We start from the raw sequence: 117,022 nt of genomic DNA on the forward strand, positions 1-117,022 counted from the left end.
AGAAGAACAGCAACGCTGCATGCAAACAAATTAACTGTCATGTATTTATGTTAATTAATTATTGAAAGGCTACGCGCAACGCACAGCACAATCAGCCTGTCTCATTCCCACAATGCTCCTGGTCGTGTAGTAGCCCGGAGAGTCCTGCTACTCTGTGGTGAAAAGGTCATCCTGCCTCACTCTCTGTGGAGGCCTGTGGTCATCGCACCCAAATGGAAATATCCATGTGTGATGTGACAATTAATCTGAAAGCTGTTAACAAGGTAAGAACATCAGATGAGCGTGCATATGTTCAGAGAGGACCTTTCTTCTTCTTCCCTGTGTGTTGGGGCTGTTGCGCTGCTTACTTTCCTTTTCAAAGCCAATTATTTTGTTCATCAGGATGTAACAATGTTTTTTATTTTTTTTTCAGCTCCTTGTCACCGGCTGAACACAATTAATTCAATGCAGAGGCCAACATTTTCCTCAAGACTCCTCTTTCTCTAAACTTAATTGGAAGGATAAATGCTTTGTAAGATGGCACTGCGGCGCGCTTTCAGTAAATTGGTAAACTTGAGTTTCATGTCCAGGTATGCATCTACATGTCTGTCTAGGCAGCTATTTGATTGTCTGTGTGTGTCCAAACCTTTGACCTGTCAATTCATACTTTTGCTTACCTCTCTTGACAAGACATCAAAATGAGTATTACTTGGAGGGGAAGGAAAACAAAGTGTGCGTGAATACCGAACGCCTGTAATTGGGTTTTATTTCACAGCCAGACAACACAGAGGAGAGAGCGCTTTGTTTTGCATGAGAATTACAACAACTGTCGAACTGTTACTCTGATGAGAACGACTTTGACTACTCAACTCCAGTACATATACAGCGAGTGAGCAAACACACAAAGAACCAATGCAGTCCACGGAGGAATAGGTTAAAAAAATATCTGGGCCTCTCAATAGAAATATATATAAGGGTTTAGGATGACTGTGCTTTTCCTTGCATCTTGCATAAACTATCATTCAATTCCTGAAATGTAAACATAACCAAATGAAGACAACAAAAGGAAAATTCTGGTGTTTTTCATAATTGGTCTTATTCTAAAAATTGACATTATTTTGGGTGTGATACCCTTGCATTAGAAAGATAGATTTGCGAAAGTTTTCCAACTAAACTTTGCACTAAAACTATAAAATAGTTTTAAATAATAATAATAATAATAATAAACCACAAAGGTGTCAGTTTGGTCAGATTGTTGTGGCTAATGTAGCTTCGAGTTGTTAGCTTCAGAAGCGGGCGAGCAGAATTTTTTTCCAGACTGAAACTTTAAATCTGCCGTCCAGTGATGGTGATATTAGTCATTACAAATATGTCTGGTATTAAAGTCAGAATTAAGTGGGTCTACTTAAGAAAAAGTCACATAGACATAGTGGCTACGTTAAGCGTATTAACCTTCTGAATGTCAGGTTCAGTGTAAATCAAAAATTACCTTGCACAGTATAATGTAAATCTTGAACTGAGAATATATCCCCTGAGACTTTAACTAATCGGTGTGATATAACATTACCACTGCCAAGTTACACTTAATAGGATTTAGTCTGTTTACCTGACTTGAGGAAAAGATTATGGATCATGAGTTAGGAGCTTATGTTTCGCATCTCTAAAAGCTGATACATCTCTCTCAGTCGGTGACTTTGATGACTCTGTCTCCTGATGTAGAAATAAAAGTCAAAAAGACACTTTATCTCATTTAAACTCCCGCACTGACTCTAACATCTGCTTCATTGCAATGTAGATCCCATTTCAATGTGTAAGTCAAGCTATAAATGTGTAGAAACATTCCGTAGTGGTTCCGCACAAAATAAATAAATAAACCACAGTATCTGATAATAAGAACATCCTCTTGTTGTAATGAGCGGCCTTTTTTTTTCACGAGACTATAAGCACTGGATCTCATAAGCCACAGCTGAAGGTTAAACAGAGGAACAAAGATAGTGGAACATGCAGTCCCATAAAGGACAGCACAGCTCTCAAGTTTCACTTTGACTAAAGTTTCACTCTCTCTAAAAGAGTTGACAAAATCCTTTGTGGTGGCCGCATACTGACGACAGCATATATTATATTGCTTCGCGGGAGAACAAGCCTATTGTGTCTTAGCTCTGAAAGGGAGGAAAGAGTTGTCTAATCATTAGTGGCCTGTTCCTGTTTTGTGCTGCATTTTATTTCGATCTAATGTTATCAGCTCATGATGGAAGTCATCAGTCTTCTTGCAGTTTTGTCTTGATTGTTTCATAAAATTAATGCTGCTTACTGACGATCTTATAATATCACACAAATTAGCTTTAAAGTTAGAATTCTAACAATCCGGACTGGTTTGGTTACAGCTGTGATTCGCCAGTGTGGTTTAAAACGATAGCAAAGACTCCTTGAGCTGCGGCTCTTCCAGAAATACAACAGAGGAGCAACTTTCGATTATGTTTATAGTGCAGCCAAACAAATTCACATAGCTTTAATAAAGACGTCAGTCAATAATGCTATGAACAACAGCGATTTGATTTCACGCTGGGCACACTTTCAAGTAGTTTTCCACACAACAGCAGGGTGCAGTTGAGTTTGTTGCTTTTCTTTCTTCTTCTTGTTCCATCACACCCTGCAATATTTGAAAGTGATCCACAACCACACAAAGCTTAAAATGTCCATTTGTCATTTTGTAGATGCATTTCTGATGACTGATTGCTGTCAGCGCTGTCCTCGGTTACAAATGCAGTGCATTTTTTTTTGTGACTTCTTCACAGTGAAAGCCGCCAGCTGAACACTTTTAATGTGAAACACTCACAATCTGTCGGGTTTGTCTTTGTATTAATTTCATAGAGCTATGACAAAGAGGCTGGACAGTAACTAGCAAAGCTGATGCAAATGAGATAAACTGAAAACATTAGAATGCTGGACTGCAATGCATCCATCTTTTCCTGTGAATCCCCTCTATGTGTATGTGAAGGTAATTTAGATCCCATGTGGGCCAGTACGAAAAAAAAATATATAAACAGGAAACACTACAGCAAATACATCAAAGTGCTATTACAGAAAAAAACGAGACCATACTTAGCATCAGAAAAGTGTTCTGATTTCATGAACTGCTTAAGCACCGAAGACAGTCAAATAACTGCCCATTTTTCTCCCAATTGATTAAAAAAAATCTGTCATTAAATTGATAGACGGTACTAGAGTCAGATGTTTTTGAGTATATATACTAACTGCAAGACAAAGATGAGAATTCTCTGCAGTTCATAAGGCTGCCTTAAGTCCCAGTAGGCTACCAAGGGTCAGTTATCTCAGACAGAGTGCAGCCATTGACAGAGACAAAGGGAAGAATGAAAATGAAGACGCCACATAAAACACACGGGAGATCCATTCAATTGACTTTGATACCTAAAATGCATTGCCTGACATTTTTCTGACTGACCCAGCCCTCACAAGCACATTTCCGACCATTAAAATATGCATAACGGGGGGGAAAAAAAGCCTCCCTTTCAATGATTTTACTAAACGTGTGTTCCAGTGTTGATATTAGCAAACACAGGCAATGCAAAAAGGCTTTCAAGTATATTTTCATTTCTGAATTATTTGATATAATCCTTCCACCTCAAGCTCTAGATTTGTAAATGTAACCCATTTATTGTAATGAGCATTAAATCCCCTCACAGTTATGTGTGCACACTCCATTTATTTTTGATTAAAATATCCTGCACGATTTCTGCAGACTCCTTGACAAAATGGTAATTAAAGAATGCAAATCCTCTCATTGCTTTAATAAAGGAAATTAATTTAGTCCATAGTTTCTTTGGATTGCCACTGGATCCCGTGCACGACAACCATACATTGAAGCAGGCCTAAGCCATGTGGGAGGATGAGCATCCTAAGACTAAACCGAATACAAAGTTCATCCAATTTTAAATATCACTCACAAAGCAGAAAAGAGAATTTACAATATCGTCCTTGGTATGATTATATCCTTTCCCAGATGCTGCTTTGTATTTTACTTCTGAGAGTCGTGGACATCGGTCCTTCTTATAACACTTTATTATTACAATAAGCTGCTGTATAACTGAATCACACTGAAAATCATTATTTAGTATTTTTTCTACTTTGCTGCATGTTGCACTTGATCTCTGCCACTAAATAATGTACTCACAAATATTGATTAATGCACCTCGAGAAGTGATACTCTGGATGTGTGGAGAAGCCTGAAAGCCCCAATGTGTGGAACTCTGCCTCTGATTGGCTGTTTATGGCCAAAGGCAATGAGTGGCCCTTGCAAGGTGCTATACTAATGGAGATTTCATTTTGGAGCTAAGAATTATGATTCTGCCCAGCCACATATCTTATTTAATTTGCAAAAGACTACCAATGTTGTATAAACTGATACAGAAATGGAAAAATGTGTGTTTTCCGTGTTTGGTCATTCAGTGGCTGCTTATCTTACATGTAGAGTCCATATCAGAGGGTTGGTATGATTGATATTTCTTATTTCAGATATTCATAAAGGGCATTTCATTAACCTTGCAAGGCTCCTTCTGATGCACCAGCAAAGCTCTTAAACAGCACAGACCTGAAACCCGAGTGTGTATTGCAGTAAACACGACAGTGCCTCCCATGTTTATGGTCACATATGTATAAATCATGTCGAGAGGGACACAGATTCTGTTTTTACCTTTATATCTTCCACAGCATCCATTAATATGCAGCATTACACGGGGAGAAAGGTTTATTTTAAGCCAAACGACTGTCAATAACAACGTCAAGTACGTGTCATAGTTTATTATAGACTGTGGTATTGGATTATAACAAATTATGCTGGCTGTGGTTTAATTTAATCATTTTCGTTGTCACCTCTGCTCTGCCCATGTGCCGGCGCCTATATCTATCTATTGACTACTCAAGTCTAAAGTTAGACCTCTGCAGCTTTTTGAATCACCTTATTGACAGCAAGTTAGGTCGTGAACAACCCCAGGCACTGATAATTACTGTCTGGTATGTCCGGCACAGCAACACGTTGACCGTCAAGTTTGGTTTATAGCCACAAAGACCAATGTGCTATGACACTGTTGACATATCGCACCAAATGAAATAGGGGGGGGGGAGAAAAAATCGCTGCAGTACAGTATGTTTCTTAACAAGCTCTGTTGGCTAAATGAAAGGAGAGGTGAACACACTCAGTGATGAGATGCTAGATTTTGCTTCAAGCAAAAGTTTGATCACTGTTCATAAACACCCAGCATATTCTTTAGAGACTGTAAAGCATTTTACATTGTGCTTCCCAAAGGCTTGGATGTGATCTGAAAAGTAAATTAAATTAGACAGTGCTTAAGGTGGAAACAGTGCACCAACCACAGCTATGATGAATGAATGGTGACAGTTGTCTCCAGAGCTGCGTGTTATATGAACTTGTACTGAATTTTGTCTGACAACTGCAGTCAGACGCTAATGCATCAATAACACATTATTACTTTCCTGTCTGGCGCAATCAGCAATAACTTACGTTTCTCAGGTGTATTTAGTTAACAAATGAGAGAGAGAGAGAGAATGAATTAATGGGGCGGGGGGCGGCACATCTGCTATACCGTGAAAGCCACACATTTCCAGTATACCATGGACAGAGCCTGACTGTTTTTGGTTTTAAAACAAGCATGATACTGGTGGATATTAACATTAAGACATTAAGAGCATGATACCGTTGTTGGTTTGTTCTTAATCAGGTCTGAGCACCATGGAAGGGCTCGGGTGGTGTCAGCAGTATGTCACGTATGAAATCATTCACTATTTGCTGCAAATCCAATTCCAAGAACGTTGGTGTGTCATTTGAATGATACTATTGCCTGTTACCAGTGAACCTGTTTACCTGTGGAATATTCCATACAGGTGTTTTGATGAGAATTCTACATCTTTCCCCGATCTCTTGTTGTCCCTGCCCCAACTTGTTGCTGGCATCAAATTTAAAAAAAAAAAAAGCGTGTATTCGCAAAAATCCACAACCCATTTTGCCATGTGACATATTTTAATGCCATCTATGTCAAATCCTCAATGCAGTCATTAGTGAATCTATTTCTGTTAACTTCCATCAATTTTTCAGCACCACTCTGAAATCATTCACCAATGAATTCCACTTTTTAGTTTACCATTTTGTTGTGGTGAAAATGATTACACATGCTATAAAGAACTCAGACTATTCCATGCTGTAATGTGAAGAGCACTATCTCTTTTCAGTGCATGCCTTCCACTAATCCGAAGGTCAGAGGTTCAGTCCCCAGCTCTGGCTGTCCTTGGGCAAGATCCAGATGGTTGTTCAATCTGTATGTGAGTGTATCTGCGAATGGCTGAGTGTAGGAATATATGGTACATTTTGGATTAAAAGTGTTGTATTGCCTCCAGTGAGCACGTTAGCGCCCACAGCGGCTATGCAGTGGGTGAATGGGTGAATGTGGCATTATGCTGTGAAAGGCTCTGAGTAATCTGTAGGCTAAAAAAGTGCACTCCATTTAGCATTTGTAGCAATTAGCAACGTATATTTAAATGACAGCCATATTAAAGAAATTAGCCCAGTTGAATCTGAACTGTCTGACACGTTATGTAGTCCTCTGCATAGAATCAGCTGCGTAGTGAGTCAGTGAATCATTTGCTGTTGTTTAATCTAAATTGTACTGCCACATGCTCCAACTGGAAGTTGGAGAAAATATCCCCTCCCTCGCTTTCATGTACGTTGGCAAAGCTATGGTTCGTCCTCAGTGTTCTGCACTTCCACTGTTTCTGTTTTTCTTTGTTCGTTTGTTTTTGTCCAACATATCAGTTTCAGCACCTCGGAGGGGACGACACAATATGAAAAGAAGAGCTGTGCTTCTATTCCACGCTAAAAAATAATTATTTACAGTATGTACTGGAAACTCAAGCAGCAAAGAGTAGAGTCATGGCTAATTATACTTCACAAACAGACAAAAAAAAATGTTTTTCTAAAGACTAAATAGGATTTCAGTCGTCTCCTACAATGCATTCTGACTTATACTTGATATAAGTCAGAATTAAAGTATTGCAGTCTCAAAACCTGCTTAGAATCAGTGAGTAGTGATCAAACTGGACACAGCTATTGACGCTGTTGTTTGAGCCACACTTTCAGCACCACGGACAGAGCTGGGCTGAGTATGACGCCGTTGCGTGTTTGTCAGAGTCGGCCCGCTTTCAGCACCACGGCCAGCGCTGCGTGCCATCGGTAGTGTGATGCGGTCACATCCTCGTGTTTCATGTGCCACGCGTGCATACGGTGAACCATCTCCCCCTCCCTCCCCGCTGTAATAACCCTCACGCCTTTCGCTTCGTTCTCTCACAAGAGAGAAACAGCAGCGTGCGGAACATCACAAAAAAAAAGCGTGCGTTTCCACTGAACAAAATGAAAGCGTGTGTGCATGCCGCCTCGGATGACGCCGCTGACGCTGAGTGAGCTCTGCATCTTTAAAACCGAAAAAAAAAAAAATAAATAAATAAATAAATAACCGAGGCAAAACACACAACCAGCTCAGTCATAATTGTGGGATGATAAGGACTACCTCTTTTCACTTTTTGGAGAGAGCCAAGCCGTTAGGAGAGCATTCAGCATCAGCTGTTCAACACTGGTCTCTCATTGCTGGAAGTCGGGGCTGAATCGGTCACATGACAGAACTGGAGGCAGAGATCTAGAGAAAAAGGCACAGCATTTCGGCTTGCACCGCCATACTGTATTTTGAGCCATATCACATTTTTATTGCAACATTTTACTCCCGCTCGGTGAGTACATTTCCAATGGCTTTTTGTAAGCATTTTTTGTCTTTTTAATTGCCCTCCTTTTTTTATTTTTCCTCCTTTTGCTGGTGTTTGAATTTGAGCATTGACATGGTGGTTTTGAGCGTTTTTCACATCCAGGCTTCAAGTTTTTAGCATGCAGTTATTCTGATCGAGAGTGCCAAGAGGGTAAACGGGTACGATATCGGTCTGGAGAAAGCCGTTACTTGCTTGCAGTTTTGTTTCGAGGGTCGAAACCAAGCAGCTTTTGTCAGTACTGAGATTTTTCAAACGTTTACTGGTGGTTTTGAAACATTTTTAATTTTTTTTTGTTTCTGTCGACTTTTGCTGTTGCTATGCTTTGGTTTGCATTTTGCAGTGTTGTTTGGTGCCTTCGAGTTTTGTGATTTTGATGTCTCGGTGAATCTCACCGATAAAGAACCCTTTGCTTTTACTTTGTTTCCTCTTTTCTTTATCAAAAAGGAGTCATTTTTAAAAGCCCCATGACGTTTTAACGTGATACTTTTCTTGCAGCTGAGCTCACAGGTTTGTTGTTTTTTGTGTTTCCCTCTTTTTTCGATTTCATTATACTTTTGCTGGTGGCAGTGTCAAGTATTTTTGGATGTTATTTTTTTTGACTAGATGATGCTGGGTGGACGAGGGGAGTTTTGATTCTTGGGGGAGTTCAATGCGTTTTTGTTTTCTGTATCAACGAGGATGAACAGACCAGACATTTTCCCTTTTGCAGGTACATAACATGAGTGGATGAGTGACACGTTTCTGTATTTACAATAAAGAATAAGGTGACAGAAATATGCACCTGTGGCTGACGTGTTATTTCGTAAAGCTGGCCAGATTGCTCATTAGAGAAGGCATTCTTTACCAATGTTATCTGAAGGTTACATGATCTGATGTCCGTAATGCTTCATTGAAAAAAAAAAAAAATAATAGTAATAAAATAAATTTAAAAAAAAACTGTCGCTATCACCAATTCAAGAACAAGGATTGGAAATCACACGCAGGTCGTTTGATCGCAGTGATTTCTCTGTTTTGAGTTCAACAATCTTCACGCCGTCGCAGCTGAGGAATGTAAGTAGCTGCGTTCAGGTCCCTCGGAAGGATGCACTGTAACCACTGTAACGATCTCCCACAGATAAACTATCCAAACTCCATCTATATATCGTCTTGGAAGAGAGCGAGAAATCATTTCCTCTGCTGCAGCAGGCGTTTCTTTAAACTGCAGTAGGCTGTGCCACTAACTTGGCGGGGGGGGGGGGGGGGCAGAGATGGGATAACCACAGTTTGCGCTACAGTATGTCATGACCAAAGTATAGCGCTACACTTAAGTGCCCTCCTTATTGGTGGACAAGCTCAAATCGGCTTTTGTAGGCCTAGATTCATAAACACTGCTGGATTTGTCACATCTGATTTTGCAGGAAACGAGTGGAGCCACTGACGGGACTAAAAGAGGACTTAGAGTGAATTAATCCTTCAAGAGGCAGGTTTAACTTCAGATTACTGGTGTGCTGTAGGAAATGCAAACATGAGTAAATACATGTCATAGCCAGTAGAAGAAGGCATTGGAATTGTTTATCTGTGTTTTGTAGGCTGCATTACTGCTGTGTGTATCTTCTGTGAGCTGCTGTAACAGACTGTGAACCTTCCTCTAAGTTTAAAGCCTGCATTTTTAAGCGATGAGTCCATAGTCGAAAAAGTGTCGGTACTCAGCAGAGGCCCATAAATCTTATTTGACTTTTTCTGGAGTATTTCCATATTAATCTAAATCATTTCTCTTTAAGTCATGTTTTGTTTTGTTTTTTTGTAAGAAAGGTTGTGCATCAGATCTCTTTAATTTGTTCCATTTTGATCCATATGTATTCAGTTTAGCAGAACAGAGGATTTGCCAGGGTAATATTTTAAGCCTATAAAATATATCGGAGTGGACCATTAAGTCTGAGTCCAGACTGTTAAGTCCCAGTGTCATTAAACAAGCTGACATGGTAGATCAGGATCACTACAGTTTAATGTGGTGAAATGCAGTATTGATAATTATTGAACGCGGAGCCATACCTGCAAACTTAGGCTTACATTTTTAATAAGGGAATCCGATGAGGGAGATTAGGATAATACATTTTATCATGTATTGGAAAGGTGTTAGAATGTATTGATTTCTCAGATGAAGATAAAGAGCCATGTGGAAATTTTAATGACATCTTGTATGGTCTTTGCTTGCATGCAGTAGTTTGGTTATATTACAGGTCTCTTAGAGACAGAGCTGTCATTAACCAGGTTCAAATGTAGTAACTGCCCTTGACATGATCTGCCCATGATTTTCCAAAAAAGAAAAAAAAGGCCTTTATAAAGCTGTGCAAAAAGCATTTAAGTCTTAGTCGCTTCTTAAAAGAAGGACTTTGATATTGAAGGCTTTCAATTGAGCTTCAAACCATGACATCTCATTGTGATGGTATTGTTTTCAACAACTTCTTCAAAGCAAAACACTTTCCTTCTGTTTATCTCTGCAGAATGGAGCCTAGACATGTGCTAAACTCAATCAAAGACCGAGCCTTTTAAAAACTGTTGTAGCCGCATAAAAAAGTCGTCTGACCGTAACGTTTCAATGCAAACACCTTCAGTGACGTACCTTTGAATTCAGATTGATTCAGATTGATCCAGACATTTTGAATCTCGAGTCTCAGCATCACGACACACAGACATTTCTTCACGCTCCTGGCTGATAGGTGTTTCTGCCACGCTGCCACAGTACAAGCTCCTGGACATCTCTCCTGCTAAGCATTATGATAGCTTCTATTACGTCCTGCGGTGTTGTGTCTCCCCTCCAGGCAGGTTTCCTGTTATCTAGGCCAAGCCAGACCTGCACAGGAGGCTTGCAGAGAAATTTGATAGCTCATGAATGAATATACCTCTGGTACATGAATAAAACATCATGCAAGAGCGACTTGTATACATTAAGCATGTACTTAACTATGGGATGTATGTGCGTCTGCGTGCATGCTTGTTGGTCTGAATGTGAGTACAAATGAAATGACAGTTTTGGCATGACAGAGATGGACAAACATAATTAATAAGCTGTGTATTGCATCTTGTATACATGTGTAGTTATTATGGGATGTTGGATTTAGTAGCACACCTAAGCCACACAGGTAAATATCACAAGCACGGGTGCATCATCTGCTGTGTTTGTAATAAGCTTCGTCACAACCCACCTTGTTTAGTCTCACTTTGAGCACACACGTGCTGCATACTTTGAAATCAAAGTGTGAAATATTAAGGGTGAAGAATGTGTAGGAAATAATCCAACTTTCAGATGACTGTTTCAGTGTTTCAGTTGAGACTTTTGCTTAATTTCAGGACTGTGAGGAGCCTGAAAGAAGTTCTTATAGACTGAGCAGCAGTGGAGCTTTATTTTGGGATTATTGGCCTTCATGTTGCTTAAATACGTTAAATAGTTTCATCGTAAATGCTCTTTTATGACCTGAATGCGTGGTACCTGCGGCGTCATTATGAAGTTTACGCTGTTCCACTCACTGATCTTCTTAATCCATTGTTCTTATGCAACTCATATCTAAGGGAGGAGGTTTCAGAAGTGGGCCAGGGAGGCACAGTGAATGAAGAAAGAAAGAAAGAAAGCTCTTATATGCTTTGATCTAAATTTGTATCAGTATGGAAAATAAATTCTGATGAAAATAGTTCTTTTCATAAAGATATATAAAAAATAAATGAACTAATAAATACGTTTTACATTACCTCATTATCATTGCACTGTATCTGCTTTAAATCACATTTAGCTTCCTTGAATGAAACACGATGCTGAGGCCTGTTGATGTGCGATGTTCTGTTTGCATCTTTACAACGAAGAGAGCTGTTCTTGACAAAAGACGATCAATTATGAATAAAAACATAAATTAAACACTAGACTTTCTTCTTTTTTTAACCTGAAAAACATTCAGAAGAAGCTGAAGCACTCTGTTCATCCCCGGTAATCTCCACCACATGAGGCTGCCTCTCTGTAGCCCGAGAGACAAAATCGAAATCTAAATACATGACCTGGAGTATCTGGCATGTACATCACATTTTACGCTCTCAGTGAGACATTCTCTTCCTGCCCCCCCCCCCCCCCCCCCCCCCCCCCCAAACAGATAAACAGCTTACCTTTGGCATGACTCATTCTACTGAAATGAGTGTTAAGTACTTTACTGTCCTTTTCAGAGCTGTTAATTTGATAAGTGAGGGGATCTCACACTTCATATTCTGGGCAATTAAACCCATATCTGAAGAATAGGGTCAGGCTGAATGACTTCCCAGTGTCTATTATGGGAACCGTTTGAGTTATAGCGCGTCACATAAATGAGTCGTCCGCACTGACACACTGAGACCTCATTGTACTTTCAGAATTTCAGATTAAAGAAATGTTTCCTTTCTATTTCATTAACATTTTGTCTTGACTGCATCATTCTTCATAAAGTGATAAGCTGCTAATGAAGACATTCAGAGAAGTCAGAAAGTATTTTCAGCAACACAGTTAATGAATATTCTTTTATGTGACCTTTGATCAGAATGTATAAAAAGATAAGAAAAGATAAAATAAGATTAACTTATTTTAATGAATATTCTTTTATGTGACCTTTGATCAGAATGTAGAAAACAAGACGCACTGAGAAAGCGATGTGTGTGATGTGTGTATATGTTTGCGTGAAAGCATAGAGTATATGCGGTTTTTAAATGACCAGTTTAGCAGCAATCACTTCCACTTTTCCTTATCCAGAGCTCACAAATTCACAAAGGAATTGCTTTTTCTATTTTTAGAAGGAAATAAAGTCGATGCAGTCTGATAAGGAGTGTAACCCTGGGGGAAAAAAGAGCTGATGCTGTTTTACTACTTTGTCCAATACAATGTGCAGATATCAATCCAGCCAGCTTGAGAGCATCCAGACCACATCTGTTTTAGGCTGATCGTATTCAGCGCAATTTTCTAATTGTGCCGTTCATCAAATTTCATTCAGGAACTCTGAAACGTACAGAATTAGTTTTCAAATTACTTATAAATTCAGCATGGCCGCCCATGACGCATATGTGTATTGTTTATCTTCTCAGACAGAAGTACATCAAAATTCACATCATGACATTTCCAGCAGTTCCTTTCTCCAAACCAAACCCCTGTTATTAAACTGCAATTTTAGAAAATGGTGAGTCTCATTGTTTGTACACAAACTTCTTTCTTCACACTTAACTATTAATACATGTTTTTCACATCCGTCTGTGGAACATCATCATTAAAGTGTAACCCTCAGGCAGGAAGATGACCGCACTAAAGATGATTCACTGGTTTTTGTCTTTTCTGAAAATAATGGAAAGTTTCTGCTCGGTAGAATTATGGAAATGAACGTCTGAAATGTTTTGCCAGAAAGCAACAATGCTACTCAATAAAACATTACGACTAAAACACACATTCGCAAAGTCACTTTTATATACATTCAAATCATTAGAGAAATGAACAGAGGCAGATCAAGCTTTTGCTGTTTTTGACCTTCAAAATTTGACTGAATAGATTGTTTTTCCCTTCTCCGACTTATGCATGTTTTTTATTCAAATCCCAATGATTAAAAAAACCAAATATATCACCATCATCGTTGACTGACACTTGGTAGCACTGGATTAGTTTATGAAAAGGCTTTTAAGGCCTCCAGAAAAATAGCAACAAATTGCAGCGTCTTCTTCAGTACACCCAATAATTTGTATCTTAAGTAATGTCACATGAAAAGGCAAGTTGATGAACTGTTGATAATGGAATGGAACTTTTTCTTTGTCTCCACCCAGGTTTAAAAATTGTCTTTAAATTACTGAAACATAAAAAAAGTGCAAAGCATTAAACAGGGCAGAGCAAATAATGTGTTAGTAACAAACAAAGTGAATCATGAAATGCTTGAAGCGGCATTTAAAAAGATAATTAATACAAAAGATAAAACATAAACATAGCACAGAGCAAGTCTTACAGGTCACTTTGTAGAGTTAGACTTTCTGATTGTTCGCGGAACAAAAAGACTTAAAACCATTCTTGGTTGCCAAAGGCATCATTAATTTAACATTAGGATGCAATAGCACGTACTACTGGCAATTTAGAAATGACCTGGGCATGAATATGATAAGTGCCATGCATAGGAATCATCTAATTGTAGAGATCTTTTTTTTTTTTTTGTTTGCTACTAAAGAAGTAGCAGAAAATTCCTCACCGATGTCAGGGCAGAGGACTTTTGTTTAATTTAGTTGTCATATCAGGACACTGTGGCTTCAGTGAGGAGACAAAGGTTCAGACAAACAAAGGCAGAGACTTGATCCATAATATCTGATATGTCTAAGTGGTTGTGTGATGTTCGCCGGGTCCGCAAGAGAAAAGTAAACAAACAAACCTGAAATAAAAAGAGACAGAGGAGCAGCGTGAGGCCTTCCAGAGCAGGTGGCAGAGTCCTCCAGATGCTGCAGAGAAGCAGCGAAGCAGATAATGTCCTGCCTAGATTACCTCAGGGACCCTGATTACAGTGGAGCTTCCTCATCTGGGTCAGCTCCAAGCTGGTTCTGCAGGGATCAGCTGTTCTCACTGTCGTCCTGCTGGCCTCAGCTGTCTCTCACCTGCCCGTGACCAGTTGTGGATGCGTTGACTCACTGAAAACACTGTACTGTGCAGCATAGCGGCAGCCATATTTCCAAGCTTATTGACATTGTGGATATTGTTTGGAAAACATTTACATGAAGACGCTCCGCATGAGCATGGAGGAATTACTGCCCCTTTGACAGCGTAGGCCCCTGGGACAGAATCTCTGTTTACAGTCCCTGTTAACATTTCTTTTAGGAAAGTCAAAAGATGCACAACTGAGACCAAACAGCACAAACTGACTGCAAAGTGCAGCAACCACAGAAAGCACAAACTGATCTCGAAGAGACACAAAGAGACAGCAAGAAGACATAAAAAGACAGCTCACAGCATTTGTGATGTACTTTGTATCTCTTTCAGTTTGGCTACAAAACCCTCACACATCCCCCATCGGAGGGGTGGGGTGTACATTTCCGCACCTGGAGGCCCATCATTAGCCGTCCATATTCATAAGGCAGTTTGAAACAGGAGTCAGAGGTTTTAAAACTTTGAGGTTTGGATGTACGTCCAGAAATAGAAACTCATCATGTCAGCACACAATTTATTATTTACCAGCCCGGACAGTCTGCGACCACTTTATACAAAAGGTTCGTAAAAGGCAGAGGACACCGGAATGTCTTATGGTGGTTTGTGTTGACTGCTGTTAAGGAGATAATGGGGATTTCAGTGCCAAGTTTCAGTTTGTATTTTTCTCTGGTGCAGGTAATGTACCTGACACCAAACCTTAACTCACCTCCAGATTTTAAAAGATTAAGGTGAGATGCATATATATTTATTTAAAAATAATTTGATTAAATATACTTTTTGGCAGGCAATTACACATACAAAAATTCAAAGTGAAAAAGAAGTATTTTAATAATGAATTAAAAAAACAAAAGTGTACTCCTTGCTACGAGCACATGTGCAACCTGTATAAAGTACATGACTTAGATAAAGGTATTAATACAGACATATAACTGTAGATAAATACAATTCTGCTGTAATACAATCAGTTATATAAGACAATTGTGAATTGTACAAAATATGCTTTACATTTTGTTTGCTCACTGATAGGGAGAAGGTATTTTGGTGGAAATATCCCAAATAGATATTTCAAGGATATGTACCCTGAAACAGAGAGGGGAAAAAAAACAGAGATTTCAACACAGAGGCATCCTGACTCACATACTCATGAGGATCATGACCTCAATTTTCAGTGTCTGCCACTAGGAAAGCACAGGTGCACTCAAGGAGACATGGCTAGCTAGCTAGCTAGCTATTGAGTTTGTGTACCCCTGAGGGCAAAAACATGTCCACCGAGCAAACCTTTTATGTTTCCCTCTACAAACGGTTCACTCGGGGGTAGCAAGAGACCATTGGTGATGGTGAAAATGTATTCTGCTCCACATTCAAACTTTGATTGAGCCTGACAGGGAATCCTTAACTGACTGGAGCATATGGACAGACTTGGGTCAGCTCATTCAGTGAGGTTCACATCGTTATTTAAATGTTGTCTGCCTTTGTAGAGTCACTTTGTTCTGAAGAACCTTATATAAACTCGCAGAATCTAATGGAGAAATTGTCATTTTATGTCTTTATTACGCTTAATCACAGTCTTTCCAGCTCTTGGCATATGGGACACAAAGTGAACCCAACCCGCATATGATAATCCCAATTGTGCGTCTACGCGCATGCTGACATTCCTGCAGTTCTGCATCCCGAACAGGATTGCATGCTCGCTGGATTGAGATTAAGAGTGGCAAATGTCTGATTACACTCAGGCCACAGAGGTCCCCTGAGCTGAATATTTAAAAAAAAAAAAGACAAAAACATCTGTCTCACTAAAATGCAGTCCTACTCACCCATGGGTTTATGAGTAAAAATAGAACGCCCATCATTCAATTCCCCACTTACCCTCAAAAAGCAATCTTCTCCTGAAACATTAATAGCTTGTTGACATCTTGCAGTGAGCCAAAGTCTATCAGGTGGCATGTGTAAATAAGGCTTCATTCTTCATATTGATTTTTCCACCAGGTTTTGACATCAGAGGAAATCAAGGAGCTCATTGCTGTGTGTTTTCGCAGACACCTGCGGCTATTACAGCTTTTACTTTGGTTTCCATCCACTTTCTCTAATAAACATCATGAGCCTGCACTCGTCACTCTGCAAAGACATGGTTTCGTTTTATTGGAAATCTATAAAAAAGACATTCTGGTCATTATTAAGCACCTGAGTCACTCAAGTATCATATCATTGGAGGATATCAATTTTATTTGCATATGGATTACCCTGCTTCTTAGTCTTATCCTGGATTATGTTTCTTACTCAGTTTTGGTTCCCAGCTAGTGTTTACAGTACATTGCAGCCTCTTCTATGATTAAAAACCCTGCAGAAATTTTCAGTTTGTGTCACTTACACTCACTTTGCCTTTCTGAGTCATCACTAATAACACAGGTTATGACCAGGTCTCCTGTTTTATTTGAATCAAATGAGGACAAATTATTCAGTAAATCAAAAGAGGAAAAAGAAAATATCTGAAGAATGTATTACATGAATGTGCAGTTATGTGAAGCATAAATGTTTATTTTCTTGGTTTCTTATCACTAACCTTCCTGCTTAATAGTGTCACAACTCATTGGATTTTCTCATAGCCAGTTTGGAAGGTGCCATCCCCCATATTTGGAACCACTGCCTAAACTACAATAAAATGTTTCCTTTATGTTATCAGCAGGGCAGGACAAACATACTTGTGGGGCCCTCGGTGCCCCATTCAGCCCCCTTTGTTTCCCGACTTGGTTTACTTAAAATTGATTAAATACATATTAATTTAAGAATATGATAACATAAAGAGCAGATTATCAGATAAATTGTTACAGGACTTAAGCTTAGCAAGAAGATGCAGGAGTTACCTTATATTAATCAATAAAGTAAACTAACTTTCAGACAGGCCACTGATAGTCAGGAACTACAGGGCAGGTGTTTTCTTTCTGTAATCCAGCCGCTTCTATCATGTGGCAACCCTGTCTCTTAGAATACTTCGTGTACATATATCTAATCTGTTTGGCAAGAAAGTTTAGTGAAAAGTGTTCAAAACATTTCATGCAAATGTCCATGTTTGTACCGTGTGGATGTAGGGAGGTGACTGGGGTGGATGGTGGCCATACAAAAGGCGAGACTGCAACTTCTCAATGAACATTATACATTAGTATTTAGTATGAGCATTTTTGCAACTTGTCTGATGAGTTAATTAACAACATTTTCTCATTACGTATAGAAAATGTAATCCAGCTGGTAATATATTTCTTAGAAAGTATATTTGCTGTTGCAAAGGAGCCCAGCATGGTGAAATCTGTGGCTCGAGCCAGCAGCTGGTTTGCTTATCTTCGCATCAACAAAAAGCTGCCGCAGTAGTAAAAACAAACAAAAGAATTTTTCCATGGAGGGTTAAATCATTTAAATTAGTAACACACTTATGAATTAAGTAGTTTCAGTTCCAGTTTACAAGTTAGATTTAAGTAATTATTTTATATTTATATATTTATTATATTTTTTTGCATCTGAGCAATTCCTTGTACATTGTATTGCTCTTGTGGAAGAGAAAAGACTCAACTCACTTGTTCAACTTAGTACTAACAAGTAGTTAATCATTTCAATTTAAAAGTTTGTCAAAAAGAAATGAAATTACGTTCCAAAAGACATTAATTGGAGTCAATATTTTCACACATCACCTTCCGCCTCAATGTTTTAGGGTACTTTGTCCCATTTTTTTTTTTGTTTGTTTGTTTCCTTTGACACAGCAAAAGTTCAAAGTTGTGACCAGGAAAGTAGCATAACATGTTTACATAATGTTATTCTATCTTATTATTATTATTTTTCAAAGCCATAGGGAACTAAGTATGAGGAAAATCCATTTCTGTCAGTTTCTGACAAGTCAGTGGATGACAGTGAATATATTTGTCAGGGGTAGATGTAAAGTCGTTGCAAGCCGCAGGAGCTTGACAGCTTTGTAATTCAGGTAGAGCCACAGTTTGTGTATGCAAAGCAACATTTGTACAAGTAGAATGAAATAGGACATCTGCTCAGGTCTCTTCTTATTTTACAATACCCTAAAAAACACCTGTCAGTGACATCATAAGGGAATACAAACATAATTAAGTAATCAAGCAGACACATTACATATGTAAATCACATTAATTGCAGACATGGGTTTGAAATATTCATTCAAATTAGTCACATCATTTAGGCTGAGGTCTCTTCCCAGGGAGTGTAATCATTGAACTAATTAGGTCAGTCAATGCAAGTTGAAACAATTTGAAAAGCAATTTCAGTTTCCAATTAATTATTGACTAACAGAAGCAAAGTAATACAGGATGCAGATGGGTGAAGCAATAGTAAGGGGAGAAATAACTCTTCAGAAAATCAACATGCCACTGTGAGCACACTGACAGAAACATACTGAAAGTCTGAGAACAATTTAACCATAAAACTTCAGCTGTTGTTATTTTCCCAAGATCTGTGGCTCAGAATATGAATTTATCAAGCTGATAGTCTTTGAGGATTTTGGGAGTATCTCTGGAACATTATTCGGTGTTGTAGTGCGTTTGACTAGCGTCACATGAAATTCAAACGAAAGAGTGAGTGAAAATATGTTGGTTTGTGAAAACTGTGTTTAGATGTTGAAAATGTCTATTCAAATAAAATTCATCACAACAGAATTTCAAAATGAGTCATCATCATTTTCACTAAACAGAAGACATTATCAGTGTGTTCAAATATAAATATATTATTTGTCAGTATAGTGTGGAAAGGAGCAGTTAGCAACCAGAAGCAACATTTGGCTTTTAATGAAGCAAATCTGCCAAAATGTAAATGAATTGAATAGTGTTTAGATTAGTTAGACTTTTAGGAAAGGTCCATCCTCATTAACTTTTCACCTGATTCATCATGTTGCACAGGTGTTATTTTTACCTCACAATCACATTTCGCCGTGAGTTGGTACCAGCAGCAGCAATGTGAGGAAAACAAAGAAGTTTTCTGACTTGACAGCAGAAATTGATGACCAGAAGTTGAGTGAAAAGTACAAAATGGCCATCAGAGGACTTTAGATTTGTTGTCTCTTCTCATTTATTTATTTTTTAGTTTGTTTTGAGAGGAACATTTTAAGCCTTCATTAGCCTTTATTAACAATATAACTCATTCATTAATCGATAATCGTTCCTTCAGCTTTACCTTTTCAGATTAAAATGCAAATTGATATTTTGTTATTTCATTAATTTAGGGACATGGCTAAAATATTGTGGTTTTGTACATTGTGTTTGCAGCTAAACTTATGTTACCTATATGTAACATACATGACTTTATGTAACAATTTAACAGGAAAAAACCCACCCCCACTTCTGTTATACATCCATTTAAACAAATGTGCACTGTTGTAAGGCTCTTTTTTTTTTGCTACAAGACACCAAGCACATTTCCAATACAGCAGTGTATTAATGGGACTTTATGATGAGAAATTCCCTCAGTGCTCTTCTTCTTCTTCTTCTGCCCTTTGTTCCTCCACCTTTTCTCACACATTGCTTTCATTCTCAGCTTCCACCTCTTCACAGAGCTGCCTATCTCTGCATTCTCAAAGATCCCACCAGAAGCCTCCAGAAAGACAGATGCTTTGCCCCTTCATTCATTAATCACATTCCATTGCCAGGTCTTTTCAGGCTGCTTATTTAGCTGTCTGTCTCTCTCTGTTTATCTATTGGCAAGTCACTTCCTCTGTGTTAGCTCTGATTCAGGTGCCCAGGACAGCGACACATTCACAGATAAGACTCACATCTAGCAACGTCACCCTGACGGCGTTGAGCAGTAAAAGAAGTTGAAAGCGATTGACCAGATTTGGGTTTATTTTAGTTCCGTTTGGAAGGAGGAAAAACAATAATCACTTTATCGTGAATGACAAACACATCCAAAGTGCTTGACTTCATTGGACATAATGTATTTATTAGAGCTATACAATCTGGGAAAAATTTCAGCAGTAACATATGGAGGATGGTTGTTGGTGAGCTGAAGCAATTCATCAATTTATGTAACCTATAATCACAACTGAGCGTATTTACTGTGAAAACAAAGTTAGTTCTTAGAAAAATGGGAACAAATGCCTTTGGGCCTTACTTATCCCTTTTCTTTTTCTTGCTTTTTTTTTTGTCTATTATATCACAGCATCGCCAGCTGTTATTGCAGATCTGCAAAGCAGCAACCAATTTAAGTCCATTTCTGTGGAGGAACACTGAAAACTGCCTATAGTCTTTTCTTTTCTGCCTGTCTCTCTCACTCTGCTGGCTTCAGCTGTTTCATCTGATTTCTCCCCTCTTCTCTGTGGAAAACCCAGTCTTGCCACTCTTTGATTTTGATACCCGGATTTGCCAACATCAGCCTTTAAGTGAGATTGTTCACATCTGGTGGCATAAAGAAGAGCTGTGAGGTGCTACAGGAGGTGTTGAAGAGGTTCAAAGTGTCTGAAGTGATGCTATTAAAGCAAGGTGTAGTGACGAGAGCGGCAGGGAGGGGAAGTAGAAGGGGATGCTGCTGTGATTCACAAATTGCCGAGATCAATGTTTAAAGAACACATGGTGTAATTATTGGTAGTCTGTTGTGCTTCAGAAATCTCTTCCAGCTCTTTTATGCATATTCTTCCAAAGTATGCATGAGTGTTAAACACCCAATTGCCCAAGCAATAACTACCTAACATCTTCACTATATCACACAGCTAGTGCATAAACCTGTCTTGTACCTTACTGCACTGATAATAATGAGAAGCACTGTGGACACACCAGCAAAGAGCTGAACGCTCCAACTGCATTATAGGGGGAAAAGCAATAAGAAAGGCAAAAAATACCGTCAGGCTCAGTTTGTTGCCATAATTTTATCTCCTGTCCTCACACTGCTGCAGCTGCTGTTGGCACCTGATAAGTTCTGACTCACATGTGTGTCCTGACAGTCACTTGGTTTAAAGTGCACGAGTAGGAGGAAGAGGAGAAGGTCACTTTAATAACATCTGGTCTGATTTACATCCTTTTAGGACCAAAAAAATGCTGCAAGGCTAATGATACTGTGTTGTTTTATATTGTTTGAATGTTTAAATCAGGCTGCCTGAAGAGTCATGTGTTAGGGCACATGGCATTTTCTGGCACATTTTCTACACTGAAGGGGAACTCACAGAGGGCACTTTATCATGTTTTCCAGCACATTGGGCCACAGTAGAGGACACTTTGGGTTGTTTTATCTTCCTCAAGGGCATGTTTTCCTTACCAGTGATTGAGGACTGCATTGGCGCAAGCTGCAGAACAGTAACAGTAGCTCTTTCAACGTGTATGGACAACAACATTCTTGTTCTTGTTGACTCAAATCAAAAGTATTTATTCAGACAGTACACTGTGCATTCAGACACAGCCTATATATGTGATAAATGTGTATCTGTAAAAGCTACTGAGATACCTCATACGTCCATATATCTCTAATATTTCAGATTTAGCTTGTTACTGCATTTTCAATGTTACTGGAGCTTGACAGTCAAGGCAGATCTTGACATTTTGGGAAATAAACTTCTTGCTGAAAGCTACATGAGAAATTCTGATCTGTTCTCATGTCTGTGTAATAAATTGTAAGCTATTGCTAACAGAAGCTTAGCTTAGGTCAGCAGAAAGAAAGGAAGCACAGGAAATCAGCAACTGCATGTCCCTTTTTAATCCCACAATGTTTCCGTTTAAAGATCGCTTGGATTAAACACAGGAGTTTTAACAACTGAGTAGCTTAACAGATGGTAGCTGATGGACTGATGTTGTTGATGTCACCTTTGGAAATCAGAATCAGAATTCCTTTATTTATCCCCGAAGGGAAATTCTTTAAAGAAAGAACCTTGTTTCCAGCATTTGTACTAATGTAAGCTAGCTGTCTCCTATTCCTGGTGAATGAATGTATTTCACGAATTATAAAAAGTTTTGAAACACAACTTTCTGTATATTAGTTTCAATATAACTTAAAATATCATGAGTTCTTGCAATGTCAAGAAAGCAATAAAAAAGAGAAAAGAATGTAATGCAAATTAGACAGCTGGGGGGAAATGTTGAGCGTAGTGATTTCTTTTTGATTTTCTTTTGTGACCAATGCCATTATGATGTTGTCATGAGAATCAACTGAAAAGTCCTTAAATGTGTGGGTTTTCAGGCTGGAGAGCACTGTGAAGGAGTAATACAGATCATCTGGATGGTCATTATGCCGTCTGAGTGGTGTGTGTGTGTGGGTATTTAATCGACAGTTATCGACAGTGTCATATAGCCAAGAGCAGGTGTGCCAGAGGGTTTTCTGGGATTGACTCTGCCTTCCAGACATTTCACATTTCACATGTCATTTCTGTAGATCTAATTCTCAAACACTGAGTGAAATTTAAAAAATGTTTTATTTTGACTATATGTCATAGTCTTCTTTTTTTCCTTTGCTCTTCTCGTCGTATACCCTTATAATAGAGAAATATGAGATATATTAAAATATAATGATCTATAACAGTTTTAAAGGGGTATTGTATATGTTAGTTATGTAGTTGGTTGCTGTGTATTTCTATTATTAAGACAAATATCTTTAACAGTTTTAACAGTCTATAGTCTCCTGACCAATTAAACGGCTTTTGATGGAGATTGTACAAGCTTATGGGATTCAAGTCATAAATACAATCACAAAATTTTACCAAGATCTTATGCTCATTGTTTTTTATGTTCTCTAACTCTTACTGTTACTTAAAAAAAAATCTTTTAAAAGTATAGGATTTTGTGTTTTCCTTACAAAGTATCCCTCCAGTACAGGTGTGGACATGATAGGTTCCAGATATATTTCAGTATACAAGATAATTATAACTTTTACGTCCTGCACTGGCCCACATGGTGGGAAAAAAATATAAGTTGCTCACTCAAGATCTGTGAATGCGCCCCATATTTATACTCTATTCAAAAACCTAAATGTAAATCTAAACTTTTTTCAGATTTCACATTTTTGACTTCCGCTTACTGTTGACTCATAGACAGTGTAACAAACAGACACAAATAGGAATTCATTGTATGTGTATGCATATATGCATAATTTACCTTTCTGATCAGAAATGGCAGCCCACACTTGTAACTCAGTCAATACCTTGTTTACTCCCACAAACTGTCTCCAAAGTGAGGTATGCAAATCATTTGCAAGCGGTGCTGAATCAGGCTGGCTCATGTGAAAAATCAACACATTAAAAGAAAAACGGAAATACTCCATGTAAACTCTCAGTATGGTTTCCTGTGGTCTTGTTGTGCTTTCAGGTCTCTTCTCCCGCTTTGGATCTCAGTGTCTTTAGATCTCAGTGTCATAGTAACGTGTCAGGATGTGTCATCGTCTTATCCGGGCAACTTCACAGAGGAATCTGTTCAGTTTCACTGTTTCTGCAGGATTGGCAGAGTGCTGGCTGCACACACAAAGACACACATGCACACACACATACACACACACCATCGGGAGAGTGTTTATTTTTAGAGAGCCCAACACTGATTGTACTTTGAGTGATTTGATAAGTGTCGAGAAATGTGAAGAAACTTTGCCGAGTTTGAGACATCACCCCGGAAAGGTCAGCAGAAATTAGTCGAGTAGGAGGGAAACTTAACCTTTCCCTGGTTGACTGACAGAAAGACAGAAGTGGCTTGATTGCAGCCATTGTGTACTTTTTTGTTTGATGATAATTACACATCCTGTTGTTTGCTTGGCTCCATAAATATTTCATGAGCTCCTGTCATGGATTTAGAAAGACTAAAAGATTTCCAATGTCCTATAGCAGAAAATAGCTACAAGATATCAGTGAGGGAGGTGTTGCAATGGTTGTTACACAACACTAATGACTTCTGTTAGTGCTGACATTTGGTGCTGACATTTGTGGCTTTCTGCCCTGACTGTCGCCTGTTTTGGAAAACTTGTGGCATGTGGTTTGGTGCACATGGAGCCCATTAGAAGTTATATTTTACTTTGTAAGAACTTGCTCAAATTTTTGTTAATCACAATCAAATATTCTGTCCCACACAATGTCAACCTTTTTTCAAGTGTGTGCTGAAAATTCATGATTCTATGGATATACTGGAATGTCAGGGTTGTTAAAGGAGCAGTTTAACTTTTTGATAGAGCTGGGAGTTGATTAGCCTAGCTTAGCATAAAAACTCGAAGCTGGAGGTAGCAGCTAGTCTGAACCAAATTTAAAATTTCTCCTTCCAGCACATGTATGGTGTTTGTCTCATCTGTAAACAAACAAAAATGGAAAAGAAAAGAAAAAAAAATAATCAATCCCTGCTTCAAATCTTTATACTGAGTTAAACTAATCAACTCCTGGCCCTGGCTCCATAGTAAATGTACGGATACGAGACTGTTGTCAATCTTCTCATGTAACTCCTGGCAAGAGAGTAAATAAGCAAACTTATACATAATTAGCATAATTATGAAACCCCAGATGAAGTTTCTTATTTGCACATACAGCTTGTGCCTCAAGCAGTTACTACTCTGATAGCCGATGTTTCAGCATGCATAAAACTTTAAATATGCCCAAACCAAGAGCCAGAAAATGAAAGTGGGGCGACACTCACAACTACACCAAAACTATAAAATGATTGCAGTGTAATTTGACTTTTCCTTTCTGTCGACATATTGTTCCAAAAACCTGTGCTGTCTTGCTGGAACATCACCACATAGTAGATGTGAACAGAAGAATTGCAGTGTTCACTCAAACAATGAACTGCAGGATGGTTGCAGCAGCATCACTTTCTGCCTGCTCTGTATTGTTCAAAGAGAATTCTTTACGCCAGCAACTGGAGATTTGTGTCTACTATATACACTGCATAGTAAACATGACCCAGCGGCACAAACCAGCATACTTCAGCACTCATATTGATTACCAACAGAAGGATAAAGAATGTAGCAGCTGGAGACACAGTTGGGTTTTGATGAACATACCCCCTTTGGACACAATCTGGTAAATTCAGCTGAACATTAAGATTCAGTGCTTTGCTGATGCACTGTACAATAGCGGGATCTTTTCAAAACTCCACTAGGAAGAACTAATTTTACTGTCACCTATCGTGAATTAAAAGAATTAATACCATTGGCAAAATTGTTCAAATGGTCACACTGAAGCAAATCTGAGTTAGTGCCAGTTTAACAGGGACACAGAGGTGGGTTATGGACCAGAGATGCCTCTTTGGGGCATAACTTTCCATATGCTTGATCACGAGTATTAGCTAAATGATTACAATGACCAAGCTGGTTGTTTTCTATCCATGTAATACCTTTGTAAGGGTAGTAAAATTGTTTAATTTGCACCAAATGGAGAAAAAAAAACATTATAGTCATTATTATTTTACTTTTGGGAGTCATTCATTCACACAAATTACTGTTTTTATCTATATTCCTGTGTCCCATAATGTGCCATGACCATGAAGAAATAAATCCTGTTTCATACTAGAACCTGGGCAGTCGGCTACAAGTCATGTCATGGGTCCATTTGGAATATTCAAATAAGCCAAATTTTTACATTGGCTTTTACATCATATAAATAACCTTATATATTTGCTGACCACATCTGATGTCAACATCTCATCATTAAACTACGTATAGTCAAATATGTTGCTTATTATATTACCATTACATTACAACTGTGCGCTTTAGCAATTTAAATTCCTGAGGTCATCAATGATATGATGTCAATGGAATAAATTGTGTTTATACACCCAATGATATCCCATAAAAAGGGTGTTGCTGGAATTTAACATGAAGTGGACATGATGTTAACATTAAGCATAAAGTAACCAGGTTCTTCATCTGCCTGCATTGACTGTCGCATTCTCACACGACCATCATGTCTGATGTTTTCGTATTTTTCGTTTGGAAATGGATACATTTTGATTTGGATCAGCTTGAAAGAAAGAGGGAACCTTGCTAAGGTGTGTAGAAAACCCACACACCTATAGACCAGTACTCAAAGGCTCTCTCAAATCCTTTTTGAGCACAAGCTGGATATAATCCAAACTTTCCATTACTAGACACCATTAACAGTAACCTGAAAAGCTAAAAGCAAAATCCTTGGCCACAAGAAAGATTAACAGGAAATAAAAGAAAGAAAAAACTCACCCACAGTATCAAAACACAAAACAAAGGGGATTAAGGTGGTTTACAAACCAGGTAATAAACATAGACAATCAAGGCTGCATAACTCAGCATCAAAACAATTTTGGCGATGCTGTGAATATTTCACTGCAGTGGGGAGGAAAATCTATAAGATCCTTATTCAGTGGACCAATTTAAAGGATACAAAATTTTAGGAAAAAAGAGAAAGTGAGGTCGCGTACTGTACTGTATGTCAGACTCCAGGCTGAATAGCTTCAACAATAGTCTGCCGCTTACAACTCTTTTACAACTCTAACAACTGCCATAAAATCAATACCATGGCATTTTTCCAACTCACCTACGAGCCTGAGATGAGAAACAGGGACAAAACCTGGAAAAGCAACATGACATGTATAAGGTGATGAATGTGAGGAGGTGTCCCCCACCACGACCTCATCCAGCAGCAGTCATGGGTCATGAATACAGAGGACTTCCTGCTTTCCAGATGAAGACAAAATGTTTTGCACCCCTGATGTTAGTCCTGATGTCTTCAGATTACTGTACACATGGCTTATTGGACTATAAACCAGTCCTGCATTGATGATTAATAGGCTGACTGAAACATTTCTCCAAAATATAAAGCATCCCCTGGTAATCATTTTGTAAGCTATGCAGCCTACTTTATTGGAGCTTGAGTATTTACAGTGAACACATTACTTCACTAGCAATTCTGTGATGAACTTGCATACAGTAAGAAACTCTCCATGTTTTTGTGTGAAACTGAAACATTTCTAGATGTTTGTGGAACAAGACCTTAAAATAATGTTTAAGTCTTAGTCTTAATGATTGAGACTTTAGCCTCACTTGCAGTTGTGAAGAAATAGTATGTTAGCAAGTTTTTGTATTTTAGCCACACCCCTTAGCAGCTAAGGGATGGCATTGGCATTTTTTTCTACTTTTGATGTTCCCCTGACTTTTCCTCTTGCACCACTAGCAGGTTAAAATTTTTATATTAAATTATGTATAATATAACTTATTTGATAAACTTTTAATTTGTCCAAATACTTTGAGTTATCACCAAATAGCTGCAAAACAAATCACATTACCATCAGCCCCAGCTGCAGGCCTACTCTGTATAGGTCTAATTAGCAGTTGATGCTAGCATGATCAATTAACATGTGTATAGTGAATATGGTGAACAGTATTCATGCTGAAAATTACTGTTGCTGCTAATCACTTTAAAATTTCAACTTAGAATGACAGCATAGAACGTATTCACAATATACTTAACATTTGTCTCATAAACGTAATTATTTATTCATAACATGACAAAAAGATGTTTCTAGCAGCTGTCTTGTTTGAAGATGAATTAGATAACTCTAGTGTATGTGCAATTTTTGATATTTGTGAATCAATTCTAATTACATGGATACCCAATGACTGATTACATCATCATCAGGCTATTATTTGTGACTGAATTAAGCTAATGGAATAGACATGGGCCCAGGTGTCATCACTGGTAAAGGTTGTTTAAGCAATGCCCAGGTTAGGTTTTTCTTGGTTTGAGAAAAATTGAACAGGCATAAAAATGTATACTTATCAAATCAAAGTGGGCAAACAAGAATAATAATGGCAAAAGAAAAAAATGTTTATTATATTTTTATTCATGTTGTTGTGAAAATGCTGTTCATTCAAAGTATTTTTCAGCAGGTTCTATTTTGGTATTCTGTCTATACCAAAAGACACTTTCAGCAATAAGCTCTTGAGTAATAGGAGAAATTATTACATGTCTACTTTATATTGAACAGTGAAGATGGTGCTATTCTTGTTTCTCATTAAAATGTTAATGACCAATGCTCATAACCCTTACCAGGCGGGTTCAGCAGGATACTCCAGATTCTCAGGGAAAACACTTCACTCACTGCTTTGTTTGATTCAATTGTTTCATCACTACAGCAGAGACGTTCAAACGGATTAAAATGATGTATTAGCAGTGGGGTTTGCAGGCTCTCGTGCCAAAAATGCAAATGTTTCAGATTTAATTTTTTTTATATTTTCTAAGATGTAATGGCATAAAAGGTAATAACAATGTCAAAAAGACACACAGACACAATAACAACAATACACACTTGTTTTTGTAAGCTCTCTCACTTATTTTGGACAATCTTAGTGTGTGTCTTCAGGTTTTAACATCATGCATCTTGCAGAATTTGATGAAGTGCAGTCCACGCTTCTTTTTTTTTTTCTTAGCACTCATTAGAAGAAATCGTATTTTTGTCGCAGAAGAGGAAAAGTCCCTCAGCCTCAGCTTGTGTGTGCTGTCACTGTCTTTTGAAATAACCACCACACTGCTGTCATGAGTGATAGACTTGAAAATGTATGTCATGTAGCCAAGGACGTCTGATGAAAAACAACCAGAACGGGAAAATGGGCTGCGGTTCTGAACTATTACTTATTATTTATGCTTTTTTTTCTTCCTTCTACATGAAGTGGGTTTGATAAGTAGAACATGGCCACTGGGTTCAAATTGGGTTCAAATTGAGAAGGTTATAATACTGCTTCCATTGAGTCTTTGAAATGAACAAATAATCTAAACACTGTCATATGTTTGTGGCAGATTTTTTTATTATTTCAAGCTGATAGGTCATGGTACACCTATAAAGCAAGGAATCTGTGTGTGTGTCTGCATATCCTCTGAATATCTCGAGAACTGTTTATCTGATCTACGTCCAATATGACAGGTACATTGTTGAGGACTGCTGAACATACAGTGTGAAAATTTGGTACAATTTGTACACATAACACTTTCAGTGTTAATAAACTTTATTTCACACTGAGAGCACTCAGTACAGCAGTGAGGGTGGGCCGTCAGTGATCAGCTCAACTCAGTGAGTGAAATGCAAATGCAGGGACAAGACGAGAGACAAACAGTTGAAGAAATAACTAAGTCAGAGAAAAGTAATTTTATATGGCGAGCTCTGAAAAGAAAAAAGTAGGCAGCGAATAAAAGGCTTACAGTAGACAGGGGTCGGCATGTCCCCAGTTTACTTTGGGGAAGCAGCAGGAGAACTGATGTAGGAAGCTTAGCAATAAATGCACTAGCCACCCAAAAAAAGCTGTAAAACAAGATTCAATATCAGTTTAAATGCACTGTATGAAACACTGTCTCCAAAGCCACCAGACTCCGATTTTCGAAATGTTTCTTCATTGCTCCCTCCAACCCTACAAAGATAAAAGGGGTAGATAATGAATGGATAACCATGTTTCTTAAATGGGTGTCTTACTTTCTCTTGCAGAGCAAATTCTCATATAATTAGGAAATGTTATAGAGCATAAAACTGAAAAAAAAATGAAATAAGAAGACCTGTTAAAGAGGTTCTCCAGGAACATAAGATCTAAGCTTGTATGGTCAAAAAGATACTATAAAAAGAGTTTCAATGTCGAGAAAGTGAGTATCTGTCTATAATTTTGTTACTTTTTTTTTAAACTTTAAACAATTCAAGCTAAATAAACCATTTTAATGCCCGTGGGATGATTTGAAAAATGCATGGCTATCATGAAAAGTTGACACTTTGGAGACACATGGTCAGCAACAATAGGCTTTTAGAGCAAAAGTCTTGCCAGTAAACATGTTCTTTCAATAACCGTGCTTTACACTGAAGACCACAGTGTGTGTGTGTGTGTTTGCAAAGGCACTGTCCTGTATGTTGATTACACGTGAGACAAACCAAAAAACGCTGCAGTCATGTTGTGATTTAGCCTGAGAAAGAGCACAGGTGAAAGACAGAAACACATCAGGCTTGTCTCCGCAGTACGTCCGAGTTCCTCAGAGAGATGTGAGGCAGTAAACACTAAGCCGCCTGCAGCTCTGTCATACACATTATTGGGTTAGCTAGGAAAGGAACCCAGGCTTAATCCTCTTCAACTCTGCAAGCCAAAGCAGGGAATCAGCACGCAGTGATTATCACATGACAGTGTTTATAGTTTCATTAAAGTAAATCTTTAACTTTGTGACCACAAGCACATAACAGCACGTAACAAGCAGGAATTAGATTTTTAGGTGATTCATTTCGCGGTGATTACAGGATTGTAAAACACTGTGTCAAGTGGCAAACAAGAGAATCCACGAGGGAAGCTTATTATTGTGTAATACTTGTTATTACTTCACCAGCACAACAAATTAACAGGATTCACTCTTCCATGGAAAAGCTGTTTATCTCTGCATTTTAAACTCCCTGGGGTTGGTGCAGCAGGGCACAAATGCCCCGTCTGTCATCCATTCCCTCGTGCTGCTTTGATCATTTTGTGACCTCCTCCGTCGCCGCGGTTTATTCACAGGACGATTCGTCCAGCACTCTATCAGCATTAATAATGCAATCTGACAGATATTGTATAAGGCTGAGTATGAGGTGTCACTCACGGCAACAAACAAGTGAGGAGGTGGATAATGTGATAAAGCTTGAGAGGGAGACAGAGACAGAGAGAAGAGGCTCAAAAGTTTAGCAGTTCACTTTACCTTAAGTTATTTCAGTATTTGACAGAGATAGAGTCCCTAATCCTCATGGATAAGATTTCATGTGTCACCATTTTTCATCAGCGCACAGAGCAACTTTTTTTCTTCTTATTATTTACAGATATTTTTGAGCATAGTCATTTTAAGTCATCTTTATTCAGAATGTGGGATGTGAGGATGAATCTCACTTTGGGAATGAGAAATTGTTGTCACGCTGACGGATGACAGTTGACTTAACGCAGCTGAAAAACAGCCCAGACGGTTTTTCTGTTTAAAGCAATTCAACACTTCTCTCGCAACAATGTATGTGGCTTGGGTGTTTCACATCACGTGTTTTGCTCTTTAGAGGTGTGTTCACCCACAGCTAACGTGTCATTATGTGGTTCAGCTTTTGTAAGATGCTTTAAAGGTGTAGTGAGCGGTTCTAATATGATACACTTTTTGTCAAATTCAGTGAGTGTGTCCTCATGGTCTGTTAGCCGTCAGTCACAATAAGGTGCTGGTGCATAGTCCTGGCTTTGTAAATGAGAAACAAACAAATTGACTCGGACCCAGCCGTGCGGTAATATTCCAGCCAATCGGCGACACCCGCTCTCTGAACCCTGCCTCTGGGACTGTATGTTTCCCAGTTGCACTACGTCTGCCTCTGCCTGTGCTTCTGCTGGCTTTTCCATGTCCGCCTCCATAAGAACCGAGGTACTCCATGATAGAAATGAAACATAAATATTGAACATGTTACCTTCCTAATTTATTATAACAATGTTTTAGTTGCTAAGGCAGAACTCATACTTTTCCTTGGGATTAGATGTTTCCACCAGTGAAATGCTACTTATTGAGGCTTATTCACACTGAATTCCACCATATGTTTGTCATCTGATCCAGTTGTTAGTGTTGTTGCCTGTTATTGTAAGTGTGTTCATGAATTAGGGAGATGTTGCTTCTGAAGAAGCACTGAAGTTGTATTTGTATTGTTCTCCAGAGTGGCTCACTCTACCTTTAAGGCTTACAAGTCATCTAAAAGGCAATGAAAGTAAAGGAAATGTTTCAGTTTTCATTTCTTTAATGGTTTGTTTTTATTTCTCAAACAGATATGAATCTTTACTCTGATATAAATAAATTCTCAGATATGATATTTAAAAACTTTTTTATAGTAACTTCTGAGTCTTATTTTGTGACATTCTAAGAGTGTGGGGGTAATTTTTTTTTCAAATGAGTGATGTTTTATTTTGAAAAGAAATCTTTCAAATGCATATGATAAAACTACTTTCTGAACCCCGCCTCTGAGCTGATAGCTTTCTAATGTCTATTTTTATATATTGTTTGTTTTTTCTCATGCAAGTGATGTTTCTCAAACTTATGTTGTGTTGCATAAAGCCATATGGTTTTATTAAGAGAAGAAGAGGTGTCAAGGGCAGCAGATAGACTCCATGAGCCTCTTCTGCTACACAAAAGACAGCATGTGCTGTCAAACTGTCAAAACTCATACTTCAAAGACTGTGATTGGTCTGCCGTGTGAGGTTCTCCATCACTTTTATGTCTGCAGCGTTTGTGTACAAGTATGTGTGTGTTCTGTATGAGTGAGTACGCTTGAGCGAATGTGTGTGTGTGTGTGTGTTTTGACATCTGTGAATGCACACATCCTTATGCTTGTGTATTTCATGAGGGTGTCCTCACTTGAGCGTTTATGCACGTTTGTGCGGGTATATTCAGTATGTCTGCTCTTCTTTGACAAACCTTCGACTCTGATCCATTTTACTGAAGTCTGCAGCTCTTATACTGCATGTCACTAGACCTGATAAATGGAAATATGCCAGAGCAAGAAGAAAAAAACTGCTACACTTCATGAGGCACGATGACGGCTTCATTGCCCAGGGAGGCCCTCGAGGGTTCCCTTGGGCTCAAACTAGCAAACGCTTTAAAAATCTGCAACTGCGCCTTGCAATTACTGGTTGGAGTGAGTGAGCTGTGGTTTATCTAGTTTAGAATAAGCACAATTACAAGCAATTATTACCTGTTGCCACTGTGTTTTTCATGCACATGTCTAAGAGTGTAAGAGGCACACACACACGCAAAAAATAAATAAAGATTAAGTGAGGTATCAGCCCCTTCATCAAGTCAGTCTTAATGTCACCATAGTTCTTAATTCTGAATTATTTAGACATCAAGTCAGCTCCTTAAAGAGTACGACTGTCAGCAAATATTGAGGTTGTTTTAATTGTACTTTACAGTTATGCTACAAAAACGCTGTGCAATTAAAGGGAAATGAAATGAGGGGGTGTGATGAAATGTCTGTTTACAGACAGAAGGGGTGGGAGCCATTTTTAATGACACCACATGCAGCCAGATAATTAAATAAAGCTGTTGAACATTCAGTTTACTCCTCTAAGACATGTTACTTTTATCTGTCTCTGTGTTATTCTGCATTGCACTGCCAGTGCTTGCTTTGGATTCAAATTCATAACACATATTGTTGCGAATATGTTGAGTGTGTGTGAGAATATGAGATGTGTCATATTCTCAGTAGTAGGGGTGTTGCAGCTCTCCTGTGACTTGTGGGTTATTGAGATTCAGCCCTTAAATGCAGTGCCTGCTAAGTCTCCTTTGATTTTTGGAAACTATGCCCTTCACTACAAGAGGCCCTTCACTACAAGAGGCTACTTTGATATGCACATTTTAAATTGAGAGAAATCAATTGAATTGAACACCTAATGAGCTCTGCTTTTGTCTTGACTTCATTCACTCTTGCAAGAACATGTTTGATTCCACACATACCTGTATATTTCTCTCATCTTTCCAATTAAAGAAGCTGTAAAGCAGGTGCATCGATCAGTCTGGGGTTATGGAACGGAAACAATACAAAATAACAGTAATTAACTGTGACTGACCTTCTGGACACACAGTCTGTAAGTTTCTGCAGTGTAACTCTATATGCATTATCTCTGTCTGTTTGGAAGAGATGAATGGAGAAGTAGGTGGTGCCTGTGAAAAAAAATTGCATTAACCTTTGAGTCTCTGAGTGCATATTGCTCTGAAGTATTTCACCAGAGCTCTCTCATGAGCTACAATTGCATTGAATGCACAGAATAACCCTTAAGATTTTCTTTATATTGAATTCCTTTTTGGTACTATTCAAGAACAGTATTTTTCAGCAACAGTAAATGGATGTACTTGCATTCAGTACATACCCCTCTCCAGTAATTACACCAGACTTTATGTTTTTATATTGCGTACCCAAAGACTAGGTTTCAAGTGGAGTCTGCCGTTTATGACAAGAGGAGTCTCTCATTTTCACATGGGATTTAAAACGTGTACTTAGGAGGGATTCAGAGGAATCTATACATGCAGGATGCATCGTGCACAACTCACAAAATGCATACGCAATGGACCTTGTGCAAGAAATACTCCAAATTTGTGAAGAGCATCCTATTCAGTACTTTTTCTTGTATTGAGAAATTATGAACAAAATTCCGATTGGCCTAAGCAGAAAAGTACTTGTTTGAATTAAGAATTTGAATGCCTTCACGGGCGGCACGGTGGTGCAGTGGTTAGCACTGTCACCTCATAGCAAGAGGGTTCCAGGTTTCTTATCCCGGTCTGGGCCCTTCTATGTGGAGTTTGCATGTTCTCCCTGTGCCTGCGTGGGTTTTCTCCGGGTACTCCGGCTTCCCCCCACAATACCAAAAACATGCACATTAGGTTAATTGGCTACTCTAAATTGCCCCTAGGTGTGAGTGTGAGAGTGTGTGGTTGTCTGTCTTTGTGTGATGGCCCTGCGATTGACTGGCGACCAGTCCAGGGTGTACCCCGCCTCTCACCCGTAGTCAGCTGGGATAGGCTGCAGCTCCCAAGCAACCCTGACGGATAAGCGGTATAGAAAATGGATGGATGGATGGATGAATGCCTTCACATGGATGAATTTGGAATTACAAAATGTTACCGAAATCTACTGAAATTAACATTCTAAAATCATAAAACTTATATTCTATTCCTTGTTATCAGTATGATGTTCATTATGACGTGCAAGCTTTAACAACTTCATTTTCTTGTTACTACATGCCAATTAAAGAAACTCGGTGTTGAGTTATTTCAGCGTCTTTTGGTCAAAGGACCCATTAATCAATTACTGAGGGAGATACTGATTGAACAGGTAGAAGAAAAAGAAAGAAAGAGATGCCATTCGAAGTATTATTAGGTCGACATTAAGTATTTCTCATGAGATGTAACATGAAGCCTACTTATCTCCAGATAACTTCTTGAGATTACTGCAATGCACAAAACAGTGAAGAGGGAAGATTCACAAAGACTAGAATCAACCGTCCAGATCACCAATAATTCTCCAATTCACCTTAATGTTTCACTTCAACCTCTAATGACGTACTCATTTGACTGGTGGCAGTTGTAATTACCAAATGTCTTTAGCCAGAGGCTTTATATTTCACACAGGCGAGGGACAGACTTTGTCTCAATTAGCTTTCGGTTTTATCTCCTCTTCCTTTCTCTACACCTCACACCTCAGTGGCGCTGACAAGGATGTTTGTACCTGCTATACACAGCGGCACTATCAGTTCAATCCTTGGCATGACTTTGAAGATTAGTCACCGAACCATGAAGAAGCTTTTGATGTGTTGGGGATCCTTTGAAGTTTGCGGTGTGAGGCTTCTTTTTTTTTTTTTTTTTCCTTGCCAATGCGTTACACAAAGTTTTTGCTACCTTTGAACATTTAGTCTTGCAATAAGAGGAGGAAGCAGTCACAGGCATAAACATAACATGATGGAGATTTGTATCATCAAAGTCCATCTGAGGGGCGTTTCAAACCGATGTCTTCGGCATCCTACAGGTCCCTTCACAAAGAACCGTCAGTGCTGTTTTCTGTGATTGGCATCATCTTCTTTTGGACCCTACAGGAAAGATAACTATGAATATACTTCACTCATTTCAACATATCACAGTTTTTAAGGTGTCCTGTTCAACCAACGAGTGCTTTGACAAAGCCCAGATGTGGAAAAAGGATTTACCCTTGGCTCTAAACATCAGTGATTCTGAGATGTTTATTCCTAGAATAAAATTGTCATTCATTTTACACTTGGCAGGCAAAATGATTATGAATAAAAATGAACCTGGGACAGAAAAGCAGGGGAACCTGCTCATTGAAGTCTGATGGCCACATAAAGAAGAGCCATGGCCAAGTTTTCTTGGCCAACTATGCATGTGTAGGCAGAGTTTCCCTGGCTGCTCACCTCAATATGAAATTAATGACTTTCCGGTGATTTGATTAATGCGTTGCTTGCGGTGTGAACGTGTGGTCGGGCCAGCTGCACTTCACAGCAGACAGGAGAGCAGGAGTTTGCTTCATTGTGCGTCCAAGCTTCCACGTCTTCCTACATCTACAGCAGAAATATGCATACAAACCCAAGGAGGGTTATGGGCAAGTACTTTCTCATGAAATGTTTCAGCTCCAGGCGGGGTACTACGGGCAAGGGCATCTGCTGCCGGACGAGGCCTCTGCTGACACACAGGTCGTGGCAAGGCTGCAGATGGCCAACCAGCCCCTCTGTGCAACACCACCGGAGAGGAGGCAATGCCAAATATATTCTCCCTATAACCTCTTGGAATTAGACTCAAAAACAGAACACATTCAACTATATTCAATGCACAGCCCACAGTACAAGCAAAGTGCATAAAATGTGAAAAATTATCTTATTTTTATTACATTATACAGATAATAATCATGCTTTTCTGCATAGTAATTCCATAAAGGAAACCTGTGAATTTTAAGGTCATTTAAATTCCACTGAACTGTTGCCAAGCCTTTGAAGCCAAAAAATTGCCTGTCATCCTCTTACAATACAGGCTATTGAGCACAGCATGGCTCACAGGGGCATCCATAAATAAGAAATATCCTTCTGCAAACTATTAATTGTGGAGAGCTGAGAAAAAGAGTGAATGAAATGTCCCCTACTCTGACAAAACATACCGCTGTTTGGCTGCATGACTCTTGTAGATACTGAAGGGCTGGGTTGCAATTTGTGTTTCCAGTTTTTTAAAGTGTAGATTAATGCTCCTAATGAAGAGCTGAGACTTTGTTTTACCTCTCGTGCAGAGTAGATGTTAACAAATGCTAATTAGCCTCCATTAAAATTTGTCCCAGCTGCAGCTGCAACTTGGAGTGCTAATGATGACACATCCAGATTTAATTAGAAGAGCAGAACGGTCAACAGCCAAATACATTAGACCCACCAGATCAAGGCTCTACAGTATTTTAGCCTGTTTAAACACTTAAACTTTTACTTTTCTATAGACTTTCTCTGTGTGGATTTTAATGTATTTGCTGATCATTACGGTAATTGCACCAGTTAAGATATTCATTAACAGAACAGTAAACAATGGACTACTGACGACTGTCTAATTGTCCTGTTAAGTTTTAATTAGATGTTTGTGTGCTGTTTCTACGTTATACCAAAGAGAAAAATCCCAAAGTGCAGTTCAGATATGGTCTTCTGTAAGCGGTTTTGTATGCAGTCCTTTTTATATTTGATTCAAGGTGGCAACATTTTCATGCCTTCAGTGGGTCACATGACCCCACAGAGAATCATCATTCTGCTTAAGCTCCGCAGAGCTTTATGGCACGGTTTTGGTTTGCAACTTCATTGTCCTGGTTTTGGCGACAGGCGGCCCCAAAACTCAATGCACATTACATATCCAGCACAAAATGGCAGACTGATAAACTTATCGTTATTGTGGTTAGTGATAATAATACAGTATTTTAATGTTGTGTGTGCAGCTTGTCAGTTATTGTTAGTTTAAAATGGATGAACACAGACCATTCAAACTGTTATACAGTGTGTTGCTGTTTGTGGACTGATACAGGAAAATTCACATTTGTCAAAGATTGTCATTTAGTTTGGCAGTAGCTAAGGTTGAAAGAAGGTGCAGTTATTGCAGTCATAGTTTTCATTTCATCAGTAGTTATTCTGCTTTCCCCCTAAATGGCTGTATCTTAAAGAGGGATTAAGGGATTATTTTTGTGTCTGTCTATGCATTGTTATCAGTTTTTTTCTTGCATAGCACACCTTTAAAGTGGTGCAATGATGCAATAGGCATGAAATTTTAAGAAAATTGTGTTTGCACATTTCCTCTGTGAGTTTATATACTTTTTACTCCCAGGAGAGTGTGCACTTAGCACTAGTACTTTCCCATTTTTTAATGCTTCAATTAGGTGTACACATCATCATATCTCTGAGATAATCATTTGCATTTAGAACAGCTGATCTGCATAAAACATAATGCATTGCCATAATGTCCTGACCTTGAGTTTGTTTCATTCAGTGCTTTGCCAAGTGTACTAAGCTGAACAATTGCAACACGTTTCCACTGCCCAATGCCCAAGTGTCTTTATGTTGATTTTCTCCTGAAAACCCATATGTCTGATGTGCTCATAAACACTCTGACTGTGTTTGTCAGAAACACACGCTGATGCCTGCCCATTCTTAAAATGTGGGTGATATCTCACTGCAATGTGTAGAGAAAGCTTTGAAATATCCTTTGGAGCTATGTTCCATTGTAGAGAGGAAGCTTTCTAAACAATCATGCAGAGTGGATGTTATGTCATAAAACACCCTCACCAATCAAATTGGATTAAGAGCAGACAGAGATTGATTTGTTCTGTGCTCAACAGCTCACTGCGTTTGACCAGATTAGTTTCAACTCTGCAGCTGTATGTGACCATAGAAAGAGATGAAATCTTGTCATTGTAGCTGAAGTGCCCATCACAAGCAGTGGACTCCCCCCTGGAAAACGACAAATTCCATGTGTGTATCATCCCATGTCTGCTATGCCCCACCACACATGAGTCTCTCCCACCTCATTTTGCCAATTTCCCCACTGCAGGTGAATGAGGGCCAACTGAGAAATGGCTCCATTTGCATCTTGGCTAATTTCATCATTGCTCCGGGCTTTGTAATAGTTAATGAATTTTTCTAAGAACAGAGTTGGGAAATGAATGAAAAAAAGGTTGGAGCTGCAGAGCATATAGCCACTATTTTGTAATGAAATGAGGTTTGCTGCAGGTAAGAGAAAAAGTCCCTGCTGAGAAAGGCTGTGATACTGAAGTTAGATGAAATTTATGGTGTACATATGGTATAGTGGTTCTCCCAAGACTGTAAATCTTAAGTAAACCATCCAAGTACGGAAGAGAAAGCAAGCAAAGTCTTATTCCCTCAATGCGATGCTTAATTAACACTGTCAAACACCAGTACCATCTTTACCACTATGCCCCTACCAGTATCAGTAATATTATAGAGTACATGACTCAGTTGTTTGTCTATGAAACATACTGAGGCCTCCTGGACAAGCAGTGTCATGACATCAACAAAGGTCTCATGCTGCTACATGTGTTTGTTCGGCCACTTAAGGACAGCAGAATTAGCCATGAAAACAACACTGACAGATTATCATGTTATAAGCTGATATGGTGAATGTGTTAACTACTTACATGCTTAGCAGACACACAGAAACAGCATTTACCATCTGGCTAGTGTAAGTTCAATATCCACTCCACATCGTGGCTCTGATTTGGTCTCTAAGTATCTCTTTCTTTGAAGTCTTTAGCTGCTAAATGCTCCAGTATATTAGTTAGCTAGTCGTTAACTTGGTCAGTGCACTGTTTGGTGAAGGACAGGTAATGGGCAGTGTGTGTATCAGTGTGTCTCTTTTTTCTGAAAAACTTCCTTCTTTACCAAGACAAGAAGTCACTTCGAGCTGCCTCTTTCATGTTACATGTAGTGTATCCAATTCCATCCTTTTCACATAGCGCTTCTCCGTGCAGGGTCGTGGGGGGCTGGAGCCTGCCCCATCTGACAATGGACAAAAGGCGGGGTACACCCTGGACTGGTTGCCTGTTAAATACACAGCCAACACAAGCAGACAATCATCCATGCTCACACACTCCCACCTAGGGGCAATGTAGAGCAGCCAGTTAACCTAAGGAGCATGTGTTTGTTACTGTGGGAGGAAGCTGGAATACCCTGAGAAAACCCACGCAGGCAGAAGGGCACGGGCCCAGACTCGAACTCAGAACCCTCTTGCTGTGAGGCAGCAGTGCACTACTGTGCCCATTACATATAGTCACGCAGTGAAAACAAGGATACCAGAGAAAAGCTGTTCGTTGTCGTCTCATGGTGTTGTGTTCGGTGTCTTTTCTTATCCCGCTAAATGGCTTCTTCTGAACTATCCCTCCTAAGTAAATAAAACACAGCAAAAAAAAAGATCTTATCACACTGCATGTTAATATTTGGTTCATATCCTTCTGAAAAGAGCATGGAAGACGATTACCCAAAACCTCTGTGACACTAAAATAGCTTAAACAGCTAAAATAGAGTTCCACGATTTAATAGACAAAAGCAAAACCCCCTGAGGTCTCCTCTCACTGTTATAAAAACACTTAACTCAAGAGATTCTGCTGTCTTTTACTGTAAGTCTCATTCAGACGGATATAATTCTTCAGTTATGACTTGTGTTAGTCATAAATAGTAATTGTGTGTAAATGTCCTATTCAAAGTAATTCATTTATCCTTTTACAGCACTTCAAGTACCCATGGTGAAGAAAATTAAAGTTGTTTCTCTTCTGTTTATAAACCGCTTTTGCTCTCACTGTCTACTTAGTTGAATTCTAGCTCAGCACCGTGTGTGTGCCTTGACTCATAAAACCAAAGGGCAGTAGCTGATTGGAAATATGGGAAAAGACTAAACTCATTTCAAGAGACAGGTAGAAACATGGATCATCAGATATGGCAATTAATTCCTTTAAGCCCAATTATCCTGTTCACGTAAATTTCCACGACTGTTCTTCTGACCTCAGCTCAAGCAACATGCTGTGACTGCATTTTATCTTTGTGGCACAGAATAGGTTCACAAAAGTGCACAAATTTATGGCTGGTAGCACCAGAGAAATGCTCTGCAGCCCACAATACAAATAGCGGCATTGATTTACAAATAGAGGGTATTTATTTCTCGGTTGTTGCCATCGCTTTCACAGGCAGAAAGACACATTTTAAGACAAGATATAAATGGAAGGAATCCATGAAGCAATTATTCCACTTCTGCACATGGCAGCAACACCAATGGAAAAGGTGTATCAGGCTACCTTTCTCTGTTCTGTTTCACTGAGCAGCTTCTCTAGCCTTTCCTCAAGCCGTCAAGCTGCCTTGGCAGCAATCAGAGCAGTGTGGCTGAGGCATGGCCAAGAGAAATGTACAGTGGGGGAGAGTGTAAGGAAATTACAAAAGGAATCAATTGAATGAGTTCCCTCCCTCCATGAAAAAATATCTATAAATCAGGCAGGTGGCTAGACCCAAACAGCAACCTTTTAAGAGCCCGTCTACCAAGGCACAATGCAGTGAAGAACAAGGTACAACTCAGCAATGTGGCTACTTTTGTACTACCTTTCTTTATTTTCCATTCAACCACTTGCCCAACAGAGCAGTGCCATCAACCACATCACCTTGGTGCTTTTTTTCCCGCTGACCCCATCTTCATCTCTTTATCGTTGGCATGAGATTGTGATGTTTGTTCACACCATATTAGATGTGAGGCATGCCAAGATTTTCTGCAATGCCAAAAGAGCAGTGTTTCATTTCAAAATGAGACATCAACCTTTTGAAAAATGTGACTCCCATTCTGACACAACCACGCTAGCATGAAAGCGAAAATGAAGACTTATCTGTCTTTGGCTCTTTACTGACAAAGAAGCAGCAGTGTAGAAGCTGTAATCATTTTTAAAGAGCGTACTTTGAACACCAGGTCATCATTTTCCTCCATAAGCAGTTTGTAGACTACATCTCTGAGATGAAGCTTTTCTTCCTCTTCTGTTTTTTCTTCTTAACAAATGTCAAGTCCTCAGAACAATTATTTTGCCAATTACACTCCCAGTGCCTATCACTTCCTGTGTTGCTTTCCTATGTTTCTCCTCATGACGCTATCACCTCATAGAATAAGAAGCCTAATGGAGGTTGTAAATAAACTAAATGGCAAGGTCAGCAGGAAAACCACTGATGGAATAAATTAGTGTCCTGCTCTAAAGAAAACAACAGAGAAGACAACATGAAATATAACAGTAAGGAATGGTAAATGAGCTCCGTTGACCGTTACCCACTCCTGATTTATCTGAAGAGAGAGACAATCAAACACTCCTATGCTGATTTGTCATGTTCCCTGTGACCTGTCCGTGAACATCAATATGGGAAGGGTGTCAGATTGCAGGTTTAAACTACAGTTAGTTGGCCATTGTGGAGCTTGTTTGAGTTAGCACATGTGTGTGTGTGTGTGTGCCAGCTCCACATTAATGTTCAGTGTCTGCTGATGATAAATGTCAAGGCCACTTGAGAGATGGCAAGCAGCAGTTTGTCTCTACACACACCTGCACGCAGAACCAGCGCGCATCAATGCAGCACTGTACACAGCAAGCGGATAGGAGCCGTGAATCGTCATGCATTCGTGGTGGGTGTCGAACAGGTCAGCGGAAAAGCAAATGGCATTACACTGTAGCTGATGTAAAGTTAAAAATGTGTGTTGTCAAGCCAAGTAACACGTATTTATCGATGAATAAGCAGCTGAATGTCTAGCATGATCTCAGTCTCAGATGTAATGGATGGCCGCCAGAGAATCACTCCTCTGTAAATCACATGGCTGCTCTCGTATTTCCTGGATGACGGGACACTTTCCTCCTTCACCTTCTGTAGGTACAGAACAACCAACCTTACAGCGAAATTCAACCGTCTCAGTCTGTGAATTACATCCTCTCAGTGTGTTTTTGACACATTTGCATGCCAAGCTATTGTTAGCAGATCAAAACCCCATTATGGTATAGCACTTCACAATAAAACTACATCATGTAATTGTGATGCTGAAGATGCATAGTGTCAGAACAGAGAGGCTGAGAAGTAATCTACAGCCTTTGCAATGGAAAATTAAGTTGGATAAAGAGAGGGGAAAAAATGACAGATGAATAAATGTGTACATACAGGTGTGTGTATCCATGCGATATTGCAAGTACCCTAGTTATTCATCTTATTTACTGGTGATTGGATCCACTATTGAGGTTCTTGGTCTCAGAGCTGAATAATTGTTATCATCGTGTGTCAGGGACAGAGATTCACAGGAGACGGATAGCCTACTGAATATTCAGTGTTTTGTCTTTCCCCACAACATTTCACAGTATTTAAAGTACTAAGTGTTATTCTTTTTGCTTTAAGAATAGTAAATGAAAACCTAGATTTCTGCAGCTATGAAAATGAAATGACGTGTGTGGATAGAAAAGGAAACTAATGGGGAAAGTGAAGATAAAGTTGTGATACATTGACATGTTTATGTGTGTATCTACATTATGTCAGCTTTAATTAAATATACATAACATGAAAGGTTTAACAGTGCATCCTTTCCTTGGGAGATATGAGTCCCCTGATCATGCAGCTAGTAATCTTTTATAAAAACAACCGTTCAGGTTATGAAAAGGTCGCTTAGAAATAATTGCAGGAGAGGCCTACAAAAGCTGAGGCTAATGCACGCTGATAACTTGACAGCACAAAAAACTGTAACATGAATTACAGCCTACGCATTCTGTGATCAGTCAAACGGCACACAAAGCATTAGGGATGCAAGAATATGGGTATTGAGATAGCAATGCTTTCCAAATGACAGCTACTGTATTTGGTTTCTCACAAAACAGAGCAAACTGCTGTGACATTCACATATGGTTGTTACAAAGTCTCCCATTCACCACCAAGAAAAAAAAAAGCTCTGACTGAAATGAATGAATATAAATTTAAATATAAATAAATATAAATTTACTGATGTAAATTGCAACAGAAAATTCAGCCACCACCCCGTGTCTCTTCTGGAGCCCAAAAGTGTTCAGAATTAGATAAATAAATAAGGCATTATGAAATAAATAAGCTTGCCTATGAGTAAATAAAGTAAAATATGAGCCGCAACAAGCCTCAAAATAAATAAAATTCAAGAATCGCCAAACTCATTATTATGAAGTTATTTTATCATTCTTATTTCATATTATCAAAATTTTTATTTGACCTAACTATAAAAAAGTCCCATTTTAATTAAGTATGGCATTTTATTTCTTGTAGCTCTGTCACGTTTTATTTCCTAAGGTCACTCCTGCCCCTCTTTTTAAAGCCAGTTGCTTTCCTCCAGTCTTACAGCAGGCAACTGCTAATCTAAAGTAATTAACTGAAATTATTTGACCATTTAGTGGTTCAATTATAACGTATTTTACTTGAGGATTATTTATTTATCAATTTAATATCATAGTCTTTGGGGTTCCATTGCATTGAGCATAATTATCTGGACTTGGCTGTCCAAAACCTCTGAAGCCATGTCCTCTTCTCCCCCTCTGTCTGTGTCCCAGGAGGGAAACTAGAGGAGAATGACTGGTAAAACCCAGACCAGCAACGTGACCAACAAGAATGACCCACGCTCCCTCAACTCCAGAGTCTTTATCGGCAACCTCAACACAGCCATCGTCAAGAAGACCGACATAGAAGTCATCTTCGCCAAGTATGGCAAGATAGTAGGTTGCTCCGTGCACAAGGGTTATGCCTTCGTACAGTATTTGAACGAGAGAAATGCCCGAGCAGCTGTGGCAGGAGAAAATGCTCGTATCATCGCTGGACAGCCTCTTGGTGAGTCTTTTTTGTTTTTGTTTTTTCTTGTACAGTCTGTAGTAAGAAATTTCTGCATTGCAGATGCCATTAGGAACTCATGAAAGGCCAGTAAGATACAGTCTATAAGGCACTTTGCAAAAACTTTCCCCTTGAAATACAGAATGTTTTGTCAAAGCCAGTTCTTTGCTAGAAGAAATGGACTGTGTCTCTCAGGAACACAAAATGCCTCAGGCATCTCTCAGACTTTTAGTTTAGAACTTCCCTTGGCTCCTAAATGCTGAAGTGTCTGTGTTTGTTGTCACGCTGTTTTGGAGAAAATCCCCACTGAATCCGTTAACTGATCCACTAGCAAATGTAAGCGCAGTTTGATTTTAAAATTTACCAGGCATCAACTTACAAAAACTATGTCAAAGATCTTGAGACACATTACTCGAGCAGAGCAGAATATGTTGAGTGAGATGCCACTGCAAGATGCTGTGCAGGCACTGATTTCATTCTGTGCATTGACTTTGCAGTTGTCGACTGTATTTTTTTAAATATTTTTTTAATTCAGGTTTGTCTTGCTTAATTAGAACTAGCTTTGTCTGTGAAGGGGATCATATTGAGCTTTATCTTGTTAAAACATCCTTTTAAAGCCTCTAAAGATGACTTGCAACGATACAGTAGGGCATATTCCTAGACACTACTGCTTTAAAACATAATTTTAGCTCATGACTGGATAATACTGCATACAGACGAGAGACCTTTTGATTAAAGCCTTGCAATGTGTTTGGTGTTTGAACTAGGGAAAACTGGGCTCCAGAGTGTATAGAGTGCAAATATCACTGGTAGTCAGTATGCTACACGGTTAAAAATATCAGCATGAGAGGATCAAAGGGAACAGTAATGATAGAAGTATAGAACTACAGAAGATATTATATGAATGTAGAATATGTGAGGACTTGATATTTGGAAAGTCCTGCAAAAAGGGCATTGCAGCCGTTACACCTGCTGGCCTATGGTTGCTAGTTACCAGTAGGTCCAAATTATTTTTTGTGGCGGCAGCAGCATGCTTTAGTGAACATCAGACTGTAGGGAGGCATTAATGGCATGCAGAAGATCATCTGGCAAGCAGTGAAATATACATTAAAACAGTTTTCTAGGAACAGGGTCAAGAGAGCAAGTGGAAGATTCAAGCTGCTGCGGCATCTCATCAAGATCACTCGAGGTAATAGTTGAAAAATTTAGCAAAAATCTCTGTGTATTTATTTCTTCTCAGGTTCTTTAAATTTTATAGATAACTTTTCCCCCACAACATTCCAATAGTGTTTTTCTGATGGCAGTAATAAGCAAACAATGATTAGTGATCGGCTCTAAAATCCTCATCTGAGCACCATTAATCGGCTGTAACATGATTTATGTTCAGAATAAAAATTGAATACTAGAAAATAAAGGTTATTGTGTTTCCTCTGTGTCATTAGGACAGGTTATCAGTCAGCCTTTTTTTTCTAGACTGCATTTATCAACATTAACATCAAAATCAATAATCTGTTTCAACTACCCCAGCCTCTTCTAAAATCCATCTGGCTGCTGTGAAAGTTTAGTGGTGTTTTTCATTTGCTCTCATATTGTTAAGAGGATGGTAACTGTTTAGCAAGATGTATTAGCCACAGTCGTTAATGAGACATTTTCTGCATTTCTCTATTGTTGCACGTTTGTAACGACAAAAAGCAACAGCAAGTCTTTCCCCAATTATCAGTAGCCAATGTGTTCTTGCTCTTTTAAGTCTTCCATTAGTTTGATATTTGGCATTATGGGTACTGTAATCAGTCAAAAGAAACAGAAAAACACATCAGTTGTTAAAACCAGGACTGTTGCCAGTCAGAACCAAAACCATTATTGAGCACTCTACCGTATCCATAATAATAGTGTTTGAGATTTATTTGTTACAACTATGCAAATCATTTCGCTTCATGTGTGATTGCTTGTTTTTGGTTGAGAAAGCAAACATAATCGAAAGTATTTTCATTACTCCGGAGTTCGATTCAAACCGACCTCACGGCAAGGCGATCCTGTCTTCATTGCTATCACTCAATCTATAAGTCATGTGGCAGGCGTATGACTGTGAGATACATCCTTAATTGACAATTAAGGTCTTGGTTTCATCCTTCCAAGCTGATGCTTATTATATTAACACTGTGGAGAAATGAATCAGCCACATAATGATTTGGAGATGAGGAATGACCTCCATAAAAGGATCCATCTTCTTGTTTGAAAACGTTTCATTAAAGCATTATTACCTGCAAGTTGATTGCACCTCAATTGAGCCCGAGATCACATCTGTAGTTTAGCTAATATTGCTGTGTTACTGCAGTTAAAATATGCTGGTGTGTTAGCCATCCATTTTCACCGAAAAAAGCATAAAAACAAGCAGAACGTGTTGTTACAGTGGTTTGAAAAGCATGCTTTTCGGCTGGCAGTGGTCACTGGAAAAGAGGTCAGTAGAATAATCACATAGCATACTGAGACTGCACAGATGCACCTCAGCTGCTCAAATGCACCGGTGAAGACTAATCTGCACACACAATGATAACCAAGGGTCAGAAGTCATAGCCTCCTGCTTCCACAGAAGATGAGATTGTCACTCTGTATGTGCATATGGATCAAAAACAGCTGACAAAAAGAATGCAAAAATTTTATAATAACACAGCTGCCAGGACCTTCCTCCCCCCACACCGCCTAGTGAGAAATTGGATGCTCCATTACCCTATCAAAAATGAATAGGAGTTTATGAGATCACATATAGGATTGTGAGCACAGCAATCATTACTCAGAAGCAGTGCACGCAATGCTGTTCTGAATGGCGTAATTGCAGTGTCTGTACGCAATTCAGAGCTACGAGCATGAAGGAAATTCTCTAAAAGCACTTCACATGAACGCAGATGTTAAGGTCTTGCAGAGCAGAAATGAAGAATCTTTCCTCCATTGTCTCTTTTTGCAAACCCAGACAATATCCCAAGTCTTAATATTAAATCTGCATGATTGACTGCTTTGGCAGTTCATTTACAAGAAATTGATACTATATGTAAAATTAAAACATTAATCCATGTAAGGTTTAGAAACTTAAAAGAGAGAACAAAATGTTTATTACATGTTCCTGGAGATTTAGCACTGCTATTCAAAATGATTTAAATTCTAATGTTCTGCAGGTGTGAGTAGCTCTTCCATTTTCTAAGCGAATAGCATAATAGGAAGAGAAAGTCAATTGACGAAACTTCAGAAATGGTTTTAGTATGCTTTTATGTCTGTCCCCATGCTCGTGAACTATTTAAATCCATGCTGTTCCACTTAGTACTCAGCATCAGAATCCTTTTTGATCTCAACAATAACAAAGGTTGTAAAAATCTTTTTACCTACATTTTTATTCTGAGATGTACTTGGAGATGTCTCACCATTAACAGAATTCATTTTAACAAGCGCACTTGTGTGTGTGTGTGTGTGTGTGTACTTCTAAATAGGACACAGCGCCAGTCTCTCTCTTTGTCGATTTTAGCCCCCAACCTAGTTTAAATTTCAATACAATCACAATACGACTGCTAACAGTGGCATCAGTAGAGCCACGTGAGGTCTGCTGCTCTGTTGCAGCGAAAGGCACGTACAAGTACAAATGTCTGTACGTCTCACTTGTGTTATTGCATGTTTCCTTCCCTCTGGCTAAAAGCGGACTGGGGGGAATTCCTCGTGACACAGTGACATAATGATTGCTGGCGTCCATGAACCTCAAATGCATCCGAGCAGTTTCCGTCTTCACCCGCTGAGATCTATCTGCTGCATCTCCGTGGCCTCACTCCTCAGTGCACTCAATGGGCTGCCATAGAGACAAAGAGTGACAGATTTTTTGCCCTCAGCTGTCCCAGCATGCACTGAGCCCAAACATGCTACTGCTGAGTCTGCAAACCTACATGTATACAATACACTCACAGCATACAAGCCATATGCTATCTGAACACCCGGTCTTGCATACTGGAGCTATCTGCAATCAAAAGCAGGTTTTTGAAGTTATTATTCTAACAGTCATTTGATGTATTTGCCTCACACTCTTTGTGAAGCATATCACTCTTACCTTTATGTGACTCGATGAGTATCTCTCTTTTCATGTTTTTCTTGTCTGCAGAGGTGGTTGTGTCAACCATGTCCTGATGTGGCACTACGTGCTTGTGTGTGTCATCCTGTAGGCAGCAAATGTGATTGGCAGGTGGTGATTGAAGCCCTGATGGAAAGGTACAATGAAAGAATAACATCCCATATTTTTCTAAGAGAGGCCATGTTTAAAGATACAGGCCACTGTGCAACCCGGGAGCAGAGGAGAGAAGGCAGAGAGAGGTTAATAGCAGAGAGAAGGCGAACTAACAACATCTCCGGAGAGTCCGTCTGGTAGCGAGCACACCTGATAATTTTCCCTCTGTTGACTTCTGTTTGGAGCAGTCTGAACCTCCCAGAAGAGATCTGAATTCCCTTCCATCAGGAAGTTTCATGGTGAAGGTCCATCCCATTACAATATTAATGACCACAGTGAAGGATAATGTGTGATGGATCACCAATCATACTGCTTCCAAATGGCATTGGCAAGAGTTAGGCACATAAATAATAAAGTGATTTAGATGCAAAATCCTTCCTAAGCGGATTACAAAGGCAGTGGCAGTGCAATCAATCGTCATTTTGGGCCAACATGATGCATAGCAAGGAGCAACGGACACACATATTGAACTATACTGGGAGGGAGACGACTGAGCAGGGACAGGTAGAAGGGGAGTGTGCAGGAAGTGATGCTTCAAGTGTGGCCACATTATTGGTGTTCTTAAAAATCTTGGCAGAATAAAATGCACTTAGTGGATCCACTTATTTCCTGATTTTTCAACTGGCAGTTGATGCAATGACAATTGGGAATACTTTTACAAAGTGCAATTTTGGGCTGCCCCATGTGGACAGTTGTACTAAATATGTACAGAAAACTTTGGTTCTAAATCTAAAACGGTGTTTTGCCATCATGGCAAAGCAGCATAGCAGCATACACTTTGTTTGATTTATCACTGTATTGTTTTCCTCCTGCCGTGTTGGTTGTCTTTCCTGTGTGGACTGTGTCTTTGATTGATTTTGCTGAGTCTCTTGTTTTTGCATATGCTCAATTTGCCAACTACATTGAAAACCAATTTCCTTTTGGAATAATCAAGCTAATCAAGCAACTAATCAATCAATCAAATCAACCCCTCAGAAAACCACACGAAATAACACTGAATACATTTGCATACAAGGGTAATGCTGACACTAAAAAAAACATACTGACCTTAAACTCATTTTGTAAATTCAGCATTTCAGATTGTTTTCACTGACCACAACCAGCTTCACATTCTCCTTGACTTTGACTGTCCTGGACTTTATATATTGATGAAATGATGCTATGAGACTATGAGAGTAGATCTTCTCAGCAAGAAAGCAATTAACCATATTTCTCGAAATGTAAACTATTGGTCTGAGTAGACTGGGCTCACATTTTGTTCAGATTCTAAGCTGTTTTTTTGTCTGTAAAAAGAAGGAAATGCAGACATATAGACAAAGACTGTAAATTAAGTTGCAACGCTTCCTCACAAAAATGCAACTCCATAAATGCTGTGAATATCACAGCCTTAACATTGTAAGTGGATACGGGGGGGATTTTCTGTATAATGTCGTGCCAAACCAATCCTCCTGCATCTTCTCCACCTGGCTGCTGTAATTCTCTCTATCATTCACCATTAGTATTCACAGGCTCCCTTTCACTTTGAAATTTGCATAGATAATTCCAACTATGTCTACAATAACTGCACAGCTCAGTAACTTTATTTTGAGAGCCAGGTTCAGAGGCATGAACAGTCATGAGTGAGAGACCTTGTGGGTATTGCAATATGCAACTAGATGGGCCAGTTCCTGATCCACTGGACTGAGCCTTGCCAAAGCTAACCCCATAAGGCCCCCTCTGTGTCTTTCATGTCCCTGTGTTTGCTTCTGAGGCTGTGAGAGCATTCAATGTGCTTGAGCCTGTGTGTGTGTGTGTGTGTGTGTGTGTGCGTGCTTGCATGCAGGGTCTATGTGTGATTGCAGAGAGGAAATGTTAGTGAATTCATGTTTGTGTTTCACTGGGAAAAGGAATCTAAACATCATATCACATAAGCTTGTTCTTCCTCTTTCTCTTTTCTTTGCACTCCTCTTTCTTCTCTCTCTTCCTTCCTATATCTCTCCTTGTCCTTGCGGGTGATTAGAATGCACCCCGGCTGTCTGTCTCCTCCCACATTAATCACGCTATGAGAGACTCGCCTGGACGTTGAATGCACAGTTGGCCTGACCCAGCACTCGTCAAAAGCATCCATAACACGGGGTACAAAGCAGCGCGCAGGCTCGCAGTCATACAATAACATCAACAGTATAGCCAAGCCAGGGATTTATCTGAGCTGTATTCAGAATATAAGAACGTGTTTCTTTTGTGGAAGTGATACAGAAGAAATTTAAAGATTTCCATTGTGCATTCAATAGGCTTTAATAAAGCCACCCAGTAAACCAGGAAAGCACATTTCCCTGGCTGCCAGGATCTCTTTCTGTCTCCCTGTGTGTGTGTCTCTCTCTCTCTCTCTCTCTCTCTCTCTCTCACATGCATCCTGACAAATGCCTTGGTGGGGCATGAGCCACAGTGTGGACAAAGTGAGATGGATTACCGTGTGGATTTTGGCAAGGGAAACGGCATCTAATTCTCTGATTAGAAACCTGGGTTCAGAAGGAAGAGAAAGACTGAGCTGTGAATCAGAGTCAGAACGCAGGACTCAGTGGGCACAACGCTGCGCGTGTGTATATGTGGGTGGATGCATATGCTCAGAGAATTCAGAAAACCAGCTTGTTTTAGGTTATGTGCATGTGTGTTGTGTGTGTGTTGTGCGACAGTCATTATGAACAAAATGATGAATTCTCATAAAAGTCACTTTCAGTCACCTCTGCCACTGATCAACTGGCCACTTTCTGCAGCATGTTATAAAAAAGTCACAGCCGTGGTGAAGGGTGGTTGTGATGGTTGTGGCAGGTTGCACTTTGGATTCTCATACTGGTGTGTCAGAGTGCCCTTGAGCAAAACAAAGAAACCCGCTTCCTCAGCACAAACATGACAACATTAATATCTACTCAATAGCCACAGAATATTGCAGTGGATTGCCGGTGGTTCACATAATCCACAATGATAGAAAATTCAGAAGCACAAGATTTTAATCTTCTCACTCCAAATATATTGACTAGTTAATCGGCTATTACTCCAAGACAGTTATTTTATAGTTGTAGTTTATACATCAGTGTAAATGATAATAAATAATGCAATGCATTACTGTACTCAGGTTTCATGGTAACTTATGCAACTGTGTTGATTTTTAATTTGATTTTTGAAGTTCTCCCATGGCACAAACAGTTAGAATAAACAAACCAAAACCAGCAGCCAAAAACGAAAAATCTTATGTAATCTTGCACAGATGAAAGGCTGCTAATTAGAAACATGATCAAAGTGTACTTGATACAGACAAGACTGGTATTGTCTTTGAAAGCAGAGCCACAGTTTTACACCACATCTAAAAAAAAATTAAAATAAAAATAACACATTGACAGCCCATTTGCAGACTCATTTTTGATAAAGGTCATACAAATGACCTGCATGTTTTGTTTGGATCCTTTGTAACAGCTTAGGAACAGCTTCCTCATGACTTTTACTCGTTTTATAAGACGCTCATAAACAGGATGTTGGAACTGATGACTAATATTTCTTAGTCTCTCACGTGCATATGGCTGCAATTATTTAAACTACGGATGGTATGATTCAGGTAAACAAGTGAACTTATCAGTGATGAAATAACAAATCACCGTCTCTTGATTAAATAACCTCATAATGTATATATACACCAGGACAATATTTCCTGTCTCTATCTGTCAAGTGTGAACACGAAATATTATTATACTCCACTAAATACACTGAAAGGTAAAGATCTTTTTGAATTCTCTGCTTGCTGTCTCCTACGTTACATGTAATATACATACGATTTAGCAAATAAATCAGCTAATTGTGCACATGTACATGAGAAACCACGTCTACATGTCAAAAAATTACGTATAAAGAGTGTCAGCATGTTGCAGTTCCCATCACAGGCAGCCACAGATGGGGTGTGAGCCTCCACCTTCAGGTCCCTCCAATCATATGAAGACAATACGATTAGAGAAGGGACCACTTGAGTCTTATATCTTTCTTAAAATATATCAGATGTCTTAATTAGGGTAATTAGAGGATAATGCTGTTATTTTTCGTTGTCTAATAATTACAGGTGTGTACACTTTGCTTTGCCTGAGGAAAACCATCTGTTTAAAATGTTATGTCAGTCATGTTCAATTAAAGGAGCTTAGTATGTCTTTTTTTTCTGCTCATTAGGCTACACTACCTCGACTAGTTAAATACATCCTGTACGGGGCTCACGCAGCATTAGCTTTAACATTTACATCACAGCAGAAAGGAGGAGTAGTTCTGACCCATGACGTACTGCATGTATACTGTGTATTATCAAATCTAATTGATACGATACATGAGTAATGTCTCCATAGGACCTTGATGAAGGTGATATGTCTCTCTCTCTATATATATATAAGTACTTGACAAAAAAGTGGGAAAAATGTGTTAATATTATTATTTTTACACATGGCAGAAATCCAGTACTCAAAATACAGAAGTAACCTTCCCTACCACTGGCCATGACTGAATCTGAAATCTAACACTGATGCTGCCTTGAGTCAGTAAGTAGAGGACACATCCATCTTTATTCCTGTCTTCATATCTTCCATCTGACCAACCTGCTACTTCACAGTCTCAGGCTACAGTTTTTTAGTTGACTGAGGATCCCTGAAGCTTTTGTCCGTTCTTTCCTTAAGTAAATAAACTGATGGAAGCCCACAGAGTTGAACAGTGGGGACAGTGAGGCTTCAAACTAACAGGATTAGCTCAGAGCCTAACAAGCATCCTGGCTAAGATGTGTTCATTAATATTACATCCATCTACAGACAAAGAGAGAGAGAAAGATGAAGTGGCTCTGGACCACTGGAGAAGAACAGAGTTGGATAATTGTTCCCCATGCATAATCACAGGCGCTTGTTTACTACTGAGAGCTTAGGTTCACATTCAGGGCATGCTGGTGCAGACAGAACGGATGGGAATCATGTGATCATTGGTTAAAACTTGAAATCTAAATTTTATTATCATGGAAAAAAGTAAAAACTTAAACTAGATATGCATGTTGTGCATATCATATGCATTGTATTGCATATATACATGCTACCTGTTGTGATAAAAGAGAACATACTCGGATTTAGCACATTAACTAAAAACGCATGTCTTCTCTCTGCCTTTATCTGAATGAATCCCAGCGACGTGTATCAACAGTAATGAGGCCTTTGTGTAGGATTAGTGTTCCCACGGATGCTCTACTTGCGCATGCTGGGAGATAATACTTCAATGAGAAATCTGTGAGTTTGTGCCAGGTGTGCAGCCTTGCGATGACATGAGATTCTCGCTGCAGTGCGACCTTTACATAGAGCATGAGCTGAATTGACAGACCTCCATAACAGACCTGACACCAACCCCCAGAATGGATCTGCCCTTTAACACTCCATAATAATTGATCCAGTCAGTCATATCTGTCTCCTAATTCCCACCATAATTGTTGATATGCTGAACAACAAAGGAGGTGATAAAAGGTGACACGTTGTGTGAGTAATGGCTTGTGACTTGTGATTGCACATGCAGTGATAATTGCTGCGACCCCGTAGGGTTTCTGCGGACCCGTGCTCGCAGGGCTCAGCGGCGTAACCCCTCTGACTCCCCCCCTGCTTAGTGTGCGAATTAAGAATCACTGTGACAGACTCACTGGGGAGTTCTCGCTCTGAATGAAGATGGACAATATAAACAAAATAATGCTTAAAACAGTCCATAACTGCCCGGAGCGATCTCTTGTTCTCTCATGTGTTTACTTTTCCTTTCACATTTCCTTATTTGACTCCGCATTTATTCTCCCTCCATGTCCTCGCTCGCTCTCGCTACTTTGCCTCCACCCTTCCTCGTTCCTTCATCCTCTTACACTCACAAGGCCTGCTCGCCAATTACGCAGCAAAGCTTAGGGACTGTGAATCATTGCATCCATTTGTTAGTGTGGAATACTGACTCACAGCTGGAGGACGGGACCGAGCCTTGGGCGCCACTGTCCAGTAAAGGTCACGTCTAGCATGATGGCAGTTAACTACCTCAAGTTTATTGCAGTCAACCCTTTGTATTAGTTGCTGCCATGAGTAACCTCTCTGACACCATCCAGGCACAGTTTACAGGGAGGCCATAACCATCCCCAAAGGTACTCAAAGCGCTGTTTAGAGCACTGGTGCATGGCAGAACTGGCCACTTGGCCTTCTTAGACCTTAACCCTGTGCTATTTTGGGGAACGGGGGAGCAGTTCGAAGGATTATTCCACCACTGAGAGGACACAGATTTGTTCCTGACAACAGATCCACAAGCAAACATATGTCTAATTGACTATGCGGTGATTAAACGAAACATCTGGTGCACAGTCGTGATTTTCGCAGCTTTTTTTCTTGCACTTATCTGACTTATCTCAAAGCTTAAAACTCTTTCTCTCAAACTCAGCCTCTACACTTCTATTTGCGTCTCCTCCTTTGTGGATGTTATAGATTTAATTAAGAAAATCAGTAAGGGATAATGATTCCACCTGAATTGCCCACTTTGTAAAAAAAAAAATGTCTCGAACACTTTGCATATTCAGTTAAGTTTTCACTAAAACGCTAAACTGCCCACTCACTTGATTAGAGTCACGTCGGAGAGATTGCAAGAGCCAAAGAGACACTCAGTAAAAAGGCGTACACTGTACCGAGCTGACAGGATGACCAAACAGCCGTTGAAGGAGGAGGAAGGAGCATAACGCACAGCTGTCTGCTCTGTGTCTCCGAGGAAAAATTGACAAACACGAGGCTCTATACACACAGGGAGGGGTTGTCTTGAATAGATAGCAGCTGGTTTGAACTGCATTCCTGACCTTGACAACTCCTTGTGGCTTGTTCACACATCCTTATGAGCCTGTAGCCTTGGTGGAGAAGGAGGAAGTGGTAAACAAGTTACAAAACTAAGGACTATATAAAAGGAGGAGCATTTGTTCAAACTAGATGAGTACTATACAGGATTCTTGTGTAGTCTTACATTATGTAAAATCATTAAGGTCTTAAGCATCTTAGTTTTTAAGGCATGGCATGCGAAAATACCTAAGTGGGCCTTTGCAGTTGATGAGTTCTGGGACTTTGAGTGCTCGAGCTGTAAAGTGTGTCACCGGTTTCTCTGTAGCCCACCTGTGTGACAGAATTATTAATGAGCGGTTTCTGTATTTATGCACCTCTTCTAACAGGGGGAAGATGGGCTGCCTTCATTTCAGTTGTGGGAGCCGTCCTGTCAAATGAAATTTGAGTCTCAGCCAAGACGAGCGCTTGTTATAACAAAAGCGGAAATTCATTCAAGTGCTAATTTGGTTTGAAATGATGATTCAAGACAGTGTCAGTCTCCTCTCCTCAAACATGGAGTAAATGAAGATCATGGAGTCAGGTGTATGTGTGTCAAAAGACACTTTTTCACTCTGTGGTCACTGAGCACCACACTGTGGTACAGAGAAGTTATTACCACTCATGGCTGTCATAACCAGCACAGTCCATTAAGTCACAGCCGTGCTAACACATTAATGTACACTGCCACTGTGTTTCAGTCTTTCTTTCTTAAGTAACCTTTAATTGAATGAATTCCTTTCTCCTTGGTTTCAGTTTCTTAGTGAGTGACCTTCTAAAAACCGTGGATCAATCTGGATTTTGTTTGGAATTTGACACGCATCATATTATTTGCACGCAGCCAACATGTGTGCACATTACGGCTGTAATCAACCAAAGGAAATTTTAGTCAAAAGAAATTCTTTCTACTCTTCAACCAATCAAATGAAACATAACCAATGCCCAAGTAGAACCATTTGTGCTTTACAAATATTTACACAGTCTGTTTAGAAACTGATTAATGAAGGAACAATGGCTCATTTTCATCTCAACTGGATGCATGTGTAGGGGTTTATAGCTTTAAGAATCTTTGGAAGGAATTTGTGCCACAGTGACCCCTTCAGGAGACAAGAGGAGATGCTGGTACATAACAGGACTGGAGATATTCCTCACCCCATAGAAATATTTTTTTGTCAGTTAGTTTGTTTGTTTTGTTTGTTTGTTTTGCAAAAGTGTGCTTGATACGAATGTAACAAACGAAAAAATGAAAAAAACGTTAGTCCTTGTATTGTAGAGTGATGTAGTTTTGATACAGATAACGAAACTGAATAGCGTTTTCAAGTGTGATTAGTGGTGTTACATATACTTTACAGACTGCAGCATTTTATATTCAAGATTAGGAAGCAGAATGCTAACATTCAGTCTCAGTTATTACTCTATTGTATCGCTTTCTTTATCACAGCCTTGTTATGTCACATGCAGTTTGTAGAATCAAAAATGGAGCCGGCTCCTTACACCACACCACCCCCCACCTCCACCCTGAATGTGTTTTTTCTAACCCCTGCCATCTCCACTGACTGGGTGAATGGCTGTGGCACCAATAGTCTCTGAGCTGAATTAGATTTGGCAGCTTGTAATGCTTGTATGAATAGCAATGGTGACATGTCAACATTTGAATATCTCATAATGTGATCTCTGCTGACCCTGACTGATGGATAGAGAGAGAGGAGGGGGAGTGGGAGGTAGAGAGACAAAATGGAGTGAATGAGTGAGTGAGAGAAGAGAGAGGTAGGGAAAATAAGGGACTAGAAGTAAACAGTAAGGAGGGATAATGCAGATTAAGGCCTAAGTTAGAATTAAATGAGGTCTTACTTGAAGATGTAGGCTGCATAAATGTATTTAATATGTAGTGTGTGAAAAGAGGGATGACTAAATGAAGATAGATTAGAAGATGGGTAAACAATGGAGTTGAAAGAATAGTGAAACAGATTTTTAAAAAAAGAAAAGAAAAGAAAACAGAGTGTTTACATGTTTGTTTGTTTATTTGTTGTTTATTTATTTTTAGGTGTCCACTATTTTAAGCAGACAAAAACAGACAGCTGACATTAAATCTAACTTAAGCACAGACAGTCGCTACAGATGTTATCCGCCAAGCACGCATTCGGTAGGCTAACAAACTGGAATTACTGTCAGGATTTCGAACTCTGGTTTTGTGATACTGATCAAATCAAATGATATGGGGCTGTTGAATCACCTCACAGCAAGAAGCTTTTGCGTTTTTGTTTGTGGTAATTGAGTTTGCCTGCTTTCCCACTTGATCTCTGTCAGTCACTCCAACTGCCTCCCAAAGTCCAAAGACATGTCTTAACTGGGGAGTCCAGTTCACCTACAGGAAGAGTAAAAGTGTTTTTTATGCAGCTGTGGCGGACACACACACACACACACACATACAAAACAATAAATAGAATAAAATTAAGTAAAAAGGTTCATGCCATTTTTGTGAATGAAATATCTCAGGAATGCTTTGAGGGAATGTCTTTACATTTACATTTTATTTAACGTCCACTTAATCCAGCCTGTTTCTCAATGTGATTCTGAATGGTGTCACAAGTACCCAAATAAGGCTAAATCCAGCGCTAAAATTCACATTATTCTGTGATTCCTGTGATTTGTATAGTCGTAAAGTACTGACACAAAAATGATCTCCTTAAACTACAAATTAGGGCAAATTGTCAGCTTTTATTTATTCAAGTTGGCCTGCAGATTTCAGCTTACAGGATCAGGGAGGCTCATTTAAATGAAGAGCTCAGTCAAAACGAAAATGCGTCCAAGGAGATAAACTCTCCAGACTGTTTAAATATAAACTGTCTATAGAGCAGCTCTAAGAGTTGCCTTTAGGATAGCCTCCCATCACTCTCTGGTGTTTATAAAGAAACATGCCAGTCATAAAGAAATTACACATGCATCTAATATTGCAGCGGGAAGCAGCTGTCATGCCCCTTGTTGTCCAGTAGAGTGTGCAATTTTGCTTCTCATGTCTGCTTTACAATCAACACTTGAACCCGAGGGAAACCAGTAGGGATGTTTCCTGTATTTTTTTGCTTTTCAGGTGAGATACTCAGTAACTGGTAGCGGTATGTGTGTGTAGGATGGGATACGTTTTTTCCCTTAATAATGTTATTCATAAAGATACTCCTACTTTCTCCCAGGTGATTGTTGTTTTTCCTCTTAGCATAAGGTTCCCTTTCAGTCCAGTGCCCCTTTGAGTACTTGAGGATAATATGTATGTTTAAACTGAGAAAGTCAAGAAACGTATACAAAAATACTGCTAACAAGACAATAATGTGGCACTGGTTTAAGGTGCATCAGGGATTATCTGGGCAGAGTTTTCACTATGAATACAGAGAATCTTTATGAACAGAAGAAGGAGCCTGAGAGAGTTTGTTTTGTCCCCTCTGTATTTATTTATTCATTTTTAATTTTTTGACCCTGATTTGAGCTTGACAGCGACCTGTCAAACTGGACCAAATTGGAACAAATGAGACTTTCAAGCTTTGCAAGCATAGCAAGAGCAAAGAGAGACAATTTGCTGTCACAGACTGCTAAGCAGTTGCAGCAGTTGACACTCCAGATACATTTGCAATTCCTCAGTGCCAAAAGCAGTGCCTGGCTAATGAGCTAAGAGAGGCTGTAAGTCATAGGCCAATGAGATGTGATGGCTTGAGCAGATTTATATCCATCATGTAGAAAATCCTCCCCATGGGCATCTGCAGCATCCCGCCATCTCAGCTATAAATGAGGGTCATTTGTTAGCGGGGAGTGTGTTTCAAATGCCAGACGAGAATGCCGAGCACTTTAGATTAGGTTGATTCATGTACATCTTCAAGGAAGCTCTTCGTATCTTCAAAAGGGTAATGATGTGCTTACTGCTTTGAAGACTTGATGAGGTTCCTGGAAACAGGGTAAATTCTTCTCAAGGAAAATCACCACATCCAGGTTAACACTAGCTGATCATTTCTCATCAATCTTCCCCCCACACCGAGGAATGTTCGGTACCTGGGTTGTTATATGAAATCAGTGTAACTGGATTTAAATAGTCATGTGATGCAGAATAGCAAGGGGAAATAACAGCGGCTGTTTCCCCGAGGCTGAAATATATTACCAGCAGTGACCGATAGTCACTGTGAAAATTTGACAGCACTGTGGTCCTCGGGGAACATGAGCATATTTACCGTTGCTTCCAGATGAACAATAGGGATTTAGATAATCTAATACTTGGAATCAAAGTTTGATCTTAAACCTGCAAAAACAAAAAAGAAAAAAAAATGTCCACCTGGAGCATTTTATCATTTTTCTTAGTTAATATTTTTAATTCTTTTTAGCTCTGTTGTCATGTCCAGCAATTCCTGAGGTAAATAACTCACTGTAGTTTCAAAATGCTCCACAATGCTTCGCTTTTAGTTGCTAATTTGGTGATGTGCAGGTAGTGTACAGATTTCTTAGACCATTTACTAGACCTTAGACCTTTATTTATGGCAGGACTTAGAGTGAAGACAAGAGGAGAAATTTGTGCTTTTAAATTTCACATCTAACTGGAAATACCATGACTACTGTGAGAAAAGAAGCACTGCAGTTTCCACTAAGCACAAAGCCTCTAAACTAAACCCTAGAGACATTTTATTTAAAATTCCACATATTTCTTAAAATAAGAATGTAAAAAAAAAAAATCAAATAAGGTGCCTGCCTTTGCTCCGAGATTTATGCTGTCTTATGCCTATTAAAACAGGCGTTGAGTCAGATGGGAGTGTAAAACACAACTGGGCTTGTGTAAAGTAAGTTTTAAATTTCTAAGAGAAATAAGGCATAAAATGAAACACAGAAAGAGTGCTATTGTATTCTCAAGGTTGTTTGTTGTATTAATCCATCACGGACAGCAGATGTCCCTGCTATACTTCTGAGTACAGATTTTTTGTCATTGCTGGTTGCTGATGAAATGTGTTTACATCAGCAGTTTTAAATATGAAGGAAAAAAACAGTTTCACACTCATTTTTACAACAAATGACTTTGACCTATAGCCCAGTGCGTGACGCAGTAATCACATCCTCTGTATTGATTTATCTGATTTTCACAAAATTCACTTGGAGGGATCTTTTCTTCTTCATCTTTTTTAAGTTTCAAAATAAAAGCATAAAGAAGACCATTTGTCATTCTGGAGCTTGTGAGAGCAGCAGCAGTTTCAGGCAAGCAGACACTGATTGAATTCCTGCTGTTTTTGCTGTTACTAGTTGGCTTTCAGAGTTGTTTGATTCCACTGCACAATTCAGCCAAAACAATAAATAAACAATAAGTAATTGGATAAATGGTTGTTATATGGTAAATGGTTTGTCAGTTTTTAAGTGCACACCTCCCAAAGACCTTAGCTATAACTGTGGCATTTCTAAATCTACAAATCCAATTTATCCAGTTATCTTGCTTTTCTCTAATATAAGTATGTATCAAAGTAATAAGTAAATACAGCTTCAAATTTTATGCCTTATGTCTCTATGATCCTCTTGCTCGGTCATAGCTTGCTACTTGTTATTTTGCTCATGAAGGTGTACACAGGCTACAATATGGTAAAGAATTGAGTATTTATGGAGTATAGTTTAGGGGATATTATGAATCCAAGATAAAACTGACAAAAAGGTCTGGCTGTTTCAGCACTATGGACAGCATCACTGATTCATCAATACACAGCACATCGTCATTGTCAGGGCCACATATTGTAACTGGCACAAGCCTCAGTCATGTGAAGGATCAATGAGTCGCTCTCTCTCTGTTACTAGAGAATGGAGAGGTTAACATGGTGGATGCATTTTGGTAATTTTTCTAACAAGAGGCATGGCATCCCACCTCAACTCCCCATCCCCCAAATTACCTACTGAATGAACGAATAGCATAAAATCAACATACAGGCCGCTCCCTTGTCCTTGTCTCCTTAGCAACAGAGTCCCTTTTGCAAGTTAGATGAGATGCACCCTTTCTCAAGTGTGCCCAGAGGTTGTGGAAGGATTGGAATATTATTTTTTGTGCCAATATCACTGTATCCTCATATGAAATAAGATAATAATCAAATACAGTGGAGACTGTTTGGTGCCGAATGCCAAATCCTTCTCATTTCAATACAGAGAGGTTCTCTCACCACTTTGTGGTGTGAACAAGGAAATAATAATGTCACCTTGAAGGTTCACAGACAATACCTGTTTGGTCTCCTTTCAATAGTTGAATTGGCGCAAAATCTTAAGTAAATTGTGTGTACCGTGAAAGAAAAAACTGAGTCTAAAGTATGTGTACCATTAATGAATCTAGAGTAAATTAATTTTGCATGTTAGCAGTATGGATGTGAGTCACTTTGGTTTCTTCTGAAATATCACAACACTGATTGAGTGTCATGAAAATGACTTGATGAATGGAAGAATGAATTTAAAAGACCTTTCATCTTGCACCATCATCAGGTAAAAACCTTTTGAAAAACTGTCAGATATTTTTTGTTTTTGGAAAAAATGGCTGCAAAACCAATGATATTTAGTTCTGAATGTGAGCATGCTAACATGCTAAACTAAGATTATGAACTTGGTAAACTTATTGTGTTAGTTAGCATTTAGCTCAAATGCTAAGTGTAGTAAGTGAGTCTAGCTTAGTGTAGCCCCACAGAGCCTCCAGCATGACTGAGGATGCTTCCTGTCTACACTTTTGTTTTTTAGTTTATTATAGCTTTAATAGACCTACATGGAGTTTTAAGAGAAAAAACAAACTATGGAAATTCTCATCTGTATACACTGTACAGTATTTTCACAGTATTTTGTCATTTAAATATCAGTTAAATCATAGTAATGTTAAATAACTGACATTTTGAAATAATACCTATTGACAAAATATCACTTATTTACAACTACACGCACTGCTAGTATCTTTCTTAGATTCATTATGAGATTATCTCTTATTTATTGATATAATATTATTATTTTTTCAGTTAATAGCCATGATTTTTTTTCTCTTTTTTTTTTTTTTTGAAAGATGTAACTTTACAGTCAGTAACCAATAATACAACTTGGTGCTATAATATAATATAGCACCCGAAAGAATAAAAAAACTGATACATTTAGCTACCATTTCACATAGTTTATCAAATAAGAAGGATTTGTCTGATAAATGATGATTTATTAAAACTGAGAGGTAGAATTCATGACAAATTAGGAGAATCCAAAAAGAATTTGGATTTTTCTAAAGTTAAATAAAATTAGGGTAGATTTGATCAAAATAAATCGTGTCAGAGTGTCGTTGTTTTGTAAATACACGGCTGTTTCTTTGGCCCACTGTCGTATTTTTGCTTTCTAATTTTGTTGATGTATGATTTTCACTCCCCTGATGTGTGCGCGGATGAGCTGCACTGTACTCCGCACTGCTCCCTCCCCCCCTCCCGTCTCTGAGCATGGTATGATCCTCCGCTTAAGCAGCGTCTCCGTCTGAAGGGCTAATTTATATCTGGTCAGAAAGTATCACAGGAAGTCCTGCTGTTCTCTGCCTCTCTGGTACCTGAAAGCGGATCTGAAAGAGCGCAAAGCTGGACCCGTACATAATGACCATGTACAAGGGGAAGCGTCGCAACCATCGATGTAAGTTTACACAGCATCATTAACCGAGGACAGTGTCTTTATGCTGATGTGGCCCGATGTAAGTTGCAAATACTGAGTCGTGCTTCATGCGTGCCAAAATGCATCCGGATGTGTCTTTAAACCGGGTGCAGGCCTGTGTAAGTTCTTATGATTTGCATGCAATATATTTTATTTATTTATTTTAGGCAGCCACAGTTCAAGGGTATCAAAGTTAAATCCAAACCAACCGCTGTATGCCGGGCTTGCTTAAACGCTTACGCCTGTAATGTTGTATTGTCTTTTTAATCTGTTAATGCTTAACTTCCCCGACTAGTAGGAAGTCAAGTCACCTGCTGCACGCTGGCTGGTTAGTGTCCGCATCGAGCCAACACTTGCACCTGCTCTGTTAGTCTGCTCTCATATATTCATTCTGCTGAAGTTAGCACGCATTATCATAAAATGTGTCAACTCATCAAGGTTCAAGAGGCGGATGTTAATAATGCAGACAGTCATTTCAGGTTCAGTTCACATTTATCTTGCTATTACATTATTACATTATCCTGAGAAATGAACATTTCAGTGAACAGCAGTTGGGCTCCCAAAGTGTTACTTCATGTGAAACCCTTCATACATAACCTACACATACATATTCATCTGTGATTTGCACTCAGTTCGGAGTCTGTTTGACTCTGTGCTGATGTACAGTATGAGATCTAAGAGATCAAATATTTGGATAATAATAAAGTAAATCTCCCATTAATCCTTCATGCAAAAAATGTCAGCCAGTCAAGCTGATTGTGAGGATTTGCTTCTTTTGTTTGTCTTATGTGATTCTAAACTGACTGTCTTTGGATTACACGTTTGGAGCATTTTTGCTGATATGTTATAGATGAAATGGTGACGTCATTAATCAATTCATTGAGATCAGCTATAGAATAATCAGGTGATTGGTTGAAAATGAAAATAATTGTTAGATGCAGCTTTATGGTTGGTATTATACGGCCTGGAGAATCTTATCTAGAGCTGCTTGGGCCAGTGCATTGCCTGATATTTAAAGGATATGGATATTGTGGTCCAGTAATTAACAGTTAATTAACTTGTTATCTGCAAATATTTTAAAGTCAGGCACATACACGGCTTCCCTGCTTGTAGGTTTTACATTTGCAGAGCGCTGGTTGGAAAGGACAACCTGATTTTCTTCTCCTTAACAGAGGAAATACAAAATTATAGTGTGCACTGCATATGCCACAAATAGATTGCTCTGCAAAACTTTCTGGATGTACAGTCAGTATATAGACAAGGTGGGAGGAAACCCAAATTGGGAAGGCATACACAAGAGATTCAGTGTCAAGAGACAGAGCGAGCGAAGAAATCCACGAGCTCCTTCGCCCAAACAGCAGGGAGAGGGCGAATCTGCACGTAGGCTCAAATTGGTGAAGATGTTGAGCTTGTTTAAGAGGCTGTTCTGGACATCTTCTGTCAGGTGTTAGGCTGGAAAGACAGCAGGAGACTGCAGGTCCAAACTACTTGTGTAAGAAATGGAACAAACTCACTGGTTCTTGACATGTGCTCAGGATGCAACGTTTCTGTGTGGTGCAGTGAAGCCTGATGTATGACGGACAGTAAACCTGTTAATATTGTTAAAGTGCGTTATTACCGGCTTTATTGTGTAGCGTAGGGCCGGACAACATGGAAAAAATCTCATATCATAATAATTTAAACCAAATGCCTTCTATATTACAGCAATATTGTTGGGCTGACTATTGGTGCTTTTACAAAACACTAATACAATGACATTTTGATTTGGATATAATGACCAAGAAAAATAACACTTAGGCAACAATATCTCGTCTCCTAGCACAGTATTGATATAATATCAATACATTGCACAGCCCTCGTGAACTGATATGTTTCTAGATTAAGTAAACTACAGTTATTGGTGTTGTGTCAGGTGAAATAAATACCCCTTAGTCAACAGCTAGCTTTAGTTTCCCATTATGTGTGAAAATGTGGCAAATTTGAAAAATTAGGGGATATGACCTCAAATCATTACCATAAGCTTCACGAGGCAACAGTGTGGAGCACTTGTGGCTGGAAGGCATAGCATATGATGTATAGAGGTGATTTATTATTTACTTCTTGGCACAGGCTGCTTTTATTTTGAAATGTGCTAGACAGCAGTGCTGCATAGCCATGATAAAAATGTAACACATGAAAAGCTTTTACAAATACCTACTGTTTGTTAAATAGAAAGTGAAGATATCGCTAATATTGTTATAAATGTGCTGTGGAAAACCCATCCCTGCTCAGTTATACTCATCGAGGGGGAAAATTTATCTTGGTGCTTTGTTCTTTATCAAAAGGTGAACTCTTGCCTGTGAGCATGTTTATGCTGTTGCCTTTTGTGATTAATTTAATTAGGAAAAGAAAAGCTCTCGGCCTCTTTCCTTGTGAGTCTGAACGTGAGCGCGAGTATGAGTTGAAGTCCATAAATATTTAAGATTTTGCAGCTCTGGAATCTTTGGAGATCAAGTGGGGTTGCAGCCCTCTGCACCATTGGGATTTGTTTTCTCTGCATGTCTGTGTGCGAGTCTGCGTACAATATGTCGTTCTTCGGGCAAAGGAAGACTTTGAAGCCTGATACGCGCTAATGAAAACTGATCTTAGGAAAGAACTCCTTGTAGACGCAAGCTCTTTAGACATTTATTTTTTTTTTTTTTGCACATTGGCCTAAGCTCTCCTTGTTTAAGTTGCAGTTTCTCTTGCAATTGAAGTCTGCAGCACATGACAAATGAACGCGTGTGTTTCTGTGCTGCAGATGTTAGTTTGTGTGTGCTGCGCTGCTGATGGAAGAACAAAGAGGTGGATGCAAGAGGCAGGCTGTTAAATCTCCTGTCAGACGTCCTCCGTGTATCTCAAGCCATGTGTCAAGGGCAGTTGTGGTTGTGTGTGCGAGTGTGAAGATCTTGTGTATACATGAGTGTTTTTTTTTTTGTTTTTTTTCCTGCCTTCCAGACTAGAATCTCTTTTCAGCTTAGCTTTATTTGGCTCGAAATTTCAGTTTGTATGTCCATGGGTAGGAATACAAATCGTGCGTAACGCAATCCATGTCTGCTGCTCTCCTTCTCTTGAATAAATCACAAGCAATTACAGAAAATAATCCGTTCCAGATACTTTAGTTGCTACCTAGGAAGCAGTTGCTACAGTTTCAAAAATTCACCAGCTGTGCCTGCACACTTTTTTCCTTGCCTTGTCCAAGCAACCGCATCACACTCTAGTCTTTCCTGAAAATGTGATTTTTATATGCCAGTAAGGACATAATGAGAGTCCTCTATCGATGATGAAATAATATGACAGAGTTGTCACAAGATGTCGCTCCCCCCGGAGTCCTCGTCTCTCCCACCAGCAGCTCCACTCGCGTTTAGTGAAGGCTGTTTGGACCGTCGCCAGGAGAAGTGCCAATCCGTGTGAGATAAAGGCAAGCATTCAGTGACACACACACACGCAAAAATACCACAGAATAGTCAGAGCAACATGCTTTGGTGACTTGCATGTATCAATATTAGATCTATACGGTGCACAGTGGGCAGATGTGACTGCAGCAGCGTACCACTGTATGTACATAAGAACATCTCAGTCTGTCTGTCTTCCCATCACAGCGTTCATTATGGATGTGTGACTTGGTATCTGAAAGGAGAGTACAAAATGACATTATTTTCATGCATGTAGGCCAGCAGTATGCAAGTGAAACTTCCTTCAATCTGTGATTCTCTTTATTTTCTGTTTTAAATGAAATATAAATGTATAAGTGGGAATTATGAAGCAGAATGATCCATATCAGAACGACTCAAAGATTTCTCTTGTAGGTTCAACTCTGAACAGCCAAAACGAGCCTGTTTTTAGAAGTGAGCAAAGTCCTAACCTAATTATCAGTGGCTGTCATGATTTTTTTTTCTCTCAGAGCAAACACTCATTCTTATGTTTCTGTAAGTGCGCGCTGTTTGTTTTCATGCCTCGCTTCCCAACGCTAAGCCTCCTCGCCGTGGCGTGTTCATCCGTCCAGCCGTCTGAATCGTCTGCATTTTGGAGTGCATCATTGTGGACTCGAGTGAGACAGCTCGCTGGGTTTTACAGGTCACACAGTGGGATGTGATCTCAAACCGATGCCATGCTTTTATCTGTTCTGCTGGTGCCTGAAGGGGCCGGGGATTATGAGCTGATCTCCTCAGACCTTGGTCCATGCGGCCTCAGACAGGCACTGAGGCAGGGCAGCCAAGTGAAAGTCACACTGGATTGTTTACAGAGGGAGAGATGCTGCAGTTTTGTAATGGGATGTTCACTGAGATGTTGTAGTCACATATAATAACATGGTTTAGTTCAGTTTTTTTGGTTTAGTGAGCTCTGTATTATAGAGCAGAGGGATGGAAGGTGGATGTGATTTTTGAGGCACTGGTTTGTTTGCTAAGCCAGAGAAGGGGGTGAGTTTGTAAGATTCCAAAAACATAGAAGAAGAACTGAAACTTACTTATTTATTACACTTACTATAAATATTTTGTTGAGAATTTTGCAGCCACAAGTTTGATAAGTGATTAATCATTTTGTCATTTCTCAAGCAAAATATAGTCACTGGTTCTGAATATGTCAAATGTGAGGATTTGTTTTGGTACAACTTTTAGTGCTGATCAAGAATGAAAATCTTGAAACTGTGCTGATTGTGCAGATATAGATTATATGAGTCTGGACAAACATGATGATGATGATGATGATGACAAACTGCTGAATAAATTTACTTCTGAACTTAAGAATAGTGAAGCTGCTTGAAAGAATCCTACACAGCCACAACTGGAATCTAATTCTACAAATAGTCTAATACTAATTATATTAGCGTAGCCTAATCCTCATCCTTAATCTGCAAATGTTGATTTAAAATTTGAATTTCAGTATTATGAACCAAGCTTTGAAGCTTTGAACTATTTGAAACAGCTCCCCCTAGAGGCCTGGAGGACTTCTGTGACTGGATATGCGTTGTTTTTGCCTTCTTGTTTGGGGACTGTCTTTGTAGTGTATTTGAAATAAATATATTTGTTGTGGCTTTCTGTGGCATGCTTTTTTTTATTTGCAGCACATTTCCATCATTTTGGATTTTTGCATTTGTCTTTAAATTGGCATCATTTCTGAAACTGCTGCACGTTTGGTAGTCAACAGAGCGAAGCCAACTACATTCTCTGCATTTAGGAAAGCAATCCACTGTGAAATAACCATTGCAAATTTTAGATTCTGCATACGTCCTTGTTTTGTTAGGAAATGAAAAAATTATATTTGGATCTCAACAAAAATGCACCAGGGTGTTGAAGCTTGTGTCACCTTGAAAAATGTGAAGCTTCAGGACCAATATGATGGCAGGAATGAATGGCTTAGAATCTTAATCTTGTACTTGTCTGTCTACTTATTCTCACTCACGCATTTTTTAGTGTAAATCATTCTTCCCAAAACCAACTGTCAAAGTAATAACAGCAATATCATGTTAGAGTAGGTGTGAAGATTAATAGAATCCACACATCACAGTATATGTAATATAGGGTTACAACAATTATCATTTTTGAATGAATTGTGGACTATTCTGCTGTTTAATCAGTTAATGCCTTTTATAATTTCCCAGAATCCAGTGTGACATCTTCAAATTGCTTGTTTTAGCTGACCAACAGCCCCAAACTGAAACATATTTAGAAGACTGACCTCAAATCATATCATCATATTGCCATTTTGAGGCAGAAGCATACAGTGTGTAAACATTGTATTTCCACCCAGTAAAATGTAGAGAGCTGCCTCACCTCTCTTTGAATAGCCCAGTTGGATGTTTGATCTTCAAAAGTTCCAAGAACAGCACCTTTGATATGCAGATAGCCCCCGTGTCTCCTCGCCACTCGTTTCCCACGTAATTAAACAACAGCCGTCCATAGCGTTAGCCAGCTGCAACTCTCCCATTGTTGAGAGGTTTCAGTACACAAGCTGTTTTTCCTTGGTAAACTTTATTTTCTTTGCTTTATGACCTTCATTGAGGGACTCCCTAGAGACAAATAAATAAGACCAAGGCTAATATCTTAGCGTGAAATGTGAGGTTTAATTCAGGTTGGCGCGGGAAGATAAAAATAACAGTGAAAATCTACTCTGAATGGCATATTTGGTTGTAATTCAGAGATTTTGGGGAAATGTGTCAGTTTAAGTTGCCAGTCTTTGCCTGCATTACCTGCCTTTATCAGTGCTCAGAGCAGCAGAGATGAAAGGCATGTCTGGAGTTTTATGATACCCACACCAGCCAGGGCCAGGTCATGATGTGCAGCCTTTGGTATTGGATGTGACAATTCCTTCATCTCAGACTTCCTGCCTTTCCTCCCAAACTGGTCCAGACTCACAATTCCCTACCTGTCCCTTCTGCACATCCGTCACCTGCTTGATTCAGCTGCTTCACCACGTCCTTGTCTCTTTGCTTACATCTCTCCCACTGAGGAACAATTTGCATGATTAGTTACTTTGTTCAATTAATTAAGACATTGGGGAGAGGGTTGGTTTCACAGTTTTTCCAACCAGGAGGAGATGATCGGCTGCTTGCTCTGTGTTCTGCACTCTTATTCTCTCTCTTCCTCTGTCTCTGCCTTTTTATGTTTATCACATCAAATAGACAGTTGGTGAGAAGAGAGAGGGGAGAATGAAGAGAAATAACACACAGAGGGAAACAGTGACAAATGTGTTGTAGAGCCATCAGCTCTGGTCTGTGGGGAATTTTTCTCTGTGTTTTTTGAATAGAAAAGAGCATATTTCTCATTCCTTCAAGGTCCTTGCTGATACGTCTGAAGGGAGTTTATTGCAGTCAATCACCTGGTTGCTGTGCTGCAAGTCTGTGATATGACTCAAAAGGCGACACCAAAGCTTTTTAGGTAATCAGGAGGAAGAAAGACTTTTCTGCACCTTGATTTTGACAGGGTGTTCCAGGTTAGCAAGACTGCCATATAAATTAAATATCGCAGGTTTAATCCCTTTGACATAGCTGCATGACTAAGCTTTAAGTGAAATTTTGGTTCCAAACTGTTCTTTTAATTGAATCATTAACATTTCTGTACATGGAAACATGAAGGACCTTGGAATGATGCAACTTTGTATCAGATGAATCATGCTTTTCCCTCGGTTTGGCCTGGTGGACGACTCTAAACACTACCGGTATGTTTGTTTCATGGCTGCTTCATGGTAGCCCCTAGCTACAAATTCACAGTGAAAATAAAAATCTTAGCATCAGCTTTTAGAATAAACAGCGATGGTTTACAAAACTGATTATGAACACTTTTTTATCCGCTTATTTTGAATAAATTGAATGTGAATGTGTAGACATTCATGATTCCCAGAGGATGAATCCTACTGACTTTGCTGTTCTCCTGACTCTTCATCCAGCACCACCAGGTGGCCAAATTTATTCCACTTTGAAATATCTCAACACCAACTGATGGATTTACATAATTTTTAGTGCACATCTTTCATTGAAAATAGGAACAAATGATCAACATTCCCATCTGTATTTTGTTGTTGGGTGCTAACACAAAATATACCTGCTAAACATTAGCATATTGGTACTGTCACTGCAAGCATGTTAGGACACTGAGGTTTGAAAAGACAGAGGAAAGACCATCGCTGCTCGTTTATTTTCAGTCTCTTTGTCGGGTTCTGGGCATATTTAAGGTGATAACTGGCTCACATCAGTTGTTGTTTTATCAATTATAGCTTGCGCTGCACCACAGCAGGATGTCCAAACAGGTCATTTGCTGGGCCAGAATTCATCAAAATCAGCTGTGTTTTTGTTGCTGCGTGGAACTGCTGACATATAAACAAGGGAGTTAGTGATGCAAATTACCGCTGGTGTGTGTTTCAGGCACAGTGGGTGTAATTCCAGACAAGGACATCAGTCACTTTAAGTGGGTTTTGGTCTAAGAAGCATGCACCAATGATGTAAATGGTATTGATGCTGTATTTATTAATGTTTAAAGTTTGAATGATGGACACGGCTTGGCATATGTTTAGACAACAGTCTTTATCACCACCTTTGAAAGACAAGCCTGTGGAAAATGAGCTATCAAAAGCCGCATGATTGAACTGTCATTATTCCAATAGCAAAGAGTTGTCGCTAATGAGAACAGCACATTGCAGAAAAAAATATATATTTTCAGGAATCTGCCATTCTTTACATGTTCCAGCAATCTCCCCACACTAATACAAGGAAGGTTTTTGTCTCACATGACACAATCTATCCATCTCAGCCTCTCGCTGATCTTGTGGTGACCCCTGCTACCCTAGTAGCTCACTTCTGGAGCCTTGGGCTATTAGCTGTTTCCCTCCTCTGTTTTAGAAGGTAGAAACAGAGAGAGAAAGATTACAGTCTGTTTTGTTGTGGCTTCAGCAGAACTAGCAGGTTTTGTTCCTGCCCCAGTAGTTTATTCCTGTTCCTTCTAGGAATATGAGGGGGGTCCTCCTGTTCCCTGCATCCTCACAGGAATCACCCTCTCCTTGGGCCCTGTTGATTTTCACAGGAATTCATCCCAGTGGTTCCCTTGGAATATTTTGCCATATGGCTTAGTTTCCAGCCTTGATTTATTCACAGCTTCTTCTGTTGCGCTGCCATTATTCATCCCTTGCTAATGAAAGGAGGGGAGAAATAAGACTTGCCGAGCTTTCGTTGGCGGCACAGGTGTCAAACAGAAAGGGCCTCACAGGTGATGCTTGGCACTGAAATGGCTCATAATGAGCTTCCTCGGCATACACAGAGACACTTGAGGAATCATGGGATGTGACAAAGAGTGATGGATTGCGAGGTGAGGTTCGATATTGTCTTGTGGGAGTGCATGGGCAGGCGAAGGGAAGGTGGGGGGAATGAAGGTAGAGAGAGAAATGTTGAGGGATAGGGTGAGACCGAGGGCAGAACAGGAACCATGAGCATAAGTAGTATGAGGGAGACAGAGGTGTAAGGCAACAAATGAGACCAATAAAATACATGGGCAGGTTCCTTCAGGGAGTCACGGATCTTTTCTTTCTTGACAGAGGAGCACAGGTCCGTCCTCGGTGATTACTTATGCTCTGCGCCTCTGTCTTTCCACTGCAATTTACCTCCAGAACCTTTTCCCCCACCTATCCCTCAGCCAATAGCAGTGGTACCTTAAATATTTATACATAGCTGGGTTGTGTTTGTTTCAGTATCTCTACACAGACATCGTTCCTTTTCTGAGAGATAGAAAACAGGAGTCAAATCTCAAACGTGTCTATAAATAATTTCGGGGCTGCTAAATTCAAATTGCATCATGTGTACCCGTGCACAGCTGCAAGGTCGAGGCCTTTTGTTTTGTTCACTGCCCAGACAGAACAGTTCAACAGACTTTAAAAAAAAGAAAAGCCTCTTTGAGCAATGCCCTCACCCCGATCTGACTTAACTGTGGATTGAGAAAAAAATATATATATATTATGTAAAGTGGAATGTTTTGGTACCTGACCCAGCATACATCTCAGCCATACCAAACTTTCTCTGCAGTGCTGCACAGATAGAAAGTGTCTTGCTAAAAGCTGCGTCAGAGATGATCCCTAACGGCATGTTTTGCATTTAGGTTGCTTTAAGGCTCTTTTCACACAAACAGAAGTGAGAGTAGAGTGAAAACATGCCAGTGTGTGTACTACACAGCTCATTGAAAGTAAAGTTCAACAATTGGTGGTGGGAGGGGGTAACTTTTGGCTTCAACAGCTTTTACAAAGCCAAAAAAAAGTATCCAGGCTAACAGCCTGCATAGATAAATTGGTTAAGTTACTTATCTTTTTAAATTGATATTGTTGACAGACAAACATAACCTCCATATAGGCAGTACACACAGATTTTTTTACACTATTGAATACCTTTGATTTTGGACTGTTGATCAAACAAAACAAGCAATTTGAACATGTGATGTTGAAGTGTTTTTGTATTCTTTTTATTTATTTATTTATTTTGGACACCAAAATCCACCATCATTGAAAAAGTAATCATTTCCTGTATGGAATAAAATACGGTACTAACTTTCAGGACCAAGGAGAGGAGGTACTATTACACACAGCAAAGCGTTGATCAAGTTTTTTAACTGGATTTATTTAATCATTTTTTGCTGTTTTGCCATGCAGAAAGTGTGGTATTGATTGCTCCACTCTTGAACCAGAACAGTCTGAATCAAAGCTCTCCTCTCATGGATGCAATACTTGCCAGGTTTAGCTTGAATGACAAAATCACAAGGATTTAGCTTAACAGAGTTCTGCACATGAGCCATATAGTAAGACTGAGGTCACAGAGAAGATGGGGCTTTTAGTTTGCTTGAGGTTTTGGATGCCAGTTTTCATTAAGTGTGACAGTTGTGGGCCCATTAAAGGTTTGGTCCTCACATATCTTCAACTAAACCTCCAGATTAATGAGCAAAATCATAATTATCTCCTAAATCAGTTCCATGGTCAGTCGCAACATGCTCCATTAAGTCTGCAGACTCACACCCATACACACTCGTTCGCTCATTTGGTCACGCAGCTCTGTATAAAAAGTCTGTGTTTAGCATGTCTAAGTAGGTAGTATACAAACAAACCAGGGTTTAATCCTATTTCTTGTGAGAGCATCCACTGGGAGAAGGAGGCAAGAGTTTGCCAGAAGCTTATTTTCATCCCAATGCAATTCCACTCCCAAGGATTGGGGTGCTTCCACTTGTTTGGTGTTTAAATTATTTAAGCAAATGTGTATTGCTGGAGGGGACAAAATGATAATGAGAACACGGCCGTCTGTAAAAAAAAAACAAAAAAAAAAAAACATTTTGAGCCTTTTACAGTTTATCTATGAGTGTACCTATGATACACTTACCCAAAGCTCACAACACAGATGAGGTTTAGTATCTCAAGGACACCTTGTTGATTGGTGTATTCTTCTAATTCTTACATTTATCTGAAAGAGATTAAATCGAACACAGCTGGACTTGGTTGTATGTCTTTGAAGATGTTTCGCCTTCATCAGTTCATGCTCATCAAGGCTAGACTCGGCTAGTCTAGTCTTGATGAGCATGAACTGATGAAGCCTCTTGGATGAGAGGCGAAATGTCTTCAAAGACATGTAACAAAGTCCAGTTGTGTTCGATTCAGTCGCTTTGAGATAACTATAACCTGGATAAATGAAAATATCCACAGACACTCTTAGACTTATCGTGCAAGTTATGAAATGGCTCATATGTCTACCTGTATTTAAAAGCAAGCAGATGCTTGCATAAGGTTGTGCGGTATCGACGACAATATAAAAGACGGTGAGAGCATAATGCTGCATCTGGTTCGAGTGTGCTAGAAGGATTTAAATTTTTTATCATTTCGTGCCTGGGGCAATCCATATTCTTCACAATCTTCTGTGTTGTGTATTCATCTTTTTTGAGAATAGTGTTGCTCAAACCTGACCTGGCACAAGAAGACTACTTTTTGTACTATAGGTGTTATTCTTATGCACCATTCTCTGCTTCACTTCAGGGATATCATGTCTGCATTCATAAAGTTTGTGGACTGTTGTCATCACCTTTTGAGTGTTTTGCTTTGAACCAAGTGCGTATTTTGACCTACTGGCTCTCTTCCCAGAAGCCACTCAGATTGTGCACAAAAATGAGGACCGTGAAACACCCCTGGCAATGCACAGATAGCAGTTTGAAAAATTCTTCATCACTGTGACCGGCTTGGTCACAAAACTGTACACCTGATGGTAACATTTTTTTCCCACAAATGGCAAAAAAACAGCTATAAATCAAAGTGCCCGTCCAAAAACACCCAGCTTTTGATAGAGTTTTTCTTCAGATGCTTTTCTTTCTTCTTCATTGTTTTATGTTTTCAAGGATCCTCTCCTGCGTAGCAACAAGAATTTCATTTTTGTAATCTTTCCTGTGCACAGGAGTGAAGTCTCAGGTCTTGCCTTGGAAAATTGGCTGTCACAATACATGTGTCTCTTATTTAAATGTGGCATTAAAAGTTCAGTTTTACAGCTGAAATAGTGCAGAGCCTCCAGAGAGCTTGAAGTGAAATTTTACCCTCTTTGTTATGAAGTGGTACTTTCATGCTCCCTTGTGTTCAGTGCCCTGTGTGAGGATTACTGAAGAAAGGAAGTTGTGTCTCTTTCACTGACACAGTTCTCAACTTTTAAATTAGGTTCACCTTTAACATTGGAAACCCTGGTGTTGATGGGCATTGAATGAAATCACATGATCCCCTTCCTGCTGTAGGGTAATATCCAGTAGAGAATATTTATGACTTAATAACACTTGTATGTGCCTCATCAGTATCACTTTGATAAGCAGTGTAGAAACTTTTAATAGTTTACAACACTATAATTTAGCTGTGCATAAGGATATTTTGACATTTATGTCAACACTTTTCCCCGTGAAAAAACTATAACTGGTGTGTTGATTTTGGTAATAAAGATTTCACATTCATATAGAAAACTAAACTATGAATGCCACTTATGTTCACGGCTGTGAAATGTTATATTGTGTGGAAGCAAAAAAGGGTCTGTTTGAGTGGGTACTCATGTAAAATGTTTGGGAAAGATTCGTGTGATTTGATTGATTCGAACTATTTCAAGACACATTCGCAACAGCAGGTACAATCAGCGCCTTCAACAAACAAGTGCTCAATGACGAAACTGAGGTAACTCACCTACGAAGCCTCGTGGTAATCCACTGATTGATTACAATGAGACAAAAACAGTCTTGTCCAGACAATTCCATCCACCAAAATATTTAGTCCAAAACACCTTATTACATCAGTATTTATCTAGATGAATATAGTAAAAAGCCTAAACATACCCTCAGAAAACCTAAATGTATTTTTTTCGGTGTTGTTGAACTTGGACAAAGAAAAACTTAATGCTGTGGTCGCAATATGTTTTCCTGCTATGCGTCTGTTTGCAAAACAAATATTCAGTCATAAATAACACCATCATAAATCCATATGTTCAGACATCTGATAGTTATTGCCAGTTGCAATCACAGTGATTCTGATTGTTGGGGGGAAAACGTCAGAGTGTTACATTTCAGAAGAGACCAAAAACCATGCATGCACTCCAAACGGTTTGGATGCTTTGAATGAACATTTTAGGCTAATTTTACGGGAATGGTAAAAGGGTTTATGTGACATGAATCCCCTGAAATGAAATGTCAAGTAGCCTTACAGTAGAACTATATCTATATATCTAATTGGAAAGCCTCACAATTCAATTTGTAAAAGTCAAATGATTATGGCCTGTCTTTGCTTCCATAACATTATAATAAATACATATATAATAAAGGTTGCTCCACAAGTTTTTACAAGTTCATTCATGAACATACATACTGTGTCATAACCTTTTATTGTATTAATTGTTAATGTGCAGCTTGTGGATGCCATGGGGTTAATACAGCTAAATCTTCATTTCTACAGGATTTATGTAAAGAATGTTCATTATAGTGCCATAATGACTGACAAGAGATTTGTCTGTGTTTGTGTATGTGTTTTTGCAGACATAAACATGGCCGGCGAGCCCAAGCCTTACAGGCCCAAAGCAGGCTCCAAACGGCCGCTCTCAGCTGTTTACAGGTAAGATTCGCCCTCCTCACAACATGCTGCTTATCATGCAAAGGTGCAGCTTTTCTGCCCAAATATTAACTGTCTTTCACATCCTGCTGCTCTGGCTGATTCAAACGTATGATATGTTATGTTAATTTTTTTCCACTTTTAATTTTAATGCTGAGATTTTAACGCTGTCCACACTCCCCAGCCATGACTAGTTTTTTTTTTTTTTGGCAGGGGCCCGTAAAGCTCAAAGGAGATGTTGTATAAGCTTCATTAAGCATGAGCCTGATTTTCTGCCCCGCACACATCTACTGGTCACAAACAGATCAAAGAAGTGCATGTTTACTGCAGTATAATGTGACAGAAAAACAGACATGTTTTGGGGGGTTTTTGATTCACTGGGACACTTTTTCGGGTGTGTGTGCTAGGATAGTTTTTCTGTTGGCAACGCTTAAATTCTTGCTAATTCACTCCTTTCTGAGTTGTTGGTTTGTTGCATTGCATTTCTTATTTTACTAATTTATTAGTTTGTGTGTTGTGTCTTAATAAAAACATTAATTTGCATTATATAACTGCAGCTGAAAACCGCCACGATGTAATATGGTAATTAGTGAACAGGAACAGGAGAGGCAAAAACCAACACTACACTACTCAAAATTGAAATAGTAATACATTAATCCTAATTAAAATTCCTGTGAGAACAGCAGCATTTCAAAATAGTTCTTTCTCCGCTCTTCTTCTCTCCATTTTATTTCTTGTTCTGAATTCTAATTTAGTCACCATCTTGAGCATGTACTTTACATTGATTTTTCTCTCCAGGGTCTAAGAAAAGATTTTTCTTTCATTCTCTGACTGTATCTCACTTGTGAAACTTTTTTTTTCCCATCTTTGGTCTTAGTATGCCAGCTTGGCTTAGGCTTGCTGCTTAACCCTCAGTGAGCTTGGGCACAAACCACAGCATGTCCATTTGAATCAAAACAGCCCAGTTTGATCTGCTTACTTCTGACAGATCCAAAATGGCTCCTCTAAATACAACCCGTCCCTTTCTTTATCTCTTTCTTCCCATCCCTGTGCCCCCTCCTCCCCCTTCTGTCCCTCTGTTTGTCTCTGTTATAGTGGTTATGAATTTGATTACGAGTACTACAGGGATGATTTCTACAGCAGGTATGTATTTTTTTTACATTACGTTATCAAATTTGGGATTTAACAAAGAAGCAGTTTTCCATTTGTTAAGCCCCATCCACCATAGTTACCGTTACTACACCTATCAAGCTTTCCTTTTATTATAATGGTGGAAGATTTAACACATAAAATTCCTACTGTTTTGCTGAACAACATGCAGAAGGTAAAAATAAACAGGCTTTTCCTATCTAATGGGCAACTGGAATGGCAACAGATTTTATCAGCTGTAGATAGCTAACGTTTACTTGCTCACTGAGTTGCTTGAAAATAGTTGGGGGGAATCCCAAAATCCAGCCGGGGTCCCTGAGGTAACACCAGAGGCTTGGGAGAAATTACTGAAAAGGACACACCAGAAGCTACCAACTACCAAGTCATGTGAACCACCGGGAAGTGCAAGGAAATGTGACTCACTTTTAGTGCCCATGGTAACCAGTTGGGGTGTTATGGTGTGGAGCCACAAGCAGCAGTCGTTTTGCCTTCTGTTCTATGTTCTGTGTGTGTGCCACAAGGGAATTTGGCAAGAAAACATGCTTACAGTATGACAGCTGTTTGTGAACATGTTCTTCCACATGTTTGTCAGTTTTGTCTAAACAGAGAGGGAGAGAGACAAGCAGACACACACACACAAACACACACAAACACACACACACACACAGGTTGCCTGCAGTAGAGAAGCCCCTCCTCGCACATTATCACACAAAGCGATGGACCATTTAACTTCATTTTTTGCAAAAAAAAATCAACACCCCACTTGTCCAGGGACGCATAAAAGGCTACGTGTTATAAATTCATGAGGATATTATAAATATCAGCTCTGTGTGTGATTAAAAAAAAAGAGCAGAGGAGCAGTAGAGCAGCACAGAGAAATACAGTAAGCTGCTTTTAATGTGACCAGCCAGGCTACTGCCTGTTCACCTGTTGCTGCGCTTCCACTTCCTGTGTTTCCCCAACGTAATACAGAAGTGTGACAAAACATGATTTGGTGAAAAGCCCAAGTCAAGAGACAGGATTATGTGCCAGAAAGGAAAGAGGAATGTTGACCACCAACAGACGACAACCAGAGCAGACAAAGCTGAGCGCTGTGGCATCAGTGCAGCAGGGTCAAGCACCCCACTGTTCCTCGTTTGTCCTCGGTGACTTCCCAGTGTCGCACAAGCTCCGGATGGCGTAACAGACAGCCTGTTTGGACATTTAGAGGAAGGATACGTGAGCTCTGTTGTTAAAAGGCTGGGCCATTTTTTTTAAACATGTCCTCTCAGAAAGACTTCCTCTCATAATATTGGATCAACATGAAGCCTCCACATTGGCTGTGCCATCTACAGTGTCAACACTAGTCCATCCCCAGGCACCTCAGGTCCTCCTGGGACAGAAATTCACTTTAGTTGTGAAAGGGAGAACGAGAATTGCTTGGTTGAGAATGCCTTTGGTGCCACAGGAAGCGGCAGCCAACAGGTGCCCCTGCAAGTTATCACAAGTGAAAAATGTAATGTCATCCTACAAAAAGCAGATGAAAGAAAGAGGGGAAAAGCGCTGGGATAGTTGAAGTCTAATGTCTGACATGTCAAAATGGCTGATCAGAGCACGCATGCAGCTCGAACATGCTGATGAAGGGAACATGTTTTTTTTCTCTCTCTCTCTCTCATTTATCTGCCGTTGATCAGAGCACTTATCTGTGGAGACATTTTCTAAATGTCAAGCTTGTTGAGTTGAGAGCCACGAAAGACATCCACAGACGGAGAACAGTCAATGCTGACACCTTCGTTTGACATTTCATCTTCTTCACTTTAAGAACATAAATGAAGGGATTATTTGCATGCATCTAGTGGCAATAGCCGTTGAATAAAGACGGATCTTTTGTTTCATGTGTGCCTTTTGAGACAAATCCAAAGAGATCCATAGAAATGTCTTGAAATACAACAGATAGACAGATGGTGAATTCAACGGATAAAGAGTCAGGAGTGAAGTGTGATATTATTATTTGTCGTTTCTCAAGGCTTTTTGACTATCACGGCAGAGTGGCCCCCCCACCCAGAGCTGTGATCCCCCTCAAACGCTCCAGGGTGCTCGCTCCTTCCTCCCGCCGTGGGAAGACCTCCTTCCCCGTCAAAACATCCTCCTCTTCCTCCTCTTCCTCCTCCAGACCTCCCACATCATCTTCCTCCTCCGGGCTCAAACGTACGTACAATAAGGTGCTTTTTTGTCTTGTGTTTACACTGAACTAGTCAGATTTTTGCTTTATTTAATTTTTATTTTTCAAAAGAACACCAAAAGAAGCCTAATTACCCTAATGGCATTCTGTCCTTTTAAAAAGAAAAAGAAAAAAAAACAAAAACAAAGGCTTAATGCAAATCTCCAGAACCACGGCTCTGGGAGAGAAAGCGGTGGCGTGATTCAGCTCCGCTACTTACGCCGCGCCACTACAAAAAGCTATTTAAATCACTCCAGCAGCTCCGAACGAGCCACGGTGCAATGTGAAGCAGAACACTAAATCGCAAACACAAATATAATCAAAGCTTTTTGCGAGCAGCACCCATTCAGCAAACAGTGCTATTGCTGTCACCCAGGATCTGTCTGGATCTCATTTAGTCCTCTGATTAACTGCTCATGCATTAAAACATCCTAAATGTAATTAATGTGAGATTGGGGCCATCTCTATGGAGCTGTGGTCAGCTGTGTTTTCCTGAGCGTAAGTCTCTGTGCGTAGCCTGTGTAATTGGCTGCAGTGTTTGTTTCATTGTTGCCTGTCAAGGCCAGTGTTATCAGCGTGAGCAGCTTGGTAAGGTCTGTCAGGAGGGCCCAGTTGCAGTTGATATTATAGAAAAAAAAAAAGCCCATCTCCCATCCTCTTTTTGGACAGAGTCAATGAATTCTCTCCCCTGTCTAAGCAGTGCTGCTGTATGTTTGGGAGACTAATTTGCCCCTGCCAGTGCTGTGAAAAATCACAGTTTGTATTGACTTTGGCCTAGATAGATTGGACACTAAAATAAGGTTAGCTTGTCCAAACAGCGGGGTGGGTTAGGGTGGGCACTTTGAAACGCTTGGGCTGCACGAGCAATAATTCACTTGAGGGCTGGTAAGCAAACAGCCGTCAGATGACCGGACAGGATAAATTTGTGTTTTCCACATTAAACCCTCTTTGATGCACAATGTAGACTGGCAGTTTTTGAAGATAGAATTCGGCTTTTTTTTTTTTTGCCTTTTTTTGTCTGCTAAGGAAGGACTGTGAATGATGAATGACATTTTAAGGTGCTGTCTGTTTGTAAAGTCGCACGCTGCATTGAGGATGAAACACAATCACATTAAATACTGCATTTGATCCCTTTCTTAAGAGCTACAGTTTGAATGTACTGTGAATGGTATGATTAGTATTTTTTTGTGTGTTTTGTTGTCACGTCTCAGAATGTTCTTCTGTTGTTCAACTGTCAAGGTATCAAATAAATGAAAAATTAATATATATATATATATATATAATACCCTCTAACACCCATCCTGTTTTTTACAAGCCCAAAAATGACATATTCAAAGTAATACTAAAAGGTGCAATGATCAGTCTTCTTGGTCATCTGAAACTGAATGTGATTGGGTTTTTGGAAATTGATTGGACAATTCAAGACATTTGAAATTTATCACCATGGGCACTTGGAACATGTTATGGACATTTTTTTCAAAAAAGACACATAATATCAATAATAATCTAAATAATTTTGTTAATGAAATATTCTTAGCGAAATCCCTGTACACAGGCACAAAAATTATAAATATTAAAGGTTTCTTTATACCTTTTGTTACGTTTTGCAAGCACGCAACTTACAAATTAAACATATTTATGTCGTGGTGATATGAGGATCTTAAAATGATAGAATCGTGAAGCATTGTGGTTTCAAATAATGTAAAGTTAGACAAAAGGATGGCACAAGCATGCCTTTCTGAATCATGTAACAAACCCCTCTAATTGCTCGTATTCAGGCTGCTGCTGCTGATCTGGTAACTTTTCAGCATCTATTTAGAGTCTGAGTTACAGCTGCATCACCAGCCCCAAAACTCTTTGTCCGGGTTCATTTTCATAAACCAGTGATTCAAGTGATTCTCACTGTCCTCAAGAGAAAGTTTTGGCAGTCCTCGAGCCTGAACTTTTCCATTACTCATTCCTCAATTCTTTCCTAATGCTTGTTAAATAACAATGACTTTTTTTCCTCCCATTTTCCTTTAACCTGAGCTATTTAAAGATGAACCCTTCGATGAAAATGAATGATGAATGTTGGATTAGGATGTGTATCTTTTCTCTCTCTGCGGCTTATAGGACTGATAGCTCAAAACACGGGAAAAAAGGCCTGCAGGCGCTGATAAATTAGAAACTGTTCCACACTTTCTTATCATCAAAGCTGCCCAGAGTGAGCTCAGATAATATTGGAATAAGGCAGTGAGTGTATATGTGTGTGTGCATCCATGTACACATTGTACACATGGAAGCAGGTGATACTAAGGAGGAGATAGAGACACTTCAGTGTGTTCCACTGTCGAGATATTATTGTATATCCCCTTTTTCCTCTCCTGTCTGCCCCTCCAGAAAGGTCAATTTTCTGCTTCTCTGGAGCTTTCGGGCTGATGGCTGCTTTACAAAATAACATGAGACTGATCCTTGTGTATTTCGCACACATATTACCTATGTATTGCCTTCACTGGAGCATTATTTTCCCCTCTTCCCTCTCTTCCTCACGCACACATTAATCATCCCGCTCCGTTCTGAAAATGCTTCGACAATGCATGCAGTATGCATTGGATCCTACCTGGGCTCCATGTGTTATTTATCAGCATGAATTCTAGTGAAAGATTAAAATGTCCTTTTATGAAATCTAGTTCAGGGCAAGTTAATATGTGAGAATATTTTATCACTCGCTGACATCTTCTCTAACAATTTATGTTTATCCCTCCACGGACTGGCATCAACTGTGGCCCGAGGCATTTCGTTCCCGGGTTGTCCATCCATCCCATTTTTCTGAAGGTGATATCTCTGCAACCCCTGGAGCGAATATCATTACATGTGGAACAAACGTCCACTTGGACTCAGTCATGAAACTGATTAGAATTTGATGATCAAAGATCAAGGTCACTGCGCCCTCACAAGACGCATTTTTCGTCTTAAGAATTCAGATGTTACTTATGAAAATTTCACACAAATGTTTAGATTTTTTTGTGCTCTATGTGTCAGAGATGTGTGTGAAGCATCCACGTTTTAGAATTTGTAGCTTCTTTGCAGCAAAGAACCGTATTTGATGCATTGTAGCTCACCACAAGCTCGTTGGTTTTGCTGATGCTGAGCTTCAGGTGACTGTCATTGCTCCATGTTTTGAAACTGTCTTTCAGTGTTCTGTACTCTTCTGTGAAAACAACTTGTTTCTTATTAGAAATTACTGACTGGAATCATATATGTCAGTATATGTCACTTATTTCCTTTTATCAAACTTCTGCAAAGTATTCACTGCATATATTATGTAATCATAGAATCACGGATGCAAAACTGCACCCTGGCTGCTTTGCGGGGGCATACAACCGTGAGGCGGTAATTCTAGTTTATTCATGTTTTTACGCTCATACAAACATAAAAGCGCACAGACATATGCAGGGCTCTGCATTGTGATGTGATGTGGGTGTAAATATAAATCAAATAAACTTAAAAAAAGCTGCATGCAGACATGATACAAGACAAGTAATGTTTTGATTCTGTGCTTGTCTCCTGCCTCTGATTTTCCGGATGGAGCTTTACAGAAACTCGTGGGTTTGTTTACCGAGTGCTCATCCATCCTCTTTCCAGCCCTGACAGAATCTGATAGGTGTCAAAGAGAATTTTATGTTTTCTCCTCAACTTCTGGTATCTGTTTTTTCCTTCCTCTCAAAAGATGACACATTTCAGCTGCTGAGGTTTTAGGGATGAGATTATCTTATTACTCTATGGTCTAAATTCTTTAATCTGCTCAGTTCAAACTGCTAAGGAGTATACCCTCAATTCAGCAACCGTGAGACGGACCAGATTGAATTAATGTTGATGTGATGCACACATTTTTATTATTATTTTCAGCACGTTATGACATATCAAGGGTAAGACTCAAACTTTGACATGATACCGTTACGCTTCATTTACCCAAAGCTCGGATATGCATTGTAAGACCCAAAGCAAAACAGGAAGGGGGGAGCAATTATTCATAAGGCAGTAAACAGGAGATGTGGGATGGCAAATTGTGCACCCTGTTTCTCTTGCAGTACCGTCAGTGAGGCAATGAGCAGGTAAATTAACTTTGAGTGTATGACATGCAAAAATGCAACTGAAACACATTAACTCACGTTTGTGTTTAAATCTGGATGAACAGACATAAGTGCTGTTTTGCATTATGTTACAATCCATGTCACTTATTATTCATGTTTCGGCTGGAAAATGACCTTCAGCAAGGTTTGTGAAAGCAAATTTATGTGGATGTATCAAACAGTAAACAAGCTACTTCTCCTCTGAGATTCGCTCGTTTGTTTGTCTGACTGAACTCCATGTGTCACATTGAATTTGTGGTTTGGATTTCAGTTGTGTTGAGACAGTTTGGTGAGGCTTTATTTTATGAGTCCCATCATTTTTTAATAATTTCTTTGAAAGAAATATGCAGTGTTATAATACAGCGATCATACTCTGGGGAAAAATGTTATTTGTGCCCAGCTTATAAGCGTAAAGGTTAAAACAAAAATAATGTACAAACTGAAGTCCATATTTTTTTGTATTTATGAGCCAAATTTTCATGCAGTCACGCAGTACTGCACTTTCCCTCAGTATAATTTTTGTTATATCTTCAGTTGACTCGCTGTGCACTAAAAGACTATTCTAGTTAATCAAGAAATGGAAGATTTGCAGTTTCAAAATGTCGAATTTAATAATATATCTTCAAAGAATCCTTGAGATTTTCGGTCCCGGCAGATTTGGTGACACTCATGTGTGCTGGATACTGGTTAGTCCTTGAGCAAGTGGTGAATCAGCAACAGCATGGACACAGATAAATTCCATTTCCTGCGACTGCTTCAAAATAAACGCACTCCGTGTTGCGCCTATTGACAGAAAAAATTGTATTACAGAAGAATTTTACCACTGGAAAGAACAACTGAGCTGCCTATGCTGTAGAAAGATGCGAGCATATCTGAAATTGTTGGTATGTGACCAGAGAAAATGGAGAGCTGCGTCGCTACCTTTTGCTCAAAAGGAGATAAGTTTAACATTCTTCATGTACATGTGCTACCCACATTGTATTGATACAAAGCTGATTGAAACAGTAACTTTATGGCTGTAGTGGAATGAACTGCAAACAGAACTACATACTGCATCATTTCTTGTGAATCCCCAAATTTGCAACCTACATGGCAATAGCAGACTCACTCGCCGCTGACAGTAAAAACGTCTATACAGACAAAGTAATGGCATAAGTAGCTTCAAATATATGACTTGATTTTATGAAAATGTTAAAGAGTACAATTTTAAGATACAAAGCATTTACCTAGTATGCACTCAAGTAAGCATATTATCCTCAAGTATAAACAAGCTCCATGCTTTATAAGATCACTTAATGCCAACTGAAAGATAGCATACAGTTTGTTCAGATATTGGCATTATCGAGCAAAACTTGAGAAGCTCTGCACAGCATGGTGGGCGTAAGCCGTGCGCTAATCTTCAGAGTGAACGCAGCAGGTCCACAGTTTCAGATGGGTAACTTTGCAGTTGGCCAGATTGTGATGTTCTTCCCTGAGGAAAATGTGACTCACAGTGATTATATGATATCCAAAACTAAAAACTAAGAGTATTAACAGATGACAGCATGCAGTCGCTGACAAACTGTATGAAGCAGCATCATTAAAGCAAGATGAAAAGAGGACAAAATAAACTTAAGTAGCTATAAATGAATCTGTGTCTGTGCCTCAGCAGTGAAGACGGACCAGCTCCAGACTATCAAACGGGAGCTGACTCAGATCAAGATGAAGATCGACTCTTTGCTGGGACGCCTGGAGAAGATCGAGAAGCAGCAGAGAGCCGATTCTGGTGAGGAGCAGAGAAAAGGATAAGAGCTGGCCAGGGGAGAAAGGGAACAGGAAGAGGACACCAACCGCTGAGGAAGGGAAATTAAGAGCTCAAGCAGGCCATAAGTCTTAGTGACATTGCAGGAGATAAGAGCAGTAGAGCTCTCCATCATAACAGCGGACAGGTGTCAACGCCATGCTGACTCAGTTTATATGGAAGGTCTTTATAGGTGCCTTGTATTATCGGAGAGTCTCAGTGTGCAGATGACAGTGAAGGTCATTCAGATTTTATGCCATGTTGTGCCCAGTGATTCACCAGGCATGTTTAGTATGTTTATCACCATGAAAATTTTGGTCGTCCTCCAGGCAAGCTGTTGTGTAATTTGTTTGAAGTGAAAATGAAACCTAAACCAGATACTTGAGCTAACAAAGAAAAATTGAAGGTTTTCTGGTTGGAAGGAGATAAGTTGTTAATATGTGACAGCTAGCAGAAACGGGTCAAAGTGTAAAGGCTAAAATTTGCTAGTTGATATTTATGATTAAAAAATGTAGTTGCGCTGGGCGTCTAAATAACCTCAAATCTTCATTGCTTGGTGTTTAGTCCAGCATCAGTTTTGAATCTAACTTGGGATTGTGCTCCTCAGGGCTTTAACAGATTTTGCAGTCAGTTAGGGGGAAAAATAGGCTGGTTAAATTTGATATTTTTTCTTAGGTTCAGTTACACCTGTATTCACAGGTGATTCACCCGGGTTGCTGTAGAAACCTTTTACACATGCCAGAAAGTTGCTGGTGAAAGTGAAAATGAACATGTGTGAAATTAAATGAATGTAAAACAAATTTTTTTGGTAGTCTTGTATCAAGTAGAACATTGGCTTAATAGCCAAAAATGCCAAACTGCTCCTGCTCCCTGATTTTTTTTTTTTTTTTAGAATTTACAGACAAATTATTAAGGCCTTTCGTTTACGACCCATGTGTTCAGACAGATTGTGAGGAAGATCTTTGCATGAGGCTGCAAGCTTTACGAAAGAGAGAGACCAGAAGAAAATAAAAAAAATAAATAACTGGAGTTTCTGCTGACCTATTATCAGACACAAAGATACTGTCAGTGACTCACCTCCTATCTAGTTTATAACCCTTAGCAACAGCAACATGTAGCTTACACGGCTAAATCAGCACACAAGCAACTGCAGTCTTTTGTTTGTGTCTACGCTCACTTGATTCTGTCTTACTTGGGTGAAGTGCAAAGCTGATAGATCCTTTAGGGTTCAGTTATGTTTGTAAAGCATAAAGGAAATGCATTGGTTAAAATGGGAGTGGATGTCACTTGGGCACTTGTTGAGGTCAAACCACTTGTATGCATTTGAGTATGTGGAGCAGCACAGCCTCTAGGAATCTCTAGTGAGGGCAACAGAAAAAGAAAGGAAACCAAAGGAAATAGTGACTCTGAATTGAATTTTTATGCCCTCCTTTCTCCCTCAGAGCCTCAGAGAAAGTACGAAGATAACTGCGACTCCCTGCATGAGGAGTCTGTGTCAGAGACAGCAGAAAACTCCGGGGAGGAGGCCGGCGAGGGGGCATTGGACGTGGAGGCGGGCGAGATGACCGATGGAGGCGAGGACGACTACGACGAGGAGGGCAGCCACCATCTGGTAAGAGAAAAGGTTGTCAGGGCTGACAAGGAGAGAGAGAGAGAAAGAGAGAGAGAGCAAGGCACTTTGGGAGATATCAAGTGGGCAGACAGTCTTCGCCTTCTGAAAGTTAATTTTCCAGAATTATTCATGGCCACAGATCTAAGAGAGGGGACTTCACATGAGTGAAGAGTGAGTAGACAGTTTCTCCCTGTTGACCCCAGCTCAAACAGCAGGCTCTTCACTGGCCCACACACAGGCATAAGCTCACACACGTACACACTATAGGCTGTAATGTTGGAGAGTGTTTAAGACTGGCACACTGGTGTGGATATGAAGTGGTGGATGTAGACAAGTATGAGGAGGTTTTCTTTCACAAGGTCACTGAAGAAGTAGCCGTAGAAAAGCCAGCAAGAAAATTCATTTTTATTTTTAATTTCCTAAAAAACAGTATTTATGTTCAAAAAAATATCCTGTTAGAAATTCTGTGTCTACAAATTGCTTTGTAAATTTGGGTATCCAACCAACCATTCAAAACTACAAATTTAAAATGATTTTAGAAAAACTGAGAAAAGCAGATGAATACTGGAAATAAGTGATTTCCTTCCAGAATTACTTTTATCCATCCAGTGTCTAGCTCGTAAATGTGTCAGCTAGTAAATATTGTCTGTTTGTAATTGTAATTGCATAGCAAATTCGTACAATCAGAAGAGAAGGAGCAATGCTGATGGCTGAGAACAGTGACAGAGATTACTGGCAGTAAAATGTTTGAGAGATGCTAGTAAGTACTAATTACTATCTTTCTACACTGTGCTTAAGGGTCTTTTAATTTATTGAATACTGTTTTTAATTAATAACATTTATTTGCATGCTGGGGGGGGGGGCGATATCTGTAAAATTTTTCAAGTACAAGTACCCAGTCAAAGTAATTACCATCCTTTTGGTGTGGGCTCAGCAGTGCAGTGTGGCCATGCTTTTGACCATGCTTTCTCTCTTGTGATATATTTATTAGTCATTAACCAGGCGAGCACGAGCTTGCTATCCTTGATGAAAGCTTGGTGCCCTCACTAATAGAAGACATTATTTTTTAGTGATGTGATGGAGGAGGTTTATTTGTTTCCTGAAGGTCACATAGATCACAGATGGTGATAATGTACTACAAAGACTATTCCAAAGGTTGGCACAACTGTTGTTGAGTGTATACCAGCAATGACCTTTAGAAAAGATTAAATACTACCTGATCTTAGCTTCTTCTCTTTCATTTCCAGATAGAGAACCATGTATCGGATATTGACAACTGAGATCAGGTAAGAGCTCTGGATTTCTCTTCAGTCCAAGTGTGCATTACAGAAATGATAAGGGTATTGTACAAGACTGCTAAAGGTTCTACAGGCTCCTCTGGCCATTCTTCATTAGAGCCCTTTCATCCAGTCCTCATTAAAAGCGGTAACCACTGTGTCTTGAACATCTCTGAACATTCGTTAATCATCTCCTAAGTCATGAGCTGTATGACATTTGGAAGACCAGCTTCACTGAAGGGCAGCTAATGCCGAATTCAACAGAGGGAGCAATAATGGCATTCCAGTGGACCATAACTGCCCACAAACAGCATTCATCTAATTGAATTGTGTGGAAGGGATGACGGGACCCAAGGTAAAGAGTTTCCTGCCTCTCGCCTCTCAGAGTGTGGGTAATGATGCAGCCACATCATCAGTTGGCTCAGTGTTTCTGGCTCCTCACAGTGAGGGTGCTTATCTGTGCTTATGAGTCGCAGACTGTTGATAAAACATTGAGTTTTATCTCATCTTCTTTTGCTTCTGGGTAACCAGAGGAAATCCAGAAAGTGGCTCTGTTCATTGGCTACTGTGATGAAATGAATTTTTTTGGCACCTACATTTTATTTACTTTTAGTCTTTTGACAAAAAAAAAATGTGTATTAGCTTTAGGCTACTTTTAGCCAGCTAAAACTAAAAGCATTTCAGCCCATTTTTCTCCTGTGAAATGTTAGTTGCATTCATGTATTTTAATGTTTATGGCTTTTAAGCTTTTTTAGGCTGTAAGCATCTTTAATGTGTATAGTTAGCATAGTCATAAGTGTTGTTCTAGTCTATGATGAGGCAAGCAGAAAAGTGCCATTATTCTCTTTACACCAGACTCACACACAAAACATTTTTTTTTATTTCTATAGCATTTTTAAACACATAATTGCGAAGTGTTTCACACACACATGAAAAAATATAAATTAATAAGCAAATAAGGCCAAAATATTGCAATATATAACAATATTAAAGACAGCACAATAGACAAAAAAAAATGTCCAAATTAAATACTGTCTTAAGTATCTATGTTATTCCTCCAAACTGAACTTTTATTTTATGCTTTGTTAGCATTACTGCAGCTACATGCTACATGATTATTCAGAAGCTGGTTTTACATGCTTCTTCACTAATATATCTCATTATTTAATGTTAAGTTTTAGCTTGAACTAATAGTTCCATGTTTCATAAAACACCCTTATTCACTTACCAGCCTTACATTTAGATGGTAAGATCAGTACCACTGCCAGCCAGCAGGCAGTTAGCCTAGCTTAGCATAAAGACAGGAAACAGCTAGCATGACTCACTTACCCAAAGGTAAGAAAATCTGCTTAGCAACACCTCTAGAAGCTAAAACTGAAGTGTATCTTGGAGCTGTGATTTTATGGGGAACTACTGAAACTGTATGATCTTGTCTGACTCTTGGACAAATGTATTCCCCAAAATGTTGAACTATTTCTTTATGAAGGAGGAAACTTTAGAATGTCAACAGCATTTTTCAATGGTCTATAAACAGATAGCCAGGTGAAATTGTTACCTTTGCATCCACAGCTTGTTCTAATATCACTTTACAGCATAAGTTTAGCTTTTTCTAAATCCTGGCATGCTGGTCTGCATGTTTTTGTGTCCAGTTTATTGTTATGTTTCTTCTTGTTCAGTATCTAGTGGGATTGTAAATGCATTTATTCTATAAATCTGTTCCTTTTTACCTTCATTTGTTTACATTCTGTTAGTTAACAAAAAGGTCACCAATGAACATTTTTGTCACAGTTTTTTTTTATGTAGAAACTAGTAAAAATGTTCAAAACTAACATCACACATTTTCCCCCATCTGCCTGTCCAGGAGTCTGTCCCAGTTCCATCAACCTCTTAAGAAACCACATGTTACACTTCAGTTTTCCATTTCCTTTCCATATGCCTGCCTTTTTAAAATTCCATCAACAGCCAATTCACAAAACCTCCTCACAGCACATACATTTAAAAACCTGAAAATTCCACTCAAGGCCATGGAGAATATATGAATGTTTTGCTCGCAGGCCTACCAAGGATAGAAAATCACTGTGGGAAGAACCTCAATAAGTCATGTCCAGGAGGATTAGGGCGGCGGCTCCAGCTACCAGCAAATATTTCTGCACTTTCTAAGATATTTCTAAGGCCATTCAAAATGGACAAGCTTTAGAACTCAGGCTAATCCTCATCAGATTTACAGCATTATAAATAGCTACCATGTTTGAGGAGGAGACACAGTCTGATAATGTGTTTTCATTACTTTTCTACTTTATCACTACAGGATGAGGCAGCAGACACCCCCGATCGGTGGTATTAGAATTCATCATCACCTTCAAGAGACAGAAAAGCATCTCTGAGGGATCAAGACACTCATTCTGGACTGTAAGTTGTGTTCAAGAGATGCTGAATCACATTTAGATGCCCAACTGTGCAGCACAAACCAAATGTGATGTGCACTCTCAAGAAAATTTATTCAAGACCCATTTTAATGCATTGGCCTGAGTTTGCCTCGTTCCGTGCAATTTATATTTCATTGCAAGAGGCTGACAGTATCATACGCTAATCCTGTTCCTGAAAAATAAAACAGAAGGGAAAGAAATAAAGGGTTTTATTCTGATAAATTGAATTACGTGGAAGTAGGGGAACATGATGTTGCTGATCAATTGTTGCTGCTTTTATGAAATGTTTTTTTTGCGCTGTAATCCACAAACTGATATTCAGTGAATTTCTGTTGTTGCTCAAAAATAGAATAAATAAATGACAGTCGCTCAATATGATGTATGATATTCAGAAAATGAATGGTGCCGTCTGGTTCGGATTTGACTCATACATAAGCCAATAGCTGTGAGCATAACTTTATCCAGCTTTATCCATTTATCACACAAATGCCCTGTGGGGCTGTTCCATCATATATTCCAAATCCTGCCAAGTTTCAGAAGCAGAAAGAGCTTCCTGTGGTAGAGAGCCAACACTGGCACAGGCCTCCTGCCAGGGAGCAGTGCCCTAACGTCTCAATGTACTGCTCCCTGCTCAGCCTGTGCATCACAACATGGACTGCTGCTGTTTAGGAGCCAACGCCCGTTCTCCTCCTCCTCCTCCTCCACCTGCACTGTCTCCCTCTGCATCCTGCATTGATTCTGTCTTTTGTAGGCAAGAGGTGCGGCAACGGTTTTTTGTAAACTGTAAAAGCTGTATAATGCTTTGATATTATCTCACTATGTGATCCATTATTGAGATTGCTTAAATTTCTCAATAAATACATGACGCAACGGCTGACGACTGCCTAAAACCACTTAAATAAGTATTGAGAAAACACAAAACAGCAACCCATTACTCCTTTAAAGTCCCCCTCCAGTCAAAAATGTGTTTCTCTTCTTGTTCTGTCAGTTGAATGTTTGAGTGTCAGTGTGCAGTCTGACACTGTAGGGCTGTTTTTAGATTTCCTCTGTGCTCACTGAAAAGCAGATTTTAAAGAGGCGGCGCTTACGAGCGTGATCTGTGTCATCACAGTTCAGCATACACAAATGTCATGTGGAAACCTGAAGCCTCCAGTTCACATATACAGAGAATGGACTTTACAGTAAAGTAAGAGACATCTTGTGTCTAACAGTTTAATTTGTGGAATGAAAAGTATTTGCATCATATTCATATGTTCTGGGGAAGAAATGGGTGCCATTTATTCAATTGTTGTAAAATTAAATATAAATTATATTATTAAAGATTTTATGCAGTATGTTGTAATAAAACTTTTTTTTTTCTGCAAAAACCATGTCAGACACACATGAGAGTTTGTCTTCTGCCTTAACATCTATATGAAGGGGATGTTAAATAAAATATCCATTAAAGCCAAAACAATGTTTTGGAGCTACGTACATGCAAACATTTCAAATTCAGCTTCTGCTTCAGCTGAACATTATTTAATCTGATTAAAATACATTTCCTCAAAGTGAATTATGTCACCAGTGACTGGATGTCGACATGTTCTGCTGTTAATTATTCACATCATGTTTGTTCTTTTTCTTTCCACTATGTGAGAGCAAATCTGCTCCAAACTACACTATCGGCATGCTTGTTGTCTTGAGCTCTCGGGTTTCTTTTCAAGCCTTGTTCACAGGGAGGGAGATGTTGGGAACTACTGTTAATATCCACCAGGTGTGCCAGCTGATTGACAATCAGTTAGCCAATATTATGCCAGCAACATTTTTTTTTTTTAAGCTTTTAGGCCACGATTCAAACAAGTTTAACTATCTTGATGTTGTGAGCATTGAAGCCTAATTTGTGTTTTTGTGCAATTAGCTGGCACTCCTGTTATATGTATTAACCTCTAGCAGTGCAGTCAGATCGCATTTCGCCAGGAAAAATTTTGCAGGTCAGAGCAACGTAGCCTGAAGCAAAGTAGTAGTTCTCCTCCTGCTCTGTTTCTTGAATAACTTCATGGTGCTGTGGTATACTGTGTGGACAGCTGAAAGTTCCTGAATGAGAGGTCAGTTCCGCCTGCTCTCTTAAACTGGCTGGACACTGGAGGACCTGTTTTGCATTTTTTGCTTCAGTTCAGAAGCATAAACATCCAGTGCGACCATGCCATAACTCCTTCCGTAGGTGTTTTTTTTAAAGGTATAAGTGAGAGCATGAAAGCAAACAGACCTCTCATTATTGAGACATTTTATTCTTACTGCATATCAAAAAGTCCTGCATTTATGTACAGGTTGAATCTTTGGATTGCGGAGCTTTTGGTAGTTTAATGAGTTGTTTCACCCAAATTACTAAAAGAAAAAAAAACATATCCATCTTAAAGCCTGGTGAGGTCTAGTCAGGCAGATAGTTGTGGTTTTATTTGCACAGGCTTTGAGATACAGTATCTGCCCCTGAGGCTTACAGCCACCCCAGTGCAATCAAGGTAAAAGAAATTTCATTTGCAGCACTTAAAACATGAGAAATGTCATTTGTAAAATTGCAACAGCAGTGTTTCTTTTCAGAAACAATGTCCCAATCAGTCTGGGGAATATTCCCACATTATTTCATTTGACATGGAGTAGAGTATGATGCCAAGAGAAACTGTGGCGTAATAACCTGAATAATGCTGTTTTATTTAGACAGTTGAAAAGGTTTATTCACCCTTGCTATGTGTCATTAGTACAAAACCTGGGCAAATAAAACCCAACCACCAGAGATTAGAAAATAATGTTTTGTGATCTATTTTTTGACTGGCCCTTTAAGCAGAGAATTCTTTATTTTGCACAATTTCATGAACACAACGGCGAACCTTGGCAATGCTGCCTGAAAAAAAAACACATTCAATAATAATGTCTGTCCTGCAGCTCTTTCAAAGTAAGTGTTTGGTGAATGATGATAATGTGTAATATTTAGCACTATTTTTGTACCCAAAAAATAAAAACATGTCAAAGGGAAATGGCTCTCCTACATGTTTATCTTTTTTGCTGGTATCCTGTAATTTAATGAACAGTATGGTGATGTGTCAAATATTTTGCAAAAACAATGAAAAAAAGAAACCCTCAATGCTTTTAACTGTTTAACACTTTAAACATTTCTGGCTCAACAATCACTTTTAGTTTTCTCTGTATATAGTCCTTATCATGTTTATTTCAAATATCTATAGACTGAAAGAAGATTTAAGTTTAAATTAATGCTGAAATGATACACTGACTGTTGGGATCGTTTTGTGGAGCTCAGAGAAGTGTACCTGACAGCTGTTCTTTAGAATTGTACATTTTTTGTAAAGATATTTTTATCAAAAGGCATGTTTACTGTAACTTTGTATTTTCAGTTCATGTGTAAAAAAACAAAAAAAAAAGAAAGAAAAAACAGTATATTCCAACTGTTGTAAGACTCGATAACACATTGTCATTGTAGATAACTATTTGTGTTCTTATCAGTCAATAAAATGTTTGTGTCATATTTGACTTTATGTTTCAACACTTTATTTTACAAATAAATATGAACTGAAGGACAAAGAATCCTTTTTGGCTTTATTGTGAAGTTGTACATGAATGCAGACGTGATAATTGCTCACAGATGGTTTACAGACGCATGTAAATATTTGGTGCGTCATTAAGGCATGCCACTTAAAAATCCATTCTTTCCTTTCATTACATTGCATCTTCCTTCAGTGAAACTGCTCATTTAGTCGTGATTTATATAGTTGATTATACAGCCCCTGTGCCTCAGACGCCATCAACATGACACTTAAATAAGTTGCACGGCCTCAGTGTTTGAACACATGTCAAATTAACGTCCATCAGCTGAAAAGCAGTTGCCATGGCGGCAGCTTGTCATCTTTTGTTTCACTAATGGTAGCAGCCTCGCCGACTGCCAGTTGATATCACTGTGTACCTAATACAATCTGACCATGGCAACATGTCCACCTTTAGCAGGTCATTTTACACCTGACTAATGAGAATACATGATTGTATTGTAATATTTTTGCTCCAAAGTTCACATTCAGTTCAGAACTGAACATGTTAGTTTATTCCCTTGTCTATTTAATTAAGCTCAAATACTCATTAATGGTACAAAAGCAGCCTGTCTGGAAACTAGCCTCTTGACTAGATTGGACACATTTTCATTTGTGGAGACCAGTAGATAAACACCTTGTGTACAAAAGAAGTATCTTCATGTAAGAGGTCAGTCTTCTAATACTTAAATTTTAATGTAACTCATAGTCCAGCGAAAGCTAAGTATCTCCAATGCGGCTGAAAAATGATGTAACCACAGACCACAGATGACCAAATCTGGTGACCACAGATTTATTGTTCCTTACAAACCATTCATTCATATCTTTCTGACAGTTGAACCAACATGCTGAAAAACATACCCTCCTTAACAGAAGTAACAAAAATAAGGTGAAAGTTTTGTTGATTCATGCAGGGGATTATTGCTTGTAGTCACCACCTTGCTACTCAAGCTGTTGAATGTCATGTTCAAGTACACTTGAGCAGAACTTCTGGGACTTGTGTCTCCTGGCTGAGAAATAGCCTCCACACTTATTGCACTTGCCCTCAGTTAAACAGTCCGGTTCTTGTTCTTCACTTGGAAACACACAGCAAGACTAAAAGGCTGGTTATGATCCTGATTTGACCTTGTTTTTGTGGAGAGGCTGCACTTGACTGCACAACACTCAGCAGAGCAGCATCGATCTGCTAACATCGTCCTGTCCCTCATTTGCCAAAAGAGTCTCAGAACTTGACTGTGTTACAGGAGGGACCAGCTGGTAAATAGCAACATCTACTGAAAGCTCTGTTTTGCAAGTTAATGTGCAATTTACGGACTTTTCACACATAGGTGTCGGCTACTGCAAATCATTTCGAGGCAAGTTGTGAGTCCTCCCCTCTGATCTCAGAAGCATGAGTCTAAAAATAACACACGCAATTAATTAATGAAAAAAAAAATCTTGTTTATGCTGGGTTTTTCAAAACATACGGTGCTCTTCAAAACAACCACTGCGATAAAAGCAAGAAATATTGTGACAGGAAGCCAGAAGCAACAAACAAAAAGTCTCTGCCATTAAAGCATATCCTTTCATAAACAAGCGTAAGGAACTTAAAAGACAGTAACAGTGTAAGCGCTACAGGGGTGTGTGTGTGTGTGTGTGTATGTGTTTGTGTTATTAGTGATGCCCTCCTTGTTAGACTACAACAATAATGTCCTTGAAAGGTTTCAGGATGTCACTTCCACTCCGTTAGCAACTCTGTTAAGGTAGCTGTGCAGCAACAGATGGCCGATTTAAAGCCCCCCATTTTTCCACAGTAAAAGGTAATGCAGTAAGGTTAATGAGGGCCAACTTCAATGCCACACACAATTAGCCTGCTCGCTATATTAAGTCCACAACATCAATGGCCGGCATGACTGGCTACAGCTGTTCCGACTTAACCTATATATGAGAAAATGTTTCAACCCTGCTTAATGCACCGGAGTTTATTCATTTATCCAGAGATGGCTGAAGCTTCTGAAGTGAAGACTACACAATTTTAATTCCACTGGAGCTGTTAATCTCCTGCAATATTGAATTTTTTACATTCACAGCTGTGGAAATGCAGAAATAGATTAAAATTATTGGTGGCGGTGTTGCTGTTGCTGCTGCTGCTGCTGGCCAGTTGAGCGTCTCAGGAAATGTGTGTCGGACTACATGTTTTTAATTTAAGCATCTGTGTTACTCAGTTTGGCCCACAGCCATCACATGTTTACAGCAGCTGACAGATTCAATTCAGTCATTTTCCTTGTCCGGCTCCATTTGGGAAATAAATCTTTGCATATAGATTATCATCTTTGAATTATTTCAGTGATGTCACTACATGGATAACTGATGGAAAATGAGCATAGTTTGAAGTCGGGCTAAATTCACAACATATTTAGAAGCAGTATTTGCGTGATAACTCCTGCTCCATCTTATTGTATATTTTGATTTTTATCATATAATTATAAAATTGAAACAATACAATTTCAAAAGTTGGAAGGCATTTGCGGCATTTTTCCAACTCACTGCACAAATCTTAATTAACATTTATATTATATTAGCTCAGGGGTGCATGATGAGCATATTTTCTGTGTCTTATTTGAAAAATATTTAAATGAATCTGTGTGTGTTGCCAGTAATCTGAGTGTTAAACTGCAACAGCGGAATGAAGAGTCACGATTTTCATCTCTGCAAAGGCTTTAATGAAATCAGCAGAATTTATGAGAGTGGTGAGGGATGCGGTGTTGAAAAGTCATTAAGTTCAGTTAGAGGCTAGCAGGCTAACATTAGCCTTTAGCCTTCTTTATGATGTGTAGATACCATGGTGATTAATATCAGCCTTATTGCATCCACTGAAATATACAGTTGATCTTAGTGTTGATTTGTCATTGTCTGGTTGCTATTTTTGGGGTTGACTACAAAGTCAAAGTAGCAACTCTGCTAACAAGACATGACAGACCTTTACAGCGTGTTCATGCAGCTCGTTGACAAGTAATAAGAGCATTTGAATGCTACAGTACATCCTCCACAAAATGTTTTATTTCCAGTACAATTTTATGCCCATTGAGAGGTATTACATTGATTTAGAAAAGGCAAAGAACAATCATTCCTTCTGTCCATGAGCTGCAAAAGTCATCAGGTTCTTTAGATCACATCCATCCTGGGACATTTTAAGACTGAAAACATGTCACAGTGATGTATAGCAAAGGCAGAGTGGAGATTAGGTTGCAATGTAAAGGTTAATCCGGTTAAATCAAAGTCAGAAACCCACAGCGGTGCTGTATGTGTGTGTTTTGGATTTGCAGTTTCAGCAGAAATGAAATGCCAAACAAGAAGTGAAAATCAGAAAGATAAGATGAAAAGCTGAACATTTATCGATCCATATGCAGACCTTGGAAGAGCAAAAGCAACGTGACTACTGTACCTTTGTAGCCTTGCAATTAATTTATCTTTTGTCTGTCTTGAGCGAGATATGCAGTGCAACAAAGGAACACACGGGTTGAACCTCAAAAACAATCAAAGAAACTTCAGGAATATCTGATTGACATTTCAAACTTAAACCTGAAAAATGAACATCACATTGAATCTCTTTCTAAAAGTCAATCAAAAAAACATTCAGCAGACTGCAGGCTTAAATTACTGCTAGACATTTATTTATATTAATGATATTATTTATATTATCAATCACCTGTGTTTGTATTTATTTTCAATTAAAGTAGCAATATCATACTTGCTGGCCACAAAAAAACACAAAACAGTAAACAGTCAATAGTTTCTTACCCTGAAACCAAAACAAAAAATTGAAAGATATACAGAGTTATGAGTTATGAAATAATTCTCTGTGACACCTTTCACATTACATCTGGTAAGTTTGGATTCTGTGGATATTCAGCAGCTCACTAGAAAGCAACTTGAGATATGAGCAAGCTTATGATCCTTATGCCTTTAATCTGGGTTATATTTAGGCTTTTATAGATTTTGGATCTTTTTATATTGTATATACATCTTTATTCATATTTTATATCTACTCTCTAGCTCTGCTCTTTAAAGTTCTTTCATATCGTATCTTAGGCATGAAGATCATTAAATAGTGCAGCTTTCCGCAGAGAAGTGTGTTTGTTTACAGTAGTACGGCAGTGGAATGATTATTAAAATACAATGTAGGATGTAGGATGTAAAATTAAAGATACATGAAATCAAAAACTAAAAGAGGAGAAACTCCAGTAAAATGGCAAACAGCCGATGAGACAATGAGAGACGATGAAACACATGTCCCCATGCAGTCAGACATTTGACTGCTGGAAACAAGAAGGGACTGATCCTCATTACCTATGCAGCTGTGTGGGCTGAGTTATCTCTTCACTTCTGCACTAATTGCTCTCAATCAATAAAACTGTAGAATCCAAAGAAAAACTTCTCAGTCACATTCACGGCATCATGACCTTGAAGAGCCCCTTACGAATGTGAGATGAAACGCACTTTTCTGCGTTTTATGCTTTCAAGAGGACTGACTCACTGACTTGAGAGAGAGAGAGAGAGAGAGAGGGATGAGACAGGTAGGCAGACAGATGAAGATAAAGGCAGAGGATATGTTTTCAGGGATCTCTTTTGAAGCAGCATGCTTTTGCTCCACTCGTCAAGGTGTCACCTCATAATTGAATCCCTTCCTTTGTGATGTTGAAGGTAGAGGAAGCTTGAGGACAGCCTGAGGACGGCCCAAGGACAACAAGGCGAACACCTCTTGGGCCCAAAGGTCACGATAACACACGATAACACTGTACGACAAATAGCCTTATCCTCCCACCTGAAGGAGACATACTTCTAATGGGAAAAATGTATTATACATCTCAGTGGAGAAATAATAACACAGTACAGAGAATTGTCACATTATAATTATGAGCAGTGAGTGGGTAGAAAACGAACCCTTTAGGTTTCATGACTGATTCCACTCCTGCACCAATTATGTTCTCGAGAGGCTGCTGTCCATTCATGCACAGCCACAGATTATTGTCATTTTAGTCCTAGCTGTCATAATTATCAGTCACAGTGTGACAAAGCTTTAATATAAGGTTAAAAGTGTAATATGGTATTTGAAAAGTTGAACATGATTAGGTATTCTTTATTATAGTATACTTCAGCATACTTCATTTTCTCTGCTTGTCGGAGGGTTGAACATCTTAAGGAATCCCTTCCCCCCACACCTTTCTGATCAGGATTAGTTGAGCTCTGTCCAGCTATTTCTGTAGCTTTCCAAAACCAACAATCCACCCACTTCCTGCTGTGATTGGCCAGATGTGTGGAGGTTGAAGAGAAAGCAGGTTTTGAACTCCCTCAAGCTCTCAATCTTTGTTCAGTACAAATCTTGAGCTGAAAAGTAACTAAGTTGTCAAAGAAATTTGTTAAATAAGTAAAAAGTGCAATATTTCCCACTGAGATGTAATGGAGTGGAATTAGAAAGTAGGGATGCCGTGAGTTTCACCGTGAGTTTCTGACTCATGCATGTTGAAGTGGCCTTGGCTAAGAAACTGAAGCCCAAATTGCTCCTTCCATTGAGCGCTCCTGTGAATGGTCATTGTTCCATTATGAGCAGGTGGCATCTTGCATGGTAGCTTCAGCCACTAGTATATTTGTTATGTGTGTGTTTATGTGTGTGTGAATGGGTGAATGCTGGCTTGTATTGTAAAGCACTTTGTGTTGCCAAGTCCCACACTGACCACAGCAACTGCAGCTGAAGTCCAACAATGAATTGTGAAGCAAAGTGCAAAAACTCAAGTCAAATACATGTGCCTCCAAATTATACGTAAGTGCAGTAGTTGCTTTCAAAACGACTTTTTTTTTCATTCTCCATGAGTGAGAAATTAAACAGGAATTAATGAAGAAGTCAAACGCAATTACCATTTTGTTTAGGCTGACAGCAACCTCAGGAATCATAAGGCCTTTTCTCAACAAATTATACTGTATATTGCACATACCAAAACTGCACATCACAAAGAAGTAACCTGCTCTGCCACCAATGAATGATTCACTTCTTTACTGTACAAGTCATGGATGTTCATCATACTTTTCCGGGCTTCTCTGGGCTCAGAAGAGGAGGGAAAAAAAGCATTTTCCTTGATCCATTCTAGCCTCATTCCAAGGCCAAATTGGCTATTGATCTCTGTCTCTTTGTCTATTAAGGGAGAGAGTCTTGCATGCCAAAATCGGTCACCGCCGTGACGGCTGCCCATATCTCAATGCTGATTGATTCTGTGCAAGTTGTGGTTGGCCAGGCCAAACCAAGGTTGATGGGAGCGGGATGAGGATGATTGTCTGAGGTTGCTGTCAGCCTGGCAGTTGATGCACATGATCAGTAGAGCAGGAATCCACATAGACCCATCTTTTTGCTTCATTTCTTTGGCTCGGCATTACCTACACCCTCTGTGTTTCTGCCATCAGTTGAAAAGAAAATGGATACAGAGAGGAAGGTTATTCCACTCATCCGTTTGGATGGACTTGATGCAATCAATACAGACAGAGTGGAAGGATGGAGCAGTGGCTAAGGCAGTGCAAAGCCTTTGACTGTAGCATTGTATAAGGGAAAAGAAAGGAAAATCCTCCTACTGTGACCCAGTGAGCGAACAACAGTCACTTTGATTGCTCTTTTCTCTGAAAGAGTTTTTAACTGTCTTGTGGCTTTCACTGGTTTGAATGAGAGTTGACTGATTTTCCAAAATCCCCCTGAACTTAAAGCTGTATTTTTTCCTGTTCAAACTATCAAACAATGTGATTGCAAGAACAGAGATTTTGCAAAATAGCTTTTGAAAATTGCCCTAGTCCTATAACTTAATGACGGATAGAGGATTCCTCAAGTTACAACAACAAAACTCTGATTAATGATATTGAGAGGAAGTCTGATGTAATGCACATATGTGGTTGGTATTTTATTCATTTTCCAGATCAAGAACCATTTCAATTACAATTATAAGTACAATTCTGAGTTTTTTGAGTAACAATTTATGCCTTACTTTATCCATTTGTCACTTTGTTACTTTTTTTGTATTTGTGTCTAAAGCACATTGTGCTGCTGCCCCCATCCACAGCAGTACCTTTATTGTTTAGCATCCCACATCAGCGATCCTGCTGCTTCTCCAAACTGGTCAGGGACAAGCTCGCCATCCAGCTTGCTGTAGGCTTTGTTTATCTGCTACCAGCTTTTTCTTTTTAGAGCACGCCATGTGAAGTGACTTCTCTATGATTCACTTATTTGTCTCATTGTTTTTCTCTAATCTCATCTCCTTGTGTGTATCTCACTCACTGATCCAAATCAAGCCCTGAGCACCCTGCTGCTTTCGGTTGTTAAAGTTTATTAATATTGAATGTGTTGCGGGCGGCACGGTGGTGCAGTGGTTAGCACTGTTGCCTCATAGCAAGAGGGTTCCAGGTTCAAATCCCGGTCTCGGCCCGGGAGTTTGCATGTTCTCCCTGTGCCTGTGTGGGTTTTCTCCGGGTACTCCGGCTTCCTCCCACAATACCAAAAACATGCACATTAGGTTAATTGGCTACTCTACGTTGCCCCTAGCTGTGAGTGTGAGAGTGTGTGGTTGTCTGTCCTTGTGTGTCAGTCCTGCAGTTGACTGGCGACCAGTCCAGGGTGTACCCCGCCTCTCGCCCATAGTCAGCTGGGATAAGCTCCAGCTCCCCCCGCGACCCTGACGGATAAGCGGTATAGAAAATGGATGGATGGATGAATGTGTTGCACATCCAAATTCAAAAAAGCAACAGGGGAAAAATAGAGGTCACTCATGATTGTTAAGTATTAAATTCCAGTTACAAGGTGCTCTTGGTGTCAAACTTATCAGAAAAGTGAAGCCACTGGGCTTGCCTCGTACAAAATAAAGATTTTTTTAAAACTATGTCCTTGCTTTGGTGTGAGTGGGTGCTCAGTGGGTCCTCAGAAATACAAACCCCAAGGATAAAGCAGATTGGACAAATGGTTCTCTGGAAATGAGAAGGACATAGATAAATACCGACAGAGATTAGACAGAGATAGAATAATGCAGCTTTATTCCTACATTTGTTACATTCATTTTTATGAAGTTATCAAGGATGTGATCAGCCTGTTTCATATGTTCTGTTGAGTTATTAGTATGGAACGTCCATATTTTCTCAAACAAAGATTTCTCTTCTAGTCTGTACACTCAGAGCTTAAAAAAGTGCAGTTTGAAAGTGTAAAAAGCTGTTGTGGGAAACAGGGGAATGTAGTCATGCTCTCAAATTATTCAAGATGTAAAGAGAAAACAGAAAAGAACACTAATCACCAAAAGTGCTTTCAAAGAGGGAAGTGCTTTTAAAAACTGGACACTGGACAAAATGTTCTTTTTTTTCGGTTTTTCTCAGAAAGTCAGTGACAAAAGTTATGTCATTCAGTTTCAACATGTGTGGGACCAAATGGCCTGCTTCTGAAATGTCAAATGAAATGGTGCAACCTTTTGAAAGGTTAGGCATAAAAAGGTGAGCCTTACTGTATGAACTCCACCGCCTGACAATCAGCATGGCCCAAGCACAACATTAACCAACACCAACACCAACTGAAAAGATAATAAAGACATCAGAATTGCAGTCGATCATAAACTGAGTCCGATGAGTCTTCATCATGACAACAGTATTAATGTGCACTCCAATGTATCAATAAATCATGAGTTACATGAGGGCGGCCGCCGAATTTAAATTTTATGTCTATGCATAATTTGATTTTCCCAAACAGCTGTTCGGGGTAATGTGGTGAGTTTATGGGAAGGTGATGGAGTGAGCTTTGCAGGGAGCAACGAGGGAGGAGGAATCCAAGAGATGGTCTCCAGCTCAATGAGAATGGCTCAAATGCTGGTCTGGTTTAATGACTCTTTATAATTAAAGGACGTGATCGATCTGAGGCTGTCTGCTCTTTGAAACAGGGTGGGCTTAAACCCCAAGAGAACTTGGAGGAATTAGGGAATACTGGAGGTCAAAAACTCACAATAGCCCTTCCCATTTGAAAACAAACACACCTGCAATCACTTTGCAGTGTCAGAAGGGGTAATGAAGTTTGTTTTAAACACTGTGCGGCTATGTTTACAAAACACCTTGTGGAAAAATCAATTGACAAGTTTGGCTCTGAAATGAGATATTCACTATTTGTGTGTTGAGAGCTTTGGAGGAACGAACGCAGGTTAGAACTTATTCCTGAATCATTTTTTTTCTTACTTAACAACTAGCCTACATGAAAGATGCACTAGGAACTCCTTTTGTTTTATATGCCGGATCAAATGACTGTCTAATGAAGAAGGGGCCTCGCAGATAATTATCACTCAGAAATTCCCCTCAGCTTTACAGTGTTTGTGCAAAAACTCTGAGAACCACCTTTTGGAACCATTTTGGGTAAACTTTGAATAATCTTAGTCCTTGTTTGTATTCAGTTAAAATATAACTCTGTTGATCTGTGTGGGATGAACAAAATCTTGATTAAGTTAAGCGATTGATTGTGATTAAGCACTAGAAACTGCTGCCTCTGCAAACACAAAAAGCATTATACCTGTACCTATACCTGATCTCTTAACTGTGAAGAGGTCCGTCAAAATGCCTTTATGTTAATTAGAATTCAATTGTCATTTATTGGAGTGAGTAAATGTAACCAATTATTAAATTATCTAACACTTTGACTCAATGGATCTTCCATATGTTGATGATACTAACTTCGATACTTCAGGCACTTTTTCTCTGTTAATGAACGTAACTTTTCAGAATACATTTTCTGTTTTCATTGTTTTTAAAATAAGTCACTGTGTTGGAAAATGACTTCTAAATGTCCTGTTCATGAAGACACCATTATACCATGTTCATCTTTATTCCAAATCCAATCTTGAGACTCCACCTATCAATATGTTGTGTAGTGTGAAAAGATGCTACACAACAAGTCACCCTGCATACAAATGTGTCTGCAAGATCATTAATAGCATTGCAAAGATGTGCCAAACTGAAAATGGAACACAGATGGGTTTTTGCACAGTTCATTACTTAGATTGCCTTCTGAGAACACAATTGTGAAAATACAGTGTGTGTGTGTGTGTGCCCAGTGATAAGCCATGTACTGTACTGGACTGGCAACAACAAGTGTCTGCTGTGACCGCAGATGGAAGCAGAGAGACAGCAGTGATGGAATGTAACAAAGTATAATTACTCAAGTAGTGTTTACATGCATGTGAATATATGCCAGGTGCCATATGTATGAGGTACTGATAGACGTTTACTTTTTTATGGGTTACTTTTACTTGTAGCAGAACAAGATTTTAGCATGTTATCTCCACTTTCATTCAGATATGGCTTTTGGGTACTTTTTTACTGAGGTATTCATGTTGTCTGTAATGTAACATCAGTGGAGTTTTGCTTGTTTGTTTGTTTGTTTGTTGCCTGCTCACTGAAGTAGTTACACACTTAAATAATGAATCATCTGTACTGCAGAGTAGGTAGGAGTGCTAGATGCAGTGTTGATCGATACTTACAGGCAGCATTAATAACTCAGTATCAGTGTTTTTGGTTACAAGAGTGGACTCAAAACATTTAAAAAAAAAAAACAAAAGCAGCAAGTGTTCCAAATAGATTAACTTTATAATATTTTTCCCCGTAAAGCTTTTCACAAACAAACTGACCCTGAAATACCTTCAGCATCCATTTAGAGAATAAAACAAAGCTTCAGTCTGCAGTCAGTTACTTTACTTACATACTTGCACATTGCAAACTATTTTTTTTAATTGGCTGGTGTTTCTTTATGTTGCAGTGCGTTGTGCTCCCTTGGTTACTGCAGCATTCATTTCTCTTCAATTTGTTTATTTTTGTGTTTTCTTCCTTTTTTTTTTCTCTTTCCATTTTCAGTCTGGCAGAATGACAATGTCACTGACAGTGAGAAGCAGTGGTTAATACAGACATTAAATAAGAGACACTTTCATTCCCACAGTTTTCACATGTCACACACTTAATTATACATCAAACAGTTCCCAAAAGCCTCCAGCTTTTCAGTAATCGTTTTGGGTGTTGTTCATCCTACCACTTCACGCACACACACACACACACACACACACACACACGTCTGGAGCTGATCAAATAGGGGCTTTTAGGTTCTGTGATATGCACCAATCAAACAGTTCTTTCTCTGTGGCCTCATTGTGTTACCTCTTCTAGTTTCAATACGGTGCTGATTGTAAAGGTACTGGCTGCACCAGATATCTTCATCAAAGGAATATTCATCTAACTTTGAGCTCATTCAGCTCATTGTTTCAGCTCACAGCCACCTGACTACCCGCTCAGCGCCGAACAGCTGACAGACAAAGTTAATGACGAGCTGGTGAACACAGTGGAGCGTCTAGCCGCTGAAGACCAGCAATAAAGAGAGAGAGAGACAGAAAAAAAAACAAAACATATTCACCATAAACATGTCACTAGCAAAATCTCTCTTTAATCAGACAGCTAAAAAAGGAGACTGGAGGTTTTGTAGTTTATAGTTGTTGTATGGATTGTTCTTATATTTTGTACATTTCATCTAAAAGTGTATTTCTCCTGTCATTATTGCTGTATCTCATCTTTTTTCCCCCCCTCCCGTTGATGTCAAGTATTGATCTGAAACTTCGTCTTATCCTTCTCTGCTCCCTCACCTCCCATTTGCGGCTGTGCCTCCCATTTTCCCTCTGATGTCTACCCGCTTGCATCTTCACGTTCCTCCATTTTAGTTGTCTCAGTGCACAGCAGCGCTCCTGAAATCCATTTCTTCACAACACCTCTGGGCTCTTCACCTCCCTGGGGTGAGGTGAGCCCTGCTGTCATCATCTTCTCTCTGCTTGTCTGCAGCTTGAAATCTTCCCCCTCTTATCTGCAGGGTCTGAAGAGGCCTAAACACCAGTCAAAGAGACAGGATTTTAAATCTCACTCATGGAGGCAAACACCTCCAACAGAGCCTTTCCACTCTTTGTACAAGTGTCTGACTTCATCTGACAACAGTGATAGCAACACACATGCTACACATTATTTCGGTTATTATCCCTGAATCCTTTAAAGAGAGGAAATTCTTCTTTTTAAAATTCAGTATGGTGACATCCTGGTTGCAAAGCAGCCGTGCAAGTCAGTCTCAGGTCTGTCAATCAAATGCTGTGTGCAACTGTGTAGTCATACCTTGGTTTTTCTGTTGATGAATGTTTCTGTGGATGGCTATAATTGCTTGTGCTCCTCGTGAACAATGTTGCCCCTTCAGGTATCATAAAAAGAAACATTTTCCATGAGCCACAGGATTTTTCCCAAGAAGGATCAACCAGACAGCTATCAAAAGCTTTGGGCTGACAGATACTAGCCTGACATTTATTTCAGTTTGTCTCATTCACTTTGGCTCAGCGTTATAATTAATAGAAACCAGTGGAGAGTTACAGAAATAAAACCCCAGTTGTAATAAACCATAGTTTTCCTTTAACCGTCACTCTGCAGGGACAACATGCATGCAGCGTCTCTTTATCTGACAGCTTGCACCCACTGTAGAAGGACATTTTTTAAAATGACGTCTTGGTGAATAAACATATTAAATAGTTCAAACCAGAAAAAAAATGTTAATAATTCAGATTATTTCATCTTCATTTTTTTTCCCATCCACATCATCTATTATCTGCAGTAATAAATACATTGACGTCTTTTTTGCGCATTGTGCCAGGGTATTGGAACATGACCAAAAATACAGCTTGATATTATACAAAATGTACAAGCCCGGTGCAGGCGCCTCCTCCCCTCCCTGCTACAGTCCTGGCAGGGCTCCCTGTTGTCTTCCTGCCTCCTCCACCTCCTGGACCCCCTACGATTCACTGACCTGCTCACCACAGTCAGGACAGCAGAGCCTCCTTTTCTTCCACTGACATGTCCTCTCATCGAGAAGCACTTCACGTCTGTTCCTTTCTCTCCTGCATGGCAGACCTTGCTCCCTTATTACCCTCCGCTGGAAATGTTCCTGCCTTGTTACGGAAATGTATGAATAACATTTTCCTTTGTCCTTGCCCCTTGTACAACTTCTCCATCATTTCTAATGCTTGTAATTCAGGCATGGAGTGCTTAAAATGCAAATGTAAAGAGGTCAGTATTCAATTTCTAGCTTTAAGTACTGCCGCCTGTTAGAGGTGCATTCAAGTCAGATTTAATCTGCTTGAAATGCCCTGCAAAATACAACAAGCGGCAGAACAATACAAACAAGGAGTCCCTATGGCTAAACACAAACCGCAGACCTACGCAATTGTGGTTTTTGTGTTTTTATATATAAAAAAAAAACTGCTGGTGAGAAATAAGCATATTTTTTCTCTTTATACATCCAAGGAGCTTTTACTGAGCGCATTCTCATTCAGCACCTTCGCATTCGTATTCTTCCTGTAATACTTGTTATACATTGCCTGCCATTGAAAAGATCCACCAACTTGGACTCAGTGCGCTCAAGGGAACTTCCATAACAGCTGTTTAGAAAACAGTCAAAGTTTCTTGGCAACAAGGGACTTTCTTGGAATTCAACACAATGACCACAAGAGTATCGCCGACGCACAGCAGCATAGCACCAACGCAATACGCAAAAACAATACTTCAGTACATCAAACCTGGCAGTTATGCATGTGGATTGGGAAAGATGATGAAATTTGAAGTAAAACTTTCTGGAATGCAACTAGGACTGAGCTTGCGGCGTTAGCGTGCCATAAGACACCACAAGAGCCGAATTTGAAATTCAAATGATAAATTTCATCACGATAAAAGTTGTGTGAGAAAACAAACAAATTAACATTTCACTACATTTTATCAAGCCAGTCTCTTGTGTATCTAGTCTTAAGATCTTGTTTTTCACATTAAAAGGGGAGAAACTTCCTGGACGCTTCAACAGTTGAAGTTGAAGATATAATATGTAGCATTTCTGCTTTAAAATGTCAAAAGCCAACTGGATCTTTGTTATACATTTTGTCGAGTTATGTACTAACGTTGTTTCCAGTGATGTTCAAACCCAGAGAAATCTTTTATTCAAAGTAACAGTTTCTTTTGGTCTCTTGTCACTGTAACTTCTGTCAGAGTCAGAAAGTGAAGAAGGAAGACAGAAAATGTGACTGAACAACACTTTAAAACATTACTCCGTCCATGAACATTTTCCCCTCAGTCGTGTTTTTATCAGCAATGACGGTTGTTTGTCAGTGAAGGAAATAACTCCCATGACCCAACGCTACTTCACCACATCATTAAACTACATCTTTGGTTGTCATCATTGTGATTGAGAGAAACCAACTGCCTCTCGCATGTTTGTCCCAAACTTTGCACAATGGAACACAGTATGAATCTGCAGCAAAACATCTAGCCATTCACTTAGCATTTGTAGAAAATATTCCAACACATTCATTATTAATACATTTTAGGATGCAGAGAAAATTGCTCCAAATATATTTTTAGATGTGTTTTTTTTTTCTTTTTCTATGCAAGTCAGTCCTTACACCCTCTCAGTTCATGTAATGTAGACTGCATCTGGAAAGTATTCACATCGTTTCACTTTTTCCACATTTTGTTATGTTACAGTCTCATTCCAAACTGGATTAAATTAAATTTCTCCCTCAAAATTCTACACAAAACACCCCACAACGACAAAGTGGAACAAGTTTGCTTGATTTCTTTGCAAATTTGTTACAAATGAAAAAGGAGTAGGGTTAGGGTTAGGGTTAGGGTTGGAGGGGGGAAAATGACACTCAGAATTGAGCTCAGGTGCATCCTGTTTCCACTGATTATCCTTCAGTTGAGTTGAGTCCACCTGTGGTAAGTTCAGTTGATTGGGCATGAGTTGGAAAGGCACACATGAGTCTATATAAGCCCTCACAGTTGACAGCTCATGTAAGAGCACAAACCAAGCCATGAAGTCAAAAGAATTGTCTGTAGACCTCTGAGAGGAGGTACAGATCTGGGGAGGGGTACAAAATTTCAAAAGATTTCTGCCACATTGAAGTAGCACATAGTAGCTTCCATAATCTGTAGGTGGAAGAAGTTTGGAACCATCAGGACTCTTGCTAGAGCTGGCGGCCAAACTAAACTGAGTGATAGGTGTAGAAGGGCCTTAATCAGGGAGGTGACCAAGAACCCTATGGTCACCCTGACAGAGCTCCAGTGTTTTGCAAAAAACATTTTGCAAAAGAATTCAAGCAAACTTGTTTCACTTTGTCATTATGGGGTATCTTGTGAAGAACTTTGAGGGGAAAAAAATGAATTTAATCCATTTTGGAATGAGACATAACATAACAAATTGTGCAAAAAAGCAAAGTGGTGTGAATACTTTGCGCATGCGCTGTACGTCATACACTGACAATTCACACTGATTTTGCTCTTCTACAAGTCGATGCAGCAGCCAATCTGTGAAATGCTTTCAAAAGTCTACATACCGTTGAAATATTTTCAAGCCCTATCAGAAGAAAGCAGTTAAAATTTAATGATTACAGCAAGAGGGATTACAAATTTCAACATTGTTGAAACAGAACCACACAGGATTCAAGGAGCTTTATTGTCATTTCACACATGTAGACCATGAGCAGAACGAAGTTAGTTTCCCCGGTCCCGGTATAAGCCCAATTACCTAACAAAATAAATATAAACAACGCTATATAATATAAAAAAGCAATCAGAATAGAAGATATAAACATCAGTATAAAAAGTAGTGCAAATGACATAAAAAGTTTCGTACATGGATAAAACATTTACTGTGCTTTTTCCACATTTTGTTATCTTACAGTCTCATTCCAAAATGGATTACATTAAATTTTTCTCTCAAAATTCTACACAAAATACCTCATAATGACAAAGTGAAACAAGTTTGTTTGAATTTTTTGCAAATTTATTAAAAATGAAAAAGGATTAGGGTTAGGGTTAGGGTTAGGGTTGGAGGGGGGAAATGACACTCAGAATTGAGCTCAGGTGCATCCTGTTTCCACTGATTATCCTTCAGTTGAGTTGAGTCCACCTGTGGTAAGTTCAGTTGATTGGGCATGAGTTGGAAAGGCACACATGAGTCTATATAAGCCCTCACAGTTGACAGCTCATGTAAGAGCACAAACCAAGCCATGAAGTCAAAAGAATTGTCTGTAGACCTCTGAGACGAGGCACAGATCTGGGGAGGGGTACAAAATTTCAAAAGATTTCTGCCACATTGAAGTAGCACAGAGTAGCTTCCATAATCTGTAGGTGGAAGAAGTTTGGAACCATCAGGACTCTTGCTAGAGCTGGCGGCCAAACTAAACTGAGTGATAGGTGTAGAAGGGCCTTAATCAGGGAGGTGACCAAGAACCCTATGGTCACCCTGACAGAGCTCCAGTGTTTTGCAAAAAACATTTTGCAAAAGAATTCAAGCAAACTTATTTCACTTTGTAATTATGGGGTATCTTGTGAAGAATTTTGAGGGGAAAAAATGAATTTAATCCATTTTGGAATGAGACATAACATAACAAATTGTGCAAAAAAGCAAAGTGGTGTGAATACTTTGCGCATGCGCTGTACGTCATACACTGACAATTCACACTGATTTTGCTCTTCTACAAGTCGATGCAGCAGCCAATCTGTGAAATGCTTTCAAAAGTCTACATACCGTTGAAATATTTTCAAGCCCTATCAGAAGAAAGCAGTTAAAATTTAATGATTACAGCAAGAGGGATTACAAATTTCAACATTGTTGAAACAGAACCACACAGGATTCAAGGAGCTTTATTGTCATTTCACACATGTAGACCATGAGCAGAACGAAGTTAGTTTCCCCGGTCCCGGTATAAGCCCAATAACCTACAAATACATAATACTATAAATATAAAAATATATAAAACAACACTGTATAAATATAAAAATAACCAGGATAAAAAAAAGATATAAACAGTGGCAGGGGTGGCAACATTATTTACAGCAATATTGCGGTATTGTGCAAATATGAACGAGTAGTGCAAGTCTGAAATGAGTATGCATTTTGTAATGCTGTAAAAAGTGTATATTTGCACTGTGGTATTACTGCTTTGAACTCTTCTTCGTGTGTGTGTGTGCTCACATGGATTTGAAAAACAAAAAGACAGTCAGACAGATGGAGGCAGGAATAAGTGTGCTGTGTGTTTAGAAAGCCCTGTTTTTAGACGGTGACATCTGACGGAGAAGGAGGAGGCGGAGGGGATGAACAGATGTACTTTGTTCATGCGCTCTGACAGGTGTACCAGAAAGCTCTCTCCTGTCTCCACTTCAGTGACAAGCAAGCATGCGCTCCTCTCCACATCCCCTCTGAGCCGTACACCTCTCTCCTCCTCCCCTCTGCCGTCTCTCAGCCACGAGCTCGTCCCACAGTACCTGCAGGTGGGACCACACGGGCGACTCCAGCAATGTGCCCGAGATCCTATTAGAAAAGCAACTCTGTTCGCCGTGTTCTCTCAAGTGTAAAGCCTATTTCATTCCCTGCGTGCCAAACAGCTTGCAGTCGCTTGACGCTCTGGTGATTTGTTGCAGATGGAAAATAGAGCTGCAGAGGCTCGGGTTTGTTTGTTTTGGTTGTGGTCCAGATACAGTCTTGGGAATGGAGTCGGGGTGCTCGACATGGCTGAGCATCTAGACCTGTACCTACAAGCTCTTAGTGGTCAGGTCCAAGCTGTGCCCCGTCGTAATTCCAAGAGATTTTTTTTTTTTAAATAAGTGGATGAGCTCTTTTAATGAGGAAAAACTTTCGATAAATTACGATAATTTGGGGGGTAACTGTAAGTGTCTGTAAGTTATTTTTCCAGCAAAAAGGAAAATGAATTATTATAGGGCCTGCTTATTTTAAATATTATAATTTTTATTTAATATTATTTATGTTATGACCTGTCATAGGGAGCAGAAAAGGAAAAATATTTTAACATTGGAGAACAAATATTTAACATTTTGACCTGATTTGTCTTCTATATGACATTCATTAAAGTTACCATTTAGTAAATCATAAGCTTTACAGCAGCAGCGATGTTACTGGTGTTTCTGGGCGTAGGCTTTAATCTGAACCTATGAACAAAGCAGAGAGGAGGTGGCACCAGTGAGGGCACAGCAGCAGCAAAAACCCATCCCTCTAACAGTGAAAAGTGAAGCGAAACATACAGCTTTACGTGAGATAAGTCAGCAGGTGTGATAGCATGAGGAGAATTTTTAGCACAGTGAGACATCGCTCAACTGAACTCTGCTCTGAAGAGCAAACTTTAATCATAATTTGGCTGCTTAACTTGCTGGCAAAACGCCTGCAAAGAAATTAAAGGGAGATTGAAATGACAAGGAAAAAGGCTCCACTTATGAATGGGAGTCTCAGTTTCCTGGCAATGACAGTCAAGTCAATGACAGAAAGTTATGAATAAACAGAGTAATAAATATACATTAGCATTTATGTTTTTCAGGCAGATTTATCTGATTTGCATCCTCTGCTGCAGAGGGAGTCATTAGAGTTTTTTTTTTAACCTTCATGATAACATTTCATATTTTATTATGACTATAAACTTAATTTGAATGGCATTTTGACCTTTCAAATACCATAATTGTACCAGTTAATTCAATATCTCTTTTTTACATCTCAGCAGTGCTTTTGCTTGGAATAGTTTGCTCTTGACAGTTCGAGACCAAGCTGCCAGAGACCCATTAATCGTGAAAAGCATATTTCAATTGGACATTCAAGCTGGTAGCGTATGTCCTTGATACCTAAGACAATGAAATAGTGGAATGGCGAGAAGTTAAGTGAAGTAAAGCTTTATATGCAAGTATATGGCAGATGTATTGCCAGACTTTGAGAAACAGTGATGTCTGAGCTGTGACGAGCGCTGCTATCTGAGATGGCTGTGAGAAGCAAAAGCAAATCTGCGTAGGCAAACACTTGCTGTGTGCTTGCTGTGTCTGTCTGTGTTGCGCAGACAAACATGCTGATTGTTATTTCTGTCACAGGGAGGAGTGCAGGTGCTGTAACCTTTTGCTGCTTGTCCTGTCGGAGTGAAAAACCCAGCTGTGCAGTGGGAATGACATACTGCAAATAGGCCTTCAGCTTCTTATTGGCATTCAGCAAGCCTAAGACCCCTCTCTTTCTCTTTCTGTCTGTGCCCTCAACTCCCTCTCTCTCTTTCTCTTACACTCACACACACACACACACACACACAGTGATCCACTTCCTCGCTTGTCACCATGCATATTGATAAGCCCATCCAGAGCACCATCTTGTGGACATTTCCAGCTCTGGTGGTTGTCTAAAATGTCACTTCTAATTACATTCAATTAAGCAACTGACTAATCCGTTTCAATCAAAAGATCCTGGACTGTTTTTTTTTTTCTCCTCTGTCTTTTTGTTCTTTTTCAAAATTATAAAACTAATTAATGACAATCGGTTCCCTTTTATAAAATACAGCCTCATGAGCTTTGTCTGTATCTCCTTGGCATTTGGCTCAGTCACGCTGAGCCAAGTTTTTGGGTTTTTTTTTTTTCTTAAGTTTGTGACATCAAAGTTTAAAAGCAGCAAGCAGAATATTTTTTGCATGACAAGCAGCGACAAAACTCAGTCCTTCCCCACAGTTCCAGCTACCCTCCTACCAGCTCGTGTAGATTACGCTGGAAATGCAGTGGGTGCATGTTCTGGCATGGCATCTCCCTCCCCAGGGTGTGCAGCAGAGCAAGCCCACTGCCTGTGTTGTGCTGCAGCCATCTGGATCACAGTGGGGGGGGAGCACCTGACACCTTAACACCGCATCTGCTTCACTCTCCTCGCAAATGGTTTCCAGCTGAAGACCTCTTTCTCAATATTACAAATAAATGTTTCCGCCCCGAAGGTGTTGATCTCATGCGTTTCAGACCAAATCGTTCATATTTGTTGAAATTTCCTGTGATTCTGCTGTCCTTTTTTTTTTTTTTTTTAATTGATACTAAAATGGATTTACTGCCTTTTTTAGCAGCATCCTTCTTCAGTTACATATCTTTAAACCTGCTTTAATTATTTTTTTTATATGAACAATCACTTAAGGTGAGAGGAGTCCCATATAAACATGAACCCACAGAGTTCCTACAGTCCTTGCTGAGATTTATTGACCAACTAAGTCAGTCAGAGATCTCCACGGGACGAGCAATCAGACTGGCACCATGCACACCCATGACCTCTGATGTCAAGCTGCTACTGCAGCAGGATACGGCAGCATCACCAGCATACTAATGACAGCTCGCTGCTACACTGCGTCTTCAGGTGCACTCCTAATAGAAATGACAGCGTGAAGCCCTGAAATAGAGCTTATGCATGCAGAGCTGAATGAAATATCAGATACAACTGACAATATGAGTCAGTCCAGACTACAGCTGCAAAATGAGCTCAGTCCACACCTCCTGAGTGAAGATATCACAACCATCACGATGATCTGTGCAGATTTAATGACGCTACACCTGCGACTCACTCATTTAAATTCTGTGATGGTTCTACGATGACAATTTCTGCATGACATTTAAATGTTTGGTAACTAACTGAAGCAAACACTTTCATCATTACAAACTGCTGTCGGCATGATCTCCTTTCTGACTTCACCGACACTAAATCTTAGCCATGAACAGCATGAAATTAAAAGATGTGGACGTCTTTAACCGTCTGGCAAAGCAAAACTCAAAGCGGGTGTGAGAAATGGCCTGTGGTTAGATTGTATAATCCTTTTTGAAACACATAACCTTCTAAACCTGCATACAAGAGTCAAGACAATGAAGGACAAGGCATCAATATTTGTTTTTCCTATTGTCTGATATTTTATAATCAAAATGACTCATAACCATTTGTTGTAGTCCAAACAAAAGCAAACATTTTTACACAAAAGAATATTTGTCAGTGGAAGCAAAAAATATCTCATTTTCCTGAAACAATATTACAACTGGCAGTGTACAAGTCTGTCAAGTTACATTTCTTGGTGCTGAATATAAAGTATGCTTAAATTAAAGACAAGTTTTTAATATGCAATAACCGTAACCTCTTCTAATTTTCAACCTATCTGCAGTCCTCATTTTGGAGGAGAAATGTCAAAATGCATTGAGAGTATAAAGACTTTCATATCTTCAACAGCTGGCCATTGTGTTTGTCCTCAGACTTTATGACAGTTCACTTTCATGATCCATTATAGCTGAGAGAAGAGCTGAGCAGCATTGTCAACATTAACGGCTTCCTTTGGTGGCTCTCTGACAACCTAAAAAACACAAAATATTAATATTATTATTAGTATAATTAGTCACAGCAAGAGACTTCAGACGTGACAGGATCAATGCGAGAGAGTTTTGCACCTCTACCTGAGTTTGTTTCTTTGGTTCAGGAGCAACAGACTTTGAAACGCTCTTAACATCCCTCTGGACTTCTGTGAAGACTTGATTGAGGTTTTCCACCTTCTCATTTTTAACCGCATTGATCTGTGAAGACGCAAATTATGCCAGACTTATGTGCAACAAACACGACAAACAAAAGAGAATCCAAAATATGTGTGAGATACAAAAAGGGAAGAGATCTTACGTGTTTGAGTGTTGTTGTGACAGGCTTCGCTTTGTTCTTGGGCTTCAGCTGCTTGTTTGCAACTTGAAAGACGTTCTTCTGTCTTTTTCCTTTTTGTTTATTCTTCGCCATGTTACCTACAGAGAGAACGGCAATAAGTGGGGAGAGATTTCATTTCAATAGCCTCTGGTTTTTTGGTGTTTTTTTCCCCTGTTTTCAAACCCA

At 39.3% G+C, this 117,022-nt stretch overlaps 2 protein-coding genes across 5 annotated transcripts in view; one reads left to right on the plus strand and one right to left on the minus strand.

Moving 5' to 3' along the window:
• Positions 1-7,400: 7,400 nt before the first annotated feature.
• On the plus strand, positions 7,401-93,164 carry LOC124049566 (RNA-binding Raly-like protein). 4 transcript variants are annotated; one of them, XR_006841431.1, is made up of 10 exons: positions 7,401-7,791; positions 44,515-44,788; positions 77,083-77,158; positions 78,251-78,298; positions 80,310-80,491; positions 86,268-86,381; positions 87,839-88,008; positions 88,679-88,768; positions 89,256-89,294; positions 91,594-93,164. XR_006841431.1 is itself a non-coding variant. In XM_046371355.1 (9 exons), the coding sequence occupies exons 2-8, from the start codon at positions 44,533-44,535 to the stop codon at positions 89,286-89,288; spliced, it is 879 nt and encodes a 292-aa protein (XP_046227311.1). In that variant the 5' UTR covers positions 7,406-7,791; positions 44,515-44,532; the 3' UTR covers positions 89,289-89,294; positions 91,594-93,164. The 4 variants fall into 4 exon arrangements, 2 of the variants coding, with proteins under 2 accessions (XP_046227311.1, XP_046227310.1); XR_006841430.1 differs by having other exon boundaries at positions 7,402-7,791; positions 86,265-86,381; XM_046371355.1 differs by lacking the exon at positions 88,679-88,768 and having other exon boundaries at positions 7,406-7,791.
• A 23,179-nt stretch (positions 93,165-116,343) lies between these two features.
• rbis (ribosomal biogenesis factor) overlaps positions 116,344-117,022 on the minus strand; it is a 1,691-nt gene continuing 1,012 nt past the window's right edge. The window contains exons 2-4 of the mRNA XM_046372000.1: positions 116,819-116,934; positions 116,602-116,718; positions 116,344-116,501 (exon numbers count right to left, since the gene is read on the minus strand). Of these exons, the coding sequence (XP_046227956.1) occupies positions 116,433-116,501; positions 116,602-116,718; positions 116,819-116,929 (297 nt within the window). The 5' untranslated portion in view covers positions 116,930-116,934 and the 3' untranslated portion in view covers positions 116,344-116,432. The remainder of the gene's footprint in view (positions 116,502-116,601; positions 116,719-116,818; positions 116,935-117,022) is intronic.

The sequence above is a fragment of the Scatophagus argus genome, chromosome 18, assembly GCF_020382885.2.
Source record: "Scatophagus argus isolate fScaArg1 chromosome 18, fScaArg1.pri, whole genome shotgun sequence".
NCBI lineage: Eukaryota > Metazoa > Chordata > Actinopteri > Scatophagidae > Scatophagus > Scatophagus argus.

Excerpts from the sequence above, each read along its gene's own strand:
- LOC124049566 (XM_046371354.1), top strand. The coding sequence starts at position 44,533 with ATGACTGGTAAAACCCAGACCAGCAACGTGACCAACAAGAATGACCCA. Across the intron at positions 44,789-77,082 it reads CATCGCTGGACAGCCTCTTG|ACATAAACATGGCCGGCGAG; the intron begins GTGAGTCTTTTT and ends GTGTTTTTGCAG. Across the intron at positions 86,382-87,838 it reads GCAGCAGAGAGCCGATTCTG|AGCCTCAGAGAAAGTACGAA; the intron begins GTGAGGAGCAGA and ends TTTCTCCCTCAG.